Genomic DNA, 144,179 nt, shown 5'->3' with positions numbered 1-144,179 from the left:
TGTTTTAGGGTTTAAAGGAACGAGAGAAGGGAAGGCTTATTGACGTGCTTCCAAAAACCATACCATGTCTATTCACATTCCCTATGGTAATACTGTTACTTGTCATAAAATTCCACAGACACACCACAAATTACAACATGATATGATAAGATTTGACAGCGATATGAGCATATGAACATGCTAAATAGGATTTTCCGTGTTGTAACTGGAAATTAATGCTAAACTCAAATGAAACTTGGCTTGGTTTTATGGCTTCTAACCGTGGACAGACACACACTCACCAACCAGTAAAAATTAAAAAACATCAAGTTGGCGTATCAAAACCTGAAGACAAGAAGCAATAGGCAATTTTTTTGTACTTTATTTACCTTTTCAAAATAATAATGATACACTGTACCAGTATAATATACATTTCTCCCAGTGTATTTAATCATGCATTTTCCTTATTAGATTTATCTTTCCATGAAGCATTGAGGCCAACCTGAAAACAACTTTATTTTCATAATACGGTCACCTTTACCTGACGATGTTATGACTTTATTCACTTATTACAACTGTCTTAGCGAAATCTCATGGTTCTACCACCTTATAGTGAGGCGTGTCTGTTTTAACTCAAACTCTCGTTACTAAATCCGATTCCTTGCCCTAAAAAAATACAATCAGAAAAAATCTTAAGTATTTATATTGAGCTTATCAGGAAGGCAATTTGCTTGTTAATTAAGTCAGGCTACAATTAAAGGGTCCGACATGACCTCATTAAACGTGCACAGGTTGTGACAGTACTAAATAGTGATAATAAATACATTGGTGGACTTAAAAACCGCTCACATTTTCCCACATAGTAGTATTTATGCACACGAACCACCTCAGGCTAATACAGCTTAAATAGACACCAATTAATTAATCAGATAAGAGCCTTGAACTTTATGAAGTTTAATATATGGACAAACACACATACAGGGCGCACCTATGAATGTGTTGAGCGATGCAGTGGCTGGGCTGATTAAAAAGTAGAGATGTGATGCAATCTACATTTTTATTAAGATGTTGAAAGACGCCAGAGGCGCTCAGCCTCAAGTACGGCTGGGAGTCTTATCAACGGAGAACACAAGGGATGCGCTTTGAAAACAAATAACCGAAAAAAAAGGTGCGGGGATTTAATGTCGGCGACAACACGGTTTAGTGCAAATATGTAAACATGTCTGCAAACCCGCACACAGATAAGAGCTACCGCAAATGTTGGTATGGAGAGAGTGAGAAGATGGAGGGAAAGATTGTCCTGGACCCCAAAAATAATTAACAAAGTGAGTACATATGGAAGAGGCAGATGGTTCCGTTTGTGATGGGCAGCCCAGGGCCGCCGTGGTGCTTTATGGGTGATGGATATTAGTCCACGGAGCCCAAGGCCCTTCCAGAGGATTGTGGCATAATGTCAGTCACATGCTGAGCGAGGACAGGTTTAGCATGTGATCCCTTAATTGGCTCGATTACAATTCAGTGAGGGTAATTTGATCTGTCCTGTGTGTGTGAGAGAAGGTGCGGGGGGGGGTTGTGCTCACCTGTCCAACACGGGATTTACACTCAAACGACAACATACTATTTTAGTATTTATTTTAATCCTACACATGACCTACACAAAATGACTGGCACCGTGTGACACAATCTGCTTTTCTTTCTTGTCACTGACTAATGGAGAAAACACGCAGGTCACGCCAGGTAAAACCGCTCATTTCCCAACACAAAGTTAATACAATTTGAATCTGAAATCTTGGTAAGAGAGTTGGGAAAATGGCACCATTAACAGGAAACATAAGGAAATCGCCATACCTGGCTGCTGTGGCCAAGACAAACAAGGCCCGTAGTCCAACATACTTGAGCTAAATGGGGGAAAATGAGCCGATCTCTTTCGAATGTCATTACAGATAAAAGCTAATCTGGAATTTGTTTTCGCTGGTAAAAATCTGCAACAGAACGAACGATCTCTGATGCTGCCTTATGATGAGGAGAGCAGAATCGCATTGATTTTCATGGCCACCCCAGATCATCTACAGTACTTAGTTAGCAATCTATAACATTCTTTAGACAAAACATGTAACCCAGGTAGTGTTTATTAGTAATAGTAAATATCAATATGTTATAGTTATACTTAAAAATATCATGAATACTGCTGGGCCAGCCAGGACATATTTTGTTAGCATTACCGTATTACTGTTCAGTTGTTTCCAGTGCTTGCACAGAATTGTTCGTGCACTATGAACTGACAATGTTTAATTATTTGTGTTTAGCACTTCATTAGCTCGACTACATTAGCATTCTCCTATTTCTTTGTTCGATCGATTTACTACTAAACGAAACTAAATCTTCTAATCTTTTATGGTGTTTAAAGGAGTGTCTTTCTTCTTTATCATAAAGGCACGATAAATGTTTTTCTTATCGTAAATGTTATTCCAATATCTGATATCTCACTAATGTTGCTTATTTTAATTTGTCACACAATTCCAATGTGTTTAAGGCTATCAATAGTGGCTACAAAATTCCATTAGACATCACAACTGTGTGGGAATCCCAAGAATATCCCTTACTTTACTTTAAAGCCACCTTATAGTTAAATTCATCTTTAAAAGACAAAAATATCGGGCAACATCTGTGGGCCATTCACTAATCTGCTCTGGGGAGTAATTATCGTTATGGAATTTTTTTATTTTTTTTTCAAATGTGTGAACGAAACACACCCTGGTACCTCTTTTATTATTTAATATGTATAATACCCCACATTCCAGAGGGGAAGTTGAAAGAGTTTCGAGTGACGGATCTTTGGAAATGTCACCCAAGAAAATGTCTCATGATGCCCGGATAATCAGAACCAGAGGGAATGTCGGAATGTGTGTGTTTTGTGTGCATGTGTGTATGTGTAATCAAACTAGTTTTGCAATAAGCTTCTTTTTTTTGTAGCATGACTGTGCTGTGTGTGTAGAGGTTAAATGTAAAACTAAAATGTTTATGGCCTCCCCACCAAGTATGTTTTTATGGCCTGCATTGGTTTGTTGGTTGGCCTGTATCGGCCAGTCTATTTTATAAGCTTTTGCATAAACAACCACTAGTGGTTTCTGGGAAACTCGGTGGAGTTGCTGCCAAGTTGAGCCGCAGTTACATTTTGTGTCAGTGCAACTTCTATCTCATCACGCATCCCTTATGGATGTTTTGATGTATTTGAAGGTGTTGCCTGAATAAAAAGGAGTTTTGAACGTTTTTTTCTGAGCCATGTTGACTCCTTTTCTTTAAGCAACCTAGCAATTTGGCTTAATCCATATTGACTGCTCTTCCATGACCTCACTCCAAAGGGTTCATCCCAGAAGATTTACCCAGAGACAGCAAATCTAAACAACCTGATTTAACCTCTTCCCCCTCCACTACAAGTAGCGAGACAAAAAGAGACGTAGATGTGGGCAGGTAGATGCAGGAAATGTGCCAGAGACGCTTTTGTGTATGTGACTAAAGCTTTTCACTCTCAGCCTTTGACGTGATGGATGGTGCAGAGATGTGAAGTCAGAGATAAACCGAATCTCTAGTGGCTCATCGGGAGCCGAGCCATAAAGCTCTCCAGACGTTAGTGGCCTGAATTGAGCCCTGTTTGGGCCACCGTGTTTGTATTTTACCAGGAGGCTTTGATTGAAGGGCAGAAGGGAGGAGGATGTGATGTCAGCTACAAACAACAAAAAGGATTCAGGTAGAAGAATACGGCAGAATCGTTACATGAATGGATCTCCTTGCTCACTAATTGTTTCTTGCCTGCAGACAACGAGGTTTTTGGCTAGTTGTTTACAGTACGTGTGCTTAAGTATGGTGTCTTTGTGTCTAAATGTCTGCTTTTTCTGCCCCGCAAAGGGCTGGCAACCAATCCAGGGTTTACCCCGCCTCTTGCCAAAAGTCAGACAGGTTAGGTTCCATCTCACCCGTGACCTTAGTGAGGACAAGCAGTATAGTAAATGAATGGATGCTTTTTCTGTGATGGTTTAGATGGTTTCCCAACCTTTTTTTGAGCCAAGGCACATACTTTACATTTTAAAACATCCCACAGAACACCACCAAACAAAAATGTCACAAAAAAGTGAAACTGAAATGATGATGATCTCATCTCTATTTACTCACAAATGTACTTACTCAGTGTGAAATCTGAGAGTGTTTATTTGAACACAAAGCTATTATTCTGTTGAATGAATGTCTGCTATCCAGTGGAAGAGCATTTAATTGTACTGCCTGTATCTGCCTTGTGAAATCAGTTTTCATGAGCTGCCGACTGTCTGCAACTACTTTGACTCCAAATTCGATTCCAAATGCCGTCACACGATCTTCTGTCCATCCATTTTCAAGTCTGCTTATCCTGTTCTGGGTTGTGGTGTGCTGGGGCGTATCCCAGCTTACTTCGGGCGAAAAGCAGACTTTTCCCTGAACTAGTCGCCAGTCAGTCGCAGGGCACATGTACCTGTACAGACCGACAACCATTCACACTCACGCTCACAACTTCTCTGAATAAAGGAATCCACCCTGCCTGTACTGAAGTCAGTTCACATCGAGTATTATTTGTAGTAAATAAATAATAATGTACAGTATGTTTGTTTACTTGCAGACTGTATGTGGTTGTGTGCTGTACACATTCATGTGTACAGGTTGTCCCACCAGCTGGGATAATTCCTCCATCGCTTTTCTCAATTAATGATTCGCCTTTGGGACCTCTGAGACAAGAGCTGCGATCCGTCCGCTCCCGCAGCTTCTACGCCTCCCGTGCCGACAATATGCTCCTTCGACACAACAGGTGTGCAGAAACGTCAACAATACGGAAAAAAAAGCAGTAATAAGCAGAAATGGTCTCGTTAAGAAGCCCACCTGCTCACAATAGAAGAACTAGAAGACAGAAATCATATGTGCTACGCAATGCATATGCAGTAGAACCTCTAACACAGAGGTCACAAACCTTTTGGAAACTGAGAGCAACTTCTTAGGCTACCAGTTTGGCACAATAACAAATTTTCTTACATGATCTTCGATTATGGCGGCACGGTAGCCGACTGGTTAGAGCGTCAGCCTCACAGTTCTGAGGACCCGGGTTCAATCCCCGCCCCCGCCTGTGTGGAGTTTGCATGTTCTCCCCGTGCCTGCGTGGGTTTTCTCCGGGCACTCCGGTTTCCTCCCACATCCCAAAAACATGCATTAATTGGAGACTCTAAATTGCCCGTCGGTGTGAATGTGAGTGCGAATGGTTGTTTGTTTGTATGTGCCCTGCGATAGGCTGGCAACCAGTTCAGGGTTGTACCCCGCCTCCTGCCCGATGACAGCTGGGATAGGCTCCAGCACGCCCGCGACCCTAGTGAGGAGAAGCGGCTCAGAAAATGGATGGATGGATGGATCTTCGATTATATGTTATTAATTGATAATCAATGATATTCATCTATGTGAAGACACTGATCATGTGAATGATGTCACAAAATTACCAAAGATGATTTCAACATTCCTAGGAAATCACAATATCCCATCACTGGTGAGCTGTTTTGAGCTATACATGTGGTCCTTGGGGGCTACCTGGTATCATTAAAGTAACCCCTGCTGTACTAGAAGTTGAGGGTTCATCATCATCATCATTAAAAAACATTTTTTTCATTTAAAAGTAAATACCACTGTTAATATTGTTGTTAGACATAGAAAAAAAAAAACACTACTGACAATTTAGACACTTCAAGGAACCTTACATGCATGTTTTGGGAATGTGGTAGGAAGCCGGAGTACAAGCATGCAAAGGAATCGAGATTCGACTGTGAGGCAGACAAGATAACTACAATTCCACTGTACCTGTTCTTCACAGGTACCCTTGTTCATAAAAAGAACCCAGCAGTCACCAGATGCTACACAATGGCACTGTAAAACAAGTTAGCAAAGTCCTGTTTTAAGGACATTTTTCAGGACTGAAGTCACATCCTGTCATACATTTTAATTACCAACTCTCCTACACTTGCTCATTGTTTAGCATTTCACCATTATTTGCTGCCTGCCAAAACAATGACCTATCGGGCCCTCATTTACCCCGTCGCCGTCAAGCCCTCCTCAATCTGTCCTCTCCTATTCATCCGTGGCAATGTGATAAGGATGCAGCCCTTGTTGGGCAATTCTTGCATTCTGCTCCTGTGGCAGGCAGAGCTATGATTCACCAGAACTACAAATAAAAAATAAAAAAAATAGAGGCACCCAATAGTGTGCATTCAGCAATTTGTGTAAAGTTCAAACGTCCTCAAGTACAAAATCATGAAACAATACTTACAAGCTTTGTTCTCTGGAGTGACTTACATTGTAGCAAAAGCTTTTATGAGGAAAATCATAGGAACACACGTTTTGATGTTTAAAATTGAGGTGGACTGAGGGATCTTGTGATCAAAAGGACAATTAAACTTGATCAACATGTCTTAGGTCAAGCTGCACACCAAATGGTTTCAAAAACCCGTTTGATCTCAAACATGCCAAGAACCATTGTATTTTATTTTTTTAATTGGGTTCCGGATGTGGGGACCTTGCAAGTGTAGCGATTCACATAGTTGACTTTCATCTAACTGCGGTGGGCTCTATTCCCACACAATCCCACATTCACAATGGCCCACAATGAGTTTTCTGGGATACGCTCCAGCCTCTGCGATGGCTCTGAACAGGATGGATGGATGGTTGGTTAGTTGGTTGTTTTTTGTTTTTGTTTTTTGCGTTTGTTGGTTGTTTGGTTCTGCATCCAGATCGCTAACAAAACATTTTCTTGGATGAATGGAGAAAAAAATCCAAGTTATGTGATAAATTATATACATTATTCTTTTTTTTTTTTTTAGATTAATACGGTCCAAACAATGACAAGAAATTGATGGTTCCATTGTTCTGAAACATAGATCATTTTACTCTTGAGACTACAAATGTGAGTCCCAGGATGAACATGTCATAGCAACAATGAGTCCCAGCCCTGGAACGATGACTCCCTGCAATTTATGTAACATCACAGAACACAGATACAGTAAATCGTCTATATATATACAGTAATCCTCCTCTGCTTCGCGGTCTTGCTATATAGCATATTTGTTACAGTTGTACAATATTTTTGTGTTATCCATGCTCTTGCTCTCTCTCAATATATTATATGTGTTTAGGCCTGCCTGTTTTTACAATGATATATTTTCCCAAAAATGTTCACAATAAACAATAGTATCATTTTTTTATGCCACTGATAAAATAATATTAGAGCATAATAAAGGATTGTACACATCTAACAAATTCTGCCCTGTTGATCAAACATATGAACGCAACTGTGTAATGTTCTTTCATTTACGAAATAAAAGCAGGGCTCCATTTCACAATCAGAGCAAGTAAATAAAAAGAGAAAGTTATACATCTTCAAATAAAGTGCTTAACTTCAGAAACATTCAAAAGGTAGAATTTACCCTTTTCTCTTCAAGATGCCAAATCAACAGTGAAATCTCAAACGATTTTACATAATTTAATAGAACAAATCTTAACTAAACGGTTTAAGAGGTTATGCTTGTTCAAAACCTTAGTTTTGTTTCATAATGGCTTTTCACATACATATGCAATTTTAATAAGAGCCGATGCAGATTTGATTGGCTGAAATGGTGGCGGAACTTGAATGTGATTGGTCGGTACGGTTCATCCCTACCGTAAAGCCTGTAATATGTTGCGCCGCTTAAAACAGAAGCACCCCGTATGTCTTGAATCATAACCTTTCTTTTTGGCTATGGTATGTGTTCGTTTAGGACTAGCACACTAGCTAGTTAGCTCGGCTAGCACCAAGACAGGACTCGTACTTTTAGTGGATAAGCATTCACTGAAGCACTTTATCAACACACACATATGTAGGTAAACAATGCTGTGCGTCTGTGGACGCAGATTCACCGTGCTTTTTGCGTCCCAAATCATTTTTGTGCGTCTCAGACGTGGGATGCACATCAAACGAGATGCCTGCTGTAATTTCAGTCAAATATATTGTATCACTGTTGAGAACTCACATTTCTATCGCTAATGGATCAGCGGGCTTTCAAAGGGAAATTGTTGTCAAAGTATCCATCTTACTTTATCTTCAGTAAAGTATAAACACATTGTCTGGATATTCCTTTTTTGTGTTTGAAATACCTGCATAGGGACGCAATGTAACAAAGTGCCACACCCACCCACCTGCATGTTCTCACGAGCCAATGCCAAAGACTTTGGAAAACACTCATGAAAAGACCCGTCGCACAATGACCGCTCTCAAAGTTCCAGGAAAAGAATTCCCATCTGATTCTGCTTAATTTTGTAAAAGCAACATGTGGCATGTCTGATGCGACATTGTTTCACAGCCACAAGGAGCCAATATGAAATAGATCTTGTGTCAAGTCTGCAAAGGAACAGGCGATACATTTCTTGACAGCTTTTGGTTGGTCTGCGTGGGAATAAAGAGAGAAGAACTGATAATGTGTAAAACAAGCGATTAGCGAATGTTATAGATATTGTTGGAGCTACGGGATTAGCAGCCACCAAGGGTGAGAATGTGTAAATATTTATGTGGCGAAACAGGACATGACACCAGATCTGGTGGTGGAAAAGAAAAATAGTTCCTTCTTGGTCAGTTTTAACATCTATTTTACTATCTTACAGGGATAGTGCACGTTAATAAATGTCACTATTTCCACAGATAGCCAAGGGGCTGTTTTTCATCTGTGTTAAAACAGATGATACACAGTCATCAGCCTTTGAAGAAAAAAACCACAGCTCATCATCGTTTTCACTTCTTTAAAGTTGTTCAATTGAAACCATTACTGGTTGTTATTAGGACACTGTGAAGAAGTATCCAATTACTAATTACTTTAATATGTAAATGTTCGCTTAGATATACTTTTATCATTAACCTTTTCACTACTGAGTATGTTTACTAAACAAAAATTATAAGTCCTTCATCAACATTTTAGATAACAGAATGGGCCAAAAATTATATCTTATTCTGCAATGATAATTTTGTCCCTTATAGATTAAAAAGACACGTAACAGCTTGAGCTAAGATTATTATTGGAAAATTACACTTTTATGTCTTTCATGTTACATAAACACATCCAGTACCATTTTGCAACAACGTACATAGTAGTTTTTTATGATAATCTTTTTCCTGTTTCAAAGTGACTTTGGCATAATAATCTCTTCATCCATTTTATTTACCGGTACCCCTTATCTTGTTCAGGGTGACGGGGCAGAATAAGTAAGTCTTAGCGAAGGGTGATTGACAGGGGACCACCCCACGGTGTACGGCCAAAGTCAGCTGGCGTAGGCTCAAACTCACCCGTGACCCTAATGAGGTCGAGCGCAATAGAACATGGATGGATGCTTTTGTTTTTTTCCTAGTTACAATAAAAATCACTTTTCTTTCTGTGGACTGAAAAAGCAACAGAACTTTATAGTCTATATTTTTTTTTTGATTGAAGCGTAATACAAAAGCATAAATCAGTGTTGAAAACTAAATAAAGTAAATATGAATTGCAGACAGTCCATACATAATGTACATATCAGTCTTTACGTACATTACGCCATCACTTTTCCAGTCGTGGACCACATGCTTGTCTTTGTCCATCTCACTGCGTTTCCCCTTCTCCCCCCGCACATGCGCCCCCGAGGTCTGCAATGAAGCACAAATCCATCGGAAAGCTGTCATTGTTGCCTGTGTTCCTGCCTCTCCCATGACAGCAGGTCCCATGTCCCGCCTGAGGCAGGGAAGCATGAGGGGGTCTCCCAAGACACTCCTACAGGTCAGAGCGGAATCGTGCAGTGTACTCTTCCTGAGTGGTTGACATTGAGCAAATCAGGACACGCTGGTGCTCATTTATCTTCAAAAAAAGATTCCTCCGTCCCCTTTCATCCCAGCAATTCCTTGTGATGTGTGTTTGATTGACATGAAAGCAAATGTGTTTTCTTTTACCGCTGCTCGGATGTGACGTACGCCACAGAAATGGGTGGTTTTCTTTTCCACAACGTATATTTAGAGTGCTGAGGTTTCTTGCCTACAGGCTGATTTGGAGATGTTCACTACGTGCGTCATCTGGAATCTAAATTGTTCTGGTCATGATTTCTCTGGTTCATGCACCTTTACCAAGTTCAAATCTTTGTGTTTTTCAAAGCACACTCAGACTATGCATTTTTAAGCTTTTCAAGCACCTTTACCAGTACATTACATCTGAATATATACATATCACAGACACTTTAACACAATAAACCGTCATAGAATTTGCACAACAATCATTGTTGCAATAACCATTGTCTCTCTCGACCTTGTTGTAGAAAAAAAAGACAAAAAAACAATCCTTTGACATAACCAGAAGATGGAAACTGAAATGATCCCTATTTAATTTTTATTAGTATCAATCTGTATGCAGTATAAACCGGGTTCACACTTACCGATAATCAGGCTGAATTGGAGCATTTTATGGTCAGTAAAAGTCAGATTATAGGACATCTCTACACGATTATCCTGGGCGATTATCCTGTGGTGTGGGCTGTGTTAAAACAGATTTTTTTTCTCACCGATCTGCTTGGAGAACGATTGTGTTGACACTTATATGTTATAACTGTTCAAGAGTTACGATTGCAAATGCTTATTTTTGTGGTCAACACCAAGTTAGCCAATAAGGAAGCAACCTGAAGCTTGCGCTGTTGCCGACCACAAATAGAAGAGCAACTGGTCGCGTTGACTGTTTGTATAACGTGTCTCACAAGTCACTCACCACAGTAAAAATCACAAGGAAAGGTGTTTGCATCCACAATATATAGTTACCAGATAACCTAACGGTTAGCCTACCTTTCTCTAATACTTCTGTTACTGCTACTCTTTCTTTTTTGTGTTTGGCAGCCGAGAGGATGCCCTGTGGCATCATGCTGCTTCTCACAGGTACTACAACAGGCATTTGGTTTGAGGAAGGAGACCCACAATTATTAGTGAAGATATGGTTATGTGTGTGCTGTTTTGGTCCATCCATCCATCCATTTTCTGTGCCGCTTCTCCTCACTAGGGTCGCGGGCGTGCTGGAGCCTATCCCAGCTGTCATCGGGCAGGAGGCGGGGTACACCCTGAACTGGTTGCCAGCCAATCGCAGGGCACATAGAAACAAACAACCATTCGCACACAGTCATGGCTACGGGCAATTTAGAGTCTCCAATTAATGCATGTTTTTGGGATGTGGAAGGAAACCGGAGTGCCCGGAGAAAACCCACGCAGGCACGGGGAGAACATGCAAACTCCACACAGGCGGGGACGGGGATTGAACCCCGCACCTCAGAACTGTGAGGGTGACGCTCTAACCAGTCGGCCACCGTGCCGCCCTGTTTTGGTCATTTCGAGTAAACAAAACATTATATGAGCAGTAAGAAAACACTTGCAGATTTTTTCCTCATGTGTGATATCTCTCATGGTTTAAAAATCTGTTAATATGTTGAAAAGTGGTATGTATGTACTCCAATTCTGCAATAAACTGTGATTCATAAAACAGGAAATTAAGGTCGCGCATAAAAATCTTTTAATAGTTTTCACTGCTATTTCTTGCAGTGACTTGCTCATCCCGCTCTCCCACCATGGAAAGGCAATTAGACCACATGCCGAGCAAGACAAGACTAACAACAACACCAAGCTCATTAACTCATTAGCAGCCACAGCACAGAGCATCCTCAAACACGCTCTCATAGCAGTTTGATGAGCCAGCGTACATATTCACACCCGAATAGAACAGTGTTGCACTGTCGCCCTTGTTTCCCTCCAAGGCTCGGTAATTAGACTGGTCTGCGACTATTGTTGGCTGTCGCAGGAGTTGCCACACTCGAATCACCACTTTTAAATACTGTTTATAGAGTCAACAAAGGAGTGCATTTGACTATGCTCCCCTATTTTAATGGTAACCTCTGCAGGTAGGAAATCTGGGAAAAAAACGCTGGGAAATTTGAAAAGACAACAAAACAAGAACAGGAGCTGAGATTTGAAACCACACATTCAGAACTGTGAGGCAGACGTGCTGAGCACTAGTCCACTATGCTGCTAATTACACTTTTTTGACAGTTACAAATTACACATGCTACTTCAAAATGGTAACTGGTTAGAACTGTTTTATAATGGTGATAGTTAGACACTGGAACCGTGCTATTGCTATTTCGATTATTTCCTGTGGGAAAAATTGTTTCAAAATCTGAACAAATCTGAGGTCAACCAGTGTCCTGGAATGAATTTTGTTTGTCCTTGGGGGTCTCGTTTAATTTATCAAGATTGTCAACCATGGCTTTTGTTTACGTTCGACCGAAACCCCTTGAGGTTTGACCTTGGATGCTCTGAGTGGGACATTTGCTACTTCCCAACAGTCTCAAATGCAACGTCATCTCTCAATATGACGAGAACATCTGAGCCTTAAGATCTGGAACAACAGAGTAATTCAAAGTTTGTCTTGAGAGAATGTGGAGAATGCATGTGATTGTGTTGTGCTTGTCACAAAGACCCCGCAGACATCTGCTTGAGATGAGTGAGAGCCCGCTTGCTATCTGATAGATGTTGTCTTCTGCTCTTCGTCTTAACGATAAAACACACCAGCGGAGGCCAGAACCATTTGGCCTCTCTGTCAGCAAATGCCACCACTAATTATGATGGCGTTGTCGTTGTTAGGTCTGTTTGACCGTGTCTTTCAGATGAATTGGACTCCGATGACCCCTGTGCTCCTAGGGGGTTGCTCTATGAAGGTAATTGCTCCAATGTCCTGGACTGCAGTGATACATGGTGCTGACAGGATGGTATTAGTCAAACACGGTGGTTCTGAGAGTGCCCTTGGTGGTCTGCTGGCCTACCAACTAAAAGGTATTGGAATGTGCAATACTAACACCAACATCGTACATTTTGTACAATGAATGTTGTCTTGATATACTTCAATCATCATTTGGGACTCAGATATCTTAACCATCTCTAACATGCCTAATCTCAACTTTTTCAAGCTTTCAAAGGAACAGGGCAAAATTGTTCACAGATAAACGAACGCTGGCCATTCCAGAATCTGTTAAGGTGAAGTAAAAATTGCTTAAAAGGTAGCTTTGTACTCTTTGTATCTTCAACAGACCCATAAACATTCAAGCTACGGTGTGGCAAGCGTATGTAGTATTCCAACGTTTTGTAACATCTCTGTGATGACCATGGTGATTACCAACTGCCACATAGTGAGCAGAAAATACAAGAGACCCTCATCCTCAGTTTTTCTTATGATGCATTCAGGGCAGTTTATTTTTCACAATTTTCCTTTTGAAGTTTGATAACCCAGGTGAATAGAACTGAATATTGTAGCATTGGAAAAGGGGCATTATTGTTGTACTAGTGTTTTTAGTGTTGAGATTTGTGTGCAATGCTTCTATAAAACAGCATTTACGATTACCCATTTGTATTTACCACAGTAAGCAGCTGGAAAAGGAACCCCGGAGAAAATTTTAGAAAACCAAAACAGTGTTGTCCCGAATTAATTTTACTGTAAATCCACAAACACAAATCCAGGAAACTAAACTTGTCTTTTACTGGTGAAAGACATCTATCATTTTTCCAAAATTGCTCTCCCCACTTGTATCGAAGGCTTCTCTCAAACGTAACGGCAGGCGCTGCTTGAGGACACTTCACCTCGTAGCCTCCTGAGATCTCGAAATCCACACTCATCAAAATAGAATCACAGGAAGGTTAGTCAAAGAATGAATATCAATTTAATGTGTCTCGTTTTGGGAGTATGGAGAGTTCCTATCCCTTAGGTAGAACACAAAAAATATTTCAGGCGAAGGTTGAAACATCTTTAAAAGTCCTTAAAGTTTAGATGCCTTTGCAAATCCTTCAGGTAAGTCAGAACAAGGGTGTTCTCTTTGCAGGTAGTATCAGTCACATTATTTCAAGGCTTTTGTCAGGATTATATCTGATATTGTGTTATTACTTACTCTGATTCATGAGTTGAGGAACGTGCTGCCGTAGCCATCCCTCAGTGTTTTCCAGTTATCTAAAAATCATTGTGATTGATCTCACGTTTTCTGTGCATCACGTCATTGGACAGGAGAGAATTAATGACATCACATGGCGGGTTTGAAGGGCATCACTCCTGAAACGTAAAGTCATAACTCCCCAACTCAATTCTTCAACAGAGAAAGACAAATTAAGAGCATGAAAAGATAACAATCTCTTCCAATTGAAGCATATTTGGACCGATCAGTCCCTGAGAGGTCAGATGAGAAACAAGAATGATTTTAGATGATCGCATGTCTGGGATGCATGCTAATTCAATGGAACCTCATAGACTCAACTGCTGTTCCAGGAAATTGTGAAAATAGAAATACATTGGTACCTTGACGTTACATGACCAAGATTTTAAAACAATTTACTCATATATCAAATCAATTTTCCCCGTTGAAATTAATTGAACTGAGAATGATGTCTGGGGCTGGCTTTGGCCTGGCCGGTTATAGTTCCGTGGGAGTATCTGGGTGTGATACAGCAGCTCCTTGCATGGCTTTGGTTTCGTGGGTCTGTCTGTCGCGTTCACTAAACAGCTCGATGTGGCTCTCCTTGCCCACATGCAAGGGCATTACATTTTCTTCAAGGGTGGGTTTGCAGTGTTAAAACGTTTTTTTTAATTGCAAACTTTCCCTTTAATTGCTGGGATTTCCCCCCCCACTTCACTCAAGTATGTGAAGCTCACTTGTAACTAAACTTTTGGATAGCAACACAAAGCAAAACATCACCCAGCTTGTAACATGAAAAACTCCTCAATTGAGGCACTCATAAGTCAAGTTACCACTGTGATCAATTTCAGCGTCAAATTGTCGGCATCGTCCAAACCTTTATTAACCGGACAGGCAATACTTTAACGAAGCTTTTAACATAGTTATTAGCCATTCAAGTCTAATACTTGTCATCAAAAGCAAAAGAAAAAGCAAAGATAACATCCTCAGCCTTAATACTTTCATGCTAGCTGAGCCAAGTCTTAAGAGTTTTGTTGACGTTTTGCGTGACGTCATGCGTGAGTGCAGTTCAAGCTCTGAAGTTTAGAATCCAATTTTTACTTTAATGCTGATTCATACGCTTTTGGAGGTTGCACATCATCTAAAATACACTTGATGATTTCATTTGATTTTTGAAAATGCTCACTTTTTAAGAGTCTGTGGCACTTAACCACAAGGGAAATCTCTTTGTCAGCAGCCTGTCACTGGTTGTCTCCCTTGCAATCACAATTGTCATTGTTTGACATTCTAGCTGGCACAAAATGATCTGAATTTAATCTTCTTTCTGATCTTTTTCATGCGCAGAATTACAAATAGGACTGTTGGAAAACTTTCTAATAATGGAGGTGACAATTAGCAGGCTAAGCATACGATAATGCTATTGTGGCCTCTCCCATGGAGCAGCAGCCATGAGATAGAGAGAAGCTCAAAAAGTAGAGTTTGAAAAGAGAATCAAGTGGTATTAATAAGAGATTAAAGTTCTCTTGCTCGAACAGACTCATGCTGCTATTTCTGTGCCACTTTGCTTTGAGCAATTTGGCTATTAGCTTTGTGCCCGGACTGCGAATCTATAATTTCTTTCTACAGAAGAGCCGTAAAAACACAGTGAAGTATCAATTTCGTCACGGGGTTTCAAAGTGAGACTTGAGGATGCAGAACTGAATGTACATTCATTGCTATAATGAAAGAGTAGAGCACAAAAGAGGACTTGATAGTTGCCACCCCTCTCTCCTCCCAGCTTTTTGGTCATGAAACATGTACAGTAAGTATCACTTACAGTTGAGGATGGCCTCTACAAATTGAGGCCCTCATTGCAGAAGTCATGATAGGAAAGGTACAATGCCCTCATAATAGCTGTATCAGTGGTGTCCTGCCTTAATTTACTTTTATTACATGCATTCATAATGCTCTCATAATGTGCTCATAATGATGAGATGGGTAGCAGCCAGGGGATTTTCACAGTGTCACCTTTATTTATCACATACTGTGATTTGTCATTTGCTCCTCTTCAGGTGCTGGTAATGAGACCATATTGGACTTTTCTGGGTTAGACTCAAGGATAAAACTGGGCAATTCATTTATCGTTCACTCAAACTTTTCTCAATGGAGTTAAGACACTTAAAGCAACAATGTGTTGTAAAAAATATTTGTATTGTACGCCCAGTTGTTCTAAGGAGAGTGGCACGTACACTGAATGGAACAAGAATTGTTGTGTGGTCACTGCACCTACAGGAAGTGAAAATCTAGAAGAGTTGTTCTTTCCCTTTTAATGGTTAAACAGCTCCCACACCATCTGTGTTCCAGGTCATCCCCAAGGTGTTTGGTTTGTGGTCAGGGTTCTGTGCAGGTTCTTCTATAACTCATCCAAGCATGCCTTAGCTGACCTTGCTCCCAAAGTATTGCCCCCCCCCCCTTCTAAAATTCTTATTGTTTTGCAAAGTTTCTCCACTTTGTTTAAGATCCTCGAACAAATTTAAATATCAGACAAGGATAACCCAAATGCAGTGGAACCTCGATAGAACTGATTCGGGGTCGGTCGATATAGCCGATTGTCCGTTATGTGCAAGCACTTTTTTTTTGTACTGCACATAACAGATTGCATACCAGATCGGTTAATAACGTCCGCCACCGGCGGTGTCTACCTGCAGGGCGCCGGTGGAAATTCAGCTACCACCTCTTCTTCTTCTTCGACTTTGACCCAGAGCAGCTGAATTTCCACCGGCGCCCTGCAGGTTGACAGCGCCGGTGGAAATTCAGCTACTCTGGGTCAAAGTCGAAGAAGAAGAAGAGGTGGAAAGCGGGTTCTTCGGCAGAAAGAGAAGAGGAAAGCACAGAGCCTAGAACTGAATGTGGGGACTTTGAATGTTGGGACTATGACAGGAAAATCTCGGGAGTTGGTTGACATGATGATTAGGAGAACGGTTGATATATTGTGTGTCCAGGAGATCAGGTGGAAAGGCAGTAAGGCTAGACGTTTAGGGGAAGGGTTTATCATGGTGTAGATGAGAAGAGAAATGGAGTCGGGGTTATTTTAAAGGAAGAGTTGGCTAAGAATGTCTTGGAGGTGAAAAGAGTATCAGATCGAGTGATGAGGCTGAAACTTGAAATTGAGGGTGTTATGTATAATGTGATTAGTGGCTATGTCCCACAGGTAGGATGTGACCAAGAGGTGAAAGAGAAATTCTGGAAGGAGCTAGACAAAGTAGTTCTGAGCATCGCAGACAGAGAGAGTCATGATTGGTGCAGATTGTAATGGACATGTTGGTGAAGGAAATAGGGGTGATGAAGAAGTGATGGGTAAGTATGGCATCCAGGAAAGAAACTTGGAGGGACAGATGGTGGTAGACTTTGCAAAAAGGATGCAAATGGCTGTAGTGACCACTCCAAAAGAGGCAGGAACATAGGGTGTCCTACAAGAGCGGAGGTAGAAGCACGCAGGTGGATTACATCTTGTGCAGATGATGTAATCTGAAGGAGGTTACCAACTGTAAGGTAGTGGTAGGGGAGAGTGTGGCTAGACAGCATAGGATGGTGGTGTGCAAGATGACTCTGGTGATGGGGAGGAAGATTAGGAAGACAAAGGCAGAGCAGAGAACAATATGCTGGAAGCTGAGACAGGACGAGTGTTGTGCAGCTTTTCGGGAAGAGGTAAGACAGGCTCTTGATGGACAGGAGGAGCTTCCAGAAGACTGGACCACTGCAGCCAAGGTGATCATGCCAGAGTAGCATCTGCTCCATTTGCACACTGATTGAGGAGTATCTGCAACATTTGCACAATCAACATTGTCCCAGATTATCGTACTACTCGCATGAAGTCTCTGCGCCCTTTGCACAATGGTCATTGCACCGGACTATTGCAATATTAGTCATTCGAACTGCTCTAAGTGCAAGAGGACTCTGCATCTTTTTGCACAATTGTCAAAAAAAAAAAAATGTACCGGCATTACCAGATAACGATCAACCCTTTATTGCTCAGTGACTTTTTTTTTTTTTTTTTTTTTGGTCAATGTCTTTATGTCTCAAAAGTGTTCTTTGTCAACTGACTGTCTGTTGTCGTACTACAGCGGCTCCAATTACCAGAGACAAATTCCTTGTGTGTTTTTGGACATACTTGGCAAATAAAGATGATTCTGATTCTGATCAGAGAGGCAGGCAGGAGAGTACTTGGTGTATCTTCTGGCAGGAAAGGAGAGAAGGAGACTTGGTGGTGGAACCTCACAGTACAGAAAATCATACAAGGAAAAAGGTTAGCTAAGAAGAATTGGGACACTGAGAGGACCGAGGAGAGGCGAAAGAAATACATTGAGATGCGAAATAGGGCAAAGGTAGTGGTGGCAAAGCCCAAACAAGAGACATATGATGACATGTATGCCAGGTTGGACACTAAAGAAGGAGAAAATGATCTATACAGGTTGGCCAGACTGAGGGATAGAGATGGGAAGGATGTGCAGCAGCTTAGGGTGATTAAGGGTAGAGATGGAAATATGTGACTGGTGCCAGTAGTGTGCTAGATCAATGGGAAGAATACTTCGAGGAGTTGATGAATGAGGAAAATGAGAGTAGAAGAGGCAAGTGTGGTGGACCAGGAAGTGGCAATGATTAGTAAGGGGGAAGTTAGAAAGGCATTAAAGAGGATAAAAAATGGAAAGGCAGTTGGTCCTGATGACATTCCTGTGGAGGTAACTAAGCATCTAGGAGAGGTGGCTGTGGAGTTTTTGACCAGCTTGTTCAATAGAATTCTAGCGTGTGAGAAGATGTCTGAGGAATGGAGGAAATGTGTGCTGGTGCCCAGTTTTAAGAACAAGGGTGATGTGCCCCTTCCTGTTTGCAGTGGTGATCGATAGGCTGACAGAGGAGGTTAGACTGGAATCCCCGTGGACCATGATGTTTGCAGATGACATTGTGATCTGCAGTGAAAGCAGGGAGCAGGTGGAGGAACAGTTAGAAAGATGGAGGCATGCACTGGAAAGCAGAGGAATGAAGATTGGCCGAAGTAAGACAGAATATATGTGCATGAATGAGAGCGGTGGTGGGGGAAGAGTGAGGCTACAGGGAAAACAGATAGCAAGGTTGGAGGACTTTAAATACTTGGGGTCAACCATCCAGAGCAATGGTGAGTGTGGTCAGGAAGTGAAGAAACGGGTCCAAGCAGGCTGGAAAGGGTGGAGGTGTTATGTGATAGAATAGTCTCTGCTAGGATGAAGGGCAAAGTTTATAAAACAGTGGTGAGGCCAGCCATGCTGTACGGATTAGAGACAGTGGCACTGAAGAGACAACAGGAAGCAGAGCTGGAGGTGGCAGAAATGAATATGTTGAGGTTCGCTCTCGGAGTGACCAGGTTGGATAAAATTAGAAATGAGCTCATCAGAGGGACAGCCAAGGTTCGATGTTTTGGAGACAAAGTTAGAGAGAAAAGACTTCAATGGTTTTGGGTTAGAAAGGAGAAATAGTGAGTATATTGGTAGAAGGATGATGAGGATGGAGCTGCCAGGCAAGAGAGCTAGAGGAAGACCAAAGAGAAGGTTGCTGGATGTCGTGAGGGAAGACATGAGGGCAGTTGGTGTTCGAGAGGAGGATGCAGGAGATAGGCTTACATGGAAAAGGATGATGTGCTGTGGCTAAAGGGACAAGCCGAAAGGAAAAGAAGAAGAAGACAGAACAAAATGATTGATTTGTAGGGTTTTTTAGTGGCCTAAAACGCCCAGTACATAACAAATTTATTGTAAATAAAAATTGAAAAAAAGCTTGACAATGTATGAAAGTTTCACATTTTAATCTAAATTTACCACGCAGTTGTGCTTGGTCATTGTGACATTGTTGACATACAGTACTCATCACAGGCAAGTCCCTTTCATGAGCCACGAGTAATTTGTATGCTTCCTAGTTGCAAATCCGTTGACAAAAAAACTGTTACTCTACCAAAAGTAGCATTTTCCAGATCTGTGTTTTGTACTTCTCAGAGTTAACGCCTCATCCATGCCGCTCTCTCTCTGCTCTATGTACAATAGAGAATAGATATCATTACATGGCCATTCATTCCTTCACATTCAACACAGCCGCCACGTAGGCACGGGAGGCATTTTGTTTGTTGCAGCAGTTTAAGATATTTTGGCTGACTTATTTTCTTCAAACAGGTTCTATTTAAGTGATTTCTTGATTGAACAGGTCTGGAGGTAATCGGGCTTGGGTGTGGTCAGTGAAAATGAACCAAAAAAGGTGATTGGCCGCAGCTAATTCATGATTTAACAAGGGAAGCCCTTACTTTTTTACACAGGGCTAAATAGATTTGAATAGTTTTTTTACCCCTTAATAAATCAAATCATTATTTAAGAATGGCATTTTATGTTTACCTGGGTTATCTTTGTCTGATATTTACATTTGTTTGATGATCTTAAACATTAAAGTGGGCAAACTATGCAAAAATATCTGAATTTGAGAAGGGGGCCAATATTTTTTTATGTTATACTACTGCTATACTAATAGTGGTCATTTTATATAATATTTTTAGCAGTTTAACGGTCCTCTCGCTTGCATTATGTATTATGCCCTGATACTGTGCTCAGAGTTACACCGCCAACAACTGGCCCGGGGTGCAAACTGCAACATTATTTGGTGACTTGTAGGCTGTGGGGTTCTGCTTCAAAAAGCAGAACTTGCAAAGAGAAAAGTTTGACGTTTCTTCTGTGATTGAGGCTGTTCTGGCTTGCTCACAAACACACACACACACACACACACAGAGACATGCACACACACACAGACTGATGTAATCAGCTGGTGGTAAAATGGAATATCACAACATTGGATCAAACTTGGGAAACAAAACACTTTAATTAGAGGCCAAATAAACATTTAGACAATTGGGTCATTTTGTGCTGTGTGTGTTTGTGTGTGTGTGTGTGTGTGTGTGTGTGTGTGTGTGTGTGTGTGTGTGTGTGTCGGGGGGGGCTTGCTCATTTCACAGTGGAACCAATGAGAGAGAGGAAAATAAACTGTTACTGTAAGCTTTCTGACAAACTGGGGGTAGGTAATAAAAAACAGCTGGTTTCACACCAGTGTTGACTGATACTAACCAGCATAAGAATAAAAACAATTCTTATTAATTCTTTATCAGTGTATGGAATGTCCAAATCCCTAAGACAACATTTTGTTGGGAGCAATCTTTCAACAAGGGTACTTACAATGCTTTTCTGTTTCGACTTTTTGATACAAGATGGGCAATAGGGAGTCATTTAAATGGACTTACATTGATTTGTTTGAATGCACTAGAAGCAAACATTTGTTGTGTCTTCACACTTGCAATGACCTCTAGTTGAATGATGACTGATTTACAGAGGGGCAAAACATTAGTTGACTCGTCGACATCACGCTCTAAACGTCATAGTAAAGTCAACTCGTAGAGTAGTCTGTATGATCACTACCATAGCCATAACAAGATGAATATTTTCCGCTCAGGAGGTACTTCTGTATATATCGACCTGCATTTGTTTCTTGTATGATGCTCTTGCTGCCTTCACTTGTAATTATAACTGAAAAGCATGCTCTATGGAGTTGAGATCAGGTGAATAATTAACCCTCTAAAAGTCTTGAGTTGCTTTTATTGTCATTGTCCAAATATGTGTGGGCCTAAACGTTCCGTACAAGGGTAGGAGACTGCAAACTGAAACCTACTGCCATTATCCATATTGTGGTCATTGCTATTGATCCTGCGGGCATTTGGTTTGAGCAGGTATTCGATCAGAAGAAGCTCAGACTAATCATTTTAAGAACATGCATGCTGTTTTGGCTGATGTATTCATTTTTATGTCTTCTCTTGTCTTGTCCTTTTGATGGCTTCTGACACTCCCAAGTGGAGTCAAACATAATCAAATGTACACACAAATGTCTTTCTAGCTCAAACACAAGCCAGCCATCTCAATTCTAAGAACGTAGCAACCTTGGCTGGCAGTATTGAAGATCTTATTCCTCGTTGACTAGGAAGACCTTGTCCGTACACTCTGCTGTCTGTCGCACTGGTGACGTACTAATGGCAACATTACTCCCCATCTGGTGTCCATCATTTGGATTCAAGGCAGGGCGGGCCCCAGCAGATCCATGCGATTAGTCCCACTCATCGATTTGTGCCAGCTCGCCACGACTTAGTCAACCCAAGGTGTCTCCTCTATGACAAGCTGTCTTCCTGTGATTTAGTTTGCGAACGCTCTAAGTGCATTGAGTGTGACAATAAAATATTTAATCTAATATGCATCCGGAACAGGGAGGAGGAGTATAAAAGGGAAAGCGAGAGAGCAGAGCACGGAAGGGAGCTAATGTTCCTGATGAGCTCTGATGTAATGAAAAATGTTTGTCAACTTTAGGATTATACAGGATATGGATGCTTAGGTTTGAGATGCTTTGAGTCCTCCTGGTTTGATCCCGAATGATGAATTTGTGATTGTTGGTGTGGGACATGTTAGTTAGTGTGTTGTCATAAAATCCTCACTGCGCACAAGAAGAATTAGGATTATTTTCCAATAAAGTGGGCATGAAAACATCACAAGTGTGATCCATAGACACAAATCCTATTTTCCCATTTTTTACGCAGGTTATCAGCCTTATCTGTGCTTACAGTCTGAAGCGTATAAAGCTATGAATAGGCTTACAGGACACAATACATGCACAACGTAATGGAATTCCATTGCGTAAGCACACAAGACAGCTTCACATTTAAGGATGTGTGAGCTGTATACTGATGAATCCTAAAGTTACTGTGTTGCACTCAATCAATACATTAATTCCCATTACATTACTTGATCTGATATATAGTATCCCACTACTACTATGTATCCCTGTAATGTGCACTGCATGGACACTTCATTAGGTACACCCGCACGATTACACGCACTGTACTTTATATTTTTTAGCTGTGTGTGTGTGTGGGGGGGGGTGGGGGGGGGGGGGGGTCGGTGGTTGTCCGGCCTGATGGGCCTGACCTGCAGGAGCCATGCCTCTTAATCATTCACTTTGCACATGCTCACACCACTCACTGTATATATTTTTCTCACTAATCACATCTGGGCACATATACATATCAAAGGGTTCCTGGGGGACTGGTTTGGGGTCGGGAGGGTGTAGGTGTCGGACCGGGTTTCAGCACGTCTGTGCTGTGTCCCGGTCCGTGCGCCCTGCCCCTCCGCCCTGCCTGCCCCCCTGGATTTTAAATGCATCACAAACACTCATCCCCACCTTTTAATGCACCACATACACCCATCTCTGGGGTACGGTGGGTGGGGGGTTGGCTCTCCAGATTTTAATGCACCACACCACTGGGGGGGGGCACTGATACACAGGGTAGGGCCAATGACTGCCAGTAAGGGACCTGGCAGTCAGAGTAACAGGGGTAGGTTCTCACTTGGCTGCATGTCGGTGCTACTGAGGCCAGGCCCCCCAGGGCTGGATGACTGCTTGGCGTTGGCGCTCCCCTTTCATGAACCTCGGCTGCTCCCTGGGTTCCCCCCCTTATCGTTCCCCCCCCCAAAAAACGACATCAATGTGTAAAGGATATCACCACATGGGCTCAGGAACACTTTAGAAAACCAATGTCAGTAAATACAGTTCGGCGCTACATCCATAAGTGCAACTTGAAACTCTACTATGCAAAGCAAAAGCCATTTATCAACAACACCCAGAAACGCAGCCGGCTTCTCTGGGCGCGAGCTCATCTAAGATGGACTGATGCAAAGTGGAAAAGTTTTCTGTGGTCCGACGAGTCCACATTTCAAATTGTTTTTGGAAATTGTGGACGTCATGTCCTCCGGGCCAAAGAGGAAAAGAACCACCCGGACTGTTATGGACGCAAAGTTCAAGAGCCAGCATCTATGATGGTATGGGGCTGTGTTAGTGCTAATGGAATGGGTGACTTACATATCGGTGAAGGCACCATTTATGCTGTAAGGTACATAAAGGTTTTGGAGAAACATGCTGCCATCCAAACAATGTCTTTTTCATGGACGCCCCTGCTTATTTCAGCAAGACAATGCCAAACCACATTCTGCACGTTACAACAGCGTGGCTTTGTATTAAAAGATTGCAGGTACTAGACTGGCCTGCCTGCAGTCCTGACCTGTCTCCCATTGAAAATGTGTGGCACATTATGAAGCGTAAAATACGACAATGGAGACCCCGGACTGTTGAACAGCTGAAACTGTATGTCAAGCAAGAATGACAAAGAATTCCACCTACAAAGCTTCAACAATTAGTGTCCTCAGTTCCTAAACATTTATTGAATGTTGTTAAAAGAAAAGGTGATGTAACACAGCGGTAAACAGGACCCTGTCCCAGTTTTTTTGGAACGTGTTGCAGCCGTAAAATTCTAAGAGAATGATTATTTGCTAAAAACAATAAAGTTTATCAGTTTGAACATTGAATATCTTGTCTTTGTAGTGTATTCAATTAAATATAGGTTGAACATGATTTGCAAATCATTGTATTCTGTTTTTATTTATGTTTAACACAACGTCCCAACTTCATTGGAATTGGGTTTGTAGAAAGTGACGGGCCGGCTCCTGGCACATTTGTGTTGGTTTCCTGTCTGTTCTGCCCCCCACCACCCCCTCCACACACACACACACCCTTCTCTGTCCTGCCGGTCCTCCGTTTAATGGATCATACACCCATCTGTGAGAGGGGGGCAGTTTCGTGCTGGGGAGGACACTCGGCCAGGTGTCCCGGCACTCCGGCCTGCTCTCTGGCCCGCTATGCTTTTCACCCGCGTATTTTTAATGCACCACTTACATTCACACATCCTTTGGGGAGCTGGTTGGGCTGGGTGGGGGTGACGGTTATGGGTCATTATTGCCCTGTGACCGTCTCGCCTCACCCCCACCTGTCTCCCCAATTTTAATGCACCACACTCCACCACGCACGATCACGGTACAGGGATAATGGTTGCCAGTCGGGGACCTGGTCCCCGTAGTAATAGGGTGGGTGGTGGGTTTTAAAATTTCTCTTGGCTTGACTCTTGGGGCCTGCCCTTTTCTGTCCTCTATCATCTTATTCTCTTGGTTAGTTATTGCATGTCCTCAGCGGGTGTCCCCCCCATCCTCAAATAAGAACACGATTTGGCTATTGTAATGTTACTTGTGCTCAGATATCTAGACAGTCTCGCTATTGTTCTGCTCTGATTTGCACCCCTATTCCCCTTGTCCACTCTATCCCTCTGTCTGTCCCCTAAAACCCTTTTCTGTCAAGCTGCATTTTCAATAAACATAAGCAGAGGGAGTATTTCAAACACCCCTGTTGCACGGCAAAACTGTTCTAACACAAAAAGCATACAGATCTACCATTCTGCAAGGCCTTCCAGCTGAACAGGACAGGTAAAAAAAAGAAGTGACAATGAGGATAGAAGAGGCGGAGAAGGCATGCCATCTGAAGCTGAAGAAACCGTTCAATGGCAGCCAAATAGTGTCCGTTCAAGTGTAAAGGGCCTGACTAACTGACACTCAGTGATAAAGTATGAGGAGATCCAACTTGTTGACATATATCCGGTAAAGAGAACTATAAGGATGCAATGTATCTTCTTTTGAATCAAGTTTTAAGTCTTGTGTGTGGAAACACATGGACACATTGCTCCCAAATGTTTAATGACCATTCAGCGACCCCTGTCCTTATGTGGAATCATCTGTATTTGCTCCATATGTACACTCTCATATCCCATTTTTCTTTTGATTTCTCATCCGTTTGTAATTCTTTTCATCCTTAATCACCTGCCGGCTTGCCCAAGCTGCCATGTTGACACCAGACAAACCGAGCCACATTCTCACATCTTTTTAATGAGCCTTTGTTATTATACAGGCTTCAATTGTCCTGTTGGCAAAAGAATAGCAGCCTTTAAACAAAAGGTGCTAACTGGCCCTCATTCTGGGCCTCCTAAGACTCAAAATGTGTGATACTAACTGTGAGACAAGGGAAGAACTCCCGCGCTCAAGGCCAGAAATGTGTTAATTTGCCTCAGATTACTTCTATCCATCAAAATAAAACTTTTGAGGATGCCACGTGAAGATGGCCAATTCAAAGTGGGCAATAAAACACTGAGGTTAATTTCAGATGGAAAGCAGAGCCGCAGTGTTAGCACAGATTAAAGTTATAGCTATTTGTGTAATCAGCGTCAGCTTCTGATAGCCGTCACATACTCAAAAGTTGATTCGTGAAACGAATTCACATGAGCAAGTCGGTAGCTTTGCGATGAAGTGCTACCTCTATGAGTGAAAATGCAATCTAGTCTTTATGGGCTTTTTTAACACTCCGGGCTTATAGTAGCCATTGCTTCATTGCAATGCCCTACTATCTCTGCCCTTGGTTAACATGGTGATAAAAGCCATACATAGCATTGGCTCAGCATTCCAGGGGAGCAATGTGAGCAGTGGCTTATTTGCATGATACATTCCCCATCCCCCCCAAAAAACAAATGAGTGAATGTTAAGTGCAGTGGTTGTTCGAAATTGCCCAAAACAAAACAAAAAAGGCAACGTTTCCTATAAGATGTGTAATGTTAGTTAGTATAATGTTTGTGACTGTATTTTATTTTGTATTTTAACCATGTAAAGCACTTTTCAAGTTCTCTATAAATGCAATGTACTCGCTATATCCTAATGTAACGACTAGTGGCGAGGGAACTGGAAAAATGCTAAACCTACAAAACCGTTCTTTAAAAGAAGTTGTATGGCTAATTGTGTGTTCCCTTTATTTATATATATTTTTAGCAGTGTATTCATTTAACACTATGCTTACTATTGTGGTTGTATATTGCAATGGTTTGGAATTACACTGCATCATACTGAGAGCTGTATCTCAAGGTTCACGCCTCTCAATTACAAGCAAATAAACAAAGTAATTAATGGACTACGGCGTAACAATAATAAAATTGTTAATAAATAATTAAAAACAGAGAATATTATCTTTAGAAAGACACATTTTTGATTCAGCTCCTATATTAGAGCTTATTGGGTGTGCCTCATGGTGTTTCTCGCAAGTATTCAAGGGGGACAAAAGTGCATTGCTTTATCACCAATAGTCCATGTTAATATTCCCCACTGTCGCTGAAGTAATCAGTGCAGCCCACTATGACCGTGACAGCAGGTTAAGGAGGGGCGGGGAGGAGAAAAGCTCCATCTGTGCCAGAGAAAATGAAAGCAGCATGGGGTGTATGTGCTGCCCTCTAGTCAGTCAAATATGCTTGTTCTCAATGCGTGTGTGTGTGTGTGTTTGTGTGTGTGTGTATGAATGAACACAGCAGGAGAGGAATGTAGTCATAGCTGTAAAGTGGGTGTGAAAACAGCCATGTTCGATGACCTCCAGGACGACCTCTCCACCCCTCCTCCCCTTGCTTGTTGATAGTGTCCTGTTTGTTTGTGTGTGTGTGTGTGTGTGTGTGTGTGTGAGTTGCCAAAATGCTTGAGGAAAGTGTGTATAACGTTTGTGAGTGGGATTGAAGCCTGTGCGCCTTGTGTCTGTCTCTGTGTGTGTGTGTTACTGTTGAAAGCATCAAGCGAATGCCCCCTGAGTTTACACAGGCCTGAGAGAAGAGGTCAAGGGGATTATCTTAAAATATTACCCCACCTCTGACCCCATCCATTCTCCCTGTCCAGCTTTGAAAGGCAGTCGGCACCTGTTGTGCAAACACGCTCAGAGTAAGTGCGGAATGTCTTTCCTCTTCACTTTACATTGATACAAAATATCCATCGAATTTGTTTCCCCCAAATCTACTAAAGCATCTTACACACATATTGATTTTGTTTTAAATGTGAGAGACCACACACGACATGGGAAGAAAAAAAATCACCATGTGTGGTGTACTCGAGATGACCAACACAACACACCACCCACACCCCTATATCAATACTTCCACCAACAATTGCAAGTCCTCCTGACCATCTGTCATAGTACCAAGACTGACCTGTGAGAGGCAGCATGGTGCCAAAGAGGCATCGAGACTGCCAGGAAATACAAAGAAGGAGAAAGACTAGTTGTAATAGTCGAAGAAATAGATTAACCTTGGATACCTTTACTCCACAGTTTTTCTTCAGTTCAAAATGTTTTGCTGTGAAGTATCGCTATAGTGCCTCTGGTGATTGTGTCCGCTGGGGGTGGTCACAATAGCCTGTTGATGTTGTTGCCCGGCGTTTCTGGTAAATGACCGTTCTGCATAGCAATCAGTCGTTCACTCACTTGGTGGCAAAACAGCTCGCTCATCCCATTATTCCCGTGGAAAGAGACAATCTTCGGGGGGAGGTATGTCAGATGATAGATGATGCCTCAAACCTCCTCCTCTGTTCAAAGAGGTCCTTTCTCATTTGACGTAGATGGCTTCTTCCACACCTCTTTCAAACCAGCGGTCCTCTATCTTCAGAATTTGGATGTTGTTGTACTCAAAGGAAAGTCCCGGTTAGGTCTGCAGGAAGCCCGATCACCAGCCACGCCGGACAACCACAAAAACAGCACCCCACTGTGACCACCCCCAGGGGACACACTAACTGGAGGTATGAAAAGGAAAATGCCTCACCTAGAAATTCAGAAATGAAGAAGCCTTTAGGATTAAAGGTGAGATGTCTTCAACAAACAAGGAAAGTCCAGTTTCCTCTATTCAGCATTTGCGGATTAGCATGACCTGGATGACTGAGAATCTCCACAGACATATCTTTTATTTGTTATTTTTATTGTGGTGAATTTCTTGTGAGATACGTTATAGAAACACTCCACACAACCAGTTGCTCTTCTGTGTCTAGCAACAGCGCAAGCATCAGCGATCTTCTTAATTGGCTATCGTTCCATTTCGGATTACAATCACGGAGCCTTTGGCCCAGCCAAACTCGGAGTAAACCACACACATAAGGATTTGTGATTGTAAATATTGAAAAGGTTTAACATTTATGATCATTTTCCGAGCATATCAGGGAGGAAAAAGCATTCTTGTCATACCCCACACAACTTGATAATCACACAAGAATTTTTTTTCGAGACATCCAACAAACGAGCCTTTGCAGTATTTGATTGCAAGTTGGGGAAATGCTCAAACTCTGCCCGATTTTCATTGCATGCACAGTACACAGTTTTTGTAGTATTGCACATTCCCACCACAGGAACTTTTCCGAGAAGTAGGAACTTTTAAAGGACTATTGTGTATTTCGGCTGCGGAAACTATTGTCGACATTTCATCTAGGATAATATATCTGGGCCAAAATAAGACCCTGATAGTGTTCCTGATTGTAACCTTTTAGCTCTAGGAAGTACCGTATACAGTGGGTATGGAAAGTATTCAGACCCCCTTAAATTTTTCACTCGTTATATTGCAGCCATTTGGTAAAATCATTTAAGTTAATTATTTTTCCCTCATTAATGGTCACAAAGCACCCCATATTGACAGAAAAAAACGTAATTGTTGACATTTTTGCTGATTTATTAAAAACAAAAAACTGAAATACCACACAGCCATAAGTATTCAGACCGTTTGCTGTGACACTATTATATATATTTAACTCGGGTGCTGTCCATTTCTTCTGATCATCCTTAAGATGGTTCTACACCTTCATTGGAGTCCAGCTGTGTTCGATTATACTGATTGGACTTGATTAGGAAAGCCACACACCTGTCTATATAAGACCTTACAGCTCACAGTGCATGTCAGAGCAAATGAGAATCATGAGGTCAGAGGAACTGCCTGAAGAGCTCAGAGACAGAATTGTGGCACGGCACAGATCTGCCCAAGGTTACAAACACATTTCTGCTGCACTTAAGGTTCCTAAGAGCACAGTGGCCTCCATAATCCTTAAATGGAAGACTTTGGGAACGGCCAGAACCCTTCCTAGAGCTGGCCGTCTGGCCAAACTGAGCAATTGGGGGAGAAGACCCTTGGTGAGAGACGTAAAGAAGAACCCAAAGATCACTGTGGCTGAGCTCCAGAGATGCAGTCGGGAGATGGGAGAAAGTTCTAGAAAGTCAACCATCACTGCAGCCCTCCACCAGTCGGGGCTTTATGGCAGAGTGGCCCGACGAAGCCTCTCCTCAGTGCAAGATACATGAAAGCCCGCATGCAGTTTGCTAATTAACACCTGAAGGAATCCAAGATGGTGAAAAATAAGATTCCCTGGTCTGATGAGACCAAGATAGACATTTCTGGCCTTAATTCAGGACGACCGATTGCAATCAAAGGAAAGATGAATGCGGCCAAGTACAAGGATATCCTGGACGAAAACCTTTTCCCGAGTGCTCAGGACCTCAGACTGGGCCGAAGGTTCATGTTCCAACAAGACAATGACCAGACAAAGTACCGAAGTACCAAAGTACCGACTAAAATACCGAAGGAGTGGCTTCAGAACAACTCCACGACTGTTCTTGAATGGCCCAGCCTGAGGCCTGGCTTAAACCCAATTGAGCATCTATGGAGACGCCTGATAATGGCTGTCCAACAACGTTCACCATCCAACCTGACAGAACTGGAGAGGATCTGCAAGGAGGAATGGCAGATGATCCCCAAATCCAGGTGTGAAAAAACAAAAAGCCTCAGAGCTGTATTAGCTCAAAAGGGTGCTTCTACTGTAAATACTGAGCAAACTTATAGCTGTGTGATATTTCAGTTTTTCTATTTTAATAAATCTGCAAAAAATTCAACAATTTCGTTTTTTTCTGTCAATATGGGGTGCTGTGTGTACATTAATGAGGAAAAAATGAACTTAAATGATTTTAGCACATGGCTGCAATATAACAAAGAGTGGAAAATCTAAGGTGGTCTGAATACTTTCCGTACCCACTGTACGTATCGAGAACTAAAAGTTGTGGGAACTTTGGGTGGAAATGATGCTAGACACCAGTATTAGCAGGAAAGAATGGTGTAGATTTCTCCATTTTGGGGAAAATACATTTAATGTTGATACACCTACTGCACATTACGTATATCCACAAATCCTTACAGTATTTCATGTGACTGGTATTCCTCGTTTGGGATTCAGGGCTGCAGCTCGTTTCCTAAAGTTTCATAAATTCTGCTAGTGAGCACTGGTCTTGATTGAAGTCGATGACAGATGGAGACTCAAACTTGGATCTGGTCCCGGCTGAGTCAGCGATCCCAGCTGGTCGCCACTGTGGGGCGTCTCAGTGCTGGAGCGGTGCCTGATCCCCCCAAGAACGCACACAAACACGCACATTCACATTGCTGAGTTACAATTACATTATTTACAATATACTGGAGCTATTTATTGTTATTTTAATGAGCAGTGATAAAGAACATTAAATGCTTTGGTTACTGCCATTTAAACAATTTAGATGAATTACATGCAGCCTGTTCATAATGTCCATGGGATTTGCTGTTGATGTTTTTGCATTATTTAAATTTTCCACATGTATGGGAGTGTGTGGCAGGCAAAATGCTAGATATGGCAAATAGCTAGAATACACTCACAGGCCACAGCATTAGGTACACATGCTAATGAGATCCAATATAAAAACTGTATTAAAAAGATTATGCTGTTACAAAAATAATGAGGCTCAGTTTTGATTGACACTGTCAGGGAGGTATTGATTGAACAATATGTTGGCTATGTGGTTGTAGTTTGCAGTATTGCACAACTGCACTACATTCGTTTTCCACTCATGTAACTCAATAAGTTAAGGAAAATATTACAAAGACCCCACACCGCATTTAACTTAATCTAATAATATCCATTTTGTGAGCTGTGTCCCCCCAAAAATCTGCCATTGCAAACATAACATTGTTCACTTTTGATTGACGGAAAGTGATTCCTTTAACAATAAAGATACTCAAAAGAGTTTAACTCAAAATTATTCAACACCTACTGAAAATCATATTTGCAAAGGTTACATTAGGTTGCAATGAAATAACCACACGAGAACAATTTAAATAATTCAACATAACTAATTTTACCAGGAGCCGTTATTCTTTAAAAGTGTGTCTCTGTCGAAGGTGTGTACATTTTTGCAAATAAATTTACATTGATTGAATAATTTAGAGTGTGTACAGCAACAGCATTTGTTTTATAATGGGAGTTTCTAGCAAATGTTGCATTTGAATAAGGTTCCCAAAATTCCATCCATCAATTTTCTATTCCCTTTCCCCTCATTTGAGACGCAGATCCAGCGCTCATTGTATCCCAGCTGGCAAAAGACGGGGTACAACCTGGAGTGGTTGCAAGCCAATCGAAAAGCACATATAGACAAACAACTATTCACTCACATTTAAATGTATGGACAATTTAGCCTTCAATGAAAAAAAAACAACAACCATGTTTTTTGGAATATGGAATGAAACCAGAGTACACGGAGAAAACCCAAACAAGCACCAGGAGAACATGCAAACTCCACACAGAAAGGGTGGAGCCAAGATTTGAACCCATAACCTCAGAACAGTTCAGAAGACATGCTAACCAGTAGACTAGTTTCCCAACATTTATACTGAGCCAAGGCGCATATTTTTACATTAGAAAAAAAACAAAAACCTAAAAATGTCACTGTGGATACAGTTTCGTTATGTACCTCCTGCTACCTATTGTGGAAGAGCATTTACATTTTTTTTCTGCAAGTCACTATACATAGTTGCCATAGATAGATGAACAAAAAGACATTTTATGCGTCTTTCAGCTTGTCTCATCAGGGACAAGCAAGTCACTCATATGATTTGTCGGGCACGATTCTAACACAGGCGATCACTGCACTAGACCAGTGTTTCCTAACCTTTATCGAGCCGAGGCGAACACAAATAATGAAATAATGATTATCTCATCTCAATTCACTCACAAATTGACTAACTCCGTGTAAAAATTTAGATTGGTTAAATTGAAGAGAAAGCTGATATATGCTTAGGGAGCCTTGACTTTATTCTGTTGTATGGCAAGAGGTGAATACACGGATGAGTTTATTGTACCTTCTGCCATCTAATGAAAGAGCTTGAAATTGTTCTGCCTGTCATGATATGTCACTGGTAGATGAACAAATATATAATTGTAATTAATAAGTTATAATTTTCCGACTAATTATGGGAAATTAGATAATTTCCATAGACATCCCTGATGATCGCTCATTGTACACCACCGCTTCAGTCGCTACACACAATTGAATGAAATCCAATACAAAAGCTGTATCTTTTTTTGTTTAAATAATCAATTTTGGGTTATTTCATTTCTTGTTGTTATTTTAATTTCAAATTGCTATTCTCATAATAACATTGACCAAAACACTCCTTCTACCTCTCTGTAATTGAATTACTGTAGTTGGGTCTGAGGAGAGGCGGCGTGGGGAGGGGAGGGGAAGTGTGGGGAGGCGTGGATTGGGGGCGGTGGGAGGGGCGAGGTGGGCGGAGTAGGCGGGTCCAACAAAGGCGAGCCAATGGCAGCGCAGTAAAGCAAAGCCACTCGCTCAGTCGGCGTCTGGAGCTCCTGGACGCTGCGCACACTCTCTCCCGGGGCACCCCGACACACGCACACACACACACACACACACACACACACCCGACACTACATACACGCACACGCGCGGACGGACACGCACACGAAGAAGAGCCACGCAAGTGTCGCGCGTGGGACTCGACGCATTTCGTTTGGGGTGTTGTTAAGATGGCTCACATATGAGGAGGAGGACGCGGCGGGATGCGCACCTAAACAAGTGTCTCCTCTTGACTCCTCGAGCCGGATACCGAGACACACCGCAGGAGATAACTCGCTAATTCTTCTTCTCTTTTTTTAATTCTTTTTTTCTTTTTTTTTTCTTCTTTTTGTGTGTGTGTGTGTGTGTGTGTGTTGCTCTCTTGTCATTTGGATTGATCTTGGTCCTCGATCCTCCCCTCCCTCACCTCACACGCGAAGTGACAAAAGTTGTGTGGACTACATGGATTTCTGACGTGGCCATTTTTTTGTGTGTGCGTGTGTGTGTGTGTTGTGTGTGTGTGTGACTGACTCGTCCCCAAGCACCCAAGGGTGCGCTCCTCGTCATTCACCTTGTTGACGCACCCCTGAAGATCCAGAAGGGGAGGGGGTGGGGGGTGACATATATCCCCCAGCTCCGAGGGACACACGGCACATATTGGACCGGTCCGAACCGAGCGAGCGTCGTGAATGAGATCCGCTCACCTGCCGTGACACCGACGACGAGGAATACGTGGCCAACTTTTGCCGTAGTGATGCTGCAGGTGGAAATGATCCTCGCCGTCTGCTTGGTGCTGTGGATGTGTGTTTTTAGCCAGGAGCCCAGTTCCAAAGTGGTGGCCGACCGCTACGCCGTCTTCTGGAACCGGACCAACGCCAAGTAAGTATCACCTCGCCGACGCCGGGCATCGCAGACCGGTGGGGCAAGCGGGGCGGGTTCGGTTCGTGTGGCCCCCTTAGCTTGTGTCGTGGACAAGGAAGACAGCCAGCAATTTTACCTTCAAACCATGTGGGACAAAACTGAGCTTTATTTCTCCAAAAATGTGTCATCGTTTTATTGCAGAAAAGTAACATAATTTGATTAGATTTTTTGTCAAAACGCACATAATGAAAGAATGACACACAAAAAAAAAATCAGTTTTCTGCTTAAATGCACAGACTAATTGCAGATTTTTGCTTCCACGCTGTCCACGTCAATTAACCCCCCCCCCCCGCCCCCACACATACAAGTTATAAAAATTTCTCACTATAGTAAAATGTTTAGTTCATAAAAATGTGTAGAACAATTTTGAGAAACAAAAAAATGTTCAATTTGGATTATTTTAAAGACTCACTGATTCCTCACAGGACACTGTGAACTTTAATAACATTTCTCATAACTTTTGCGGTATAAACCTTTTAACACAAAACTATGTTCAGCATTTTAGCCTTGTTTGACACATGATGGATGAATGCGATCAATCATAGCACTGCCTGTAATTTAACAATGGCTTTGTGACGAACCAAAGAACAAAAGTTTTTTTTTCCTCCTTCTAATTCTCTAAACAGCAGTCAGATTTTTCAGAATGTGAAAGACTCACAGCGGGTCGACGGCGTGGACGCAAACAGGAGTTTTGTATGAAAGACCTTGACAACTTTTCTATTGCGCCCGCCAGCAGTGTTGCACAAATTAGTCAGGCCTTTGCCTTTCTGGGGTCCGACTGAGCAGCTTTGTCTCAGACTTGTTAAGACGAAACACTTCCAGGAGTGAGCTCTTTTCACTCAACTGGTGAATTGAAATGAATATTTGTTGAGTTAAAAAAACAACAAAAAAAGCATCATCTTACCCATTTCAATTCATATTATGAAACATTTGTCAAAAGATTTCCCCCATATTTCACTTAAGGTTTGGAAAGACAAGGGTCATTTCTTGGAGCAGTTTAGTGGTCAAGTTTACAAAGTCCAATGGTGTGTGTAGATGTTGTCGTTGATCTCCTTATGCTTTGACGACTGGTTGCGGTCTCTGAGCCGACTCGGCGATATTTATTTTATTTTTCTCTCACCATAATTTTGACCTTGATTCTTGCTGTTGATAGACATCCTTTCACAGGTCTGTATTTTGTTTTCTCCCCCTTTTTCTTTTCTTTTTTTTTTTTTTTTTTTTTTTTTCAGCGAGAAAGTTTTGACTCGACTGGACGCTCTGTTAACTTGATTTCTTCCAGATGTGCTGACAGGTTTTCTCACTTTCAGCTCATAAGACCAAATTGAAGTAAAAGTCGCTAACATCAAGAAGATGGGAATACGAGAAGTTTGCACCAAACTGGGTTCATGTTTTGCTTCTTTTCGAGGCGCACGGTGTGAAGTCAAGCCTAGCTTTGAGCCTTGTTGGTCTTCTAAAGCCTGCGTCTTGCCTCGAGGAAGGAAACAGGTTTATTTATTTTGTTTTTTTTGGAAGATCTTGTAAGGTTGCTAATACCGGTCGGTCCATATGCAAGTTCGCTCAGTTTGTTAGCCTCTCGTACCTCCAGGTAATGTTAACTGCCCCCAAACCAAACTTGTACTGTTGATGAGTACACTGACAAACACCTAACCCGTCACTTTGTGCATGACTGGTGAAAGCTGCTCCTGCTTTTCGTTCTGGAGGCCGTTCCGATCATTTACAGGATCAACTCTGCGCACGGAAAAGTGATCCTGTCTCAGTGGGAGTCCACTGAGGTCCAAATTAATGAAGCGGGGCGTCATAAATGATGCAGCAGGTGACTTAAAAAGTGTAAAGCTGACATAATTTCAGGGTAAGTCTTAGAGAAGAAGACGTTTAGCCGCCATTCATTTTTCCAGCCGACGGAACCGCACATTCTCCCGGCTGGAAAATGACAAGCTTCAGGGAATGAATCCCCCCAAATGTGTTTGGTTTGTCTCAAAATCTCTTTGGTTTCTGATTTATTATGCCCGAGTTGGTTGTATCGTGTCCTTTTGTGTCATATTGTGCTCCAACTTCATCACCAGGGAGAAATCCACACAATCTAGACATAATTATATTCCCAGCGCAGTCAAAATTACCTCCAAATGAAAGTATTGGTTAAAAATGTCAAATTATTAAATGCATCAACATAAACTATAGACTTTACAACTTTACAATAACACATATTATGAAACCAACAAAACGTTCAAGACCAGAGTAAGAAATAAATAAATAAAACACCAAGCTCGCAACCCAGGGAACGCCAAGGAAAAGAAGTTGGTTTTAAGAAATTATTTTAAAACGGCTAGAATGGCGTCAAGTTTAATGTGGGAGCGGAGAGGAGAGGTCCGTTGGTTCCTCAATTTGGGACCTTTCTGAATTTATCCTTTTTTTTTTTAAAAAGACTTTCCGCAGGTTTAAATTTCTTCGACATACTTTTCCATCACTGTCTGTTTGGTTGGCTACAATCCATCTTTGTCTCACAATTCCACCGTAGCACCAAGAACTTGGAAACAGCAAGTCACCTCACTTTTTCATTGAATCACTTCTCGATCTGTCTTCCTTCTGCCTTCACTTATCGTTTTGGCCAATAGAGGAGTGTTTGGAGAAGTCTTAACACGTGTCCTCACAGGGTTCATTCAGCTTGAAACATCTTATAAATAAAGGGACATTTCTCTCGGGCGGCGTCTGCCCTCTACGATTCAGCCGACTGCCTTTGCTTGTATTTATTCTAATGAGAGGACAGACTAATGCCCTTTCTTCTGCGACATGTCCCTCTAAGCCTTCCTCCCTTGTTGCTTCGCTCTCTCTCTCGGTCTGTATCTCCTTGTCCAAATGAATACAATAAAATATTTCGGAAGTCCCTCTGCACGCACTGGTGGACTCTCAGAGTTCAGGATGACTCTGAGAGGTCATACAACGGGGGCGCTGAAAGTTTGCGACTCTCCTTGAAGTTGTTTTTTAACAACGGTGCGTTTGTGACCATACAAATTACTCAAGGTGATTTAGAAGTTTCAATTGGTATTTTACTGCTCACTTTCAGCATTGACAAAAATCCTAGAAAACTTTAAGGGCAACTTATTGCTGCACGGTACTTTTTAAATTGTATAATCTAATTTAATAATAGTATGTACTGCTCTTTATAGATTTCTGCATGTTGGATTTATAGTTATCATGTCTAGGAGTTGTTGTGTGCAGACCAAGGGTTACCGTTTTATGTGGAGCATGTTCATATTTGTTGTGATTAAAATATCACATTAGATCTCAACACCAGCTGGAAATCAATTTTTATGGATTTTCTTACTTTTTTTGGCGATACATTCAAATGAGATGAAATGCCGAACCAGTGAAAGCGCGGAAGATGGATCGAGCACAAGGTGGCGGTAATGTGCAGGAATCATGATTCTCCTCTGGGTTTTGACAACTAAAAAGGATTTAAAAAATCTGTACCAAAATCAGATTTCAAGAATTTGGAATCGTACTTTAGCGCTCAACGAGAGAAAAAAATGGACTTTTAAAATTCCGGAAATTTTGAGATGCATTCAATTAGAGACTGACAAAATAATCGATGAATTGGTCGCTAAGAATTCGCTCAATATGTATAATTGACGGATGATTATCACTTTTAGAAGCAATTAAGGCAAAATGCATTGCTTTGTTTGTTCTACACACTTTACTGTCTTTCCGTACTTTTTTGTTGGGGGGGGTATTATAATATTAATGTTGATTTTTGTTGTTGTTGTTCTAAAAAAGACAACTGTGATAACTACTATGTGGTAAAACACACTTCCCCCAGTATTTCCTGCATTTTAATATGTAACTGTAAATGACTAATGATCGATAATTTCCCATCGGGGATAAAGGAAATATAGCCTGTCACAACTTTCACATAAGGCAAAGCAAAATTTATTTATGTAGCGCATGTCATACACAAGGTAACTCAATGTGCTTTACATGATCAAAAGCATTTTAAAAATAAAGAGAAAAAAAAGCAGCTTAAAAACATTTTAAAACAAAGAGAACAAATAAAATTAAACACAACATACAATGCTTAACAACAGAGTGCTTGGATAATAGGTGAGCAAATAGGCGGTGCTAATTAATTACAAACTGTGGTTGAATGTCAGTTGCTTTGCGCGGAATCAAAGTTACAAAATGATATATTTTTTTAAATTTGCATAGTATGTTTGTATGAAAATGAAAAAGACACCAATTTGAAAAAAACAACATCTATCATTAGTAATTAAAAGGTTTGAATGTAAATGGCTCATAAATGGAGTGCGCGCAAGATGGCCAAGCCCCAGAAAAATGTCTGCTCATGATCAGAAATTGAATTTGCACCAGAGATGTCATGTTTTCCTCCTTAGCCCGCATGTAAAAGTAATAATATTTTAGCAGTCTTAATAATAAAAAACATACTTTTAGTTTTATAGTCCATTTTCTTTGGCTAGAGTTAGGTTTCGGGTTACGACCACGCGTGTCTAGTTAAATATTACGTTTTTAGCAGAGAAAGCTTACGCTACATGTGATGGTTGTGTGTGTTTTTCCAGTCATATCTGTTTTCCTGTATTGTCTCTGCATGCGTTTTGTGTTTTTCATGTAGCAAGTGACACATAGAGGGCTGCTTTCCTCGCTAAAAACTCAGGTAAACTCTCCTTTGGACTTCTCGTTACCTGTCGCACACCGATGGGGAATGTATTGTAATAACTATATTATTATTACTATTTTGACTATATGCTAATATGCTGATCTAATCTGAACTTTACTGGAGTGTTTTTTTATTTGTATTTATTTATTTATTTAAAAAATATTCTCCTCTGCGCTCTTTTCCTCTGTATGAGGACTGATTAGTTCTCGCTAATGACCCCCTGCTTCATAGTCTTTCTTGCGGCAATGGGGCCGGCAGCCGCCAGCTCTGGCTTGAGCTGCGAGGTCCAAAAGTGGAGGCAACATGGAGTGCGAGGAGAAGGAGGCAGAAAAACAAACAAAAAAAATGGTTACGAGGAGGGATGATTTAAATGAGGAATAGTTTTTTTCTTGGTTTGGTCAAGGTTTAGATGTCACATTGTGTTTTCTCAACAGACCTGTAAATGCACTTTCCATTTAGATTAGATTTTTTTTTTCCCTATTAAACAAGAAAATGAGGCCGGCGGGCAGCACTCAATGTGGAGTCAATGTGCTTGGCAGAGCAGCTGCTCTTTCGGCGTGTGGCGGCGGAGGAGAGCGAGGACTTTTTGGCCGTGACCGTCGTGGAGCTGCTACACTGCACACTGAAGAAATATTGTTGGTCGGACGTGACTCAGGGATATGTAACTCTGTTACAAGGAAAAGCAGCTTACAATTTTACCACAAACATAAAACAAATGCATTTTTTTCCAAAAGGATTCATTAACAAATTGTACATTCCCTGGTCACTAGTAGGTACACCCAATTTAATAAGATCCAAAACAAGAACCGAATTGAAAATGTACATATAATAATGCAAATTTTTTTTATTAACATTTTCAGAGAGGTATTTAATTAAGTAGAATACATCATATTGTTAGCCAAATAGCATAATTGCCCAAGTTATTTTTGAACATTTTTGTAAAACAAGACAAAAGAACAACAAATTAAACTTATAATAAGAGTCCAGTTGCCTGTATTCAGCTTACCATAGTAAACATTAAAATGAATGACCGTCTGACAGTGTCAATAAAAAGTGAGCCCTAAGTGAGCACTATGGAGTTTTCCCATGTCATTTTTTAATTCCAGAAATACATTTTGGTGCAGGTTTATATTTACATTCACTTCTGTTCCTCTGTGAATATCGATGTATCTGAATGCAGGCGGTGGATATTGGTAAATACAGTATCTATTTTGGCCCTGAAAGAAGTCTTCCTTTTACTGACTGTCACTGTAGTTATGTTTCTAGAGGCAGAATTCTTGTGCTAGTCCATCTAATGTTGTGTCTGCTGAGTGTCTACATATGTCGTCCGGGACCTGGTAAATTTCTCAGTTTTAAGAGCCCTTTTCACTGGGGTGAAACGTCATATTAAATTGAAAAATATGGACGGCATTTAATGGCAGGCAGGCTCATTTTACTTTCACATTCCCTCCTCCCTTTAACTGGGACCCAGATCTTAATGCCCCGGTTTTTGTTTTCACAGTAATCGCTCCAAGGTCAGATGGAGTGCTGAAACGCAGCTATCAGTGCAGCAATCTGTCTTGCGTTCAACCCTTTTGTTAAGAACTTGGAAGCATTGCTAAGAATTAACTGGCTTACGCAGCAGCTTGATGTCCAACAATTTTCTTTGGCTACTAGTCACTGAGTTGACTATCTTGCTTTTTTGGCATCTCTGATTCTGAATATCAAAGGTGTGCAAAGTGTCTAGCTGTTACTTTATGTTTTCGTAAGTTGATTTGCTGCTTTGGGTAAAGCCACTTCAAACGTTGTGTTTTCGCTCTGAAGTAGATTTGAAGGTCTCAGTCAATATGAGCAAAACAGATTTGGCTGGACATGGATGGACAGAAGGATTAAAAAAAAAAAAAAAGTCAGTCATGAGTGTGAATTTGCCAAACATAGACTCTATCCAGATTGTTTTCATTAACAGGGTTGCTGCCAGTTCTGATAAGAACCAAAACAGCATTCCAGGAATCTTGTTGTATCCCTGTCCAATGGCTGAAAAGGGAAAATGGCGCTTACGGTATCCTTGCCGGGGCTCCTCTGCTCTGTAAGATGGTGGCCCAGAAGCAGCTGTTCCTGCAGTAACGCTTGGTTGAGCTATCACCCCTGACCAGAGAGCGGTGCTGCTGAGGGAGCCTCTATAAGACCTCTGCTCTTAACCCCCTCCCCATTCATGTGCACAGTTTTAAATCCATTTGCTGATTTTAACCAGCTCTTTCTGCTATGGGTGATTTGACCTATTTAAATTCATTTACTGTCTGACTTCTATTGGATTTACACGAAACACACCCACTCGTAAAAGCCAAAACGACTAATGGATTCCAATTATTATTATTTTTTCTTTAACTTTCTGTCACCATCCGGCTGGAAAATTTGAGGCGAGCAACTGAGATTGACATTTTTTTTTTTTTTTTAAAGACCAGACTTATTTTCCACAGATAATTCCGGTCATGGTTGGCTGCGTTCGGACCTTTCGGCAGCATTTTCCTTATTTAACTCGGAGGGTCTGCGGGGGAGTAGTGACTGGATGTTTTTCTAGCTGGGCCACAGTGTGGAGAATAGATCCCAGAAGGGAACACATCTCCAGCTTGTGAATAAAGACCTAATTGATGGGTTTCAGCCGGGTTGTAAATGATTCGTATGCTTATTCGTCTTGACCGGCTGGGAAACAGTCAGGCGGCATGCTTTTATGTGGTCCTATTAGAATTGGAAAAGACTCTATTTCTCATTTTGAAACTTTAAAGTTGAAAAAAGATAACATTTTAAAATTGAGCATCTTGTCATGAGCAGTTTGTCTTTGCTTGCAGTGGAATGAACTAGAAAACAAATGCTAAAAAAAAAAAAAAAAAAAAAATTAAAAAGCTAATCAATCTTGCCGAGAATGAACTGTCAATAAAATGTGGTCTTGCAAAAATGTATGAACTCATACGAAAAGTAATTTTCCATTCACATGTGCACTACATCAATGAGAAAACTCTATCTATACCTCTCCCAGTGTCAGACAATACTATTTATGATCAGCACCAAATTTTAAACTTTCATTGATCATCCGTGTGATTGGCATAATAATCGCATAATCAATTAATTCTAAATATTTATTTTTGCATTCAACGAATTAACGCATTTCATTTGCATCAAATTTGTTTTAATTAGGCTTTTTAAAGTGGTTAAAAATATGTTTTCTAATAATGAAAGTGCATTGCTTGTAGAAAACCTACTAAATTCTTCCTGGCCAAGCTTGCTGCATTTGCCTGCTTGAGTAGAGAAAACTACAAGCAGCCAACGTCGCCCCCACTACCTCCATCACCAAAGCTGGGCCGTTCCGCTGAAAGGCAGCCATTGTTCCGCTCTCCCTGTCCACTTTACATGGGCTGAAAGTAATGCATGCACTTTAAATAGAGGCGGCAAAAGGGAGCGAAGGCAGAGGAGTGAGGGAGAACAGAGTGAATGGTGAAGGGAAACTGAGAGCCGGAGTTGTAGTACGCTTTTTGGATGAGGCCGGAAAAAAAAAAGCCAGGAGGACAGGAGTAAAGTCAACGCCAGACATGAGGGGGAGACTCTTGTAGTAGCTGGGGGTGAGGAGGCCAGCTTGAATGGAGAGGAGAGGGGGGAGAGAGGTGGCAGCTTCCCTCATTTGCAACCAGCCGTATCAATCCTCCCTCCGCTTCCATCCTTGTCTGTCCTTGGCAAGATTTAAAGATGCGTGTCTCTGGCTGCCTCCCTGGTGGTGACAGAGGTTGAAGGAGTTTGTGATGGTGGTGGTGGTCCCTCAGGGGAGGAGACTCTGGTTCCTCACCCCGTGGAGGTGTCGTCTTTGTGGTTAGTGACCCAGGGGTTATTTTCTGTAGAGACAGGATTAAGTCTCCTCAGGTTCAGACCCCTAGCTTTGTTTCCTTCACACATGCCTTATGTTTACTAGGGGGTGCAAGGGGGGGGGGACGACAGTGCTGTGGTACTTTTGTTGCATCTCTGTTTGCAGCCACTGTGACACGTTACATTGTGCCCTTGCGTTTACCTCTAAAACGCATATATCACAGCGCATGTAACGCAGCGCCTTAATTGATGTCTTAGCGCCAAAACGCTATGTATATATTTAAATCTCTGACGAGAAAGACTGGCGCAGTAACGGTGAACTGTTTTTGTCCTCAAAAGTGTCTGTGCAAGTGAAGGTCATAAATAGACTTGTTACAGTCATCGTTATGAATAATGTGTCTAATTATGCCCGGTTGTAATTCAAACTGTGCCTCATTGGGAATGTCTTTTGACTGTGCTTTTCTTACGTTCTATTTTGACTTAATGTGTCTCTTGTTGCATTTTTTGGTTATACTGTACCTTGGTAGCTGTCCTGGTGATACGGTGTGGGTCTGTTTAAACACGCCAACAGGTGGTGTGTAAACACTGTATATAGTGGAACGGCTAAAGCGGAACATTGGAAGTGTGCTTTAATAAATCAGAGAGTAAACACCTTTCTTACTTTTTTAGGCCCAATTCTCCACGCGCCCCTCTCCTCCGAAAGCGCCTTCACAGTTTTCCGGTTTCGTGAAGTTGTGTGTGTCAACTGCGTGTGTACTCGTCATCCATTATATGCAGTGGATGGTATTCCCGTGGAAAATATATTTTTTTCCCTCGCCACGAGAGGGAAAACGGCTGATCCCCGGAATGTGTGATGAATCCCATTTCCACCCTCTCCTCTCATCTGAGCCCAGCTCTGAATGGTCTAAATATCACCCCCGCATATCTAAATACGACACCCCGATGAACACAAACCAACAACCGCACACACACTGCATCAGTCGGCGTACTTCATTATTTCTCCAGTGATGTGTTCAAGTTGCAAGAGCTGTGCTCTTTGTTTTTCCTCTCCTGCATGTTTATTTTCTCTCCGTGAATCGGTGAGCATCAAGCTGAAGAGTGCAGCAGCCTTTGAACTGTGCCCTATCCCATGACTGCAGCCTGGAGTATTAACCCCGAGCCACTGAGAGGCTTAAAAAGCCATCAGCTCATTGTCGTGAGACACCCACAGAAAAAAAAAAAAACCTTCCTTTAAAATCTTCCCTGTCCTTCTCTTTTCCTCCTTCCCTTCTTTCTTAGAAATGTCTCAAGCTGGCTTCTGCTGGCATTCATATTAATCAGTTTTTAGGGTCTAATGAGATAAGTGAGACTTAAGGGGAGTCCCTGAAGTGGCCTAAGCCCTCCAGGTAAACAGATGTGATGAGTGTTGCCTATGGCTACGTCCTTGGGTGTGTATCAACCCCCCAGCACTCTTACACGCTCTAAAGTTTCTCGTTTTTAATCTTGCCATTGTGCTGTCTTACCAAAGCGTCATTTTAAACAAGACTTTTTTTGCAAGGAAAAAAAATAATGCTGTCAGGGCTGTTCTGTTTATTGTTAATAACTTTTTAGAGATTGAAAGTCAATGTGTTTGAAAACAATAGTGTCGTTGCTGTGTGTGTGCCGCTCAAGACAATGAGCTTGATACAGTGAAATGTATCTTTACTGTAACCAGTGGAGACTTCCAAATGTCAAATTCTCCACCCAACTATAGGCCAAGTAGAGTATTTTGAAAAAACAAAAATAATAATATTTTTAAGAACTTAATGCATGCAATTTCACAATTTTTAGATTTTATTTTGACAAGCTAATTCTCATGTAAAATGATACTTAAAGATGTTAAGAGACAATAGGCTGCATTTTTCCTTAAAAGCAAGATGAAATTAAATATGGTCCTAATTTTGAATCTGTTATTAATAACAATTGCATTTTTTCCCCTGCTTTTTCCCTCGCTCCTTTTGTGCTAATCGTTTCTTCCCGCTCCTGCTCAGCCCCCAAGTCCCGATCCCGCCGTGAATCCGTAGACTATAGGCCATTTGGTTTCCTCCCGCTCTTTTGCTCCTCATGGCATATTGCCCTCACTCCTGCCTCGAGGATTACCAGTTCTTTAACTGTACTGTCCTTCTCATCTGCTCTGGTGGTCCTGCTGAGGTGACCCAGCATGGCCACTGCCAAGCCCTAGTGTTGTGGCTGCAGCGGGCTACTTAACTCACATGCTGACTACCTGCTGTTATGCAGCCATTTTCTTCCCCCTGTCCCCCACTGTTTTTTTTTTAATAAATGTATTTAAAAAAACAAATTTTTTACTCTTGTTCATTCCTATCCAGAGTTATTTGATGCGAAGCCACTTGACATAAGTACAAAAGGAAATGGAGCCAGACACACAGAAATAATGTATTTCAATCCATTTAGAATCAATTTATATGCATAAAATAAGCAGCAGTAATTTAAGTAAACAATATTTTTTAGGGTTTAATTTTTAAATTTCACCACACATTTGTAATATAAGGGAACATTTTTGGTTAATTTTCCTGCACAAGTGCACAGCAGAACTACTACAACAACTGGAGTCCCTGGAGAGTTCCGTTTCACCTGCTGTTCAGTTCTTTTGGGCTCCCCAACATTCCGATCAGGATTATAGCATAGTATGGCAAACGGAAGCACAAATACGAAGGATTGCCGGGGACTTTTGTCCCCCCCTCCAAGTGAGATCGTATTTAGCCCGGCTGTTTCGTGGCTATTAAAATTTTGACATGAGACCAACACTGGAGAAATAAAATGTGACCATTAAGTGATGTCATTGTTATGTTTTGTAATTTATATGTTTTCAGTCCATTAGTAATTCAAAAATATGTATCACATAAAAAGCATGTTTTTTTGCAATGTTTGTGATCTAAAAAAAATAACAAATGTGTCATTGTACACCCATTATATTGTTGGTGTCCAATGGAAAAAAAAATAATTGTGATTTTTTTTTTTCACCCACAAACAAACATGTTTTCTCTTTAAACGGACATTGATAACATAATTTATTCACCTCCCCTCACTGCTTACAAAGTTGTTCCCCTTTCTTCCTGCGTTGGCTCTACTCAAGAACAGAAAATGCAAACCAACCTTTCTGCCGCCTGTATATTTTTGTTGGACTGACAATTTGCAGATGTTTTAGCCTTATTATTCTTAATGAGGCACAGGGCTGATGTTGTTGTTAGCCCGTGGGAGAAGAGATGCTTCCTATTTGTTGTATTGGATTATAGAGGGAATGTTTGTCTTGTAGCGGCCTGATTAAATATTAATTCGTGTTTGTGGTGTCTGAGTTGGAGTTGCATTTGCAAACCTTTGCATGCTACTGGTGGATAATGAAGTCCAGGTAGACATGTTTTGAAAATTATGGAAGCATGTCTGAGTTTGTTGTTTTTACTTGTCAAGTTAGATGAAAACATCAAACCAAGAGACTTTGAACAGGATACAGTCACCAGGTCTGCAAATGCGTAAGAAATCAAATTATTCACCGCACTTGCATTTTCCTGCATTTGAGAGAGAGAGAGAGAGAGAGAGAGAGAGAGAGAGAGAGCAAGAGAGAGCGAGAGAGAGAGAGAGAGAGAGAGAGAGAGAGAGATTGCATACATTAAACTCGGGGCACTGATGTACATTTGCGGGGCGAAGCCAATCTTCCCTGTATCGCTAGTAGGAGGAACATGGCACCGAGGCGGTTGAATTATTCACACTCATAATCGGCCTTTATGTCCTGCCTCCGAGTCGGCCCCTTTGTTATTTTAGTACATAATTGATAGTGCTCAGGAGTGGAAAAGTTAGAATAGCAGAAGTAATGCGAAGCGAAAGTGTAGTCAGGCAGCACAAGAAGGGAAGAGGGCGGGATACTGATGGAGGTGGGCCCCTAAAGGACTTTTTACACTGAACTTGTGTCGGCCTTTGCGGGGCTTTAGCGTTTGTAGACCAGCTAGACGAGCAAAGGGGGGTGAGGAGAGGGGGATAAAAGGGGGATAAGATGGGGATGAAAGAGGTGGGAGGGAGACGGGGATCCAGAGTAACGAGGCCTGACGCTGAGCCGGCCTAGAATGTGGTCCGTTTCGCCCCCAAAAGTGGCTGTATAGGACGCAGCTGTGTGCGAAAATAACATTTAAGCCCAGCTCAATTTGATCGTGATTGGAAAAGTTTGCCATTTTATCTGTGCGGTAGACAAGCAAATGGCCCCATCCAGCAAGTCTTCTCGATACTTTCCACTTGCTGGCTCGTGCAGGTGAGTGGCATTAATAAAGAACAACCTTGAAGGAAGAGAACTCATTGCCCTTGTGTGCCAAAGTAAAGAGAGGCTAAGTAAGGATAATTTGAGTGAGATGACCTCTTAAATACACGACAAGACCACGTACACCTATATTTAACTTCTAAAATGTTCTTTCAAGGTTGCTATTTTTCCATAAAATACACTACAGGGCCAAAAGCTGTGAGATGCCATTTAATCAATGAATGAACCAATGGTTGAACAAGAATCTAAATTCTTCATTTTAATTGAAAAGTTCTAACACCTTTGCATGTGTCTGGTCTGGTGTCAAAGGACTTGAAAACCTGTGAACATGAATTCTGAATCAAACACTTTTAGGAAGAACTAGAACAGAGATGGCGAACCAAACCATCATCAGTGACCTCAGGTCTCCATGACTGAATGGATAAAAAAAAAATAAAAAAAACATTCCCAATAGCTTTAAAAAATTAAGTCTTGAAGCAATTGAGCCAAAAATGGAGTGCATTACTTGGAAGCAACCAGCAGTAAGCAACCAGTAAATATGCTGTGAATTTTAAACCCATTACAAGTTAGTTAAATGGACGCCTCAGGTGAAGCTGTTAACATGGCCCCAGGTGTAGTCTATTTAACACTTCTCTGACCCCTTAACAAAGCCCACTAACTGCTTCTGAGCTCTGCCTTTTGTGTTTCGTAACAAAGCCCTTTAGACTCTAATAACGGCACAGCACCGGTAGTGCAAAGTGAAACCCGAGATAGGGTCCAGCACATCAGAGAGTTGGTGGGAACTGTTTAATCCGCTTCTCGAAACCAAACCAACACAAAACAGGCGAGGATCATGTTTGGCAAATTGGCCCGCTTTGATACGAGGATCGGATGGCGCCGGTCGCAGGGAAGTAGGACGGGACGATGAATGCCTCCCGTCTCTTAAAGAACTGAGGAAGTACATGTGTAGGATAATACAGGGAGTGTGCAGTATAATGCTCTCCAACAAAGACGAAGGGTATCATGTTGTGGACCTTGTATGAGCGTCTCCTGATTTTGGTGATTAAATCTGCTTTTCCGTAACTAATCACTGGAAAAGCCATATATTTTTGAAAGTGGGTGACTTTTTACCACCGTTCAAATGTGGTATGTTGACTATACATCAGGAAAAAAAGAGAAAAAAAATTCCACCCTGAACCATGTTCGCGCTGCCGGAACCAATGTTTCACATGGACTTTTATTGCAAACGGACGCAGTGTTGGGCCACTGATAGACTTTGCCAAAAAAGACAGAGGAGCATCTGTAAGTGATTTTTAAGACACAATTAGATATGTAATGTACATATAATATGATGTATGACTGAGCTGAATGTTAGTTAGCATTTATAATACCTAAAATGGTCATCGCTAGCGCGCTAATGCTATTCACGAATGCTAGCCATTTAGCAAAGGCTGATTTTGTTGTCTTAAATTCTGTACAGTTTATACCATACACTACCAACCAACATATGCACTTTAAGGATAGAAGTCCAGTCCTCATAAATAAGAATAAAATCAATTTTAGGAGTTTAAATTAAGGGGGTGGGTGGGCAGGTTGCAGAAGCGCAATTGAATCACTTTGAACTTGTTTGCTGTCTAAAGAAGCACAGCATTTACTCAAGTATGAACTATTCGGCTACAGTACATCCACACGATGGCACAACTCCTCCGGACAGCTCAATGCGACACTGGCATTGAAACTGGATTTTTAGACCAATCAAAGACCGATTATCCTTTCCCATTAAAATGGTATTTTTGATAAATTGATACATCCCCATCATCATTCATCATAATATTCCTAATGCCACTTCTATATATTAGAAAGTATATTTCACCGGAGTTGCTCCAATATAGCCATGAAGCCGGCGAGTGGAAACATTAACAGCGATATGTCTCAGCAAGTCATAAAAGCAATTTATGAGTGCACTTAAGGCCTATACACCTAGTGGAGCTGCCCTATAAAGATGTAGACAGAAGATTGCACCAAACTCCTCCCAATTACACACATTTAAAAGTACTAAATGTGGATCGATAAGCGATAGAGGTCCTATTAATCTCGAATTTGCCCCTTCATTTCTAATTAAACTCTCCCTTTTCCCTTCAAATTTGCAGCGTTTTACAAGCTTACTATTGACTTGTGCTATTGTTCTCTTCCTGCGGGCTAAATGCGACATTGAGTTGTTTCCCCTGCCAAGCTCCTCAATGGATGTTTTTAGCTTTTTTTTAGGATCTACATTCAACACTTTGTTTATCTTATTCAGAGAAAGAGACCCTGCAAGGACCTTTATTGCGTTTTACTTTCTGTTAGTAAATGGGGGATAATGAAGTTTTCAGAATAATTTCAATTAACTGTGCGCTCTATTCGCAGCAGCCAAGTCGGTATTACTGCGTAGAAACAATGCAGGCAGCCTCGTGTGAAATGCAATTTCGGTCATTCGCCGTTTGGAGTACGTGACAAGGCATAGTTGAGCTCCTGTATGCTAATTTATTTACAGCGTGGTTCCGCATGCCGATCCTGCACCGCTATCAGTGCCGGCAGGTATGGATTCTCTCTCACGGCGAAGTTAAGTCCTTCTCCCACGACAGACTAGGGCCTTTTTTACACCTGCATGTGAACCTTCAACACCACAGTTTCAACGTTAATCCCAATCCGACGGCAATTTGATGAGACTGAGTAACCTTTTGCATGCTGACCAAACCTCTGCTTATTATAACACCGGCCCTCAATTAATTCAACATAATGGCTTATTACTGAGCCACTAATTACGTTGTACAGCAGCGAGATGAGCCGACTGCATTTAATTGCATTACTTGTTTTTGCATATTTAAACAAAGCCATATATCAACCATGCATTAACATAGACAAGCTATGTGCATCCCAAATGTGGTTATTTTCTGTTCTGTAATGAACCCTCACATTTAAGGCTAATTTAGTGCAATTGCCGACAAGAGTTTAATCAAGAAATGCCATTGCACAAGCATGCAGATGCCATTTAGTTTAACTACCACCATCTGATGGATGATTGAGGTTAAACAACTTTTTGGGCTGAACAATTATCGCAACAAGTGTTCTTTATGTGCAAATTTTTAAGTGAAGACGGCGTTAAATAAATGTCATCGCAAAGATCAGATTAGCAGCTCACAGTTTTTGTAACTGTGCTGTGTCTATCTTAATTGAATGTCTACAATTTAAAAAAAAAACACTCAGCTCTTAAGAATGCATTCCTGTTTCTTTCGATCCTTTCGAAAACAAATTATTCTTTATACTGACCTTCCCATTTAATTGCATGTTATTGTTTCTTTTATGCAAATGGACAACCATATCTGGACTCAAAAATAATTCCTCTCCTTCTGGCTTTGTTTACTTCCAATGTTTGGCCTCTTTAATTGGGAATTTTTCCAGTGTTTTACCGTCTCGTAATGATTTTATTGCGGGCTGTTTTATACCAGCGTCCAAACCTGCAGCCTGGGGAAGATTTAGTGTGTTGCTTCTGCTCCGTACTGAGCTTTAATTGGAAGGTCAGGGGGACGTGTTTGAGAATAGCAGGAGATCAGCACGCACCGCCGATGTAAAGGTTATCCAAACCCTTCCGCAGACATGAAGATGTAATTTTCTTATTATTTTAGTAACCCTAAGGATGGTGAATATTGCACGGCTGAATTGTGCCTTTAAAGCTTCGTTAGTGTAGATTTTATTGCATGCACCCCATGTGCAACATTTGTATTCTGTCATGAGAGATGCATGTGCTATTTTGAAAATATTAGCAGGTGAAATAGCCATCTCCTCACACCAGGAAGATTCTTTCCATCCAGCCCAGCCACGGCGTCTCTCTTAAGAACAGCTGCTTCTGGTCGTGCGTGGAATGCCAGCAGTTTAACCACACTGCAGGCTGGCCTGCAAGGCTGAGACGGGTCCGAGGGGCTCCCTTTCTACATTTTCGTGCCGCATTTCGTGTCTAACGCCAGCCAGCCCTTCTCTCACGCCTGCCTGGTCTTGTGCTGTTGATGGGCTTTGGGTTGGAGCGAGGAGGAGGGCGGCATTCGGCAGATAAGTGGTCAATGTCTGGCGTATGCCGCCAATGTAGGCTAGGTCATGCGGTGAACTCCACAAAGCGATCTCTCTGGAAGTTTCTTGGCACGCAACGTCCTGAATGTTACATGCAGACTGCATTTGCAGACACTCAGTGGCAAACCTGCTTGTGTATCCAAGTGTGCCTCTCCACCACCCTTAGTAGTGCTACAATAATTGACAACAGAAGGCAAGGTGAAGGTTCTGCAGACCAAGAGGCAGAATGTGCTGACCAGAGCCCCAAGCAACAAAAGGTGAGGGCTGTGTGCTTAGGGAGAGGTTGCAGAGAAAGAAGATATGCCGCAAACAGCCTGGCAACACAAGTGAATTCCACCTTTTCTAAAGAAAATAGATTTTCTCGTCCTCAACCCCCACCCCTTTTTCTTTTATTTAATACCCCTTCACCATAGCCGAGCCCTCACAGCAAGAATCAATACCGTATCTGCATGTATGCTGGCATGAAATACAAGCGCCCCCAATAGTCCCACAGTTGCAGTCAGCGAGACGTAACTATACGGTGGGACAAAATATCAATATTATGATCTATTGCATTGTTATCTCTCATGGCACAGTATTAACTGACCTATCAATCAATCATCATTCAATGAAAACATGTTTTATATCTCATATTTTTGGACTGGTCCACTACTCACTGCTCTTATCAGTTTGCTTTGATTAAGGGTCATGGCACCATCAAGACAAAAGTCAATCGTTATTAAAACATGCTGACAACTTTGGATTGGACAACTTTGGATGGCTGGCAACCAGTCCAGGGTGTACCTCGCATTTCCCCAAAGTCAAAGATAGGTTCCACCTTAGCAGGGACCCTAATGAGGATCAGCGCTACGCAAAATGGATGCATGTTTTATTGTAATTCTATCATTGGCAATATATTGTGAGTGACAATCTCGAATCATAAACCAGTCTTCTCTTGTTCTTTCAACCTTTTCACTCGTTTTTTTGTCACACTCTCCTTTTGTCCCTATGCAACTTCCCGCCTCCCTTTTAAAAAATGTCTATCCAGTCTAACCCCAGCTGCCACACTTTGTGAATTTAATCAGTTTACGTGTCCGTGCGAGCTCGCTCTCATCACAGCAAAGATGTAATGCAGCAAGGTGAGAAAGTTAAGAGATTGAAAATGCATTTACAGTGGCCCTTTTCCCCCTCTGTGCCTCTTCATCCTTGAGATGGCTTGTAATGAGGCTCGGAATGTTGTCCTTCTCAATGCGGAGGCTTGGCCAGAGGTGCGTACGTATGTTTACTATTTTGCCTACTTATACTACTATTTATGGTACTATCTACTGTTTTTTTGTTAGATGACTGTACCTTAATATGATCTGTTCAGAATTTAGTACAAATAATATTTACATTTGTTTTAAATTATGCATAATGCTGCAGTTTTCCAACATCATAAACATGCTGATGCGTTCCCAAAAAACTCCTAGTCTACCCCTCTAACATTGACAGACTGAACTGTGGTTTTTATCTAAATAAAATAAAACAATGGCGGCACGGTGGACGACTGGTTAGAGCGTCAGCCTCACAGTTCTGAGGACCCGGGTTCAATCCCCGGCCCCGCCTGTGTAGAGTTTGCATGTTCCCCCCGTGCCTGCATGGGTTTTCTCCGGGCAGTCCGGTTTCCTCCCACATCCCAAAAACATGCATTCATTGGTGACTCTAAATTGCCCATAGGCATGACTGTGAGTGCGAATGGTTGTTTGTTTCTGTGTGCCCTGCGATTGGCTGCCAACCAGTTCAGGGTGGACCCCGCCTCCTGCCCGATGACAGCTGGGATAGGCTCCAGCACGCCCGTGACCCTAGTGAGGAGAAGCGGCTCAGAAAATGGATGGATGGATAAAATAAAACAAATTATAGTTAAAAACACGTAAAATTTGAAATGTTTTGCCACAAAGAAAATATGAATAATGTATTTCCTTTTTCAAAATTCTCATGACATGTCTGATCTGGCTCCTAAACTGTTTGTCATTGGCGTCTACTGCACTGACATCACAACAAAGCGCTTTCACGAGTCTTATACAAGATTTAAAAAATAAATAAAAATCAGTATCAGTCAGACTCTATCCCAGTGCTTTGCATTGAAGCACATGTTGATGTCACAAACCAGAACACCTGTTCTTCATCTCAGTCATACCTCCTCTGACTTGCCTGAATCTTTGTGTGAAGCAGCATGGAGCAAGAGCCATTGTGCTGCTCCCGTGCTGGGTGCACTATTTGCTTGTGTTCTCCCTAATGACGAATGACCCGTGTCTCGAGATCAGATGCTGGCAGATGTGCTGGGGGCGGGCTAAAGGAGGGTTTAATCGTGTAAATTGCTCGCCAAGTTGGGCTGAATTTTGAAGAGGTTGAATAGCAGACTACATTAAGAACAAAAGAGCAAAATACACATTTTTCATGACTGAGTAGAATACAATAAGTTCCTTCCAGATCTTAACATAATGGGGGAAAAAAAAAAAAAAAAAACATTTACAGGATACCGTTGCTCCTTTGAAATTCAAGCCTATCAGTATATCTGATGATTGGCTATTATTATGACAGTGTATAATCGTGTAATTCACTGCTTGTCACTGTAAGTTTGCAGGACCACGGTGACCACGAGTTTTTCTTTCTCAAAATTAGAGCGGGTCATTTTCAAACAAGTAGCTCACATAGTCCATGTCTTTGATTTGACAGTGGCAGCTCAAACCTGTAGGGAACATGTATAAATACACAAGTCCAGTCTTGAATGCCTTCACCTCCGTATCCTCCTTAGCGGAACCTTCCGTGGTCTCGAGTCGGTGTTGGATCTTGCTGACACAACACACACAGTTTTGTAGACATTATAGGGTATTGCAAGGGGAGCGTGGATGGGGCTCAAAGCAAGTTTTTCATTCAGCGCCCACCTGCTCATTGAGCCTAATTGGATCGTAGAAAACCCCAGTACTCATTTTGTAACAGATTGGCCGTGGCAGCAATTTCATGACAAAATGTTTTTCACTATTACAACTATTTTGAAGAAAAATCACCCTCGGCAACTTGATTAAGTCTGGAGAGGAACGTTTTAATTGCTGAACTCTGACTGTGGAAATATAATGCACCACCCCAATTTTTTGCATTAATATTTAAGTCTTGCATACTGTTTTGAGCTCGTTGTTCAGAGATGACAGTAATATAACATCAGGCCAAAGAGACAGAAAGGATACATGTATGCAGGTCAGAAAACCACTTAGTTGAAAATGAAATGGTCTAGAATGTGTTTATGGAAAGAAATATGTTGAATTTTGGTGTTTACGTGTGAGTAGCATCTACAAATTCCCTTGACCCATGATTGAATTGCATTTGAATTCGGTTGGAGGCGGATTTTCGAAAGACTCATAAATAAAACATGACTTTCTTTGTTATACCTTTTAAAGAAAGATGCAAGCATGCATTGTGTCCTCTCAGCAGGCTTCTGACATGTTTGAAACTGTGTGTCATGCCCTGGTCAGACCTACAATATAGTAGCATGTAGGCTAGGATATTTGCTCATAACTAGACTCTTTAAATCAATTTATGCGTTATAAAATACTCGAACACCCTACTATGTGCAGATAAATTCAATATTTAGAATTTTAAACACCGCCTTCCAGTAGGAGGTGGTCATTAATCATATGTCAAAAACAATTCCTGTGCAACTTGGAGTGGTCTAATGTGTTAATAGCAGGTCAAATCAGAGTCCGTGTTGTTGTTTTGAAAAAGGAAGTTCATTTGTGCTTAATGAGTGGGTCCTTAGCTCCTGCTGTGCTTTAAGGAGGTGGAGGAAAAAAGACGGGGGTGGTTTGGTCGGGGGGGGGCCCCATAGATTAGACACCATCTGTTGGTGAACTCTTAGCAAGGCGCAACCTGATTGCACACATCTTCACACATCTTGACACATCTTCTCACTACCCCGCGGAACTAGTTTTTTGGGTATCTCCTACCTCGTCTTCCTCACTTCCACCCTAACTTATCAATTTGTCCCTCTCTCCTGTCTTTCACATATGAAAGAGGACACATGTTAACGTTATGACGTGTGTTTGCAAGTGTATCTGTTTGAGGGCATTGTTATGCTAACATGGCCCATTTACCCCCCCCCCCCCCTCTGCACCAGAATTGCTCCCTCCCTTGCTCATGTAAAAACTCAGCGGTTCTAAATTCACAAGATGTGTTAATGTTTGTGTTTGGGTTCACGTACGTGAGTCACATTGTTCATGTTTGTAGTTTTCATCCCACTTCTGGGGTTCAGTGCCACTTGCGAAGGTCTAAGATGACGCCGTGGGAGAGGGTCAGTCATCACTACCTGCCCTCCATCGCCTCCTTACTCAATCTCGCTCAAACTAGTTCTTTCATGTGTTCCCTTCTTTCTGTTCGGTGTGGCTCATGGTATGTGGACTTTATAAAATTTTCCTGCGGGTGGGTGATGGAGAAGACAGGATGGGGATTGGTGGGGGCAGTCATCCCCTCTTTCATCTGTCTCCTGGTTTTTGTTCCTTCCAGGGGACACTGGTTGGAGGGTCCTTGTGTCGGGGGTAACCCAGGAACCTCTATCTGGGCCTTGCGTTTTATGGCAGTATCCTGGTTCTGTGTGGAGGTCAGATAGTGGCGAGGAGATAACAAGATCTCACTCTCTCGCCTTTCAAGTATAAAAGCTCAGGTCAGAAACGATGACTATAGGAACTGTGAAATCCAGCAACGTATGCAATGCCACATGAAATACATGGCAAAAATCTGCTCTTTACCAACTGATGAAAAACATACAAAAGGGTTACCTTAGCAACCAGAAGCTGGAATGTACATTAGCAACCAACCAGGGACAGTAAAAGAGTAATTCAAATCTGATATAGATTTGCCAATGATAAAAGTGCAACAACCTTATCTGCTAGTTCGCTCTTCTTGTCCATCAGTCCGGCCCATTTAATGATTTTATTTTTTTTGTTTTTCAATTAAACAAAAATAATGCACATTTTGAGAGGAAGGAAGGACATGCACAGACAATTCAGTTGCAGCAGAACCTCTGAGTTTTAACAATGTGTGACTCAGGTAGGGCTGTTTGTGAGAAAAAGTGTATCTAATCTTAAACGGGATGTTTTGATGTTTGGGTTTTATGAATCCTGTATACTGTCGTATGCTGTGGAGTATGTACAGCCTAAGCAGTGACATCTTGTTTTACAGTATCTTCACTCTCACTCCAGTTGTGGTGACGCTGCAATGTTTTTGTTGTTATTTTTTAAAGCATCCTGAATCACATGCGGTGTATCCTGGGGCTCCCTTATTCACTCTATCTCTGTTACAGTTGAGAATAAAAGGAGCTAACTGATTGCTGAAAATGATCTTCCCCTTTGGGCTTAGAACGGCATAGCCATTGAAAGTCTCCTTTTTTTTAACCTCAGTTTGAAACATGACTGTTGACTGACTCTCTGTTGAGTAAAATACAGATTTGCGTCAGGGAGCATGCAGGTGTTCATTACAGACACTCTGATAAATAAGGCGCTTTGCTCCTATCCCACTCAACGTAATGATGTCATACACAATCATGAATTTGAAAGGAAAATACGATGGTGAGTCAAACCTGCAGAGGACAATTATTCAACTGCGGGCTTTTATCACCTGTTCATATTGTGTGTTCTACGTGCAGCATATTGCGAATGACCTGGCCATGTATTTGCCTAATGGGATCATGCAGAGGTCACGTGCGTCGATATGAGCCGTGTTCGCAAAGGTATAGTAATCCCCTGCAACATCGCGATTCACATATTGTGGTCCCACTATATCGTACCTTTTTCTGTTCAACCTGCCAATTTTTTTTCTGTTTAAATATGTTTACAATGTGTTTAAAAATTGTTTATAAATGCATATCAATTTGATTACAGCGCTTGGGAGGGGTATTTTGAGGCTTAAACTATAAAACAAATGTTTGTATTTTTATTCCATTATTACTTACTTTCTATACATTTTATATGCACATCAGAATCATCTTTATTTGCCAAGTATGTCCAAAACAAACAAGGAATTTGTTACAATGCTTTAAAAAGTGTGTTTTAACTACTTTAAATGTGTTTAAAGTGTGTGGTAGGGGTATTTTAAGACTTAAATTTTGTTTTAAAAATAGTTTATCGCTGATGAGTCTGAAACGTAACTCCCTGGCTCATTAGCCAGAATACTTAGACCGACCATTTAATTAGGTACACACTGTCTATTGAGATTATGAGTTGACAAAGATACTGATGCACAAATTGTGTCCCCCATTCTACTTTTTTACACACTACCGTCATCACCCTTCTTATCAGTCCTGCGGCTTCATTTTCCTCATTGGCCGAGATGATATAGCGTCTCGACTGTGCGTCCATCCTTCGCAAAAGGGCTCTCCCAAATCACAGCATGAACAGATATGAGACTTGGGAGGATATCCGTTACCACTCGCCTCTTTTGTGCCTACCACTCATTTGTCAAGATCCTGATATGGGGCGGGTGTACGATGTTTCATGGTGGTAAATGTGATGTATTCGCCGAGATGTTGTTTGGCGGTGGCTGGAGCAGCAGTCAGACGCACAATTAACACTGATTTATCCGGAAGCACCGTCAAAGACTGAATCAGCAGAGGCGGCCATAATGTATGTTCTGGTGGACGAAGGTGTGAGCGGAATTCTTAGTAGATGCTCAGGATGTGATCATGGGTGTGAACAATCAAGGTCTTGCTATTTTTTTAAATTTTATTTAAAATAAAAAAATATATAGTTTAATGGTCAATAAGGTGCCTGTATTTTTGTTTCATGCAGCTAAAGTTAAAAATGTTCATGCAATTTTCCTCGCTAGTAATCCGTGATTGCTTTGCGGTACACACTCGAGTTCTGTTGTGTTTATATCCATATTCCATAATGAAAAGGCAAGCTCAGGCTCATTATAGAACACAAGACCAGGCTTGTGTAAGGCGCTGTCGGCGTCAAAGCCAGACGTTTAGCGCAACATCATTAGAGGGGATTAGAATGAGATTCAGGGCAGTAGAAATTCAGCGCTGAAGCATTCAGCAACACTAGGTGTCATTTAATAACAATAATATAGGTTCACTTCACTACAGCAGAAAAATGCATTTAGTAGAGGCTCTATCTTTATAGATTTGTAATAGTCTTGCTTTTTAAGTCTTTACAGATTTATCCCAGCTTCAAAAAATTTAAAAAATCCACCATTGCAGTTGTTTGCTCACTCTGATTATAAACAAGGCATTGTCTCAAGCCTTTCCCGGCCCCCCCACAGTGTTTTTTGCTGACGCTTGATGAGAAGAAATCTTTTTTTATTTCATTTTTTACCAGAGAGTTAAAGGTTACAGGACACAGAAGGCTAAAGCATAGATTTTAATCTAATCTACTACTCATCTGCCATAGCATGAAGAAATAGAGAAAGCGGGTCATGGCTGGAGGTTAGGTCAAGTCCCCAATGTAAACCCACGGCATTCTTGGAGTGTTAATGGAGTTTTGTGTTTCTGCTTGTCGGCGATTTGCGTGCAAGCTTTGTGTCCCGTTTTCTCACGTTGTGCCGTATCAACTTTTATTTCCACGGGTACGCCTTCGCGTGGGGACCTGGGGTCTCTGAGGGCTTTGGGTGTATGCTAAGACCCTCATAAAGGGTCGTGATTATGGAGGGTTGTGTGAGAATGTGTTTATGTGTGTCTGGATGGGGCGCCGACAGGGCTCGCTCTCAGGGTGGGTTTTAATTCCAAATGGACGTGTGAAGAAGGGTAGTGTGAAATGTGTGTGTGTGTGTGTAGGCGGGGGTGGTAGGCATTGCGAGCGTGTATTCGAGGGCCTATAGATGCAGCGTGTAAAATGGTTATTGTAGCGTAATCAGCATGACGACCTGACTCAGCTGTTAATATTGAGGAGTTTGACCTTTTTATGTTGGTGGGTCTGCATTCCAAGAGAGTCACTCTTTGCTCAGTTCAGTAAAGTAGGATTTTAACATACTGTATGTTTGTCATGAAGCCAGATAGGTGCCCAGTCATTGCAACAGTAGAGTAGTCATCGCAGCTGTCCCAGAATCTGTTTCATGGTAAGGCCTTGACTATTTCATTCCTACTGCCTAATGCGCATTAATGCAGACAAAAGCCCTAGCAAGATCAACCTTTTTTTTCCAAATATGCTGGTTACTTGAGTTACGAAAAAATATATGTCACAACCAGAGGGTACGCTAGGCATTTTATTTTGAAGGTCAAAGTGTACAGCAGGGTCCCACTGTTTCAGACAAATTGGGTGACTGTCGGTCACTACTGTATCATCCAACCGACAGACAGTGTGGCAGGCGGTGTAAATTATTGTCGGACATGTATGTAATTAAATGGTCAAAAGCTGGTATGCGCCAGCTCTCATAACCTCTGATCTCAACGTAATGCAGTAAACTTTAATTTGCTTTTCTCGTTGCTTCTCAAACAGTTTTACAGTCTGGTTCAGATCCACTGCTTTATGCCATGACTCACACGCACATACATGCATCCACACGGACACATGTATGCATATCCCCAAAAAATAAGGTTTGTGCGCATTCTCTCAAATGACGCAGTATGTATGGCTATTCAACCCCCCAAAAATCGGGTTTTTATTGCTGTAATTGATGAAGCAATTTTTCCATTAATGTTCGAGGTGCACTTTGAAGTATAAATGGTATAGGTTAGAATGGTAGCGGAACAAAAGTATACAATCCATTCTGGTGACAATGAAATCAGACCTATTCACTTGCTCTCATTTGCATCTCGGGAATATTGGCTGGTGATGGCTGCTCACCCACATGGGGAGAAACATGTCTCACTATGTTCACATCTTAAATTCTCCCAGTAGTTTTAAAAATTGCTCTTTGTCCCTGTAGCCTTCCTCCACCACATCCTGCGGTCCCTTAAGGGAACATTCAAAGCCAACAGCCCTAGGTGGTGAGCCCCCAGGCTGGGCTTGTTGTTGGCATGGGCGTCCTTGCAGGGGTTTGCAATTTCAGAGACTTTTCAGTAGTTTCACAAAGTTTCATTCTGCTGCAGAGATGTGGGAAGCAGGCAGATAACGACAGGAAAAAAATAAAGGGCTTCGTCAATGATTTTCTTAAAGCCCTTACCTCCTGTTAGCTGGATTGAGAAGCAGCGCTTGGTTGCAGTGGTTTGCTAGGCTTTGACAAGGACTGAGGGATATGTCTCACATTAGAAACAATACTGGATAATTGACCCCTTCATTGTCACGTGTGTGTGTGTGGCTCACGGGCTTAACAATGTGTTAACACTAAGTGTAAATGTACAGTATGCTTCTTTCTGTTTGCTCCACACAGTGCGTTTTCTATGATATGGTAAGCGCCATTCAGTAGCTCCACAATTGCACCCTGTAATCTTCCCTGCTCTGCTATACAGCCACGGTATAAACTTTCAAACGTGATGGACAACTCTACAATGGGCAGACTTTTCCCAAAGCTGTTTTGTCAGCGCTGTATTCTCAGAGCCTAATGACAGGCTAAAAACATGCCTGGGAAAGAACAATAAGAATGACTAAATGCACCTGGTTTGAGCATCTCTGTCTCCGGAATTTTACATCCGCAATCCAGACGATGTTACTTGCATAAGAATTCCCTCTAAATACCATTTGAGCCATTAAAAAAATATCATACATAGCTTACATAGTTCTTATGCCACATCTATGGCAGACATTGTAGTCTGCATTGTGATAGGTTTGGCCTCAGTCAACCACATCTGTTGAGGTTTATTTTCAGCGCTCAACCGGTCGCCTTTAACCACTGATCCTTTTATGGATTATTGTTCTATATCAAAGCAAGAACATTATTGATTTTTAGTTATATCCACACTACAAGGTGGAACAAGGCTGCTGAGTGCAAATCTCAAATCAGAATGTTTCAGTGTTTACCAAAGAGAATTGACAAGCAAACTTTCTTTGTATTCCTGTCAGTGCTTTACCCGACAGAATTTCATCGTATTCCTCACAGCTACGGGAATGATTGTTCTCTGTATGAGCAATTTTTTTGGGCCATTTCCGGTAGACGTTTTTACTTTCCTTTCAGTAAAAAGGAACAAAGCAACAACAATGGCGACCGCGACAGAACAAATGGACCTAGATGAGCAGATGATACGTTTAATTATGCTGAAAAGTTGATCGAGAAGGCGGCGACGTAGATGGTATGTAGAATAAAGGGGCACGCTGAGTATGTCATCACAGCATGTGGCTAAAACAGACCAATCACGAGAGATGATCTCCGCGGCGTTCGACGCACAGCAACTATTTTTGTCGGGTGCGCGGCAAGCTACGCAGAGGTGCTGCGCGGGGCAATTCGTCGGTCACGTGATGCAATGCGGGCGTTGTCGGCCGCGTGACCGCGTGAGTATAAGGAGGCCTTTATAGTAGCAGAATACTGTGCTCTGATTAATTTCCTACATTAATCAGTGCTAATTATCACATTGTTACGCCACTCGTTCCAGTAAATGAGTCAGAGGCGGAGAGAGAGAGAGAGTGCGTGTGCAAACAAAAACAGTGATGCTCCCAGTCACTCCACATGTGAAGGAATGAATATAAAGTCTCAGTTTGAGTCTCCCAACAATTATTGTCATTTTGCCAATTACTGCCATTTTGTAACATATTAAACCATTCCCGCTTTGTGGAATCTTGACAGATTAAACTCGAGTCTATTGGGAAGGAGATTCAAATATTAACCATGAAAATGTTTTCTGGTGTTGCGTTTTTACTCCTTTTTTTTCTTTTTTTCTTTTTTAATTGCGTTCATGATTAATTACCGCAAGACTTTTGAACAGGCTCACATTGGGCCATAACATGCACCTTTTCCTATGAAGCACCAGAGTGCAATATTCTGAAGTGCTGGGCTAACAAAATATTGTTTCACCTGGTGTTCAAATACAAAAGTATGTACCCCTTTCACACACTTAAAAAAACAAAACAAAAAAAAAAACTTAATGGCAGCATGTGACCCCCTGCTCGTTGCCAAGTGCCTGGGATGGGGGCCCTTTGGCTCGTCAGGCCTTTTAATGGACTCCCTTACAGTCCATTTCTATTGTTTGAGCACAACAACTGCTGTGAATGCGGCAAATTAATCACATTTGGACCCGGATCGGCCACCACTGTTCAGCGAGAGCTCCCTTGCTAAGGTGCCACAGGAAGGACTCTACAGGTCAGACGAGCACAGAATGGAGGGCCGAGTGGAGAACAGGGGGGAAGGCTTCACTTTAACCTCCATCTGAAAGGAGAACAAGGCCGTCATTTTGTATACCACGCATCTTGTTGAACGCGTCGCATTGTCTTTGTGTGAGTGTGCGCAGTTCAGCATTGGCGCTGTTTTGCTCTGGCAAAGGTCAGCTTGTAGTGCCAGCTGGAGAAGGAAACCTATGAGACCCTCTAGATAGGAGGACCTTGAAAACAGTGAATGAATGAAAGCAGAAAGAGGTGGAGTGGAGGGCTGGAATAGGGGCTGTAGAAAATGAGGCCGACATAGGTAGCTTACAACACAGAGTGGCTAATGTTAACAGTAATGAAACAGTCAGAAAAACCACATCGGATTGAGAATAAGTTACGGCGTGCAGAGGGGAACATGAAGAGTAGAAAATAGACAAAGTTACAAGAAGAGCCCCTCGGCTTCCTGTTAAGTATGCATCCTTACTGTTGAGGCGATGGGAGGGCAGCAGATGACTGCCATTGTGCATCGGATCTTCCTCGTCATTTGAAAAGAGAGATGGATCGAAGAGAAGAAGGCAACAACAGAGAGAAGGTTAGGCTACGGGGGCTGACCCCTGACACACTGTGACCGATCGTGACCTGCAGACACCCATCACAAGTGAGGCTTTTGTCTGCAGATCGAGCTCTGTGCGACCTCTTCCGTGTAAAATTGAAGCCCCTAGATTCCACGCCACCCCTGTCAAACTCATTTGAATGTGACAAGGTCAGGGTTCATACACTGTCGGGGGCCTTGGGGACTCGGATAGAACTGGGAAGCAGCAAAAAGTGTATGTCCTATGTGTTTGGAGTTGTTAAAAAAATGGTAGTCATATAATAAAGGGGTGGTTTAACCAGTGCTAGATTTTATGTACTTTTCAGACTCTATTCCACACCTGTTTTAAAGGGATAGTAATTATTTAGGTATTCAGTTTGTGTGCAACTGATTTTTTGATTAATTATGTCTTTGCAAGCAATTGGGTGGAAATGGAGTGCAATACTTGACTGCAACCAGAAGAGGCGATCTTGATTCAGGAATTGATGTCAGCTACGGAAAGCTGAGCTACAGAGAGATTCTCTTATCTCATTAAAAAAAGAACTACAAAAAAAAAAAAAATGTAACCAATGAATTTGTTGGGTGATAATTTGGCCATACTCGGAAATTAAAATGTAGTCAAATGTCACTCCTGAGTGTTTTTGTGTGAGTTTGGAGTGATTTCTGGATTCCAGATTTCTGCAGGGACTATTGGGCTTATTATCAGACCATTTCAATTCTTTCTTTATATTTTGGATTGGAAAAAAATCAAAAGAGACTAGATGTTATGTTTTCATGAACCCATTGCTCGATGATATCAGATGTTATTTGGATCCAAGAAAATTAACTTGTGCTTTTGCATAATATTCTTCCATCTTTATGTCTCAATAAATCTCGATTCTACTTTTATTTTCTGTTTAGGCTTTAATCATCATGGTTTACACTCATCCAAGAGCTTATGTTTGACTGTGAAGTCGCGGGAGCCTGACTGTTTCCATGTGTTGGCTTTTATTGCCTGTTTCCTGCCTTGCTAATGTGGATTTTATCAACTCAGCGTGTGTGATATTGATGTTTGAGGGAAAAAAAGTAACATTTCCTTTCTGCACGGATTTCCAACCAGCTCTCCTTGACGCTGTTGGTGCTTCAGCTTTGGGTCTCTTGCACACATTCACGCCTCTGAATAATATGCTTTTGGGGTAAAATAAATCACTGCATGATCACACACTTTCACACAGTAAACTCTTTGGCAAACACTCCTGCGATGTAAATGAATTTCATAGACCTGGCGATCAGCGACAAAATATCTACGCACACTTCCCACCAAAGTCCCCGGATCGTCGAGTGGAAGAGGTGGGTAGACGGGACGTGCAGCTGGTAAAACTTTCTGACTGAGGGTTTAGAGGACTAGGAATGGGAGGGAGGGGAGACAGAGTGAGAAGAGGGCTAAATGTGGAAAACATGAGGATGCTGGCGAAGAAGCAGGCACTTGAGCACTAGGGGGATCAAGCCATTGGGTAGGTTTGACAGACCTCCGTCAAACTGGTATAATTACTAAACATCCCAAATTACATACCCTCATTTAGTTATACCCTATCATTTACCACTATCCACACAGCGTTCTTTTTACTCCTCCCCCCACGTCCTGCTCCCTTGCGCTCTCCCTGCTTGATCTCATCTCTGTCCGCCCTCTTCTTCCTTTTAATTTCTCCAGTCTCCATCCATCATTATTTCTCCACCTGCAGTTCCTCTCAGGCGTTCAAGTATTACTGTGCACCGTGTTCACACACAAATTTACTAGAAACGCGCAACGTGAGCGCCACTGCATCTGTGCGAGCTCTGTACACAAGTGACGCACTCTATAATTGCAACACCACAAGACACTCCACAAACATATCTCAATGGGTTTGCTCTCCGAAGAAGAACATGTCAGCTATGGGAAGTTGAGCTTCATCCACAAAGACCTTTACTATGAATCAGAATCATCTTTTATTTGCCAAGTATGTCAAAAACACACAAGGACTTTGTCTCCGGTATTTGGAGCTGCTCTAGTACGACAATAGTACAGAGAATACTTTTGAGACATAAAAACACAGTCACTGAGCAGTAAATGGTTTCCCAATTCGTCAACGCAACATTCATCTGCTCAATACAAGACTGGCATTGAAACAGGACTTTCAGAACATTCAAAGAAAAATCCCAAATGACTTACTTCAAAGGGTCGATTCTTCGAGCGTACATTTTCTCCAAATTCAAGTCAAGAAAATTAATTCAAATGCCTATCCCACGTGTGTTTCCTTAAACTCCAATACATACATACAAAATGTTTATTACAGTATGATATTAAGATGCATGACCGTGAGCTCAAGCACTCCTTATCGATAAACACTAAGGCCTTGAATGTGAAATAACAACCTCATTTGTAAGACACAACAGGAAACAGAGCTTTTCCTACTTTATAGAATTGAGTCTCATCGAGGATTTGAGTCACTGTTGTGTGAACATGTCTTTACGTTAATCCCCTGACAGCAAGGGAAACAGAGTTTCCAAAAGCTCAGCCTCTTTCATTTCTGCAGACCTGGTATAGAGAACCAGATGGGAGCTGGCCTCAGGTTGGATTGGGCTCTGTGTGTACATCTCTGGATTCATTTGTTTGTATGTCCTAGTCTCTGTGTTCACATTCTTCTGTATGAATAGTTTGTAGTGTCTCAATAAGCTATTGCATTAGTCCCTCCACGAGTGGCCCGATTACAGCCGTAGTTTGCTTAGTTTGGCACTGTAAAGTGGCACAAGTAAGTGGCAGAAGAAACTCTAGACAAAAATGCTTATATCCAGTGTCCCTCTGCCTTCACCGCCATGCGCTGCTAGGTTTCCTGTTTGGCTTTCCATGTGTAACTTTCTGATTGAGTTGAAACCGCTTCCCGTGCCGCTTACGTTACTCAAGTGTTTCCTTCTGTTTGAGGAAGAATGAAGATTTGACGCACACGTCCCGTCCCCTACAATTTGTGTTTGACTGACTCAAGACCTCTTGGCTAGATCGGACAGGTCTGAGCTGTGTGTGCGATATCTCTGCGGTGGCAGCTCACTGATGATGTCATAAACCTGCTCCAGCCCCTCTACATCATGGCTGACATTTTCATGGCTGATGGGACATGTGGATGGCTGAGGACCTCGACACAGGTGGGAGATTTTATTACTGCTCTCGTAACTCCTCAGTCGGACACTCGCCCACAACCTTTTTTGGGTAAAAAGGTAGCGCATAGCTATAGGACGTGTACCGATCGGACAGCCACAGTCCAAATCTTTAAGTGGTCCCAATGAGCACATTATAGCTTTTCAGGGTCGCAAAGTATGTGCTCACTTGGCCTCCGTGCCCATAATCGCTGGCATTGCCCCTGATATACTGTCCCATGAACGGCTCACGGAGCCATCAGTGAAGTGATGCAGATGAGCAAAGAGGTAACAAGATGAGAAACGACAAGAGCAATTGAGAAGCGAACGAGACAGGGGTGTGATCAATAGGAGAGAGTGGTGTCCATTTGGGTAATGGACAGGGGCATCATAAGTGGAAGGGGCCAGAAGCAGATTCATTATCCTCTCCATTCTCATCTCTCGCCGCCACGTGCATCCGTCTGCGTGCGTTCAGGTTTAAAGAGGATGTACAGCGCAGGATCAATTTATTCGGCTGGTATAGCCGGGCCGTGAGTCAGCTCTATTATCTCACCTATCAGCTCTTTTGTCTCATCTCCGCCATGTTAAGTGAATTAAAGCTGAAAGAGAAAATGCGGATTAGACGGCCTGTGTGAGGATCTGACACAACTTAAGAGACATCCTCCAACATAACAACAACAACAGCAACCCACTTGATCTGCATGCTCCATTTGACTATTATCACGCACACCATCGTAGCTGCCTTTGCCGTCCTTTTTTGTCTTGCCCTTTTATACTGGATGCAGTGGACATCCCTTATGTCTGTCCAAGCTGCAGTGTGCATAGCAGTGTTCTCGCCTTGTGTTTTGAAGATACAGGTTAAGTTTCCAATCTCACTGCTGCAGTGTCCCCAACCTTTGGAGCAATGCTTTTGAAGTGATGGCTTGCCAGCTTCTCTATTTACTGCCATTGTTTGTTGTCCTCTTTTTAGCCCATCTTCCTTCTCAGTTTTCTTCCTGCGTCTTTCCTTGCAGACTCGCCTTACCTTTTTTTTGTCACCTCATTCTCATTACCTTTTTTCTTCCTTGATTTACTTTCTTTTTCTCATCGGAAAATAGACTAAAGGGATGATGTGTTGTTAGAAGCTGTCAACACTGTGATCGTATGGCCAATTCCTGCTAAAGGCAATGATTGAACATTAGCTTTTTGTGAAGTTATAAAGACCTGTTGAGCAGAACCCATGTAACAACTCCCCCTTTTGTCCCACCCTCTGATAAATGATGTGGCCACTATTGTTTATGTGAGTTGGGTGATGTAATACAGCTATGTAATCTCACCAATCCATCTTGCTAAGTTTCAAACTGATACACGCACGGATGAGCGCACAAAACAGCATCATTTGAGGAGATACACCATGTGAACAAAAGCATTGTGGGAACTGACCCTTTTCAGACACAGGATGTCCTGCACTTGGGAGTCTGTGAAGAGATATAAGAGTTTGGCTCTCTGTGGGAGTTTGCATCCATTCATCCCAAAGAGCATATGTGAGGTCATAGTTACCTGATTTTGAACCAGAGTTTGTTAGTTGGGGTTTCGATCAGAGCTCTTCCACACCAAACTCATTCAACCTTGCCTTGTGCAAAGTTTCCACAATGTTGGAACTATCTAAAATGTATTGTTTAAATGAATAACAGACATTTAGGCAGAACAAAGGTTTGGAGTGAATCTTTTTGTGTTTGTATTTCCTGTACCAATACATTTACTACAGTAAGGACCAGAAAAGGTTTAGACAACTGTAAATGTAAAAAAAGTAAAAAAGTTGCAGTGGTTAAATGAAAAGCGTCCGTCAATCTAATCTAACATGGGTCTGCATCTGGATCAAGGGTCACATTTTGGGGTCCTCTGAGCTATATTATCTACAGCAACTATTCTTTAGACAAAGCAAACACGACTTTATCAGTCACAGGTCAAGACTGCCATTAACAAAGAGCAGTGCAATGTTTTCATTATTTGTTGTCAAGCTGTATGATTGTCATCGAAGAAGAAGAAGAAAAAGAACATTGTAATTCTGCACCGAATACACCTCGCAGGTGTTAAGACAAACTAAGATAATGGCATACAATGTGGCAAGCACGGCTCTTAATAGGATGCAAAAGTGTTTGTGTAGAACAACCTCAGGCTCACTTTGCACAAGCTAGGTTCATAGTTAACAGTGTGTGTGTGTGTGTGTGTGTGTGTGTGTGTACGCGCGCACAATTCTAATGAGTCACATCTGCTTTTTATTGTCTAATTTTCCTATCTTTTAAACTCTGGTTTCACATGCGCACACATAAACACACACACAGAGTGTTTCTGTCGAGATAATTATAAATGGCGGGGTGTGTGATGCCTGCAAGCCGTCATTAGGAAACCATTAGGAACATGCAGGGGAAGGACAAAATGAAACATAACGGAACAGGGGAGGAAACATGCAACTGAGATAATCTCGGATCAGCCACACTACATCATCCTCCTCTTCCTCATTCATCCTTGCAGCCTGTGGCTGATAAGAGGTGCATGGCTAATGGCCACCACAGCCCCGCCCCCTGCCCCACACCAACCCCTTGGTGCTGCTGTCAGACAGAATAATATACAGTGAGGAGGGGCTGTAGGTGACCAGAGGGGAGGGGAGACAGATGAGGAAAGAAATCTGGCAAAGAAAATAAATACTGATATTGTAGGAGGAAGAAAGGGGGTATGCAATATTGAAAACATTTTCCTTTTCTTTTGATTTCCTCTTTCTTCTTATGTTGGTCTCCTCTCTGATTTTCAGATAGCAAGGGACAAAACTATACATCAATAAACAGGTACACACAATCTGAACATAATACAAACAGGAAAAGGGGGTTGGGTAATGGAATAAATAAAATCGCTTGCAGAATATCTGTGTATTGCTTGGACACGAGGTCGCCTAGCAACCGGGACCAGCTATGAATTTCTTTTTGTTTTCTTTGTTTGATTCCCCTTCAAAGGACAGATGGAAGGAAGTACACTGGTTTGGAGACTTTGGTTTCATCCACTGTGCGCCATCTCGTTCAACGTGCAGTTCAGGGACATTTTTCCCCCCTATACATAGAAAACAATTCAAATTGTAAAAAAAGAATTCTGCCGTCAAACTGTTGCCATAATGAAACCTCCATTTACTGTATAATGTGAAAGAGGGGATTCAGGTTAACATGATTAATCTTACTTTTTTTTAATGTTCTCGGCTATCATTGTGTAAAAATAAGATAATAATCTAACCTGAAGTATGTACTTCCATTAAATTCTGGTGGTGTGCCGTGTTTAAAATAAATAAATAAAAAAATAAAAGCAAAAACTGAGCTAAAATCTTACAGTATATACTGAAATCCCATCTTTTGTCTCGACAAGTCATTGTCCAACCTTCAAGTATGTGTGACAGTTGCTTGACTCAGAATTGTAAGACTGAATAACTTGGATTTGGGGCCAATGTGATTCAAGATGGGAAAGTGCAAGATTCAGGGCACAAAACTTGACATTTTGAGAAAGATTGGGGAAAATGTAGCAATAGAAGATCGGGAAAAGACGAGTGCTGTGAGAAAAGAGTTGGAGCTGTCAAGGCCTGAGGCAGGGGAAAGAAGCGTGAGCCATCTAATGTAGAACTTGTAACAAAGAGGCTAGTCACATGATCAATCGTCACGTGCGAGTCAATCAATTTCAGAGCTCCCAAGGTGAAGTCAGACATTAAGTCGCTGGTAGTATTGTCAAAGCATGTAACTATACCTAGAATTCTCATCCAACTATTCAACAACTTCAGCACAACAAGCCTTTAACAAGTTCAAAGCGGGCAAAGGAAGAGGTGCGTCACATTTTTAGACACATTGAAATGGGAGTAAAGTAATGAGCTATGATGCATGAGTCACTAAAAGGAAAAGGCTCAAGCAGAATGTTGTAAGGAGGGAATTGGGAGAGCGTTTTGAATAAAGGCCTGCTTGATTAGTTTCTCATTTTCTTGTATCATCTTCAGGTATCGGGTGTCCATATCATTCCATATCAGGTATTCTGCATCACTTGACAGCAACAAACCAATGATTTCAAGTGTTTGTGTTCCAAAGCAAACACGATCAGCATCTCTCCAAGAAAGGCCCAACAAATGGCTCAGCTTGGCGATGCGGTTTTGTTGACGTGTCTGCACTTGTAATTGTTTTTGTTATGGTAGCTCTAGACGTTTCTATAATCCAAACTGAGAGTGAGCAAACTGGAGAGGGGCACCAACAACTCTGGGATCAGAGGAAATCCCATCTTGTATGTATGAGTGAGGTTCCACGTGATCCCGCTGTGTGTTTTCCATCTCGTCTAGCCTGAGGGAGCCGTTGCGGATAGGAGCCGGACTCTAGCGTCAATGGGGAGTTTTACTCTGAAAGCAGCAGTTTATCAACACAAAGACTGATTTTCAAAAGCGTCACTAAATAGTCTTCGTAGTGTGTCATGCGTTGATGAAAATGTGTTGCTGGCATGTGGCAGACAGGACAGCAAGGAAAGCATACCAAGAGGGTAGAGGTTAGATCATATCGCAAGATTGAGGTGGCGGTACCACCCAGAAATTCAACAAGCGACTTCACAAAGATGAGAGGACGGGCAAGGTAAGAATGGTGAGTGTGTATTTTAAAAATGGATCGATTGAGAATGTCTTGTCAAGGAGATGTAAATTATAAATTACAGCAGAAGCACCACCCGCTTGGCACGAAAGAAGAACATACTCTTTATGCACAGTTAGATTCAGACATACAGTGAATGGACAATGACAGGGTTTGAATTATTTTTGTCTTTATACACCACTGCAGTCGATTAGAGATTAAATAAGATGTGAGTTAGATGTAGACTTTCGGCAGATGTTTTCACTAAAACATGGCATTCAACATTTAGGAGTTACAACCCTTTAAAAGAGAGTATCTCCATTTTCAGGGGCTCAAACATTGACAATGAAATTGCAGATATAACCATACTTTTAATGACTAAAAATCCTTTGTAATCAATGGCTAGTGAATTTCTTTTTGTCCTTCTTGGAGACACTTTGGCAGGCCTTCAGTTGCTGCTTGTCTTGCTGCCACGAGTTTTGTCTGGTCTTAACTAAAATGCATGCCCAACTAGGTTGAGATCAAGCGACTGACTTGACCCAATAAATATTTTTTTCCATTTCATTCACCTATTAAAAGGGCGTTTCACAGTATGATTAGGCTCATCTCGCACCCCAATACCCAGGCACTCTCAGACCCAAGTCGGGATGCAAAAAATAAAATAAAAACGGGTGGGTTGTGAGAGCAAGAGCATCCGGGATAGAAACTTTACCGACGTAAATCATGCAAATGAATTGTTGCGGCAACACCTGATCGGCCAAGCCGAAAGTCCAAATCCACATCCTCCATGATTGATGCATGATGTGGTGTGCTTATGTGCTGTTCCCTTCCTCCGAACATGACTCTTCACATCATTCTGATGCATTCTTGGAAGAACCTGATGAATGAAGCCAACAGCCTCCTTTTAAATCTCCTTCACTGAGAATCATAATTGTTAATTTTGGAGAGGTGCAGACTTATTTTATCAAGTTTGGAGGCTTAATGTTTGCATTTCAGTGTTCATCGATTTGTGCATATGCGCCAAGCACGTACCGTCCTCAGATGTCCCATGTTAGTGTTTTGAGGGGGGTCTGAATTGAGTGACCCAAAGACGAATGAAGATGAGAAAAGAGTGCATTCCTGAGTAATGGCCTCCAGCCTTGTTTACTGTAAACACACTCATGCCAATTGCTTTATCTGCCATTCCCTTCTCAGCGGTGTGACTATGAGCCAGCGTGCCGCTCGGGGCATGTTTCAAAGTTTGAGTTGAGCTGCTGTCTGGTCTCTTGAATATACAGGAATGCATTGAAGCAGTGATGAAATCCAGCTAGGATCAAGGAAAAACTGAACACCTGTCATGTGCCACTGACGCACACATGCAAGAACCCTTGTCACTTAGTGACTAATCAGGTGCCCCAAGGACACAACTGCCTATTTACCCTTCCAAGGAGTCAACCTGGCTTCCAGCTGGCCTAGCAGGTCTGTTGTGTGTTTTTGGATATCGTAATAGTCGTCTTGGCAGCGGGAGGCGGACCTGACAGCACGCCGGAGGGCACGACAAAAGAAGGTGCACATTGTTTGAGGTGAGCCTAGCTAGTGCGATTGAAAGAGAAGGCGAGTCGACATGAAAAGGCAGACTAGTGTGACAGATTTCTTCGGCATGCGGCGCATGCGGGCAGTCTGTTCTCCAGGCATCTGGGTGGTGCTTGATCCAGTATGATGATGCACGACGACAGGTCCACAACACAGCAGCCAAATGGCTGCCTGACCTGCTGAATGTTTGTATATGTGTGTCCACAATGAATCGACATACTGGCAAGATGGTGAGAGCACACTTGGGATAATTGTTTATTTATTTTCTCCAATATGCTGTATCCTGTGCAATGCTTCGATGACTCGGCACAATGAGGCATAAGGTGAACGCTCCATCAACTTACTGAGGACGAGCAGCGAGTTGGTCCTTGAGAGCAGACTGCTCTGACTTCCAGCTTGTCTTGAATGCTAACAAAGCTCTGAAATGAAAATCTTCAAGGTGTTCTTTGGAGAACTTAGTCGAAAAAAATGACATTCAATTCTTTACACCGCACATGAGCTCACACAGGCGGACTGACAAAAACAAAGTCCTGCACTGACCAAGTAAGAAAGACAATACACAGTATTCTGCCTTAAATTAAAAGCATTTGAGTCTTACAGCATGACATCTTCATTTGGTTTATTAATAACAAAAATGAAGCTTTTTCAAGTACCCAAAATAATTTTAATTTAGTAAAAAATAATAGTGCATTAGTTTTTGGACAACACACTGCTAAATCGCAATCGCGTGAACTTACTCTTTAATGGTTTGACTTCCAGAATTCTCATTTTCATATCTTATAATGTATGGTATGAAAAGGTCTATGTTGAGCTGTGTGCGCACTTATCAATAGACATTATGTTATGGATTTGTGGCTTACCGCAAAGTTTACCACATCTCATTTGTGGTTATTAGTGTCTTAAAAGCCAATTGCACTCCTGAGCAACAGGGGGAGCCTTGTGGCAAACTATCCACATGTTCCTTAAATGTACAGGGGCATGCTTTACGATACAATTCATGCAATATTTACAAAGTGTGTTGTGTTGTGTACATTTGCTCATTTTGGGTACGGTAACTCACTTTAAAAAATCGTATCCTTGATATAACTTTTTTCTACATTGATTATGCAATCATCACAATCAATCACATATGTTACATACATTAATTACAGTTCCATCTTATCTGCAGCACTACGGTGATTTTCCCAACGGTGACAAATTTGTTTTAGACTTGTCATGTGGGATCATTCATTGGTTTAAGGCTTTTTGGCCCCAAAACACAGCATGGTTGAGTCATTTCAAAGCTCTTTTTATTTTGATTTTTTTTTTTTCAGTCTCATCCTCCCAGTGCAAAGTGCTGCCTCACTCGCTGCTTTAAACACAGCCGCGCAGTTTAGCGTAATCTGCTGTGGCAATATGGAGCTTTTGAAACCCACTCAGGATTAACAATTAAACCATCAACTGTGGCAGGGCGGCATCACGCGTTGCTGAATACTGCATATTATCCATAGCAGCTTCATCGCACCCATTACTACAACATAACTGAATACTGGATTGCCTTTCTATTTCTTTATAACAAGTGTTTCACAGCCACTTCACATTTAGGTTTTAGAAATCCATGCAATGATGACAAAAAACTCGCATGGCCTTGTATATCAGAAGCTGAAGCGCTCTCTCTCTTTGAAAATGACGTAAAACTACATCAGAACCACTAATTTCTCTGTGGCTAAATTAAATTACCGTACTTTCTACGCACCCCCAAAGTTGACCTCAAAATTCTGGAAAACCTTTCTACCTATGTATAATGCATTTTTACAACTCATGATTTTGCTTCTACCCACATGATCAAAACATGAAGCACTTGGTTTGAACACTTAATCATTTTTTTTTATTTACTTGCTCTTATTTTGAAATTTACAGCCCTACTTTTATTTAGTAAATTAGAAAACACATGGTTGTGCTAATATGTTTGATTACCCAGGCAGAATTTGTAAGATGGGTACAATTCTTTAAAGGAAACATGAAGGACCAGGCGAAACACATTTAATTTTATTTTAATGGGATACAATTAAGGTCAAGCATTTCAGAAAAGCATTATCATTAAACAAAAGATAACCAAAAATAAATTAATGATGGTTGTTGTTCAGTCATCAGTCATATTAAAAAAAAAAAAAAAAATTTCACAAATTCTGCAAGGGTATGTAAATTTATGAGCACAACTGTACATATATGCAGTCAAACGTACCCCTGTCATATTGGAATGAAAGTGTAGGCTACACCTTTTTTATAACCACTAGGTGGCGGTGGCATTTGGGAATGAAAGTGTACAGCTTTTTCATAACCACTAGATGGCGGCATACATTTATAAAATGTGAAATGTTTTTTTCCATTTGCCCCTATACCTATGTATAATGCACAGTTTTGAATTTTGACCATTTTTTGGGGGGGAAAAATGCGCATTATACACAGGAAATTACGGTACTCTGTGTCCAATCACAATCTGATACAGCAACACAAAGCAGTTTGTAGAGTAAATAACATGGACGGTGAGACATCAGTTGCGGCCGGGAACCTATCGCTTTTGATGGTATGGATCGTATGCTTTGTGTGTGAGTGCAATAGCAAGGAGACCGTGTGAATGTGTATACTTTCTAACGATGAGTAATTTGATTTCGAAAGCAGTTAGATTAAAGGTGCAACACCCCCTAGGAAGTGTAAATGAAAACTGAATAAATGTCTCCTAGCTCCTATCTCTCCGTGTAATTCTTTTTTTTTTTTTTTTTTTTCATTTTTCATTAAATGGGTGAATCAGATTCTAATTAGCTCTTCAGCAGACTGTCACTCACTGGCCGGTAAGAGAAGGTGAACATAAATCGGACAGTATTACTCCACTGTGCGTGTGTATGTGGATTCTCTGCTGATAGCGTTTGCGCTCTTTCCGGTCCCGAGGGGCGAGATAGAGGTCTCTGGTAATTACTTTGGTTGCACCAGGAACAACTTTGAGAGCAGGAAGGAAGCTGACAAAAAACAATCAGTGGTTTTGATGAAAGCCTCTCCACACTTTTGATATGCATACAAGTATATTTATTTAAGATTTTTGTTCATGATGCAAAACTTCTGCCTCGAAGCTCCGCCGGGACCCAAAAACAAAACAAAAAAAACGAGGGAAAAAAAGTTCTGCCGGAACCTGTATTTCACATGAACATTTATTTCAGACGGACGGAGTGTTTGGCCACTGCTAAACTTTGTCAAAAACTTCAGAGGAGCCTCTGTAACTGATTTTTTTTAGAAGCTATTAGATGTGTAATGTACTTATAAAATGACATATGATGGAGCTGAATGATAGGTAGCGTTTATTTTTTTTTTACCTAAACTGGTAATACTAATCGCAAATGCTAACCATTTAGCTTTTAGCAATAGGTTTGTTGTCTCAAATTCTGTACAGAGTTTACCATACACTTAGTACAGACATATGCAGTTTAAGGATAGAAGTCCAGCCCTCATAAATGAGAATAAAATGCATGTTAGTAGTTAACAATAATAAAATAAATAAATTAATAATAAATGCATAAATAATTGTTGTTATTATTGTGTTTTGGCGGCGCAGCGATTACTTGAGTACTCAACAAAATATCTCTCTGATAATTGATTCTAAAAAGATTTGCGTTTTACCGTTTTGGTAAAAAGGGTTGGAAAAATGACTGAACTAGCAGTTGGTGGACCCTTGTGAGTGTTAGCGGGACACTTTGCTCTCATTCCAGTCCTGCGCCGGGACCGTTGTTATTGTGTCATTTATCATCCCATGATGAGGAGGAGGTCAGTTTGTTTGCCTGTCAACACAGTTTGTGTGCTTGCATTCTGAATGCAGCACTGCTCTTCCCCGACCAAACTCAATTTGAATTAGTTGAATTGCTGTAAAACACTCCAGGAATGACAGTCTCTCCCGGAGAAATAGCTTCTCATTAGAATTACAGCCCAGCAGAGCAGAACAAACCAAGGTTTCCCCATCAACAACGCTTGTGCGGAATGTCAATGTCGCTCACTTCTCATTCGGATCCGAACGCAGGCCTCTTGGCTGGAGGGACCGACCAAAGATTTGTTTAGGCGCCTTTTGGAATTTGCATTTGCCTCCTTGTTTTGTGCCAGCCTGTAAAAGTTTTAATTGGGAAAGGAGGAAAGAGGAGCCGTGTTCTTTCTGAATGTCCGTATGTGGGAATCTCAATTTGGTTTAAATGGCAACAACGACATTCCTGCATAATGTTCTCTTTGGTGTGTTAGCACGAAAACATCCAACAGAAACGCTTTAGGAAATGTTTGAAAGCTAGCACGGCACCTGAATGTGACTTGGGAATCCCGTTTCACACTCAACCTGGTTCCTCACCTAAACAACAATAGATTTGGTCAATGTTTCATAAAGTCTAGGCCTCATTATTCAGGAAAACAAATCACTGTGACAATGGATATTATTAGGTTATTGGCTTTTTTATATTTGCTTCTGTCATTTCGCTTCCACAAGCCAAGCAGGAAGTAGTCTGGCTGAAACCTGTTCCATGGTAGATATTTGGGTCCAACTAGTTTTTTTGCCTCAGATTAATGAACCGTCATCAAACTGTTGGACGTGAAGATGAAACTCTTATGAATAAACTCTGTAATGCACAGATGTCAAAATCAAGGTCTGGGGGCCAGATCCGGCCCGCAACATCATGTTATGTGGCCCGTGAAAGCAAATCAAGTGTCAATTTCTATAATTCTTCCTCAAATCTGTACCAAAATGTCCCAATTGTCATATGTAATAAATGTTGAGCTATTGCAAAGTCTTTTTTTTCCCCTCACCAAACCCCTTTCTGCAGTAACTGCAACAATAGCTAAACAAACTATTATGCTTAAGTTCTGATTTCAGGAGTAACGATCCATCAATTTGTTGTGTGTATGCAATAATATGATGAGCAAATTAAACATCTATATGGTTTCACAGTCATAACGGCCCTCTGAGGAAAATTGTAACTACAATGTGCCCTGAGACAAAAATGAGTTTGACACCCCTCACTGTAACATTTTAGTCCAGTGTGTTTAGTATATAAGAATCATGGGAAACCTGTCTTTGTTCTGTTTTCAGATAGATGACATCAACATTTATGAGGACCACTTTAATGGATCAGGAGGGTATTTGTGTGCTAGGTTGTTGCCCAAGTTACATTTTATCAAGAGAGAATCACGGGTAATAAGAGATGATATACAGTGTTCTGATTTACCTCTTTAGTGATTTGTTAAAATAAATTGTGCAGTTAATGTCCTGAAGAAAAGAACACTCTTTGTTTTTTTGTATCCGCTGTTGGGGTGTGCCGATTGTCGAGCCAACGCACCACATCTGGTCGTTGTTATGTCGACCATTAGACCTAAAAATGAAAAGAATACCTTTGGCGTACACTTGTCAGTCTCCATAAATATAAAGGTTGAATGGCTTCAAACGTCACAAGTGATTGTATAATGGCCTTCACTGTTTATGTTTTTCAAGCAATTTACAGGGTCAATTAGTTGAAATGAGGAGCTTTGTCAGGTTAACCAGAACTTGGTGGGTTCAAATTGGAGCAATGATCTTTGGGAAAGGACACAGACATTTAGAGACTCTATAGCACTCGAGTACTTGACAATGCAGTCCGGGGATTCATGTAAGTCACTACCAGATGTGTCCTCGTCAATATGTGCGGGGCAAAAACACATCAAGGCATTAGACCCATTATTGACTTGCGGGATGGGCATAATAAGCCATTAGTTGATCGTTAAGAAATATTTCCATCGGGTGGAATTGTTAAAGAATTGTTAATTGGCAAAATACAGTTCATAACTTGGCTGCAACCACACTGTTGATTCAGTCTCAACTCTGCAGACCTCCTCCGTGCAGCAGTACGCCTTCTTTGCTCAATATGACCGGAATTTACACATTACGGCACTAACAATGGCTTATTGTACTACTACATGGCACTGGCAAACAGGAGTTCACAATATTCAGAGAAATTCTGCCTTCCCAATAAAATATTAAAATTGAATAATTAATCAACATATTTGATCAAGGAAAATCAGTCAAATGCTGAATTAAGAACACTCCGTAGTGTTCAAGCTTATTCACTGTTTGTGTTTGTGTCTGTAGACGTGGGTCCCTGTGTTGTTGCATAAATCTTTGCGGAATCAAAGTTTGATCAGTTTTGGAGTCTCCCATCAATCATGAACAGATTAGCTGACACCACTCTCCTTCCCACACTGCTGTGCTGTCTGCCTGCAGGCGCTGACTTACAAGTGGGGGCTCGAAAAACTATATACACACTTGCCCGATTGACGGGGGGGAAAACTGAATACAAGGTCTCTGGTAGCTTGCCCATCCTCCTCCCTTGCTTATTTTCTTTTTCTGTCTTGGTTTGTGCTCTCACTAACTCAGTATTTATTTTCATTGTATCAGTCTGTTTTCATTTATATGACTTCTTGCGCATAAATGTGTACTTATGCGATCTGACCTTGGGGTGCATGTATTTCGCTGATTGCCATGTCTCCCCCCCGTGGTGGCTCTTCGCCCACTGAGCTGTGTATCAAAGCTGATCAAATGCTCAGCAGCAGTGCAGGGGTGGATCTCTGGTGACAACCGCTTTAGATTGTGTGAGTCTGCTCAGGACTGCTGACCAATGCAGCTTGGGGGTCCTGCCCATTTAGTGGAACACACTGATTGTTAAATACGCAATGATAAACTGTAAACAAATTAAGGTGTTTAAGATATGTTATGCATGTTATTGAAGTGTTACCAGGTTTTTGTTGATGATTTTGTAGCAGCACAGTGGAAATAGGTGCTTTTTACGTTCCGGGTGCAAATCTTGGTTTGGGGCTTCCTGTATGGAATTTGCACGCTTACGCATACTTGCATTGGTTTTCTGCAGGTACTTTGACTTCCTCATTCGAAAAACATGTCAGTGAAGACTAAATTGGTGTGACTGTGAGTGTGAATAGTTGTTGTTCTATATGTGGCCTGTGATTAGCTGGCAACCAGATGAGGATGTTCTGTGCCTCATGTCCAAAATCAGCTGGGATAGGCTCTAGCTCACCTGTGACCCTAATGAGGACATGTGCTACAGAATATGGATGGAAGGATGGATTCCTGTACAGAGAGTTAGCAGACTACAAGCAGAATAATATTCATGTATAAGTTTAGAATTTGATATACAGTATGAAGTAATGTAATGCCGCTGGATGCAGTAGTGGTATAGTAAGTATATGCTTTGCCGCAAGCAAAAAACGCTTCAACAGCGCTCTGGTCCGCCATTGTTCCTCCGCAGTCACTCAATGGTGATAAACATTTAATGAAACCCGGAAAGTTACCTTGGGGAGCTCATGTGATAACTTTGTTTTTGATCCCAGCATTTGTCACCCTAATTTGCTCCACCAAGAAAGGGTTTGGGCTCAATCACAGTCCCTTTAATTGGCTTTGTTGTCAGTCTGTCGTAAAGCTCATGAAAGCCCTACAAAGCCGATTGGACTATTGTCCGCAAAGCTCGGAAAGCTTTCTTTCTTTTTGTTCCTGTTGACCCTGCATGGACTTTGGGTGGTCCCTACACAAGTGGCCACTGTTTCGAAATTCACACCTGTCATTAGAATGCAACCTCTGGTGAACATCTGTGATCAGATCCCTCTCTCCTTAAACAAATACACTAACCCTACTCTCTCAATCATTTCTGTAGCTTATTCAACAGTGAATTAAATGACGTTCACAGCATTACAGAGGAAGTCATGACTATGTTGACTAACTTGAATCCATCTATTGTCTGTAACAATTATCCAAATTTGTTTTGGAGCCTATCCTAGTTGGCAGGGTACAACTTGGACTGCTCACCTGGCAAGATCAGTGAACATATAAATAAACAACCATTCACAGCCACAGTCAGGCCTATGGACCCTTTTGTCTTTGAAAATCTAACATGCATTTTCTTTTTCGTGTATTTTCTATTTCACCGTGCTGCCCAAAGTCAACATTTCAAGCCCAATTCCGAGTTGGCCTACTCATAAGTCTTGTTTTTATTTAACAGATGGTGGAACGTCTTCTTCTAAAATTGTGTTGACAGACCGCCAAAGTTTGAAATGTGCGCTCGTGGCATCTCCAAGAGTTAAGTGGGACAGCCCCAAACTTACAGTGTATGTGTGGTCAATTTGTGGCTTTCAGTTGGTCTGTCGTGTGGCCACTTCAATTGTTAGCTTTGACTTTCTGTCACAAAAGATTTACTTGGACAGTGAGAGGAATTTGAAAACAATAGTTCTAAAATGGTACATTGAATGCCCAGCTGCCCATCTTTTTTTAATGTTTTTTTTTTTGTGGAACGTATGTTTTCAGTTGTTTCTACAGCAGCCTGAATGAGAGGCTCTCCACCCTCTGGTCCACAAACCAATTGGGTGACAGCACAGTGACACCATCCACTTCTTTTATACAGTACCTTTCCCAAAGAACGGAGCCTTCTGCAGCCCGCAAAACCTCACGTCTGACGAAGTGAATCTCCGTGCATACCAGCCTTGTTGAAAAGTTCACACAGTATCTTTCAATGTTTTTGTTTTTTTTCTTTTAATGAGAAAGCACCTGGCACATGCTTAAGTTGGACCAATAGCAGAGTTTTTGAGTCGTAATAGTCACAGTGAGGAGTGATGTGGCTGACACGCACTGTACAGTTGAGCCAGCCTGTTACAGTCCTCTCATAGAGTGCCAACAATGCGTACGACCAGTAGGCTATTCAGAGGTTTAATTTCTTCATTAAAATCTCAAGCGTGGGCTTCACAATCATCTCTGTGGGGAAGGAGGTCATTGAGAGATATTGAATGTTTCAATAATGCGGAGCTCTGTTGGGCCGTGTAGCGTAAACAAGGCCATTCATACTGTAATATCACTGCACAGTGGGTTGCTTTCAGCGACAAGAACCAGGAAAAAGGGTCTAATGCGCACACACATACACACTCTCACATGAATAGAAACTTTAGAGTATGTATGTGATTTTGTTTGAGTTTGTTCAGTGTCGCTAAAATTGGCAGACCGCACAAGTTGAAGATACTGTGTGTGTGACACTACAGCCTTTTCTTGATTAATAGAGTGTGAAGGGATTATGCTGTTTCAGTCCATAACTGTGGGGCTCAGTGTCACACTCATTCTACAGGTGTGTGTGTTAATTTTTGTATAGCTCTGCACACATGCGCATTAATAGCAACAGCACAACAGCGTAAACCAACCAACCCCTTTTACTTCTTCGTGCCATAAGCAAACATTGTAGACAGTTTTTGCTAATCAGTGGGAGACCTTTATTTGTGTCTTTTTAATCCTATCCAAAAATATTAAACAATAATTTAAATATTTTTTCACTTTCTCCCCGTGCTTGCATGCGTTTTCTCCGGGTACTCCGGTTTCCTCCCACATTCCAAAAATGTGCATGATAGGTTAATTAAAGACTCAACTCTCCATGAATGTGAGTGCGAATGGATGTTTGTCTTTATTTTTCTATTTGTGCCCTGCGATTGGCAAGCGACCACTTCAGGGTGTACCCTGCCTCTCGTCCAAAGTCAGTTGGGATAGGCTCCTGCTAACCTGCAACTCTGAGTACCAGCACTGTAGAAAATGGATGGATGTATTGCTGACTTTAAAGTGGAAAGCAATGCGATCCAACTGACACAGTATGATATGACAGATGAAGCTGTAAAAGAGGTAGAAGGCTTTGGGACAAGGAAAGCAAGTGGGAGTGGGATTTCTGCACATAGCTATCAGGGGCCAATGCAGACCTTTCCTTTAATAACCACTGGCAAGAAATCCATGCATTTGAAAGCACCAGCTTTATGAAAAAGTCCATAGCCAACTCCTCTCTATTTTCTCTGTCAATTATCCAGATTGGGAGATGTGGGAGAATAATAGGTTATATTCCTCTGCAGAATACAAGATGGGGGGGAAGAAAAAGCATTTAGATAAATATTGCCGGATTTCTTGGCAATTTCTTAAAGTTGCTAAGTGAAACATTTCATTTTTGTTTCTGATTCCTTTGCAATTGTCTTGGCCGCTCAAATGCAAAAGCAGTCACGCTTGCTTCAACACTGTGTAAAATCTTCTGGACGACATCGCTCCATACCTCGTCTGGATGAGTTTGCAAATAAAACTGCGGGTTTCCTGCCCAAATATTTGTACCCACTTGTCACACAACACAACAAGCTAACGGATTATCACGTAGCGTTCCTGGAGCCTGCTTGGGGCTTAAGAGGAGCCAAGGATGGATTGAACACGACGAGCCAAAGATTAGAGGGATGATGCAGATGGTTGTGGTGCCACACCCCAACACCTCCAGCATCCCCGGAAAGGATACTTGTCTGCTTTCCTCCCTGTCGTCTTCATCTTTTTTTTTTTCTCATCCCCATTTATAATGGATGGGAAAACAGGAGCTGTGTTATGCACGTTTTACACGGATCAACACCGCCGACTCCCTCAAAGCAGATATGTTGGAAGCGAGGCAGACACATGTGGGGGACTTTATGAGGTATGCAGTAAAAGATAGTTTCAGCTGTCTGTCATTCTGTCCTGTCATTCTGTCCCCCAGTGACAATAAGCACGCAACTGTTCTATTTCCAACCGAAAATATGGAATTAAATTGAATACATTAATGAAACTGTGATACACTGAAATATAATAAAGACATCTCTGATGTTGTCGTAGCACCTCCAGATCATCTACTTTCGTGGTCTGCTGCACCGGTGGACCAGCCAGGACACATCTTGACGCTAACAAACCTGATCAAAGTTATGTGCAGTGCTTTATATGAAATTTGCCACGCACTAATTCCAAGACATAATAAGGTAACAGAGATGCGCTCTGTTTGCATTTAACCCGTTCAGTATAGATTCATTAGCTTAACTTCTTGTTGTTGTTGGTATTTAGTGCAGTAGATTTTATGTTAAATCCACCTGAGAAGTTATCATTCGACTTTACTACTTTTAGTTTGCATGTTAGCGCGAGCTATAAAATGTTTAGGTATCCAATAAACTCATTCTGGTGACTGTAACTTTTTTTTTTTTTTTTTTTTTTTTTTAAGTAACAGTAGGTATTAATTTGATGTTAAAGTAACAGGTTCAAAATCTTGATAGCCTGGTTCATAATTAAAGTGTGGCATTTCTTTTGTTGTCATAGCATTTCAAAATGATCTACTTTAGTGGTCTGTTACAGTGATGGACCAGCCAGGACACATCTTGTCGTGTTCAGAGTTATTTGCAGCGCTTCTATGAACTTTGCCGTGCACTAATTCCAAGACGTGATGTACCACAGACCTGTTTTGTTCGCATTTGACGCACGCATTTATTAGCTTGACTTCTTGTTGCTGTTAAGAGTGACTGTATTGATATTCAGAGCTGTAGATTTCATGTAAATTCCAACTTCAAAGAGTCATTACTCTGGTGCTTTTAGTTGGAATGCACAAGCTATAAAATGGAGAAAGACCTGACAATGAGATTTATGTGTTCGGCGATGAGGTTGATGCTGGATTTATAGTAGCAGTTTATGAAATAAATTTGTGGTCCTACAAACTTATGCGTATGTGTGTGATTCTGTGGCGTCCTATAAATTGATTAGAGATGTCTGGCTGCGCAAATAAGGTCTTATTTTTATAAAGCCACAGTTAAAAAATGGTCATCATTGTCAGCATTTACTCATGGTCCTCCCTGCAAGCTGGTATTTACTCATCTATCCCCACAATACACCAGTATTTATACAACTGATTAGCACAATGCTGTTAAACCGTCATTATTCTTATCTTTCTTATTGTATTAGCAGGATTATACAAAAACTGATGGATTTTTAATGGGGTTAAAAATTAAAGCTGCAAATGAGGTTTGCAGCTTTAATTCATTACATTTTGGAGAAAAGTACTGTAATTTTATGTAGATAATGTTTGCCTCTTAACTGAGCTTTGATGATGATACTCAAACTGGGCTGTTGGGGGGGGGAAGAATAACAACCCTTGAAAATGAACATAAAGTGTTAAATATAGAGTCACAAATGAATGAAAATGTCAGGCATGTTTGTTAATGACCAGACCGCCTACATTGAGGTCAAGAGCTCGGGAAGGTAATTAGACCAGGACGCATCCCGCCTGTCGCTGTCGTTGCACTTAATCAAGACCACACATTTAATGCACGCTGACACAAAGATGCACTGTATTGTATGTGTGCACTGCTTTTAGGCTACAGTGTGTATATTTCTCCTTTTGCAATTCTCCTTGCAACTGTACCGCTTATTGTGCTGTGTTTGTGGGTGTGCAGATATTTTGATTTACAATTATTAGTGTGGATGTAAAGATTTAAGGGTCATTTTTCACAGCTGGGCCAAAAAAAAAAAAAAAAAAGATGTAACAAAGCTGAATTATGTGGTTGCAAATGAGCTGTTGCGGTATCGCAATGCTTGGCTGTACATTGTAAATACAACAACAACATATGGTTTTTATGTGTGCTTGTCAGATAATAAAACCGCATTGTCAATTTCCATTTTGCAAACACCTGTGGATGCTTTGACACCAAAAAGAAACCGATGCATCGGATCCTTTCCTCCTGTTATGTGGCTAGTAGCGACTGTAGCATCTACGTCATGCTGGTCGACTTCTAACTTGTTTGAATCCAGAATTTTGTTCAAGACGCCATTGTCAAATCATGCAAACATTGACTGTACTCGGTGGTCATACAAATGTACAAAAAACCCTCAATATCCTTCTTCTCATCTCATGTTCGTCTTTAGCTGGTCCTCCTATTCACAAAAAAAGCCTAACACACAGCGTTAATCCTTTGATGCTTAGTGAACTGATTCTCAGATTTAGGGTCCTGTGGGGGTGGGGGAATATAACTTTGAGTACCACCACGTCAATGCTGCAAACTGAAAATACTTATTCTAGGGCCCCTTTCGGTCGTGGGCCCTTAGAATTGTCATCACTTTTCCCCCGCTTACGACGCCCACTGCTCCCGCACTGAAAGAGGTCAGGTCTTCAGTGTTAATTTGTTACTTCAAAGTGAGTGAAGGCACCACACAGGAGCTTTCATAGCATGCTGAACGCCTTTTGTCTTGTCCTCCCATTGTAATGTGCCCTTTATTGTTTAAAAGTGACCCTTTGGGAAATATGGTGGACCACCAAATATTTTTCTCTCTCAATGGATTCAGTTTCTCCTGCACAAGCTCATAGATGAGTAACAGCCGTTGTAGTTTCTGCACTGTACTATCCGTTATGTATGAGCCCCCCCACCTCGCTCCCCACCACCCCGACCCCCTTGGTGCATCCGTCTCGTTTCCTCCACTTCGCTTCTCGTGTGGCACCAAACAACAAGCTGGGAGGAAGCGATCTGGAGTGGGGACACGGGGAAGCAAGCGGGTGTGCAGTCACAGTAAAGCAGTGATAGTTTTCACCTGCTGTGCTGTGGCTACTCCAAAGACCACAGCTGTGGCATTTGATGCTGTTCGTGTCTTACACGGTGTCAGACTATGCTTTGCTTTCAGGTCAGTTTGTTGTGGAGGGCTTACGCCGTTGGTCCCTCTTTTCAACCTTTGATTTCTTCGTCCTGATTTGGGACTTCAACCACTCGTGACCAGCTGAACCCATCCAATTAGTCTGACCTAAATAGAAGCACTTAATAATTTTTCAAATTACACTCCCTCTGGTCGCTAAACCCGATAGAGTTAGGATAATCCAGGTATGATATTTCACAAAGAAACCACCGATAGTTCATGAACAATAGAAGCTACTTCAAACGGTTCAATAGATAGATAGATGGCTAGCGTAGCCATCCATTTTCTGTACCGCTTTATCCCCACAAGGATCACGGGCGTGCTGGAGCCTATCCCAGCTATTCTCAGGCGAGAGGCGGGGTACACCCAGACCTGGTCGCCAGCCAATGGCAGTCCTACATGTCTAATAATTAAAAAAAAAAAAAAAAAAAAAAAACAGGTGTCAGAATGTTTTATTACGGAAGCTTACTGCTCCCACAGCAGAAAGAGAGGAGAAAGAAAGAGGGAAAAAAAAAAAAAAAAAAAGTTGAGTATCACGTTGTAATGTGATAAGCTTCACGTTTTAAGATTTCTAAGACTCAAAAAGAAGGCACGTACCTTTTCTCTCGTTTCATCAGGCTCCTCAGAAGTAATTGCTTCGTTTTGTTTTGCTGAATACAAAAGTTGAATTTAGCATGTTTTAACATGATAACTTATCACGTTAAACAATTAAACTTACCACATTAAAATGGAATAAACTTCCTGTTTTAACTTGCCAAGTTTCATGTTTTTACATAGGTTTCTCATTAAATTTCACATTTTAATGTAAGTTTCACATTTAGCACGCGAAATTTCACGTTTTAATGTGATACATTTCACATTTGAATGTTTTACGTTTCAATTTAAAAACAAAACAAAGCAATTACTTGCGGCTCAGGTCACTGGCGGAGCCCGATGAAACGAGAGAGAGAGGTACGTGTGTCTTCTTTTTGAGTCTTATAAATCGAATGTTTCTAGCTACATAACCACGCTGCTCTTCCATACTACTGTAATAATAATAATAATAATAATAATAATAACAAGGCCAAGTGCTTAGAAAGAAGTCAAATTTATCACGTTTTAACGTGATAACTTATCACGTTATAATGTAAAATTTATCACATTAAAAACATTACTAACATGAGACTGAACTATTTATTTTTTTTTTTTTTTTGGTGTGGCAGCAAATCACTTCCGTAGTTTTGTTTTGGTATTATTGGAAATAAACTTATTCTTACAGAAAAATAAAATGTAAATTAAAATATTATCTGTAGAGTTAATTGGGGTTTTGTGCTGATGACAATTTGAGTCTGGAACTGACTGATTCAATTTCCAATTATTTTCTATGACAAAATAGTTTTGAAACACAAACATCGGCTGTACTATCGTGGTATCGAGGTTACGGGGACGAGTATAACTCAATTTAAATTGCTTTGTGGGATATTTCTAAACATACCTTCCTGAGCTTTTTTTTTTTTTTTTTTTTTTTTTAAATTGTTATTCTTATTTTGGTCTCGTACTGCCAACATCTGCTGTTGTACCGCTGCTAGATTTACTGTAGATTTATAGGTAGGCTGCACCCCTTCACAACGTCATTCCACTTCACTTTCTGTTGGTCTTTATTTGCCTTTGCTTTTTACTCCATCTCGACTTCCTCTCCCTCTTTCTCCTCTCTAATCCTATTCATGAGAGGTGCGCACTCCATCATTCTGTCTCCCTATATCTCTGTCTGCCCTTCATTTTCTCCACACCTCTCTGCACCGGAGAGAGAGAGAGAGAGAGAGACGAAGAGGGGGGCAATGAGGAAGAACCAAAGAGAGCTGGCGGTAGCGAGGGAGAGATGGGCAGATTAGGTGACAGTGATAAGCGATCGATCTCACGGCCAAAGTGGTCCATGGAGGATTGCCTCCATTCCCCATCTCACTACCTTCCATTTTTACATTGACTCTCCTTTTTACTTCCTTTCTTCCTTCTCTTCTAACCTTTGTTCTGACAAGGGTTCATTAGGGAACCGCTTTGGCTGCCCAAGTGTGTGTATGTGTATGCACAATTTTGCCTGTCCGCCTGGTTGATGGGTCATGAAGGATTGCTCCCCGGGGCATCCCTCAACGGCTTTTAGTGGTTTTCGATCACATGTGCACAAGCCAACACACACACACACAACAAAAAGCACTTGATTAGCAATTGTAGACCAGACCTTCATGCATGTTTGAACATTTGTGGATGTGGATGTCTTCTGCAGTCTTCTTTGGTGTGATAAATAATGGGAGGTGTTTTTTGGAGTTTCCAGCATTGTGCATTGTGCAAGTGTATCTACTATTGTGAAAGGCAGAGAGTCCCAACCACTGTGCCACGGCACATTTGTGTGCAGTGAGAGATCATCAGGTGGGCCAATTTCACTTTAAATATTGTTCTTATTTACTACAAATAATGTATCTGTGGTCATGTATCCATGCTTGGGAAGTGACAGGCAGAACAGTTAAATGCTCTTCCACTAGATGGCAGAAGGTAGAATTAACCATTTACACAACAGAAGAAGCCATGCATGCGCTGACTAAGTACATTTGTGAGGAAATTGAGACATACTGTCGTACCTTTGACATTTTTATGACATTTCTGTTTGCCGGTATGGTATGAGCTTTTTCCTAATGTCAAATATGTGCCTTGGGTCAATAAAGACTGGGGAAATAGTGGTGTAAGTACTACTGTTGTGTACTGTTAACTGACCCGCCATCGTCCATCCACAGCATCACTCCCACCATCCTACTCTGCCTAAAAGTGTGTCCGTGGCAGCAAACAGCCCTAACAAGTTTGTGTATTGACTAAGAGATGCTTTTTCTTCTGGACGCCCAAAAATGGATCTTCAGACACTCGTATGGAGGCAGGGTTGACGACATTGCGGAGGCTGCTATGATTACAACAGGAGCACTTAAGGTGCTTGATGTTTTATGCAAGAGCACGCACCACATCCAAGACCAAAGTGTGAGCCCGTTCGTTTTGGTTGGATATTTTCGGGTGCCCTTGGAGTCTCGAAATGATGAAGGTCAATTGACTGGACGGCAGTTCATGATTTTGACTCATTTGTCGAAATTATTATGCATGTGTTTATGTTTTTTTGATCCCGTGTGTTTATGCACGGATGTTGCTTTCCCCACTGGCCCACTGGTTTTAATTCATGTCCAACCAACCGTGACCAAGAGGCATGTGGGCTTATTTCCCACAATTCCTTTCACCAAATCCCAGGTGCACCTCCGTCCCAGAACACTGCATTCTCCTCATAAATAATCTTCTCCAGCCATTCATGTCTATTCATAATTCTTCATCTTCAAATATTCCTTATTAAATTTAATTTCATCTGGAGATGGATTGTGGTGTTTGCGTACCCAAAAGGGCTGTTAACACCCCGAGTCGGCAAGCTTCAACATTGGTAGTATTTAGCCGGACACTGATTGCTTCTCGCGTCACTTTGATCCATTGTTTCGGGTCAGATTTGCTTAAACAAGATTGCACTAAATGGTTCGCTTTCCTGTGCCTCCGTAACTTGTCATCCGAGCCTGTTTGAGTTGCACAGGACTACAACTTAAAAAGTGTGAAACTGATATTGAACCAGAGCCCCTCATTGCACGCACACCCTATGCCACATGCTGATGTGCTAAACTGCAGAGATGGTCATTTAGATAGCAACTTGATTTTCATCATCTTACCTCATGGCCTCGCTCCCTCTTTTTATAATCACATTTCTTTCTGTTACACCCTTGCTTTTATATGAAATATGATGTTTTGTTTTCATGGCGGCAATAAAAGCTTTGTCTTGGATAATGTAGTCTTTATCTGCAAGTCTTTGGCTCACTCCTCAAGTGCAAAAAAAAAAGAAATGAGAAACCGTCCCTGATGTTTCTTTTGCCTGTAAGGGAAACAAAAGGTCAGCAGTATTTATGGGAATTGGTGTGTTTATCTGGCCGCTTAAAGGCTGAGTTTTCCGAGGAATAACAAGGCAGCGATATGACTGACGCGGTCAGCAGCTGCGTGAGGTTCGAAAGGGTGCAGGTGAAATGGATGAGGGGGGGGGGGGATTAATGCATGGAATTAATTGAGTTTGAATTGACACATGACACTTATAAGAAGGTGGGGTGAAGCACACCCGTGAATGGAACATCTACCACACAAATGCATATCTTTGGCTTCTGCTGTTTAACCGTGCTGGGCCCTGATAGGGACATCAATGCCAGCCGGTTCGTCATTCAACACAAAGGCCGACAAAGTGATGAGAGACACCTAAAGATGGAGTGCGGTACGGGCTAATTATTCAAATGATTGACAAGTCCAGCCGTAGACTATTAGTGTAACCGAGAACATTACAATTCACTCAGAAATGCTGAAAAACGCTGTTCTCAGGCCAAAATAAATGAATTAACTTTAACATTGGGCATCGCGTCATAGTTCAGCAATTGGATCCCACGACGCCGTGTAACTATGTAATACAGTGTCTCAGAGCGGCATGAGGAGGATTTAATCAACCTTTAAGAAAAAATAAATAAAATCTCCCTGATTTCAGAAACAATCAGTCACAGGACAGGACACACATTGTGAAGAAGATAGTCTCAGTTACTGCAGTCTTTAGGTTTTCTATTTGATTGCTTTATATTTATGGCCTGTAAGTGTTTTTCATACAAACATTTTATGTAATTATGGCTCTACTAGTGTGCTAGTGATAGACTGTGAAGGCTTATGTACAAATTCAGGTTTCAGGTTGAAACAAATAGCGAAAACATCATAGTTTTCTTTTGAAACTAGTCATTTGCTGTAGCTTACTAACTTTACAGTTAGTAGAAAGTCTTAATAAGACTTTGCACTAGTAACCATTCTTTGCAGTGAATGTTGCAACCATGCAGGGGCAGACAGCTCAGGTCAGAGGATGAGATGAAGGAGACAGCTGCGTCCGAGCCGCTGTCCGAGGATGGATGAACTTAAAGGATGGACAGCATTCTCCAAGTGCTCTAACTTTAGAACACACATGTCGGTAAAATTCCCAAAACCTGTCCAGAACGTGTCAACACATGCTTTCATAATCTCCCCCCCCCCACTACCCTTTTGTGAGCGTGTGCACATCTCTCTGTTTGCCCAACCCGCCTTGAGCTCGTGATTAAACAGCGTAAAAAGGGGCCACAATCATTTGCTAATATAACAAATCCTTCCCTGTGTTGATGTTTCATTTTCGTTCCAGGAGCTTCTCGTGTCAATTTCCTGCCCTGCCTGGTGAGTTCAAAGGTTCATGAACTCACAGCTGGCAGCGTGAAGAGCGCGTAACTTGTGGCCCGCAAGGACGCGACCCGCAGACCTTGTTTCAGAGCCAAAAAATCTTCTGTCTTATCTCCGTAGGGGAAATTCAACCAGGTCAATTAGATTGAATGGAGAACCAAGCGATTCAAATATCAGATTTTTATTTTGTGTGTGTGTGTGTGGGAGGGAGGGGGGGGGGGGGGTTAAGTTTCATGTAGGGTAGTCTGTGTGTGTTTCTTTCTGTTTCTAGAGATAACATACAAGATTGGATAGCACTCTAGTTTACGGGGGTGGGAGATCCTCAGTTTGTGAGGTTACGAACAGAGCACAATGAACTAATTAGCTCGGGGGCTTATGGATACGTTGTCATGCGGCACAAGATGGCACACCCAGTTATTGCCGTACTTACTGGTTTTCATTTTACTTGTTTTTTCATACAAATATTTGCTGTAATTATTACCTTAATACTGTGTTAGCTTAGTTAGTGATAGACTTCTATACAAATTTGGGTTATGTCGCTGCCGTAGGAACTCTGCCATAAACCGACAACCCCCTGTATAAAGTAGCAAACGAAAATCTGGACTGTGACTCTAAAGGAAATGTAAGACGGCCAATCAACCTTGATCTTTGCTCTTTTGCTCGGTGTGTTTTGCCATCAGTTGCATTCTTCTTTGGACACACAAACCCAAAGTGCGCCAGGCAGAAAGTTCAAATATATACAGGAATCTCGATTGCTAAGACAATGATGTAGCCAGCTAATAGCAGATAACCACCGTTGTATGTACTTGAAAAATGCACAGTTGTGTCAACTCACCACCCACCCCTTCTCATTGTGTAGGGTAAATGGGCCATGGCTGACTCTCAGCAGCATAAAAGAGTGTGCCGCATCCTGCTAGTTTGACATGACACAAATCTCGACTAAGATGACGAGCTCCTGCAAGGCAAAAGTGGCACCTTTAAAATTTGGGATCAAAACCTTGCATGTGATGTTCCCAAAAAGAAACATTTATTGCCTCTAAACAGCAAAAGTGATGGCAAGTACTTTGTGTTAAAGTACAACACTGTTGTCAAGCCTGTTGTTTTTTTTTTTTGCATTGATGACTCTGCAGGATTACCCCAAAATTACTAATTTGTGTCAACAGCAGGTTACTTTCTAAGGGCCATATTCTCCCATTCGCACGTTAGCGCCTGGACTTGTGCACTTTTCTTACTCGTTTTAAGAAATATTGCCAAGTTAGATTTTCCTATTCTATTGGCAGATAATGTTGTTTAAACTAAGTAATGCTTTTCTCATTTCATTACTTTTTCTTCGTATTTTTTTTAAACCCAGTTTATGCAGTGTTTGCGTTCTTTGTTGTTGTCTTCTTACGTGAGTGCACGAACCTCCATGTCTTAATCCAGTTATTGCTTCCTCTCAATTTCACTTTATTCAGGTTAAGGTCATCACAAATGCTGTTGACATGGGGGTGTCTTTTTTAGAGAGTTGCCTTTATTGCATTAGTATTGAATTATTGCTACCGATGTAGACATGGTTTGATTTGTTGTAAAACATACATTTTTGTTGTTGTGAAAAATCCTTAACCCAACAAGGTCTGAACAATGCATACATTTTTATGATATTTCTTATGACTAGAGCTTTTGTATGTTGCTATTGTACAAGGCCTGTCTAGAATAATCACAAACATGAGCAAGGCCTCATGCATATAAGACATCCGTAGCGAGAGCAGCACAAGGATAATTGCAAACTGGCCCTGAACCCTGCAAATTAACTTTCGTGACATGCACGTCATGTACAACCCCGTATTTATGCATTAAGAATTGTATATATGTGTGTTCTTGAGTTCATACACGCCTGCGTCTATATTATCATGTGACCTTTGCTGCCCTATAGAATGCAGGCACTGTCCGCAATAAGACATGCAGTCAAAGTACCCGACACACCACTTAACCCCCCTCCTGGAACCTTGACAGTTTCTCCATGGGAGGCTGACCCAGAAGGTCCTGTAAGATGCTTTGTTCATACCAAGTACACACACACAGACACACACACATGCTGCATTAATACAGACTCCCAGCCCCCCCCCCCCCCAGACGTATTGTACATATAGAGCGCCGGGGCTAAAGGCGTACATAACTTTTTGACAGGCATGAGGTATGGAATCACCACTGACAAAAGCTTTGTTGTCCCGTCTGGAGTTACAGCTCTCTCCTTGTCGTCTTGACCGGCCTCACTGTGTCTTCTTGCCTCTATATATCTTCCCAAAGACACGTGCATGTGTGCATTAACAGTCATTAAATATATGCAGACGCTCTTAGTCTGGACAGGGTGTTATAAAGCAGGAAGCTGAGCAGACTCAAGGTCACGAGATATTTATTTCTTAGTTTTTTTTGTGTGCGTGTTTTGCATTACAAAAAAATAAAAATAAAAGGTAATTTCAACATTGTTCCCATTACATACACAGAAGTATACTTGCACAGTTTAATGAGATCCAATACCATAGACACTAGGAAAGTCTGCCTTTACAAGCGTAGTAACGATCGTTCATCATCAGATTTATTATTTTGTAACTTACACCAACAACTTACAACGCTGTCTCATATTTTTCCTCTCTCACGTCTAAGTGAGCTAAATATTAGAACCAGAATGATGACTGTGCAATCACAGTATCTTACAAAGTCACTTTAATTCCTCATCAATCATGATTAGCTGTGGAAAGGCATTTTCAGGTGTTAAAGGTATACCTAATGTTGTGACCAGAGGAAGTCATCTTAGTATATAATTGTGCTTATCACTTTTTTTTTTTTTAATTTACCTGAGACCCACCCAAAAAAAGGTTAGGAAGGACATCTTTGATAGCTCCAAAACTATCTTTTCTTAAAACAGTCCAAAAATGCTCCGAATCCTCGCTCTTCTTCGGTAAAAAATGTTAACTCTAAGTCTGTCTACTGAGGTGACAGCCGCCTGTGTAATCTGTTTGTGATAGCACTCTCACCGTTCGGATGAAACTATCCATTATTACTTATTTTTGGGAGGGACATATTTTAGACTTTGAAAGCCGGTGGGCGGACAGCTATCAGGAAGTACTGCAGTTTTCATGTCATGTGACGGGCACGTCAACCCTGCCTACCAAGGTGCGTATACTACGCTCCAACCGAGACGATGTGCGGCTGAGCAGATAATAGGAGTGCTAGCGTGACATGATGTTGTAAAATATTGTCATCACTGGATGGCAGCAGACAAGCCAATGGCTCTGGAAAACTAAACTCCGAAATAATAGCCGTAGATCTTGCCAGGTAGTCATTTTCAGTGGGTTATTTATTTATTTATTCTTTCCCCCAATATGCAGTGAAAACATCTCAAATGGAATGCTCTTAACGGTTTTCAATTTAGGTTTCAGACAACATTTGGACAGGTATTAACTCATGGTCACGTCTATGGCATTTTCTTCGGTGGGCGGGCGTGGGAGTGTGTGTGTTTGGCAATATTGTTTTTCGGGCAAATATTGACCTTCAATTCTTGCCTTCAAATTTTTATCATTGTAACGTTTGCTACCAAGGATGGATTATTTGGATTTTCATTATTTCCTATAGGAAAAATTGTTTTACGATCCCAATAAATCAGCAACCCAGAATGAGATTCCAATACATTTCACTGCATATGCTGCAGTAATTGGCATGGGTGACAGAAAATGTAAATTGTAACCTTTCTTCTCTTTTAGAAAAATAATGAAAGAGCCAATTACATTCTTTTCATTTGTATTTAACCAATGCGCTCATGAGAGCAGCTTTTCATTCAGCACAAGTTCTGTCACTAAAGTATCTGTATACATTTTAATGATCATTTAGCTCTGTTTGAGTGCGAATGCCTCACCCTTGTATACTGGCGGCAGTTTGTGAACTGTGAAAGGGTCATGGTTTTATGAAAGCAGTGACATTATAACATCCTGAAACAGCTCCATGGCAACCTACCTTGAAGGTCAGAGTGTTTTTGTCCATGAGCATATAAAGTGTATGGTTAAGGAGATGCCATTGTGGGTCAGTACATAAGCCACAAAAGTGTGTGTATATGTTAATGATGACCAAAGTTGTTGTTGTTTTTTTCCCTTCTTCATCTCAATTGTCTGCACTTTTCAGAACATCATAGTCTTCTTTTTGTTTTGTTTTTCAGCTCTTGACATTTTGATTCGAGAAGCAGTGTCATGGACTCCCACTCTCGCTACAAGAAAAATGTCTTAACCAAAAGTATTTTTCAGGTAATCCAAAGCAAAAATAAATGGTGACAAAGGGAGAGAGCGAGAGAGAGCGTTTCATACTGCGTAGATGACGTAAGTCTACTTAGTCGCTCTCCTGTATTATTAATACAAGTGCAGCACTTCACAAGCCGAACACATCAATTCAAAATACAATGAGTTTGACCACTTTCTCCACTTTCCAAGAGGCTATTTTTAAAGGTCTAGAGTGGGTACTTAGTTGCATAAGAATAGGTACTCCCTGGACAATTCATTAGGTACAATCTACTGCAATCCTGTGCAATATATTATACTGTACCTCTAGTTAATCAAATCTCATTTTTAAAAAATACAGTATATGATGAATGTATTTTTAAGGGCTTTCCGCATTATCCGACACAGCATTCCTCGGAGAGGTATTCTTTCACAAATGTTATTTTGTGTGTACCGTCACTGTATCATAGTGTTCGCTAATATTTAGACTGCTATAAAGTGGGACAGCTTTATCCACTTTGAAGACACGTATTAGTTACAAGTGGGAGTTTGCACAGGGGATATTATGCAACGTGGCCTCTGTAATGAATGCAAACACCTCGGGATGTTAACTTGTTTGTGTTTACACCCTTACTTCTTTAAGTCATCTGATTATTGAAGCAGATCAGAATCAGAATCAGAATCATCTTTATTTGCCAAGTATGTCCAAAACACAAGGAATTTGTCTCCGGTAGTTGGAGCCGCTCTAGTACAACAGACAGTCAATTTACAGAACACTGTGTTCTTCGTCAGTATAGGATGTCCCCTCCCTTGCACTACTATTAAGAAGACCATTTCAGTGCTATTCTTTCTCGCTATGAAACAATTACGAATGGCCAACTTATCCCCAATGTAATCGACTATTAATTGACACGAGTGGGCAGTTGGTGAGCATGCATACAATGAAGCGCACGCCTTCTCTTGTGCCAGTACACAGTCTACAGTATGTACAAAGGCATTGAAGTGGGTTCGGGGAAGCTGTAATTCCCAAGTATGGCCCCAGGGTCTGACAGGATGTTGCGGGGGGGATGTGTCATTTTCCCCAAGACTCCCTTGGTGACGGGCGGAGACATAAAGAAATCATTTTACCCACACAACCCCCCCCCCCCCCACACACACAGTGTTCCGTACTGTATACCGTCTCCACACATCAGTGTTTCACACCCATAAAAATGGCAGCGTAGTAGAGCTCAGAGGAAGTGTCTGTCCCTTTTTTTCTTCTTTTCCCACATCTCTGATTTAGATTTGAGCCACGGCATGCCGATGCGGACGACATCAAATATTGCCCGACCGCCGACAAGAACAGAACAAGAACTTGTCTGTCGCTGCTCTTAATTCATTGTCTCCCTGGGGCGAAATGAGCACTGACAGACATAAATGGCAGAAATGAATATCGTTAAGATCACAGTCGAGGATGACGGTGGTGGGCAGGGCGATGGTGGGTTGCGGTCGCAGGCTGGTGACAAGAGTGAGGGGAGCATGAGGAGAAGTCTTGATGAAAGTGAACGGGATGAAGGAATGCATGAGTAGGTGCCTCTCTTTGCTGACAGACACTATATTATACTGGCTTGACCACCTGCTCTCAGTTTAACCCCCCCCAACACCACATGTACCCAGAAATATGCATCATGATGCGCAAGCATCTCTTTACGACGTACTCTATATGTGCAATAATTAAGAAAACGTGTCCGCATTTTAAAAGCGTCTGAGACATTTTACGCCTGCGTGTGCACTGACATTAGCGGTTATATAGGATACAGTTTAAGTCCGTGTGTCTTCTTACCCAACTCCCGCTGAGACCGTAAACCTATCGGCCTGTTAGTCAAGCTGGAATGCGTCTGTCAAGTCGTGTAACAACCGACGCTCATGCATGCTAGTCCTATGACTTCAGTGCTCCTGCCTTGGCTGCTTTGTTCCAGCACAGAGCTTTTCGGTTTCCTCTTACAGACTTATGCCAAGGCTGAACGATGCGAATTCGGGAACGTGTCTGTCTGATTCCTTTGATTACAAATCATGACGTTCAGTCATACTGTTCCTCTGCAACTTTGTATGTGAAGCGCCATCTGCTGCATCTTGTGTGGCACTACCCCTTACTTGGCCCCAAATGCAAGTGGACTGTAACGCTAAAAGGTTTCGTATGAACTGGTTGTGTCATCATAGTCAAAGAAAATAATATTCTTGAAATTGTTAGAACACACCATTTTAGTATTTTCTGCCATCCAGAAACAATACAAAACGTATCTTACAAGTAACAAATGATCAACTGATTGATGGTTCCTTTTCCTTACAGTCAAACCATTGTTCCGTTCCTAAGGTCGAAGTAGTAAATTCATAATTACTGTAAACATTTGTATGAAAAACACTTCTATGCCATTAATTTAAAACAATCAAATACAAATCAGTACCACGTTAACTGTGCGTGCCCTCTAAATGTGCCACATGACTACATATTCTCGTGCAACTGCGCAAACTAGTTCATTGCAAACCGTTCTTGACCTTGAGACCGCATCTGTTGGAACCATCGTAAACCATGGACGCCTTTACTTAGTCTGACATATGCATTAGGGCCAGTCAGATCTGCAAATAGCTGTTTAAACTATCTAAAAATCCTTCAGTGCTTTTTAGGGCTGTCACTATCAATTTTATTTAGAATCGATTGTCCTATTGATTATTGATTTAATAATCGCCCTCCCACTATTATTTCAAAATATGTATATATATTTTACTACTAACATATGCATTTTATTCTCATTTAGGAGGGATGGACTTCACTCCTTAAACTGCATATGTTAGTATTGCGTGTATGGTATAAATTTGGGTTACATAATTTGAGACAGCAAAATGCTAAATGGTAAAAGATGGCAAACGCAAGTAGCATTAGCACGCTAGCGATTAGCATTTTAGGTTGAAAAAATGCTACCTACCATTCAGCTCACTCATACTTATCATGTTATATGTACATTACACATCTAATAGTTTCTTAAAAATCACTTACAGACACTCCGTCGTTTTTGGCAAAGTTTGTCTTTGTTCCAACACTGCGTCCGTCTGCACTAAATGTCCGTGTGAAACATGGGCTCCGGTGGCACAAACATGGTTCCTTGTGGAACTTTTTTAAAGTCGACTTGGCCAAGTTATTCGATGTATTTATTTATTTTTTGTCAGCCCTAGCAATATTCTTCGCTCTTATTTTGATGAATGCATGCCACCCAGTTCTAATAAAACTGCCTGTACCCTAGAAGGACTCCGATGACTTCAGTTTTCACAATTCAACTATTCAAGGTGGATTTCTGAGGTAGCAAGATTCCTGCCAATCCAATGTGATCGATGGTGCAGTTAATTAAAAATGCAATTGTGAAGTTAGAGGTTGTGACCAGTATTTGGGTTTAAGCCATCTGGTTAAATCCTCAATTGGTCTACAATCGGTTTGAGTGCCTGTATTTCTTTTCTCACTGTCTGACTTTGTTGTAGAAATGTCATCATACCCTTTATAATATTCATTTCCTCTCTTTGCTGTTATCTCCCACAGCACCTTGTCTGAGCCCAAGTGCAGTGCGGTGTGATTGTTAGACGAGTCAAGAAACTCTGTTTTATGTTATGGACTTCTATATGACTACTCTTGAGGGCGGCATTGTAATTTCTTGTCAGTCCCCCTGGACAAAAAGAAAAAAAATTCTTCATCTCCAGGCTGTTGAAGAAAAGACTCTTACAGAAATGTTGGGCTGGTGAGAGGAATTTAATTTAACAGCAAAGATTATTGCAGAGAGGAAATCTTGGATGCAGTTATCTGCTCCTCACCTTCTCTTTGCTCTTCATTACAGTCTCCTTCCATCAGACGTAACAAGATGAACACAACATAGGGCCGATGATCTTTTTTGGGAAATCTACAATCACACAGAAATATAATCCAGTTTGACTTTCTAAAGTTGAACACCTCAGTTAGTTTTTTTGGGGGGGAAATTAGCTTTTTAAGTCAAACACCTTGGAAGAATTACATCCGAATGATTATGTGTGTGTGTTTTTTGCTTTAACTATGGCATATTCCAATAAACGAGCAGTCTCAGCATGGGTTGTGAAGAGAAGAACTTGAAAAGAAGAATTTACACCAGAAAGGATGTGAAGTAAGATGACTTAGATTCAAAGCAGTCAAACACCTGATTGTAAAAGCGTGGTATTGTTTTTTTTTTTTTTGGGGGGGGGGGGGGGGGGGGGTTCTGTTAACATTGCTTAACATATATATTTTTTTACTTGTAGGAAAGTTAAGAATGTTAAAGTTCTGGAAATTCTCTTGACATTTTTTAATCAGTTCTGCCAAGGGAGTTTTGTTAAATTTTCTATAACTACTTGTTCTCATTAATTAGGTTTGAGAGTCAGCTGGAGCCTCAGATTCACACGTATGGATACATAAGATTATTTTAATTAAGGAAGCCGGAGTACCTATAGAAAACTCACACAAGCTCAGGGACAACTTGCAAGCTCTACACAGAGATGTCCTAACTGAGATTTGAACCCAGATCTCCTGAGTGTGACGCAGACGTGCTAACCACTCGGGAAAAAATTCTTTCCAAATCTGAAATCTGGTAGACCACCACGCTGGAACGGGTTGTTGTGCACTCTATAGTCATTCCTCTTCTTATATCTCACAGGTGGTGCGTAATTAGACATCTGCACAAACGACCTCAAAGTGTTTGCGCTTGTGCATCTGCAGCATACAAAATGTGTTGAGAGATCCTGGATAGATTTTGCGTGGGTAATCCAACTCCGGGTTCAGTCAGAGTTTATCCCCTCTTGACACATTTTCCCTCTGGACCAACATCAGCAAATGATTCCTCACGTCACTAAAACGTAAGCTCTCAAGCATACAAACACTCAGCAAGAGACACACACAAACGTTTGGAGAAAACGATTGCCCCTTTTTACATTTTTAAGGTTCTCATGCATTTCTACTTTCTTGGTTAGTGATTTGATTTATCAGGCAAACAAAACAGTGCCGACGGATATAAAATTGAAAATATATCAGATGTATGAATTTCAGCAGCGAGAAGATGGAGTAATGTAAATAGATCTGATTCAGGGTCACGCGACAGGCGGGTGAGCCGAGGGAGTCAGGTTGGCGTAAAGATTGAAAAATAAAAGGAAAATACAGCTCAGGTAGGAAGAGCTATTGCTCTGCCACGTGAGCAGCTGTCAGACGGTATGAATTGTTTGCAGTTAAAAAAAAAATAATGTATCGACACTTTGTCTGTGTGCATTTTCTTTGCTGTCCACACATGAGGTCAACATGTCAGCTGTTTTTATGAGCTTGTTTCACCTCGACATGCATTGTGGTTTCTGCGATAGAAACCGGACGTCTTAGGTGATTTGGAGCAGCAACCAAGATGTGAAAATTCCCAGCGTAGCAGTTAGTTCTTAGCTTTAAAAAATAAAAACAAAATTAAAAAATGCATTCATGATTACTTCACAGTGATCCCGTGTTTATTATGGGGAATACATTCTAAACCCACCTACTATAGGTATAAATTGCAATAAAGAGAAAATGTTTTTTTTTTTTTTTTTTAAATATTCTATATATATTTGAACAAAACAATACAAGCATAAAAGATATAGAAAATATGTATTGTATTGTCTGTGTGTTAGGATACAGTATGTGCCTTTAAAAGCCGGGGCCTGGTAGGGTGCCATTCGAGTGTGCGTGTGAGGGTTTAGATGTGAGCTGTGGTCGACAGTAACTCAGGCATCAGTGTGCTCATCGTTTTTACGGGCGTTCCGTAAACATCTGAAAAGTGCATCTGCAACTCTGGAACTCCTTTCTCACATGCAAGGGCAAAACAGAAAGTAAGCACTGTAAAAATCCATTATAAAAAAACTGGGTGTAAGCCACAGATTTCCGCAATATAGCGGGGATTTCCTCGACAGACAGATACTTTTCACAAAATAATCTGTGATATAGTTGGGGCGCCAACGATAACCCTCTATGTAGTGGAGGAACACTGTAATCCCTTTTTGACATTCCAACTGGACTGCACCTTTGCTATTGGTTCTCAATTGTTCATCTGATTTGGAGGACTTGGACCACTTTTCACTCTCAAAAGGTGCCTGATGGGAGTTCATTACAGCGCGCGAGAGGGGAAAGGCGTGTGTGCTGATAGGCGTGCGACTGTCTCCCTGCGGCGTCACTGGGGTGTGTAATTGAAATGGAAATGAGCCAATCAGGGAGCGAGACGGCTGGTCATGCCGCCCCGTGCTTACGACTCTCTCTCCAAATTCAGGCTCTTTGTATTCTTATGTGCATGTTTGTGTGAGCATTTTGTGACCCTTCTGTTGGAGCATCATTGTTTTCAGTTGGTGATAGATTTTCGACCCAGTCCCTCCTTTGCAACGTCCGAAAACGGCATTTCTGGGCCCGGCTGATTCGCCCGGCTGCCTTGGTGGTATGATCCGCAGCCTTCGGCGACAGCTGCATCATAATGGAGACATGTAATTTTCACCATTTTACAATAAGCCCACCATTTAACTCTGCTCCTTAATTACCTGTTTTGGTGCCAGAGAGCCTCAACTGACAAAAAAAAAAAAAAAGGCAATTGTGAAGAAGTGTATTAAAAATTGGAACGTGATTGTAATGGCTTGGTCAAGTGTGTGTTTGGGCTTAGTTATTCCACAACAACTCCATCTGGGCAGCTACTTGTGGGATTTGTGCCATCTTTTTAGTTTCACTGTGATGGGTTTCACAGAACTGAGGCCCGGATTGTAGCTCTACATATTTTTGGGTGCTTAAGTACTGTATCTGTGTAGTTAGTACTTTTTATTTCATTTTTTTTTCATGAATAACCAAGGCTGAACATTCCGAAATACAATATTATAATTTTTTTATATAAACATATATAGCTATAATGTGTTCTGTAATTGCTTAACAATGAGGCCAGGGTGCACCCCGCCTCTCGTTAACTAAACATCTTAGGCCAGTGATGTAGTGGTTTGTTTGGCCGATTTCTGCGCAGGCAATGTGGGTTCAGTTCCCACTCACTTGACTATGTGAATGTGAGCGTGAATAGTCTGTCTCTATATGTGCCCTGTGATTGACTTGCAACCAATTCAGGATGTCGTCTGCATGTTGTCAGCAAGAATAAACTCCAGCTTTCCACAACCCCGAACAGGACAATATATAACTTCCTTGACAGAGGTAGTTTAAAAAAAAAAAAAAAAAAAAAAGTTTGAGAATTTTTAGTGGCTTTCATCGAAGATGCTCACAAAACCTTTTGGGCTCCCCCAGCTTGCTGTCGTTACTATAGCATGTCTGCTGTCTCCATCTCACTCATCTTACCTGACACAGTTCATTTGAATTCTGCTGGTGCATCTCATACAGATGTTGAAGTATCTTCACTTTGCGGTGAAGAATGACTTCCACTGCCTGCCGAGAAGCAGCCGACAGAATAGCCGCGGGCGATCAAAGATGCTGTCGCTAGCAATGATGCCTCTTTTTTTAGATTTGTATTTTATACAGTATTTAATGCAGGGAACTCATTCAATTGCAAAACGGTGTTGCCATCCATTTTGTTGTAATTTTCTCAGTTTGTATCCATATGACAAATGATTCTGTTCTAAAAATTCTCCCTAGCAACAAGTGGTCGTTCAAGTGCGACGTGACCAGGAAAAACTATTGGAAAAATTCCTAGTGCCTGCCTGGTGAGCAGATTCCATCTGGGTGACGTAAACCGCTGCTGGTCGCTCATTGGTAGAGCAGATTCCGTCTTGATCCATGTTTGGGTTGGCTTTTACTTTTATTAGATTTGGGTTTAGATTTTGTTACATGTTATGTCTTGTTTTTCTGTGTCCCTCATGCATGTCTCACTTGCTCATTTGGTTTTCGTCTCCATCTGTTGTCGTCAGCCCTGATCCTTGTTTCAACAAATCAGCTCCCTACGGGCACTCGTGCCTTGTCCAGGTGTGCCTCGTTGTCTCGTCAATTTGTCTGAATTTAGTTCCCTGCTTTCTTTCAGTCTGTGTCAGTTCATTGTTGCTGTCATATGTATTTGTCACGTCATATTCTGCTTCCCCTGTTTTTTCTTACTTTAAATCTTGTTTTTTTTTAGGGACTTTGCTAATTTAGTGTTTTGATGCTACCAAATACCCTGTTTGTCTTTTTTGGTGAATAAATACTTGTCCTTTTGAGAAAATGCTGCTCCCCAGCCTTGCTTCTCCTGCTTCCTTGGATGTGGGCCCCCCTTGTCACGCCACACAACAATTTCCATGCCAGATTTGTCATCGTAGCATATTTGTAACATTTTGAGGAAATACTCCAAATTTGGTTTTTGGCGCAGCTGGCGTCAGTCTCTTCTCGAATAAAATGTGCCTCCTTACCATGGGCAATACAGCAGATCCTCATTCCCATAAATTTTTTGTCATTTGTTAGTCATGTCTCATTCCATTTAATGCGTTCAGTACAGCATTGATTTTGCAAAATGTTCAAGCGGAGAAAATGACAGCCCTGAGCTGAGCTGGCTCTTGTGAAGTAACTCAGAGCATAAACACTTCATGTAGCTTATTCATGTCATACATTTATGACATTAGTAGTCCTATTTAATGTGGAATATACTCAGGTCATATTAAAGATTGACTGTAAACTCTGCACTTCTATTTGAAGCCTCCAGCTTCTTCGTGTAAACTTTCACTTTTTGGGAACTAAATCTTCCCTTACCCTTTCTCACATGGTGCCAGCTTCTGGCTATCTCACTTCTTTTGCTAAGCCTCCTGCACGCAAAGCACAAACCGAACACAGGCATACAAGTGTGTATGGAATTGGAAATGTGTGTCTTGCATGTTTGTGTTTATGTTACAGATGTCTTTTCTGTCCAATTTTACGTGCTCACCAGGCCAAATAAGCTCGGCTTCATTTACAGTCGGGGGCCGTCGCCACCATTGTGAAGGCTGAGGCTTGAAGAGAAGGCCAGCTGAAACATCGCGCATACGTACACATATACAGGCATGCGCACATGCTATATCTCCTCTCCTTCACATGCGCACAGGCGGATGAAAAGGATATGACCATTAAGTCAGTGACATTTAAAAACGGGAAGAGAGAGGCATGGATGTTCCTGGACCTCAGCAAACATGTTTTAAATGAAATGTTACAGATGAGCTCCTTCATGCTTTGCTTGTAAATGCTTCACAACGGTATTTACCCTGCAAAAGTAAACACAGGGGAGGGGGAAACTCATGCTAGTTCATGCTCATAAATCCACACATGGACACACATACACATGAATATACAAAGCAAAGCCAGCTGACACAGATGCACGCAGTAATGGGAAATGGCTGTGGGTACATTTGCCACTTTATTGTGACATTAATCATTCAATTATACCGACACAAATGAAGTGACAAGTGGAGGCGCTCCGAGCAGATTGCCGGAATTGCCATGTGATCTTAAAAACGTTTGTGTGATGTGTGTTGGGATGGGATTGCCACTTTGTAGAGTCCTAGTGCAGCAGATGCCGGATCAGCATTCTAGTGCATATGCAGTGACTTGATCCGACAAAATCCATCCTCGAGTCGGAACTCCGAACGCCACAGTGACTTAACTACACAGAGTAGAATAGAGAGCATATAAAGTGAGCACCACAGGGATAGAATATTTAAAAAATGAAAAAAAAAAAAAAAGCAGCAAGTATTTTCAGAGAATTTTTAGAGTAAAATGTTTTAAGATTTATATATGTTTGTCCTGAGCTCTCCGGGGTCTTTCTCATCCTTTTTGGGGGGCTCGAAGTCACCTTCCCTATAGTCTGCAGTTTTCAATTAAAAGTTTGGTCCGGTTTTACGGACTAGGTCTAATCCGACATGCCAACTGGTTTGTTTCACAAATCCATCAAGTGAAGAGTGAATGGAAACTAATTGGAAAAGGTAAAAGGTTTTTAAAAAGAACCGTGTTTAGATGGATGTTCTACCCGTCACATCCATTATGGGCCAATCAGATCAAAAAGTAATAGAGTAAACTACTAGCTTGACAAAAAAGCCAGTGTCTCTTGTTGATAAGTGAAAACATCCATTCAATCACGAAATGTTGCTGCTCTTTTCTTAATCGTAAAATGAACGAAAAAAGTTAGAGATTAAGCCAACAACTGTATTTATTTTTATCGTACTTCCATAAATTGTATTATTTATTTGATTTGATTAAACAGATGTATTTTAACAATTCCATTTTTGTTTTTTGAATGAGTTATCAAGAACTAGATATGCATTATCCAGGCAAAGCTTGGACTACCATTATCTACAACATTGTGACCACAATCTCCTCAAAGGATGCTTATTGGCCCTCTCATTTTTGTTGAATACACAACCATTGTAGTTTGAAGCTGGACATGACAAATAGGCGGAATTTCCAAAAAGTATTATCGCGAGTGCAGCTGCCTCTCCAGCTGGATTTGCGGGTGAAGTGAGTCTGTGGCACCAGCTGTGCATATATATGAGTGTCCATGTGCAATTTTGTGGCTGAAACTGTCACATTGGAAGTGCTTGAGGAGAGTGTTAAAAGGCACGCAAGCATATTTTACAGCCGTTTTCTCAGTGACCCTGAAACCAGGCCGCTGCAGACCCTCACAGCAATTGCTCTCCAATTTAGGCCATTCCACAGGTGTGAGACCGATTCTGTCATCGGCAGATGAGATGTGTTGAGTGCGTGTTTAGGTTTGTTGTCGACATCTGATAAATCGGTGTGTATCAAAGCCCTCTGACCCCCATGTGGCCTCTTCTTGCACAGCCGTCAGGGACCGGGCGCAGTGTTTTTCCCATCATGACATTTCTCATCTGGGCCTCCACGTCTCCCCATGATCTTTTGTACCATGCCTGCATTTGTCCTTCTGTCTACAAAGATTTTTGAGTGCTTTTTCTTCTCTGGAGAATCCCCCCCCCCCCACACACACTTCTCTCTCGATGTGCAGATGTGTGGGCAAGTATGTGCCGCAATGACAGATTTATAGATATAAACAAACTCACGTAAAGAAATTTATTGAAGCTTGAAGATGAGAGCGCGGCTGCCAGTAAATTTCAACGCCACAGTGACAGAGTGCAGAGAGATTCAAGCTTGCGCTCTCTGCATATGTGCTAAATTCCAACACTTCCATCCGCGGTAATTTGAGGGACTGTTCATGCGTCTTGTCCATCAATGTGACTTTTCTGCTTTCTTTTCTAGATTCCATCGTGGGGACTATCACATTGACGTGTGCATAAATGACTACCTGGATGTCTACTGCCCGCACTACGCTGACTCGGTACCCGAGGAGCGGACTGAGCACTACGTCCTCTACATGGTCAACTACGACGGCTACAGCACGTGCGACCACACCTTCAAGGGCTTCAAGCGCTGGGAGTGCAACCGGCCGCACTCGCCCAACGGGCCTCTCAAGTTCTCGGAGAAGTTCCAGCTTTTCACCCCGTTCTCCTTGGGCTTTGAGTTCAGACCGGGCAGAGAATATTACTACATCTGTGAGTCTTCCTTCCCTGGCATTTGCTTGTGTTGCTTGGCAGCTCTGTGATGTATCAATCAGTAACAGCGTTGCAAAATTCCCTGACTTTTCAAAATTGGAGACTCGCGCTGCAATGAAATGGGAATAAAACTGAACATTAGCATGATTCAAGGTTAGTATTTTAGCTTCCATTAAAAAGAACGTTAAAAATCTTATTTAGAAACTCCGTTCCTATAGTAGGAATGTAACCCAGGTTTGTACACAAATGCACTGTCACTAACTTATGCTCACGCAGTAGCAAAGTCATAATTACAGTATGTGTATGGAAAAACACTTCATACATATAAAATAAACAAATACAAAACAGTAAGGTGTTAACTGCCCGTGCCCATCACATGCTAGGTGAACTCGTATTCTTACGCCACTACCATAGTTCATTGTATATCGGTTGACATTTAGAACATTTCCAGAATTTACAAGACATGTCCCACCTGGGCATGGGCCGATATCAGATTCTAATGGTATGATAACATTGAGCAAAACATCTTGTGGTATAACAGTAATGCAATTACAGCTCTCTAAAGTAGTATTTTGAAATGTTTGGGTAAATAACTTTTTTCATTGAATGCAATCTATTTTCTTTTTAATCTACATAGAATATTTGGTACACTAGTAAACATTAGAAATTAAATAATTTCATTGTTTGTCAAAATGCAATACAACAGTATAAGTACTTATTTCTCAGAAAATTAGTGGCTAGTTCTGTGCTCTTCACCGTTTTGTAACGTAATGTCAAAATGGAACGGAGCTGACGTTATCCATGCTAGTCAGCCGTGTTATCTGCCTCGTTAGGAAGTTTACAGCGTTTGTTTCACCAACTGTAAAAATGCTAACTTTCCGAGCTGGTTGTTGTTCATTTCAAGATAGCGTTATATTAATTATACAGTATAAATGTGACCTTGAATTTGTTGAAAAGTGATGGGTGTGGTTCTTGTAAGTGTGATTTTAAGTATTGCCTTCTCTATCAGGTACTCTACGTCAGCATGTTTTGCTTATCCTTCCTTTATCACGCTGCAGAACGTGAAAACTAACCAAAAAAGCCGAGTTTTTCAAGAAGGAGCAAAGTCGTAGGGTTCACTGACTCCTTGCACCAACAACGGGCGGGGATGAGGTTGTCTCACTTGGAAAGTTTTAGCTCTTTTGAAACACAGGGGAAACTTTTATAAAGTGCGCTACACCTTGACACCTAGTCCCACCCCCTCACAACCCTAATCATTAGTGTTCCATATATATTTCCTGCGGCTGTGCTATGTATTAGTTGAATTATATTTAAAACTAAGCAAAAGCGTGCATGCACATAACAAAATGAATCCACATTCAGGGGAGTCCTCAGTTTACGATGGAGTTCCGTTTCTATGGCAGCGACATAACACAAATTTGTTCATAAGCCATAACGTGCCGTACTCAATCACCAACCTATGATGCCTTGTATACTGAGTACCCCCTGTATTATTCTAAAATTGAAGACACAGTCAATTTTTTATTTTTGGGGAATTTTAATTCATTTGCTCCCCTAATAAATCATCGAAATAAAATTAACCTGTTCCACCAGGCCAACTTTTATCATAATAAAACTAGAAATATATTCAGGTAATGTTTATAGTTACATTTTATCTTGAAACAAATGGAGAATACCTGAAACATAAGCACACAATCCGTCAGCCATGTTTTCACACTCTAGTGCTGAGGTCGACACTTTTGTGGAAAACTTTTCCCTAAAATGGCAAAAGTATTCCGAGGGGTTGGGGTGAGGGGAGGTGGACGGGGGGTGGTGGTGTTATAATAAGTGAGCCAGAAAGTTATTGCTCAATTCTCCAGCTGCATTATATTGGAGTCTTCAAAAGGAATACCCTCCATCAAGCTCCTCGTCTTCTCATGTCAAATGTTCAGTTGTCTGCGTCTCAGCATTAGAAGCGAGTCACGCCGAGGTTATTTTGAGTTGAAGGGGGCTTAAAGCGAGCAAAACCTCTGTGGCTCAAAAGTGTCGAGGGAATGGATTGGAGGGTTCATGAAATTCAAAGTCGAAATGAACCTCAATCCTTTAATACATTCATTATATCTCCATATGTCATGTTGAATAAAATGAATCATAGTTTTGTTTGCAAACCTGCACATTTAGGATGACCCTGACCAAAACGTTTGAAGGGATTTTTTTTTCCATTAAGAAAGAAATTAAACCAGTTGATTTTCTCTTTAAAGTTTCTAGAAGAGTGGTATTCAAAAACATTGATGGGAATGATTTTCTTGGATGAAAGACAGATCGTCCAGTACAGTCGACCGGTGATCGGTCATCCACAAATCCATCAAAGTCCTCATGTTCTGTATCCAAAATGAACAGCTGGGCAAGTTCTCCATCAAACACGCCAAGTTCCCTCGCGTCATTGTCAGAGTCAGTCTCGTTGCCGTGCGGCTCCTCAGAAATTATGCCGGCTTTGACGAAAGCTCAAACAACAGTGCAAGCAGACACGTTACCCTAAGCATCCACAATTCATTCACAAATTGTGGCGTAACTCGTCCGGCGCTGCCTCCTAGTCTTACTAAAGCTGTGTTCGCCATCTGTCATCCATGGCTCCCACGCCGCTCACAACTTCACTTTGAACGTCCTGTTTACACTGATGTCCAGCGGTTGGAGTTCATTAATCCATTGCTTGAGTCGGCCTTCCAACTCGGGCCACCTCGCCTTGTTTCCACGGAAACTCAGCTTCGTCTTCTTGACTTGGCGAAGCTCGTTTTCCCGCTTCCTCCACTTGCGAACCATGGATTCGTTGATCTTGAATTCTCTCGCGGCTGCTCGATTCCCATGTTCCTCCGCGTAACTGATAGCTTCCAGTTTAAACTGTGCTTCGTAAGCGTGTCTCTTTGTAGGTGCCGTTTTTCGACTGCGGTCAAGCCAGCCTCCGCTCGTAAAGTAGCAGTCAAGCCAGTCGCCCCTAATTCTGTTCATACTCTGCATTACGGTAATAGGTCGCCAACTCGAGGCGAAAGCCACCTTCAAAATAAAAGGTTCCCAATAATACGGACGTCAGTGCTCTTCGGTTAAGGAATGCAACCAGAAAGGTTAATTTTAAACTTGAGATATATTTAAAAAATTAGCTTATTTGATATCTTGGGAAAAATTAAATGTAAATGGACTGCACTTATATAGCGTTTTGTCCACATCATCACAGTGCCCAAAGCGCTTTACAAAGCCTCAAATTCACACACACATTCATAAACCAATGGGCGACTGCTGCCATGCGAGGCGCTGCCAGGCCCACTGGGAGAAAATTAGGGTTCAGTGTCTTGCCCAAGGACACTTCGACATGCGGACAGTCGTAGAGCAGGGATTCGAACCTGTTCTACCGACTGAGCCAAAGCCACCCCAACATAATCCCATTGGTATCGCAAGACAAGTCCAGATCTGTGTGACAGACCACCAAGGACTCCACTAAAAGAGGTTTGATGAAGATCTGATATTGTATTTCAAAATAAAAGTCTCTGAAAACTGCATATTTTGCTATCATTACCCCTGACTGAAAAAAATCTGTTAAAAAAAATCTATGAGATACGTCCGTATTATTGGGAGGCTTTTATTTTGAAGGTGGCACACTTAAGGCGCGCCGCATTATAAGGAGAAAATTTAAGACTTTTTGGTGCACCTTATGGTCGTGAAAATACGGTACATAAATCTGTATACGAGTCAAGTGTAGTGAAAACATTTTCAATTAAATTACGAAAAATAATTTTCCCACCATATTCTTGTTTATTGAAATGCACCTGTATAATGGAACATGTTTTATCTACATGTTAGTATCTACTTTTAACCTAAAAAGTCTGTTCTCGTAAGATAAAGTTAAGGCACCTGAAATTTCCTTTTATGGAGAAAAGATGATTGAGGGAAGTTTGTCCTGCCACGAAAGTTTTTTGCTCTTGGGAGATGGAGGAGTGGGTGCAGTCGCTACCATATGACAAATTTAATACAGGACTAGAAAATTGATGGCACATTTATGTCATGAAATGGGGAGCCGTTACTTTCATGTCTGGTTTATGCATTATTGATACAGCTATTTGGAGGGAAAGTTTTAAGGTTTGTGCACTTTTTGTGCTAATGAGGACAAATAGGTTTCTCTGCTGGCAAAATTAAATGGACACGCTGACATAACATTGACTAGAATGGCAGAACTCTGCCAGAGATCAACAGTACTAATTAGCATCGTCGCTAAAGGACGCATTACTGAGAAATAAGGAGAAAATGAGTAAAATACATCCTGAAGCAGCACCAAAATCTAATTGTTTCTTCTTTGGTCCACGCCCTACATCGTTACAGCAAAACCTCCTTGGTGGAGGTTATGATCCAAATATATATATATATGTGCTGGTTTTGTGCTTCATCGGTGGCACCCCCGCAATATCGGAGATTTGATCGTGGAGCCATTTGTCTGTCACAAGATCTTATAATCGTAATATCGTAATAGTTAACCACTGTCAAATAAATAAAGCACTCCATATATGAGTAACACTAATGGCTAGCTTACCAGTGTTTTGTGTTTGGAAAGTCATTCACCATGCTGGACACTCCTTTAAAACAAGCTTGTGTCTTCTCATTCTGCCATTTATTGGGATACTTTTTTGTGTATTACTACCACCATGATTCTAGAGTCCGGAGTGAATGCTTTCATGCTGTCTCCTGCAAGGCGATGATGATTCATTCTTTCTATTTTTTCCCCCAAAATGTTGGTCAAATTCCAAATTGTCCAATCGTTGGGCCGTTTGAATTTTCGAGTTTGCCGGTGAACATTTATTGTGTTTGCTCCCCAAGTGACAGCACTGAGCGGAGTTGCGAAGATGTGTTTTCTCGATTGGCAACTTTTTATAACGCCGTTAACCGACGCGTAACCCGAAATTTTTATCCAGGTTTCATTTCACATGTTCCCTCGTCCTGCTCCACCACACCTTAATAGGACCCTCACAAAGTTGCTGCTGTTTATTTGCCGAAGTGCAATCTGGAAAACGACATTAGAGTCCTTGCACTTATTTGACAATTTTTCTTTTTAAAAGTTGCAATATGCTCCTTGTCATTTCGACCCAAATTACACTGAGCGTCATGCTAATGAAGATGAGGGGCGGTCGAGAGCTCGATGGCTGTTAGCTGAGGGTTACACAACTCCTCCACTTGCTCATGGTGCTGCTTGTAACGTTTATTTTTTACTGCTGAGAGATGCTTGTCCCGAGGGCCAGATTAAATTACACTGCGACCGACAAGGCTTCCCTGGAAGCCATGCATTCGACTGTTGCACGGCGTATTGGTTTAGTGGCCCGCGGCTTCATTGGCTATTGAATGATTCTAGCATACAGCCTCGCTGGCCAGCACGGCGGATATTAAAGTCATCTACCATGAAGTCATCTGACATGTGATTTCCCGCCGCCATTGTGTCCAGCTCCCATGTCCATAAAAAGCAGGCGGGAAGGCTGTTGACGGATTGGGCTGTCTCTTTGGTGGACAGAATTTAGAGCTGAAGGAAGATAGAGAGGTAGTTACATTACGCCAACTACACTTGAACCATTCATTCATCTACTGCGTCTGTTTCTATCTCCACCGTCATCATCACGACCATCAGGCAATGTTTCTCGAACCACTACAGTAGAACTACGGGAGACCTCTCAAGCTGCATCTTTGTATTCCGATGCAGTCTTAATAATCCAATGATAAATACAACTATTCAACTGAGGCAGTTAAATTTAAGTGCTAGACGGGCAACCTAATTACTGATATTCTCTCAGGTTACATTTGAGTTTAATATGCCGTTATTGTGAATATTAAGGAGTTAAGATGGTGGAAAAACATGAGGGGGAAAAAAGTCAGCGGCTCAGACTTGATTATCGCTAATCTTTTATCTCTAATCCTTTTAAAAGAGCAAAACTGAATGCCACAGCTGCATAAAATATTACGTTAATCTTATTTGTGTGCCACCAGCAGGTCTCCTGGATTTGCTTCATGGTCATCTGAGTGTTAAATATTGTATCAGGGCACACTACATTTCCTGTGTGCACAGCGAGCTTACATGCTTGGTTCAATGTATTAACAAGCGGGCGTTTGAACCAACTGTTGCTAAACTACAAGTGACAACAGTTTCTATGTAAACATGCAATTTTTTTTCTCTATTCTCTATCTGGATGTTCATATTACAAACACAACAAAAAAAACAACAACAACTGATCTTTTGGCAAATTTTGCCAGCTATTGTTTTCACATACCGTTTATTAATGCTAATATCTAAGATTATGGCTCGTTATTTGTTAGCAGCTATTATGATTTTTAGTGTCATAACGTTTGTTAATAAACTTAACCTTCCTATTTGAGGTTACCAATGTGTTTGACTACTATATTAAACTCTCATTAGTCAGGTTCTTTACCAATTTTGTAAGGTAAAAAGACGTGAATTCTGGTTTGGATATAAAATGCCACATTTAAGATTATGGCTCTTTATTTGCGAGCAGCTATTATGATTTTTAGTGTCATAACTGTTGAGACTTTGTTAATAAACTTAACATTCATATTTGAGGTTGCCAATGTGTTTGACTACAATACTAAAATCTCATTAGTCAGTGTCTTTACCAATTTGGTGAGGTAAACACACGTGAAGTCAGGTTTGGATATAAAATGCCACATTACTCAAATGCCTTTCTAAACGGATGGATTATTGGTGGCTATTCCAAAGAGCGCTGACCGGGGTGTAAATGTTGCAGATTTAAGGTGGATGTGTCATGTTGAGTTCTGTAATTAAACTGTTCATTTCTGAAAGAAAAAAATAAAATAAAATAAAAACTAGAAGCCTAATACAATGTGATCGGCTATCCAAGGTTGGTCCAAGGAGGATTAATTCAAGAATAATTACTAAAAAAAAAAAAAAAAAAAAAAAAAAAGAAGAAAAAATAACACCATTAAGTCATTTAATGTATTTAAAGACTTGGATAATGGAGGGTCTAAAATATACACTCAATATATCACCCTCAAACTGCATATTGACCGCCCCATGAGTGTCTGCGTATGATGCATGTAGCGGAAATAATGTACAGAATTCAGAGCTTCTTTAAGCCCAACAATCCCAAACATGTCCATCTGGTTTTTAACTTGAAAAAACACGTCATGCACTATAGTGTCCCACTCAGACCCTGTTGCTGTAGCTCCATCTGCTGGATATGGTTGGTCACAACCAACATAACTCCAATGCAAGTGGACTGTAACAGAAATCACTACAAATAAATTAATTCCTCCACATTTTTATCTGGATTTGCTTCAAAATGTAACTGATGCGTAGTCCTGTGCAAACCGCCCACAAAGATTCTTGAAAATTGGTTGTGTAGTTTTTAAAATTTTTTGCCATCTAACAAACAGACAGAATGGTAGTCAAAACAATACCTCATCACTTATGGTGGCGGTAATCTGCTGATTTTATACTGAATAGAGTATCTCCATTGTTCCATTTAATTTTTTTCATGGGTTAGCTGGAGGCTATCCAACCTCACTTTGGGTAAATTGCCAGCCAGTTGAAGTGCACATTGAAAATCAGCCATTCACACTCACGTTCACAATTGAAAGTCACAATGAAGTGGGTCCGGCATACCACAAACATTCATTTACACTACTTAAACTTGCAAATAAATTGGGCCCTAAGCATGACCCCTGGGGAGTGTCACAAAACAGACAGCCCGCAGATTAAAGGTTTAAATCTTTTAAAGAGATGAATGAAGATTAAATCTTCATACTCCCGCGGCCGACAACATTCGCATTGCATCACGTGACCGACGCATTGCCCTGCGCGGCCCCTCTGCGTCACTTGACGCGGCAAAAAATGTTGCTGTACGTAGAATGCCGCAGACATCATCTCTCGTGATTGGTCCGTTTTAGTCACATGCTGTGATGACGTACTCAGCGTTCCTCTCGGTTCCACATACCACCTACGCCGCTGCCTTCTTGATCAATTTTGCAGCATAATTACATATCATCTGGTCATCCAGGTCCATTTGTTGTAACTGACACTGTTCCACAGTCGCCATTGTTGTGGCTTTGATCCTTGTTACGGAAAAGAAAGTAAAAACGACTACCGGAAATGGCCAACAAATGCAGAGGAAACTCCACCCTGTGGCGTCCTAGCCAATACCAGCCGTAGCGACATCCCAGACTTGGAGGAGAACTGCAGTACATTTTCAAAACTGCACACGTGGGTTGCGCGCGAGTATAAAGGCAAACTGCGTGCGGGATAGCCGCAGTGACGTCAGCGGGGTCACCGCCCGCGCGAGTATAAAAAAGCCTTAAGACCACAACAGCCACCTATTAATCAGTACCTTTCAAACAAAAAACAAATTGCAATGTATCAGTTATCCAAATGTACTGCTGGAGTAACTTCTTTGCAATTGTGGCTAACAAATAGGCGCTTAGTTCCCTGCAGGAAAAGTAATTACTTTAGACAAAAAAATACAATCAAAGCATCATATAATGTTGCAGTGGCTGCATAAAATAACCGTACATGATATTTCCAGTGTGATAGTATTGATGGGCGGTGCAGCACAGCACAGATTCAGTGGTTGTGACCTTGTAGCACATTTGCCTTCACTACGCAAGTGCATAGTGTAGTGTATTGTAGCGTGGCTAACAGAGAAAATTGTATGCATCATTAGCCGCCCAAGTAGGCTATACTGCACACCTGCACCAGACACAAATGTCAATGCATCCTGAGGCAGAGGTCACTATCCTTGAACGCAGAGATGAGCCATAAATACTGGGCCCATGTACTGTATATGAGGGGGAGCAGTATATAATTTAAAAAATGCATAGCATACATTTATTCAAAATTCTCTATAGAGAGTTTCCCCAATCAGTATTTGCCCACATATCCCACTGGTATGTATTTATTTAGAATTGTCCAAAATGAATACATCCATATAATACATGCATACATAAATAGTTATATCAGTCGTTTCTCATCTCTAATAACACTCCGAGGCTGAGGTAAAGCGAGATGAAAAATTAATCTTCAGGGGTATGATTGATTAGCTTTCTTGTTTGTAGATTAGTATTGAGACGTCACATCATATTTATGTGCAGAAGGCTCTGCTTAATGATGTTTTCGCCCCTCAAGTTTACTGGGGGTTGAGAGGTGATTTTTGTTGCGTCTGAAGAAATGAAAGAAAACGAGGCGGCGTTTTCTGCTCCGATAACCAAAAGAGATGCATCAGCATAATCGGGACAGCGGGAGTATATTCAGACGAATGTTATCATTCTTCAGTTTTCTTTAATATTAGCATCTTGTCACCGTAAGGGTTTTTTTATGAGCATATTGTATGTGTACAAATACTGAACTAGAGTTATTCGACAATTGATAAGTTCAAAAGGTGGGTTTAATCCATCCATCCATTTTCTACCTCTTATCCGAGGTCGGGTCGCAGGGGCAGTAGCTTTATCAGGGACGCCCAGACTTCCCTCTCCCCAGCCACTTCATCCAGCTCTTCCGGGGGGGGATCCCGCAGCGTTCCCAGGCCTGCCGAGAGACGTAGTCTCTCCAGCGTGTCCTGGGTCGTCCCCGGGGTCTCCTCCCGGTGGGACGTGCCCGGAACACCTCACCGGTGAGGTTTCCGGGAGGCATCCGAATCAGATGCCCCAGCCACCTCATCTGGCTCCTCTCAATGTGGAGGAGCAGCGGCTCTACTCTGAGATCCTCCCGGATGACCGAGCTTCTCACTCTATCTCTAAGGGAGAGCCCGCACACCCTGCAATTGTATCCGGGATCTTGTTCTTTCGGAGCCACAGCTCGTGACCATAGGTGAGGGTAGGAACGTTGATCGACCGGTAAATTGAGAGCTTCGCCTTGCGGCTTAGCTCCTTCTTTACCACAACGGATTGATACAAAGTCCACATCACTGCAGACGTTGCACCGATCCGCCTGCCGATCTCCCGTTCCATTCTTCGCTCACTTGTGAACAAGACCCCAAGATACTTGAACTCCTCCACTTGGAGCAGGATGTCATCCTCAACCTGGAGCGGTCATGCCACCTTTTTCCGACTGAGGACCATGGGCTCAGATTTGGAGGTGCTGATTCGCATCCCAGCCGCTTCACACTCAGCTGCGAACCGCTCCAATGAGAGTTGGAGATCACGACTTGATGGAACCAACAGAACCACATCATCTGTAGAAAGCAGAGATGCAATACTGAGGTCACCAAACCGGACCCCCTCTACGCCTCGGCTACTCCTAGAAATTCTGTCCATAAAAGTAATGAACAGAATTGCTGACAAAGGGCAGCCTTGGCAAAGTCCAACCCTCACCGGAAACGAGACCGACTTACTGCCGGCAATGCGGATCAAACAAACTCTGACACCGGTCGTACAGGGACCGAACAGCCCGTATCAGGAGGTTTGGTACCCCATACTCACGAAGCCCCCCAAAACCCCCCCACCACCCCCCAGGACTCCATGAGGGACACGGTCGAATGGGTTCTCCAAGTCCACGAAACACATTTAGACTGGTTGGGCGAACTCCCATGCACCCTCGAGGGTGTAGGGCTGGTCCACTGTTCCACGGCCAGGACGAAAACCACACTGCTCCTCCTGAATCTGAGATTCGACATCCTGACGGACCCTCCAGCACCCCTGAATAGACCTTACCAAGGGAGGCTGATGAGTGTGATCCCCGTGTAGTTGGAACACACCCTCTGGTCCCCCTTCTTAAAAAGGCGGACCACCACCCAAGTCTGCCAATCCAGAGGCACTGTTCCCGATGTCCACGTGATGTTGCAGAGGCGTGTCAACCAGGACAGCCCCACAAGATCTAGAGCCTTTAGGAACTCCGGGCAAATCTTATCTACCCCCGGCTGTTTGCCACTGTTTGGTGACCTCAACCCCAGAGATTGGAGAGCCCGCCTCAGAGAACTCAGACTCTGCTTCCTCATGGGGAATGCGTGTTTGTGGAATGGACCAGGTCTTCAAAGTATTGTTGTGTGTGTGTGTGTGTGTGTGTGTGTGTATGTATATATATACACACACACACACACACACACGGAACATGGTCCACTCTGACTCGATGTCCCCCGTCTCCCCCGTAACATGAGCAAAGTTCTGTCAGAGGTGGGAGTTGAAACTCCTTCTGACAGGGGATTCTGACAGACATTCCCAGCAGACCCTCACAATATGTTTGGGCCTGCCACGTTGGACCGGCATCTTCCCCCACCATCGGAGCCAACTCACCACCAGGTGGTGGTCACTTGACAGCTCCGCCCCTCTCTTCACCCGAGTGTCCAAGACTTGCGGCCGCAAGTCCGATGACACGACCACAAAGTCGATCATTGAACTGCGACCTAGGGTGTCCTGGTACGAAGTGCACGTGTGGACACCCTTATGCTTGAACATGGTGTTCGTTATGGACAATCCGTGATGAGCATAGAAGTTCAATAACAGAACACCACTCTGGTTCTGATCGAGAGGGCCGTTCCTCCCAGTCAAGCCCTTCCAGGTCTTACTGTCATTGCCCACGTGCGCATTGAAGTCCCCCAGCAGAACGATGGATTCCCCAGCGGGAGCGCTCTCCAGCACCCCCCCTAAGGACTCCAAAAAGGGTGGGTACTCTGAACTGCTGTTTGGTGCATAGGCACAAACAGCACTCAGGACCCATCCCGCCACCCGAAGACAGAGGGAGGCTACTCTCTCGTCCACTGGGGTGAACCCCAACCTACAGGCGCCGAGCCAGGGGGCAATAAGTATACCCACTCCTGCTCGGCACCTCTCACCGTGGGCAACTCCAGAGTGGAAGAGAGTCCAACCCCTCTCGCTCTGGTACCAGAGCTTGAGCTCTGGTACCAGAGCCCAAGCCGTGTGTGGAGGGGAGCCCGACTATATCAAATCGGAAATTCTCGAACTCGAGCTCCTTCCCTGCCAGAGAGGTGACATTCCACGTCCCTAGAGCCAGCTTCTGTAGCCGGGGATCGGATCGCCAAGGTCCCTGCCTTCGCCCACCGCCCAGCTCGCACTGCACCCGACCCCAAGCCAAGCTTTAATCATGACTTTTAATGAAACAACTTGTCCAAACAGGTCACAGTCCAATGAAAGCACTTAAAATGAAAGCACTGCATATTTTTTTTTAAATAAAATAAGATAATAAAATCGTGGAGAGACAACAATGATAGTTTTTCTGATTAAGATGGCAACACCTTGTTTGACATTTTGGAATGTTAAAAGGTTAATTTCACCTGTACAGTCAATTAAGGCGTTATACGTTTGGGCCTGCCACGTTGGACCGGCATCTTCCCTCACCATCGGAGCCAACTCACCACCAGGTGGTGGTCACTTGACAGCTCCGCCCCTCTCTTCACCCGAGTGTCCAAGACTTGCGGCTGCAAAGTCCGATGACACGACCACAAGTCCGATGAAGATGCCGACCACAAAGTCGGCATCTTCCCCTTTGGAATGTTAAAAGGTTAATTTCACCTGTACAGTCAATTAAGGTGTTATGAACAATATGACACAATTTCTAATGGGAAAAGATGTTATGAAATACAGTACAAACGTATCTAATCGCCAACCAGCATCCCTGAACAGATTTTGGTCTACCTCAGAGGTTCCACTAAAAATCATTTTTATTGGTGTCCCATTTTTATTGAACACAGAGGTGCTATCCGAAATTCTGCAATGTTGGGGCTACATATGAAGTGTTAGTTGCAGAACTCGCACACACAAAAAAAATGGTGCTTTGTTTAAGAGCTTTTTGTCGAATCCCCTACTGGCAAAAGCATCTTGCCGTCTGAGGTGGGTTATTGTCAGTGTGTGTGTGAGAATCAACACTTTAAAATGTAGTGCTGACTGCATACATAAGCAATTCAGCAAAAGGAGGCATTAAAAGTGAGGAGTGAGTGAGTTTCTCGGGCAGACGGGAGATAAGCGAGGACAGCAGGAGCACTTCTCAGGTCAGGGATCACTGGGCTGCAGTGGTTTAAGTGAAAGCCATCTCCCAGAATGCTGATGCAAGCATTTTTTTTTTCATAATATGGACACCATCTTGTATTTGAGTTATTTTAATCTGAAAGAGGGCAGATATCCAATATCAGCTCCTCGCAAAAGATAAGGAGGCCGACCGGATGGGCTACTCAATGTGCTTGCGTGGCGATTCTCAAAGATCACATCAGTAGGTACAGTTCACCTGCAAAATGGAACGATATCCGTTGAATAGCTGTATCATAAATTATGCACCGAGTAGTATTAATTTTACTTAATCTTGTTTTATATTAGTGCGGTTATGGGCAGCACAGTGTTCAAGTGGTTAGCACGATCGCTGTGATAGTATGCTGTGATTGATTAATTGGCGTTATCGTCCATTCATTTCCAAAGCGTGTGTCCAGATTAGGGTCAAAGGTGATCTGGAGCCTGTCCTATCTGATTTTGGACAAGAAGTGGGGTCCACCCTGGACTGCTCGCACATACAGTATTTGTGAGGGGTGGGACTTCAACACATTAATTGTGATTAATTTATTACACACAAATTAATTAGTTAACAGTTAAAAGTTAACACATTTTAATCACATTTTGTGTTCCAAACAACGCAGAAGCTTTGTCAGTGCACAATGTACAACCCCAATTCCAATGAAGTTAGGACGTTGTGTGAAACATAAATAAAAAAAGAATACAATGATTTGCAAATCATGTTCAACCTATATTTAATTGAATATACTACAAAGACAAGATATTTAATGTTCAAACTGGTAAACTGTATTGTTTTTAGCAAATAATCATTAACTTAGAATTTATGGCTGCAACTTCATTGGAATTGGGGTTGTACCTGGCAGAAACCATTTAAAGGCAATAATGTTCCAAAAATAAGTAAAACCTTCCTAAAATGGCAATTTCACTTTACATGTTTAATTTTGGTTTTAGTTTTTCTGCTGTTTTGTATTGAAATGTAATTAAATGTGGTCAAATCCATTTAGTTGAACCATGTTACTTTTTAGGAGAAATATTGCCATATGATTAAAATGCAATTAATCAAGATTAATTAATCCGAGTTTTTTTTTTTTTTTAATCGAGTCCCACCCCTAATATTTATCTAAAAACCCTTCACACTCACATCCAGACTCATGGACAATTTAGAGTCTCCGTCAAACCTAATGTCTGTTTGAACTGTGCGAAAAGCCACGCAAGCTCGAGGGAGAACAGGCAAACTCCACACAGGAAAGCCACAGTCGAGATTTGAACCGTCAGAACTGTGAGGCAGACGTGCCAACCACCTGCCACTGTACTGCCCATCAGTGTTTTAGTAGTCAATTAATTACTGCTCCTGGTCGACAGCATCTTAAAAAAAAAAAAAAAATATATATATATATATATATATATATATATATATATATATATATATATATATATATATACATTGTGATGTTTCATCTGGCATCTCTTACAAAAGAGAGACACGCCACAGCTGAAGCAGGAACATGGCTTCTATGGACAAATTAAGTCAGGAGTGGGTTTTGTTAGCACTGTCGGAGGCTCACTAATGGTGACAGAGCTGGCACCGTTCCATTGGCGGCACAAGGATGGAACCTGCATATGGGCGTCATAACTTGGCCCTCTCATCTGTTCACATAAAGAATCAAGCCTGTCACCGCCATCCACAAGTCATCTAACAGCATGGAGTTACGTGCTTCGGACCGTCACGCACGTACGCATGCGTCGCACCATCCGCATGTGTGCGAAATATGCACACACATGAATGAGCAGGGGTTGTAGCCGCACGTTGTCTAAAATGCATTATTATAATCCTGATAGATAGATGGGCAAGTTCACATCCTCCCTTTTCATCTCACCTAATCAAAGCCTTACTCGCCCATGTAAATAATACGAAAAACTAAAATTTTCACACAAGAGGACATTAAATGGGAAGCAAACTCAAACCATAAGTGTGTCACTCCTCATTAGATTATGCTGGTCCCCATCATATTGATGTCACGTGTATGTTTCACTGTGAACATAAGACATGCATCCAATCTATTTTTGCCAATCCCACGGCGTATGTAGAACAAACAACCATTCACACTCACAACTGTGGTCAATTTAAAATGTTCAATGAATCTAACATGTAGAGAAACAAACACCACATCCAGAAGGTTCTATCGGTTAGATGATATACCATCACGCCTGTGAACAAGACAATCTAGAGAGAGGTAAATAGCAATACCATAAGGTTGATTTATTATTGCACACCAGTTCAGCTCTGTGTATAACTAGATAGCTATGCCATGGTGTTCACTTGGATACAAGAAAGCCTACATTTCATAACATGCATACCAAACTGAAATTCACCATACTGCTTGGTTGATGGAGAGTGCTTGAATGCGAGCGAATCGTGAATAAAAAGAAAAAAAAAAGTTACCCAAAGTAGGTGAGGACTGATTCACTGTGCGTGCCCATCTTTGCTAACTGTGATTATCCGTGCGTCACCTGGTGGGCTGATCATGATTCACCATCATGAAGACAAGGACACGTCATCATTGACCGTTAACCTGTGACCCACATTGATAATTACTCATTATACCTCATTGGTTATTTACCATGCATTTGTTGTTTTCCTGTCATTATGCTTATTTATGCACACTCACACAGTCTTGCGCATTTAGCGTTGGGCGGATACCAAGGCCATGACAATAATATGATTCCTGGGGATAGACTTAAGTGCTGCAATGAAACATTATGTACTGTGATTCATTATAGTGTGTCTCCTTTAAAAAGCTCAACTCCACCTCACGTCCGGAAGTCAAGAGTTTATTTATTTATTTGAATATGAAGACGTGAACATGTTGATGCAACTTGTGATCCCTGTTTAGACTTATAATCCATTGACTTCAACACATTAGTTGTTGTGGAGGCTAAAAAACAGTTACAGACAATTATGGGTAAAAGGGAAATTTTGTTGAAAATTACAACTCGTAGATCTTTGCCCTCAATTCATTTGGGCTAATTGTCAGATGTCACTAAGAATGAATTTGTGCCCAATTTCCAATTCCATTTTCATGCGGGTAGATTTTTGGGACAGTCTATTTCCATGTACATTGCAAGTAACATATATCCGATATGGCTGAACTATGACAGAACTATGCGCATGTACAGGTGCCCAAATTGGATTCAAATAACTCCACAAGCATCGACACTGGACAAGCAACAACATGAAGTAAACAATATTTCATTAACCATTCAAATTAAACAAAAAAATTACATCGTTTTGTTTGCATTGATTGACTCTTCCCCCGACTGCTTTAAATATGGTAACCTTTAGACTAACAGCAAGGGTTATTATCCATATTGTGCCACTTGAGAGCAAAACATCTGAATTGTGTCACTTGAACCATGCAGTATAAATCCAGACTAAAAATGTTTTCTTTCCTGGAGGAATTGTGGAATGCAGTCCAATGGTTATGGCTGTAATAGCAGCTCACAGGTGTCAGAATCGGTCAACTTCATGCAACACATGTGAGGCAGTTGTTATTCACCCAAATATTAGTTCAGTGATTCACAGGAAAGCAAAAGCTTCAAGAATCTTTCTGGTTTTTTTTTACAGTAAATGGGAAAATACAGACACACTTCCTTTCACCTTTGTTATTCCTCATTGATGTGACCTCTGCACCTTGGCAACGGTTGCCAAAGTAATGACTTTGGCTTACATCGGCCGGAAGCTAAAAGATGTCGGGAGATCGGGACATGTCTCCACAGCTGCCTGGATCCAAGTCCTTCTATTTCCCTACTTCATCATTCCCTCCTATAGCGCGCTCACCGCAGTAGCATCTGCTTAATGGGCCTCATTGCTTTTCCATCTTCTTACTCTAGCACAGCTTGCAGACAAGCATAAGCATGCGTGTAGATTCTCAGTGATGATCTGTAGTTTTTATTGTTTTCCCTCTATTTGTTGCCATGTAACTGCTATTCTTGAGGGTTGATGCATTATCTAAAAGCCATCTCGGGAATGCCTGCCTTAATTCTAACTCTTCTAGTCTGCTCTTTTATTGTTTCCATGCCCAGAGACAACGTTTGCAAATGGTCTCATTAGTAAATGGAAATAAACACATAAAAGGGTCTGCAAAGCAGCATTTTGTCAGTATTTGTCAGTGTCCCTCTCTTGGACACCGGTTTATTTAAACCCAGACTGCTGGAATCTGCTGTTCCCAAACACAACTGCGTTTTCTCAAAGCCAAAACCAACGTGGCGTTCCTTTCTACAGCGAGCTGGCAGCGCTACCCGGTTCAGAATGTTCTGCACTGGACTCCACATTGTTCTGTTTAACCCACACGATGCTAACAAGAACCGACAACCAAAGCTGATTCCGCACAAGAAATCTGCCAATAATAATGATCAATTTCATTTCAAAATATCTTAAAGCACACCTTGAAAATAGAACAGATATTACTACCTCGTTGATTGTGTCAATCACAACTGACCATTGTTGGTTGTGCTGACTAAAATCCTATTGACGCAACACTCAAACAAATACCAAAAAGTAGAATCAAGCAATGTATTATATAAATCAATAATATACAAACGTGACCTGTATTTCTAAAGTCATGCAGGGAATAAAATAAAAGGGAAAGCAGGTTGGATCTGTGCATCCTCCTCCTCCTAACGCCTCGCTCTAAAGAGCAGCAGATGTTCAATGTGAAATCTGCGTGTAAATGTCAACGCTAATCATTATCATCACTATCCCAGCCAGTGACACATTCAAAATGCAATACATTGTTTTTAATGCTAAAATTGGAAGATTGTTTTCCATCCCCGCTCCATTTTCTATAGCGCTTGTCCTTGTTAGGGTCACAGGTGGGCTTTGGGAGAGAGACGGTGTACACGTTGGACTGGTTGCCGGCCAACTGGAATTGACAAAACAACCATTCACATTCAAAATGACACTTATGGACAATTTAGAGCAGGTGCATCAAATTTGTTTTCATCAGGGGTCACGTTGTTATGGTTGTCCTCATGGTCGGGTGTGTATTTTGGTCACAGTAACTGAACAAATAGCAAAAAGAAAAGCATATCACTAGCCACGATGTTTGCTTGCCAGAAGCGTAGCTGCACTGTAATTGTTTACAGACTCTTGTTTTTGGCTAGAGCGTGTGGTCGTTACACTTTTTAACCTAATATGTTATGTGTGGGATGCCTAATTAACAAGCCAATATATTATATTATTGCCTCTACATCTGATTATTATTTATTTTTTTCTTGAAGGAACAAGTTTTGAACAGGAATAACACTTAAAATGAAACTTTAGGCCAGATCTTGCCCACGGGACTTTTAATTTGACAAATGTGATTTTGTGTCATTTAACTCAACATTCATTTTTTGGGGAATGTGTGAGGAAGCAGGACGAGCCGAAGAAAACGCACGCAAGCACGTAGAGTAGATACAAATTCCACACAGGAGGGCTTGAGCTGAGATTCGAACGAAAGGACCTCTCGACCGTGAGGCTGATGTTTTAACCGCTACCCAAGGACCACTTTGTACGTCGAAATTCTTCGACCATAACATTATAAACAACTTTCCCTGTCCGCAGAACCGTGGATGTGAAATTTCCGACGGAATGGTCAAGGAAATGTGTTTTCCAGATAACATTACAGATGCAATAAGGTTTGGCTCGGTGTGTGATTGAAACAATACAGCACCTAAGCCACATTGAGCCCACCTGTTTGTTTTGCCGTAATTGGATTCTGCTTCATTCCATTTGCCTTAATGCTGATGCATAATGCAATGCACTGCAGGGACCGGCCATTACCAGCGATGGGACGGGTCTTGAAGAAGTAACCTGACCCACCAAACACGCCCCCCAAACCCCACTCCCTCCCTTCTACCCATCTCTGGGACACCATTTCTCAAAGCCCCACCCCTCTGCACTATCTGGATGGATTGATGGCGGAGGCTTGCTGGCCCGATGGGAACCAGAATAGCAGCTGTTGATGTTAGAGCCTACAAGAACAATAAGCCGGCTCTATGCAGCATGTTAATCCCAAATAAACAGGCTCGGGCATGGGTTGCTTGGGCCAGGGCGGAGGGATCCTCGTCAGAGATCGAGGTTCCGCTAACAAGACAGGCATGTGGAGCCGAAGCTTCATCTGTCCTTTGTGGAAGCGACAACACACCCCGATCAGGCCGAGCATCCCAGACATCAACTCATCCGGGCTTAGCTGCTGGACATTTCCCACGAGGATGGAGCCAAATTCAAAGAATGGCTGTTCCCAATAAACAGTTTATGGCCACTTCTTTAGGTACCCCTTGCACTTCATTATTAAATGAGTGCATGCAAATGAATTCAATTGTATTTATTAAATATTGATTAATCACATATTCAGTTTTATATTTGAACATACATATTTCAGTATTAACTATAATATGTAATGTTCTGAAAACAACCTAATAATCATCATGGTATGTTCATAATGATCTACTTAAGAATACAGAAAATTGAATTTAATGCATTTAACATTTGAAAAACAAATCAAAACAAAGATCTAACTAACTGTAACAATAAGCACAGTTTGAACACTAAAACTGCACTTGAGTATAGGAGGATTAAAATAAATGAAGATTGCTGTATTTTGGACTGAATGGTGGATTTTGGGACGGGCGGCATCAATCCCGCATAGTTTTTCCTATTTGTGGTCCTTATCCCAAGCAAATAGCTGCAGTTTACTGTATTATATACATTCACTACACACAGAGCAAAATATTTCATGCTTTTATATTTCATAATTTTGATTATAGCTTACTGCTAGCAAAAACCCCAAATTCCACATTCACCTATTATTATATACTGTAAGAACCAAATAAGATTTCAACTATGTGGTTCATGAATCTTTAAAAATGTCACTTTTTGCATTAAATTACTGAAAAAAATGTAATTTTCTACCATATTCTAATCGTGTTTAGAATCTGTAATTGCTCCTGTGCATAGTTTTTGCAGCTTTGGGGGCTTTCGGCTCCATACCTGCATCATTCAAAAGAGCTCTCTTGTAGCTCATGCAATGTTTTAATGTGCGCTGTGAACAAATGTCTAAATATCCCAGCAGCTTGACATAACTGTCATCACGACAGAGACCCCTTCCACGCGCTCTTTGCCTTTTTTCGTGGCAGCCGTACTTCTCTCACAACCAGCTGCTGTCGCTAAGTAGCTCGTGTCGATGGCCGGGGCTCAGATCTGGCCACAAAGATGGTGATGATGATGAAGATAAGACATCTGGTGTGTGGGAGTGTGTGTTTCAGGTATAACTGTGGAAATAAGAAGTACAATAAGAAGAGTGACATCAATTGTGTGTGTGTGGCTGAGCGACCACAGCCAAGCTTCATTAGTGTGTGCAGAAATAATAATAAGAGCTCGCTCTCTTTTCTCTGCTGTGGAAAAGAGCATCTAATCCCCAGTCACCTCCCGTGCACGCTGACACATGACCGAGGAACAGATAAAAGCTGATGTAGCGGCAACGTTAACGCTAACAAAAGGATAACGCCGGCATGATGGAGGCTTGATGAGCTGTGGAAATTTGGAGGGGGGGGGGGGGAAAATTAACACATTTGGTAGGAAAACGTCTTCACGATCTTAATATTAATTTAGAAAAATGCAAGTCAGCAGTAGATTTTTATTTATTTATTTTTTTACTCCTAGTCACTACGCATTGGGAATGAGGGAACACAGTGCTGCAGGAGAGATAAACGTATAACTATGTACCTCTGCCAAGGCCAAATCAGTCATTATTTTGGACTAGCAATTAATGAAACACATTACAAATATAACCACCACATACATACAGTGTGAGAGTCAATATTGCTATAAAGTGCGTTTGAGACGTCCCTATTTCACAAATTGAAAATTGAGATTTTCCATTGAACTTTATACATATTGTATTAGGTAGATGGAATGCATATATATATATATATATATATATATATATATCTCTCTCAGAATCATCTTTATTTGTCTCCGGTAGTTGGAGCTGCTCTAGTACGACAATAGACAGTCAATTGACAGAACACTTTTGAGACATAAAGACATTGAGAAAAACAGTCACTGAGCAATAAAGGGTTGCTAGTTATCTGGTAATGCCGGTACATTTTATTTATTTAGTTATTTATTTTGGACAATTGTGCAAAAAGATGCAGAGTCCTCTAGGACTTAGAGAAGTTTGAATGACAAATATTGCAATGACCATTGTGCAAAGGGCGCCGAGACTTCAAGCGAGTAGTACGATAGTCTGGGACAATGTTGATTGTGCATATTTTGCAGATATTCCTCAGTCAGTGTGCAAATGGTGCAGATGCTACTCTGGCGTGAGTGGCCAGTATTGGTCAACAACAGATATGCAAATAGTGCAGCGTGGTGAGACTACTAAAGTGAGTGCACGAGTAATATGTAATTGACCCGACAGAAATGTGACAACAAACTCAAGACAAAAGACAAAAAATTCCCAGCATGTTGCAATGGAATTGTAAGTTAGGTGTTTAAGAAGTTGATTGCAAGAGGGACGAAGCTGTTGGAATGTCTGCTAGTTCTAGTTTGCATTGATTGGTAGCTGAGGGAAGGAGCTGGAAGAGCTGGTGACCGGGATGTGGAGGGTCCGAGAGGATTTTGCACGCTCTTGTCTTCGTTTGGCAGCATGCAAGTCCTCAAGGGTGGGTAGGGGGGTACCGACAATCCTTTCAGCACTTTTGATTGTCCGTTGCAGTCGGAGTTTGTCCTTTTTTGTAGCAGCACCTAAACCAGACTGTGATGGAAGAACACAGGACTGATTTGCTGTGTAGCAGCTCCCATGGCAGGCCGTGCTTTTCTCAGAAGCCACTGGAAATACATCCTCTGCTGGGCCTTTTTGAGGACTGAGTTGATGTTGATCGTCCACTTCAGGTCCTGAGAGACTGTAATTCCCAGGAACTTGAAGGTCTCGACTGTTGACACAAGGCAGCTGGACAGCGTGAGGGGCAGCCGTGGCGAAGGATGCCTCCTGAAGTCCGCGATCATCTCTACAGTCTTGAGCGTGTTCAGCTCCAGGTTGTGTCGGGCCGCACCACACCTCCAGTCGCTCCACTTCCTGTCGATATGCAGACTCGTCACCATCCTTGATGAGGCCGATGATAGCGGTGTCATCTCCAAACTTCAGTAGTTTGACAGCCGGGTGCGTTGAAGTGCAGTCGTTTGTGTAGAGAGAGAAGAGCAGCGGAGAGAGGACACAACCTTGGGGTGCCCCAGTGCTGATACTGGGTGTGGATGAGGTGGTCTCCCCAAGCCTCACCTGCTGTGTCCTGCCCGTCAGGAAGCTGTAAATCCACTGGCAGATGGCAGGCGAGACGCCGAGCTGGAAAAGCTTGGAGGAAAGGAGTTCAGGGATGATGGTGATGGAGATGATATATATATATATATATAAATTAACTGCAAGCAAACAATGTACTTGCAAATAGCAAATTATGTGAGCTTGCTGACAGGGTGAACATTTTTGGCTAATTTTAGCATTTAATGAGTACAGGGTGGACTGTCAGTGGCATGATTCAGCAAGCTGATTGTGCATATTTAGAATATATGAAAGGTTTTTATATCAACTGATATTCCACTATGATAGAGTGGACAACTTAAACTTGACAACGTCAAACTACACATTTCATGATGAAAATTATGTAACAAAAAAGTAAATATTTATTCTGCAACCATCCCCTGGTTCAGCTTTCATAGAAGAAAAACAAAATACTGCTCGTAATTTCACTGAAAACAAAAACATCAGAGGATTTCTTAACGGGGCAGTTACCCCATAATGACAGGGTGGACAGCACTTTCAGGGACACATGCAGAATGTTCAATATGATTATGAAAATAGAGAATGCATGATCAAAATATCTTGTTTTATCAACTAAGTGGACTACAACTTATAATCAAGGAAAAAAATAATTTCATTTGGTATGATTCGAGTCATTAGCAGAGCAGTGTTTGGGATATGCCAAAATCATGTACATTTAATCTAAAATAATGGTATAAAATGACGAAAACACTTCTGCTACATTTTCATGAGGCACTTTATATCCATGTTGACCCATGTCAGAATTGTCATTATACTGTAATAATATCAATCAATATATCAATTGTAATTTCCAGAGAGGAAAAAAAGCTTCTTTTTCCAAGAATAAAATTGTAGTTGCCAAAGAAAAAAGTTGTACTTTTGGGGAAAATAAAGTCTTAATTCGAGAGGAATCTTGGAATTTTGCAATTTGTATATAATATCTCTGAATTTTGTCATTGAGGTGTATTAATCAAAAACGAGTATTCATCAAAACGAGAATAAAAACCGAAAAAAATTCACACCTCCACCCTAGTAGTTTTAATGTAATACTCCTCACTAGGACCAAAATAAGCAATAAAAAAGGCAATTGAGTGGTCAGTGTGGTAGTACGGCGCAGTAAGGCTGTGGAGCAGAATGTGTGCATGGTGACAGACAAAAGGAGAGGGTGACACAGCTGGGACAGAGAGAGAGAGAGAGAAGCAAGGTCTGAGGTCTGAGGTGAAGGTTCACCACGGAGGGGATGACAGATACCAAATGGTCGCCTTTGGAAACGCTCTCATTGCCTCATCGCTTCAGCTGCGGCTCGATCCGAACACGACATCTACCGATCCCGTCTTACGCCGGACAGGCAGAGCTGTAAAAAACGAGCAGAAGACAAACAACTTTTGTTTTGTGTTGGAACGTGAGGTCCTGACACAAGGCAGGGTTGTGTATTTTTAAAGTCCTCACCGTGATGTGCTCTCACCGCGCTCCGAGTGACATGTGTTTGACCCTCCCACCCTCGTCTTACAGGAGATAACACCTGGTGCCTCACTACATGGCCATTAGTAGTCAAGCAACACACACACACGCTGTATTCACACAAGGGATTTTAAGAGCACTCTGTTGCCTTGACAGGACACATGTGGCACATACTGTACATTAACTGTGAGTGTACCTTTTTATGTACACTTTGGGTCCACAACATTAGGTGGAGCTGAGATCCAATACAGGAGCTTTAACATTATAATATAACAGTCTACACAGCACACCTGTTTGATGCAGAATAACCAAAAGTTCATTAACATTTTTTTACTTATAATACTACAGTTATAGTAGTAGTACTACTACGATTACCAATAATAATGTTTTTTTTACACAGATTAAGTAATAATTTAAATGGAATAAGGTTGTAATTTTACATTAATACAATTGTATTTTCCATAGAAAATCTTTCAAATTTACAGGAATAAATTTGTAGTTTTCAGAGAATAGTTATAATTTTTCAAGAATAAAATTCAAATTTGTTTGGGGAAAAAAAGTTGTACTTTTCAGAGAATAAGGTAATACTTTGACAAGAATTAAAATTTTATTTTTAGAAGGGGAAAAAAAATATTTTCAGAAATGTTCAATTTTTTTCAATTTTTCAATTTCAAGACGAGTCGTCATTTTCCAATAATACATTTTTGTTTTAAGGGAGTAGAAAATGTTTTATTTCCGAATTATAAAGTTCTAATTTTCAGAAAATAATGTTCTAATTCTCAGAGAATAATACTCTAATTTTCAGCGCGTGAAGGTGTAATATTTCAAGAATTAATAATATTCAAAGAACAAAATTAAAAAATGTTTTGCTGTCTGGTACGTGAAATTCATCATGTACTCCATTAAGCCCCTCATTCAATTTGCATGTGTGTTGTTTTTCAGCCTCCACCGTTGCTGAGAACGGGAAGAAAACCTGCCTGAAGCTGAAAGTTTTCGTCCGACCATCAAGTAAGTACTCTACTGGGCTTTGTAAACGGAGCCTGTTGAAGTGCACCGTTGGCGTGTTGAAAATCAAAGCGACATCACGAGAAAGCTTTTTTTTTTTTTTTTTGCTCGCTGTCCCGACATGCCGCTCTCATTTGTCTCCGAACTGCTGCAACTCACTAAGAAAATAAAGAAAACACACCAAAAAATAAACAAAGGAGGACACCTCTCGTCCTCCATACTTCATCTGAATGTTGCCATGAGCTTTGTTGCTTGACGTGTTGACTATCAGGGCTGAGAGGGGGGCTTCAAATGTCTACCTGGCAAATATACCTCTAATGATGATGATTTCATTCTCCCTATCTTCTGTTTATAGACAGCTGTGTGAGAACTATAGGGGTACATGACCGTGTTTTTGATGTAAACGACAAAGTAGACAATACGTTAGAACCACGAGGTTAGTATGGCTTCCTGCTGTTTTTTTACTCTCTTCATACGTCTGTCCACATGCCTTGTCCTTGCCACGCTGTCTGATCTTCTCAACCCCCCCCCCTCCCCCCCTCCCCCCCAACCCCGCATGATCGCCACCCAGTCCATCATAGCTGCATACCATGTACCTCTGTTTATGTACTATAACATATTTATTTATTCGGGGTGTAAAACTGTAATTATGCTATCCTTCCTAATGTTTGGTTGAGAAAATATGGCGTTATTGGAGCGATTTTCACATTACATCCAGAAAACAATCTACAATGTTACATAGTGTCGCTGGCCAATTACAAACATTATGAAACACCCCTCCTCCCCATACGAACTAATTTTGAATGTGTTTTGGTCATTTATTCTTTATTGATTTATTTAAATCGAAAAACGCAAAATATTTATAGATATACGTAGTACATGCTTTCACCATATCGCACCTCCCTCTGTCCAAGAGGGTAATCATAAATATCATCATGTACAAGACATACTATATTTGATCTTGAGTATTTCACAACAGATTTAAAGAAAGTCAAAGAAATAAAAAAAAAAAAAAGCTGTCTTTTTTAGATTTATTTAAACATTGCACAATTTCAGAAGAAAAAAACAAATGCGTATTCTATTGAGAAATAATAACATAGCTAATATGCTTAAACCCCAGCAAGTAGAGTTTGAGTAATTGTCAACATTTCTAAATTTACTAAAATAACTACAAGGAGTTCTCTGTTTACTGTAGGTGTTGGGTAACCGAACACAGTAGTAAAGACATAATTACAGTGAATACTTGTATGAAAAACACTTCTCGGCCATAAATACTAAATCATCAAATGAAAAAAGGTAAGTTCAGCAGAAACTGAGCTTGCCTTCTTGTGCCGCATGACCATACGTATATTCTTACGCCCCTGGGCAAACTCGTTCATTGGGCACTGCTGGTAACCTCGAAACCTCATATATCGGGACCGTCGTAAATACAGAACCCCCTCTATACTGCGCCCATACTCTGTGGTCCCACCCGAAAACTTAAGGAAAACAAAACCCACTTGAGTGTTGAATTGTTCCAAACTCTACCGCTGTGAGATGAACTAAACTATTCTGCTCGGTTGAACCAGCTTATGTGTCACATTTGACCACCTGTTACACTTATGGAGCACTATGAGAACACATTTTTGCTGCACGCATTTACACCCCTAATATATGTCACCAATAGACTTGTCTCCCCTCAACTGCATGTCCATCATGATCACATTTTATGGTCTTGCTGTATCTTCATCTGGAAATGCCAAATATCCACTCATTCATTTAACACGATGGATTCCATTTCTGGACTCATGATCCTGCATTCTTATGTCGGGACACACATGCTGCAGTCGTCACGACAGGATATTCCGACGTTGGTTTATAATTTCATTGCATATTGACATGTGAAGAGAACGTGCAGACGTGTAAAGGCCTTTGACATTATTGATGCCCTACTTTCCTCTCTTTGCGCCTGGCCCCTTTCCCACCACGCTATCGTGCCTGCTTCTGCTGTCTACACTCTGCATGCCTCTGATATGCTTGCTTTAAAACATTAGCTTGACAGTGCCTGCTCACCCTTGCCTGCGCCCTCTGCATGGCCCAGCTCCTTTCCCAGCTTCTAAAAGGTGCCCACCTCGGAGAATAACACAGTACAGAGGAACCTTGACTTACGAGTGCCGCAACTTACAAGTTTTTTGAGGTTACGAGCTGAAACGTGGAAATTTTTGTTTCGGGCAAACTTCTGATACACTCAAGTGAAGAGGAAAAAAAACAAAGCAATTAAGGTACAATGTAAAAAATAAATAAATAAATAAATAAAAATCATAAATTTGAAATCTGCAGTTCTTACAGAGAAAAAATCTGGCAGTTGGGTTGCCAGAATTGTCCGTAAAAAATACAATAAAAATGTAAATATCTTTACAAAACAGCTTGTATATTTTATCGTATAAAAATGTCAGGTTTACCGAAAAAATACAGTTTTAAGTGGTAAGTTTAAACACCCCATTTCTGCTGAAATAACATGAACATCCTGCTAATTATACTATCTCAAATGGGCAATAATATTTTTCTTTGGCAGAATTTTTTTCTTTAATTACACTAATCCATTACAACATTATACAAAGATAATGCCATTCTAATGAAGTACAATAGAGGAAATTATCAGCAAAACAAAAATAGTATCAATGTGACTCATGAGTAACAGTCAGCTATAATTGTGCAAAGATATTGTTTCTCAGGAATTCCGGAGTCTTGATTGCAACAGTAATTGCCTCGTTCAGTTTTACAAATTGTACAGTGGAATTGTTCGGGATGTCACAACCGAAAGTCACAGTTTTAATAAAAAACAGTGCAACATAAATCAACCATAAATGTGACCGTTCAATAAGGCACACATTCAACGAACTATTGGCGATATGAACACACATGAATGACAAGAATTAACATCCTTATAACTGCAATAATTCAACATTGCATGGCGCAATGCATTCTGGGAACGATGTGGCTTCACATGATTTTTTTTAATGGCAACTAGATATTTGTGTTTTATTAAGTTACCTGCACATTCTACATAGAAATGTGATTCGTCTAACATATTTGACATGTATAATTTGCAATTTGTAATTTATAAAATATTACTTACTGTTTCAGTGTTTTTCTTTTTTTTTCTGTCATGATTTTACAGCGGGTTTTTTACACCCTCACTTGTGGACAAGGAGACCCACAGTCGTTAATGCGCTTAAGGCCATTTATTGACGGGGACAAACAGTCAAACACACAAATAGAAAACAAGAACATTCACAAGGAGCTGCTGTCAGTCACCACTCACGCCCAGGCACTCACACATAGATATTCCTACTCCAGTTCCTGTCATCACTCACTTGACCTTGCCCTATAAAGCTACACTTCCAATACACAAACTGTACAGTACATTAAGTATGTGTACTTAAGCTTTAAAAACCAGTTAATTTCTTCACATTCTCCTTTTTATTCTTTATTAAAAACAAGAAACAAACAAATGGCAGTTTTAGAGGGGCAGATTAATTTAAATTCATTTCAATGGGGGAACAAAAAAAATAATTTGATATACAAGTAAACTGAGTTACGAGCTTGGTCACAGAAAGAATTAAGCTCATAAGTCAAGGTACCCCTGTATTAGTATGACATAGCAACCCAAGTTCTTATGGCAACTCAGAATCCACTAATCCTTAGTGTCTAAAAAAGTTGTTAACATGAGCCAGATATCCTTATGTGGCTCGATTATTGTTAGACTGTTATTTCAAATAGCACAAAACCCAAGGCTTTAATGTTTAATAATGTGATATTGTCGATATTTGAATGTCAAATTGCATAATTGTTTTCCCCCCTATCCTGTAGACGACACGAGCCATGAACCAGCCGAGCCGTCCCGAAGCGAGGAGACAAACGGTGCGCCGCACCTGCCCCCGTCTACTCCACCTCTGGCTTCACTGTTGCTCTGCCTGGCAGCACTCTTCACCTTATAGCGCCCCCGCCTGTCTCGGAGGGGCAATTTACACCCAGCGTGGCCTGAATCTGCCCGAGGTTGCAGGGGAAAGGGGCCGGATTTGAGGGCGGAGCTTGTTTTGCTTGATTGGCAGGCTGCCCAAGGAATCCCTCGATTTTTGTTTTCCCCCCAGACAAAGTTTGAAGTGTCTCACCGTTTGTGAGCGGGGGGAAAAAAAATGGGAGAGACTCCCCCCCCCCCCCCCCCAGCAAGCCTAAGATGCCAAATCTGTTTTTTTGTTCTGACACTTAGTGATTCTTACTTTCCTGTGACAGTGCTTTACATCATTTTTAACCATTGCAGCACACACAAATGCAGTGCACACCCCCCCCCCCCCCCCCACACACACAGACGCATGCTCAACAAATCTATAGTGTTTTGTTCCAATTACCATATTGTGTTTCGTAGCAGCGTTTACAACAGAGTAGGAAAGTGAAGACTGTGAACTCTTAGGAACAACTGTACATGAACGTGTAGGTATCTCTCAGTTGTGTTGGTGGTGCGTAAAGTCTGATGTTTGACCCGGCAGGTCAAAACGATGACGTTAAAGGAAAAGAACTGTTACTTTGGGAGCCACAGCACTGGAAAAAATGTACACAGACTGCACCTTAACCTACTGATGACCAGTTGTTTCGTAATTTCATAGTAACACGCAACTGTGTCATAGGAGGATCAGCTACTGTATATACAGTACAGGACCAGGGATGGGTATTTGACTAAATTTCCATGATTGAAATCAACAATCAATTAATTGTAATTGATTAATTAATTGTAATTGATTTAAAAAAACTGTTTACTTTCAACATGTTCTGAACTTCTGTTTCTACGCCAGTGTTGTATTGAGTAGAAGAATATTACCCTCAATACCACCTCAATTGTGTCAAGACACGATTAATCAACGATCGGTTTCACTCATTGTACAGAATTCTTAGCTATCAATTAATCGACTAATCGATTATCATGCCCATCCCTAGTGAAAAGTCGAACATTTTTGGTTTACTGTGTATAAGAAAACAGAGAAATTTAGACTCCCAGCAGGCACTTTGCAGGCCGCAACTAGATGGAGGATCGATGTCTTTTAGGAGTCGCAATTTCACGGCAACAGTCACACTCATTTTGTGTTTACTGAGCTGGACAAAGAACTGTTCTCCTTGCTGCATCCACTTTACACGATATGCTCGCATCCATAATCCAAATCCAAAGACTGAAATTGTTGGAAGCTTAAAGTACCCTTTTACCTCGCCATTGGTAGTGGGTAAAATATTAGTCAGCGTGTTCTAAAAGAGACTAGCAGCAGTTACAGCACTGATGCATTGCTGTCCTTCATACAAAGCAGTGCACAGCATTTCTGTCATTTTGGCTTTATATAGCACTTACAATCAACGATACAGTCACTGTGTGTTTAATGACATTCAACTTCATTCGGACTCAACTGATTGGGCCGTATTTCTCTCAAAAATTGCGAAATCTCCCAAAAATGAATTTCTGTCATGTGCCAAATAGACTCTCCCCCTCCCCCCCCCCCCCCCCCACACACACCCCGAAAAAAACCCAACAACAACAAAATACACGTCTGCCCTCGGTTCCTAGTGTTCCTGTTTTAAGTGACTCTTTAATGAGGTAAAAAATGACAGGCATGCAGACCCCATGTTGTGGCAAAGGGGAGTTATATCTGGTATTAAAAATAGACAGTGGAAGGCTTGAAGGAAGGGGGGGTGGGGGGTCTCAGGAGGAGGGGTGTGGATTTCATCTGTGGGGGAGTTTAAGGCACCAGTGACCTTGCTGTTTGAGCGAAGTGGTGAGTGACGGAAATGGAATTCCGAGGGAGGGGTTCAGAGACATGAAGAAGCTGAAGGTAGAGTGCCCGGCCTGGAAAAAGTTTTTAAAAAATAAATAAATAAATATACCAATCCATTAAACACTGTAAATTCAGTTTAGAACCATTCATTCTTCCAAGTAGGAAAGTAGGAATATGTGTTAAGGCCACACTGAAAACAAAAAATATATATACTATGAGAATCAAGTCATAATTTCGAAAGAAAATCAGAAACATTAAAAAAATGGTGATTTAATGAAAAAATGACCACTGGTCCCACAGTTGTTGGGATTGGCCTGATAAAAAAGTTGGACTCAATTTGCATATGATGAGAATTTTTCCCCAAATATCTTTTTTTTTTTTTTTTTTCTCCATATGACAACTTCATTTTCTAGGCGGAGAAATACTTTTTACACTTAACATTAGGGCTTAATTCTCGTAACGACTTTTTCTTTTCCTTATGTTACGACTTTATTCTCATCTTACAAACTTTTCCGCAGACTTGTTTTTGTTTTCTTTTCACTGTGGCCCTTAAACGCCTTCAAACAAAAGGCATGCACTGTTTTGTGTTTCTCTTTTTTTTTTTTTTTTTTTTTACTATTTCCATACTGTATGTGTGTCTACCTTTGTGCTCCATTGAAGATGACATTTTTATTTGCTATGCTAACAATGTGGACTACCAACTCCGCTTTTCGAGGACTTCAGGCCATTGAATTGAAGTACTAATGTCACAATATGACATGGTCCTTTTTATAAGAAAACCAGCTTCAAGTTGACCCTCTTTTATGGTTACCAATATTACTGCCTGTCATTTTTTTATTTTTTTTGTTAAGTTTGCTACAATCCTATTTTATCGAATACCACAGCCTAACCTGGGAAATGAGGATCAACTTAAAAACTGGATACTGTGTATCCTGAGGTAGTCAACCATCAAACATGTAGTGGTAGGTAATAGCATCTGTTTTGTACCTTCTTGAGGACAAAAGTAAAAAAAAAAGTAAAAAAAAAATAATAATAAGGTCATTGTTAAAACTGTATAATTATTACTGCTATGATGATGATTAAAACTATTATTATTATTAGGGAAGACTCCTTGTTTGTAAATAGTGTTTGATATTAAAGTATTAATTTGGTTCTTATGTCTTTTCTAAAAAACAGAACAAAAAAATAATCTGGTTTTGCTGAGTGCTTTCAAACAACGTATTGTGTGCCGCGATCCTCAATGCCGAACGAAGCTATGTGCTAATGCGTTGAAAGTCGGAGCTGTACGCACACGGCGGTGGACAGACGGCAACTTTCGCCAGCTCTTCATGCGAAGATCTGTGGGACTTGACTTCCGTGGATGCTTTTCTTCTTTTTTTTGCCTTCAGTGTGGGAAAGCATGAGAAAGAAGGAAAGAAAGAAAAGAACTGCGCGGAATCTGGAAGGAACTTGCCGATTTCACGATGTGGCATGCGCATGAACTTAAAGACATGTAAGAAGAAAAAAAAAAAGTTTTTAAAAGTTTTTTTTTGTTTTTTTTTTTTGCTTGTTTTCTTTACGGTGTGTTAGATTTTCAGCTCACGTTCACGTCGTGCATTTAACTTTGCATCTCCGATCCGAGTGATGTCATGGAGCCTTGTAGTGACAAGATAAAAGTGCTGTACAAAACACCAAACATTGTCGTGTAGTTGCAGTAGGGCTCGGCCATGTGGATGGCTTTCCTTCTTTTCTTTTTTTTTTCTCTCGCTCTCTCTCTTGAGAGAGACTCTTTCTGATGACTTAATCCCGTGTACTTGCTGCCCGTCTCCTTGGAGGAACGCATACATTGGGAGTGTATATGTGTGAAGGTTTCTCTGTTGGACAAAAATATGTTACGAGCCCTATGAATTTGGTGTGTTTCTCTCATGTGGTGCTGCCGCCGTGAATGGGAAGCGACGACCTTCTTTTTTGGCAGCCGAGAGTGTTTCCCATGCCTTAGACGCTCTCCACCATTGTGCTTTGACATGTCAACAAAACAGGGCCTTTCACTTCTCCTCTCCACATTTTTAACAATGCTGCCCCCTCCCACCTCCAAACAACGGGGGTCAATGCATATCATAGATGCAGGTTCTGTGGCCCTCGTTCATGTTTGTCTTCTTGTGATTGTGTCGCGTCCGCCGCATCACACGCTGTCCTTCATCTTTGTACCCTGCGCTCACGTTGTCATCAGTGGAGCAAGATTTCCAAACCTGCTCTTTTACAGTATATAAACTATGAAAAAAAGCCAACAAAAAATTATCTGTATTTGTATATACACGTGTCTGAGCATCTATGAGTAATACAATAAAACAGAAAAACATCACAAGCCTGCTGTGTGATTCACTTCATTCTGGGATTGCTTATCAACCTCTGATCTTGTTCAAACTGGGAATCAGTTACAGTATTTCACATGGGAAATAATGGATGAATCTGTTTCAGGATTAAGCTAACCAGTCATACCTGAACAAGCTCAATAAACCAAAGTAGAAGAACTCTTGCAAATTTGGGGCAAACAGGGACTGAACGTAGTGTACTTCCCCCCGATGAACATTTTTGAAAATGCGCTCATTGGGGCGTCTAACCTTTTTTGAACGGCAGTTCATTTATATTTAATCGAGTTCTAATTTTCCTTAGACTCTTAAGCATTGCAACATTACAGGCTTTACGCTACCACTTTACACGCTAGTTAAGCCGCCACATGTAGCCAAAGCAAATGTATTTATATAGCGCATTTCCATCATAAGGTAACTCAATGTGCTTTAACGCGATTTAAAGCATTTAAAAATAAAGAGAAAGAAAAAGACCTTACTCCGCCAATCAAGACTGCATTTCAGGTGGTAATCAATGACTGCATGCAGGCTAAAAACAGAAAGTTCAGAAAATGATTAAATGGAAGACAATATTAGGAACAAATGAGGCTCCCCCGCAATAAATAAATACAATAGAATGGAACGGTCAACCATTTTTGTTGTGTGCATTAATTAAAAGTGCATATATGTGAAACACCATTATGAGACAAAACAAAGGTTATAAACAAAAACAATCTCTAAAACTGTTCAATTGTTAAGTTTGTTCATTTAAAATGTATGAAATTGTTTGAGACTGTTGTGTTGAGATGCAAAACAAAAAAGGTTAACATTGATAAAATAATTCAAAGGGCTCCTAACTATATGAAAGCAATGAGTTAAAAAAATAATAATAAATAAATGCAGTGGGAAATTTGGCCAGAGAGCCGTCAGTTTGTGATGTTTTTCTTTTCTTAAAATGTATTTTATATTACAGAGCAGTGATTCCTTTTCAAGCCCGACTGTGTCATTCAAAGCAGCCTAGCGGGTGTGCCTGGCTTAGACTAATTACGCCATTTTGTTTGTTATGATTGAGTGTCACAGATTCTGCTTCACAACAAGAAATAGACCCTCCTCCAAAAAAAAAAAAAAAAGAACAATTGTGATGATGTACGTTCCTGCGCCTGCTAGATACTTATTATTGAATGAATGATAGATGACAGTAGGAAAGACAAGTGGAACCACACACTTCCTGGTATATTGCCAGTGGTATATCAGTGGCTGACGCCCTACTAATAATTTAGCATATAAAAACGTCATATATTGTTGATTGGGAGGATGTGCTGGCGTTCGTTACCCCATTAAATCAAAATGCTCAACGGGGAAGTTTCCAACTAATAGAATGAAAAAAAAAATCTGCTGTGACACTCCATCATAATTACATCCTTGCATGTGCCACACACACACACACACACACACACACACACACATTATGTCCACAGTGCAAACTGGCAGGTCTCCTAAGACAGACTTAAGAGGACCACCATCTGTCCATCAGGATCAGAATAAGACTTTAAAGCTCCTTTCACTTTGCTTGGCCACTAATGAGGACACCTAATAACCTTGTGCTGGTCCCCATCAGCGCCATTTAGCGTCACCCTCCATTATCTCTGCTAATTAGACTGAAAGCCAGCGAGCCCACAGGACCAAAATGAGGGAAGTGTGTGTGTGTGTGTAGGGGGGTAAGAAGACCCCTTCATAAAGCAGTTGGACCCCAGCCTTGTCTTGATGATTTCATGCAATTTGACTTCATGCTAATCTTCTTTTGGGGAGGTGAGGGAAGGGATGATTAAAATAAGAAGAGGGTACAAGTGCTTCTTCTCCCAGGCAGTTATTGGAACATGCTAACACTTTCTTTTTTCCATCCCCCAAATGACACAGGAAGCCAGCCTCTCCAGTCTCTTTCCTAAAATGTGGCGCCCTTTCGGAGCCTCCGAAGCGACGCTTTATGCACGGAGACACTCGACATGATGAACCAATTATCGTCAAGTTGTTCTTCCTGCTGGGAGCTGTGGAGATGCAGGTGTGTCTCTCAAGAGATCCCAATAAAGACAAATGATAGTTTGATGTCAAGATGGCTCCCGCAATCACAGTTCATCATTCGCAGATTTTTTAAGCCATTGCTTTTTTATGGGATTTGTACAGTATAATTATTGTAATGCCCTTGTATGTGGGAAAGGAGAGCCAGAGGCACGCCACGACTCGTTCCTTACGTCACGCACGATACCACCAGGCCCCATAAGGCACAGACGCATTTTTTAATGTTTTTTTACTTTTATGCTATAGCATTTTCTATAGACCAGTGATCCCCAACCTTCTTTGCACCGGCATTAGGAGTCGGCATTTTTCTCATGGGCCGGCTGTGGTGGCGTGTATATGTAAAAAAAAAAAAAAAAAATTATATATATATATATATATATATATATATATATATATATATATATACTTTTATATATATATATATATACATATATACTTTTTTTTTAAAAAAATTATATATATATATATATATATATATATATATATAATTTTTTAAAAAAAAAGTTTTTTAAATATATACACACACACACATACATATATACATACACACACGCACGCGCTTGCCTCGCTTCTGCTTCCTCCTTCGCTGTTCGTGGCGCGTCCACTGTGGGCGCGATGCATGAGTCGGGGGTTGGCGTTATTGTAGGCAGCCAGACCAAACTGCAGTTCCGTAGCTCCTCAATGAGAGTAGACTTTGAACTCCGTAAAAGTAGTTCCGCCTGTGTCGAGCAGCAACCTAAGGCTGTATCTGTATCAGAGCAGACTTAGTGCGTGAGTTAACAGTTGCGATAAACCCGTATTTTAAGTAGGACTCCTGATTGTTTCATTCGCGAACATTTCGTTCAATAGAACACATCTTTTCAGTTAACGTAATGAACTGAATTAGTTTCTGAACTGATTTCGTTCTTTGAGCTCTGCCACCGTTAGCCAGCCCGCTCGGACCGGAAACAGAAGCGTTCGAGCCGGCTGGGACCAGAAACGGAAGCGTTCTGTGCAGTCTTGACGTGTCAATCGGGACACACAACTGATCCGGTCAATTTTCAAAATAAAACACATTGACACGCAAATTGCTATACAGAAATTATGTAAATTTGCTGTTAATTGTTGCTACTCAAAATGAACAAAAATTTTTTTTTTTGAATTGTCAAATTCACCTTCAAAAGCCCAGAGTGCCACTTCTGGCCCCTGCATAGAGACACCTAGTGGATGAATATTGAACTGACATGAGCCAGAGCGGTTGTGACAAGATGGCTGACCACATGCTGTCTTGTTGAGCTGGAAACCTACCCAAACAAAATCATCTTCTCAGCAAACCAGCGGTTGGTAAAATTGTGTGTTTTTTGATCATCTATTTAGTATTAGCTTGCGGAATGCATAGTTTTATATTCTTTTTGGATAAATTAGCGACTCTGAACTAGTTAAAAAAAAACGATGTGCCAAAAATGACCCTCTGCGTGTATGGGTTAAAAAATGTCGGGTCAAAAATGAACCTTTGGTTCTTTGAGTGACTTTGCAGATGGAGAGGTGTGACAGTTCTGTATTTGGCTAAAGCCTTGAAATAAATTCATTTGTATAATATATTTTACTAAGTTTTCTCGGTCGTAGAGAGCAAATCGCCCATTGGCCTGTCAAAGAGGAAAATGGCCGTCTATGTGCTGTGTGCAAGGACCTCAAAACTGAAATGCACTGTGAAAAATGTGCAGTTCTTCTCTGCATAAAAAAAAACCCAAAAGAAATTGTTTCAAAGACTACCACAATGTCTAGTGTGAGTTCCTCGCTCTAGCAGAACAGATTTTTGGATAAGCAAAGACCCATGGTGTTAGTTTTTATTCAGTCATGATTTTGGCCTTGTGTACTTGTTTCCATTGGCCAAAGTGTGTTTGTACATTTGAAATTCAGTTCTAACATACAACAAATAAAGCATAAAAAAAAACACACACACATTGTAAAATGTAACTGTGTGGTTGACTGATTATTTTACTAAATTTGAAATAGTTTGCATTGACAGTGTTTGTTATTGTGATTCTTTGAAATGATATGCCTAAAGCCCAATGGGTCAAATTTGGCCCTGATCCTAAATTAGGGAATAAAGGGTTGTTATTGAAAAAGTGGATATTTTGGTGTTCAGTGAACTTATAGCAGTCATTTATTGTATAGTTCATAATTTTCCAAAGAACAAAAGGGTTCTTTGGTTCTCTGGACTTAAATGTGTGAAGTGTCAGTTGAAAAGAAGATTCTACAGTGCTTCCAAGGAAAATGGAATGTCGGC

At 41.4% G+C, this 144,179-nt stretch overlaps 1 protein-coding gene across 2 annotated transcripts; it reads left to right on the top strand.

Annotated features, from left to right (window-relative positions):
• Positions 1-33,466: 33,466 nt before the first annotated feature.
• efna5b (ephrin-A5b) lies at positions 33,467-135,870 on the top strand. 2 transcript variants are annotated; one of them, XM_061671935.1, is made up of 5 exons: positions 33,467-34,335; positions 106,605-106,897; positions 131,647-131,712; positions 132,065-132,145; positions 135,562-135,870. In XM_061671935.1, exons 1-5 carry the CDS (start codon positions 34,211-34,213, stop codon positions 135,687-135,689), a joined length of 693 nt encoding a protein of 230 aa, XP_061527919.1. In that variant the 5' UTR covers positions 33,467-34,210; the 3' UTR covers positions 135,690-135,870. The 2 variants fall into 2 exon arrangements, with proteins under 2 accessions (XP_061527919.1, XP_061527920.1); XM_061671936.1 differs by lacking the exon at positions 132,065-132,145.
• Positions 135,871-144,179: the final 8,309 nt, after the last annotated feature.

Source organism: Phycodurus eques, chromosome 3 (assembly GCF_024500275.1).
Source record: "Phycodurus eques isolate BA_2022a chromosome 3, UOR_Pequ_1.1, whole genome shotgun sequence".
Taxonomy (NCBI): Eukaryota; Metazoa; Chordata; class Actinopteri; order Syngnathiformes; family Syngnathidae; genus Phycodurus; species Phycodurus eques.
Note: the sequence above shows the minus strand (reverse complement) of the source record. Positions and strands in the feature narration are given on the sequence as shown.

Excerpts from the sequence above, each read along its gene's own strand:
- efna5b (XM_061671935.1), top strand. The coding sequence starts at position 34,211 with ATGCTGCAGGTGGAAATGATCCTCGCCGTCTGCTTGGTGCTGTGGATG. Across the intron at positions 131,713-132,064 it reads AGTTTTCGTCCGACCATCAA|ACAGCTGTGTGAGAACTATA; the intron begins GTAAGTACTCTA and ends TTCTGTTTATAG. Across the intron at positions 132,146-135,561 it reads CAATACGTTAGAACCACGAG|ACGACACGAGCCATGAACCA; the intron begins GTTAGTATGGCT and ends CCTATCCTGTAG.